At 49.5% G+C, this 141,083-nt stretch overlaps 3 protein-coding genes and 1 long non-coding RNA gene across 6 annotated transcripts; 2 read left to right on the top strand and 2 right to left on the bottom strand.

Moving 5' to 3' along the window:
• The first annotated feature begins 25,430 nt into the window (after positions 1-25,430).
• LTBP2 (latent transforming growth factor beta binding protein 2) lies at positions 25,431-124,486 on the top strand. 2 transcript variants are annotated; one of them, XM_074327209.2, is made up of 36 exons: positions 25,431-26,722; positions 34,171-34,241; positions 47,372-47,618; positions 75,562-75,752; positions 77,737-77,907; positions 78,193-78,399; positions 79,218-79,504; positions 80,493-80,595; positions 90,635-90,709; positions 93,827-93,949; positions 97,030-97,194; positions 97,450-97,665; positions 98,755-98,774; positions 100,016-100,055; positions 100,947-101,045; positions 102,105-102,233; positions 102,958-103,086; positions 105,638-105,757; positions 110,593-110,712; positions 111,794-111,916; positions 112,142-112,267; positions 112,706-112,831; positions 113,707-113,829; positions 113,930-114,055; positions 114,484-114,606; positions 115,299-115,430; positions 115,737-115,862; positions 116,503-116,646; positions 117,523-117,714; positions 117,823-117,906; positions 118,657-118,785; positions 119,153-119,290; positions 119,385-119,552; positions 119,872-120,153; positions 121,091-121,240; positions 121,640-124,486. In XM_074327209.2, the coding sequence occupies exons 1-36, from the start codon at positions 26,229-26,231 to the stop codon at positions 121,783-121,785; spliced, it is 5,445 nt and encodes a 1,814-aa protein (XP_074183310.2). In that variant the 5' UTR covers positions 25,431-26,228; the 3' UTR covers positions 121,786-124,486. The 2 variants fall into 2 exon arrangements, with proteins under 2 accessions (XP_074183310.2, XP_088653529.1); XM_088797403.1 differs by lacking the exon at positions 115,299-115,430 and having other exon boundaries at positions 25,972-26,722.
• On the bottom strand, positions 104,163-107,586 carry LOC109448339 (uncharacterized). Its single transcript, XR_002137500.3, has 3 exons — positions 107,300-107,586; positions 105,229-105,367; positions 104,163-104,887 (listed from the first exon to the last, which is right to left on the bottom strand). It is a non-coding gene; the product is annotated as an uncharacterized LOC109448339 (long non-coding RNA).
• Positions 124,487-125,798: 1,312 nt separating the features above from the next.
• On the bottom strand, positions 125,799-127,481 carry ISCA2 (iron-sulfur cluster assembly 2). Of its 2 annotated transcripts, XM_019733551.3 has the most exons (4): positions 127,331-127,481; positions 126,991-127,093; positions 126,762-126,877; positions 125,799-126,334 (listed from the first exon to the last, which is right to left on the bottom strand). In XM_019733551.3, the coding sequence occupies exons 1-4, from the start codon at positions 127,399-127,401 to the stop codon at positions 126,160-126,162; spliced, it is 465 nt and encodes a 154-aa protein (XP_019589110.3). In that variant the 5' UTR covers positions 127,402-127,481; the 3' UTR covers positions 125,799-126,159. The 2 variants fall into 2 exon arrangements, with proteins under 2 accessions (XP_019589110.3, XP_088653530.1); XM_088797404.1 differs by lacking the exon at positions 127,331-127,481 and having other exon boundaries at positions 126,991-127,256.
• Positions 127,482-127,587: 106 nt separating this feature from the next.
• On the top strand, positions 127,588-138,062 carry NPC2 (NPC intracellular cholesterol transporter 2). The gene is made up of 4 exons (XM_019733681.3): positions 127,588-127,918; positions 132,116-132,223; positions 134,931-135,103; positions 137,256-138,062. The coding sequence occupies exons 1-4, from the start codon at positions 127,837-127,839 to the stop codon at positions 137,340-137,342; spliced, it is 450 nt and encodes a 149-aa protein (XP_019589240.1). The 5' UTR covers positions 127,588-127,836; the 3' UTR covers positions 137,343-138,062.
• The last annotated feature ends 3,021 nt before the right edge of the window (positions 138,063-141,083 follow it).

Raw genomic sequence — 141,083 nt, 5'->3', positions numbered from 1 at the left:
GGAAGAGTAGTGTGTTTTTCCCAGGGCTCATCAGCTCCATCGAAGTCAAGTTGTTGTCCTTTCGATCTTAGTTGTGGAGGGCACAGCTGAGCTCCAGGTCCAGTCGCTGTTGTTAGTTGCAGGGGGCACAGCCCACCATCCCTTGTGGGAGTCGAACCGGCAACCTTGTGGTTGAGAGTACGCGCTCCGACCAACTGAGCCATCTGGCCACCTGGGAACTCAGTGGCAGCTCATCAACTTCATTTTAGTTGCAGAGGGCACAGCTTGCTGGCCCATGTGGGAATCGAACCGGCTGCCTGGTTGTCCAGAGCTCGCACTCTAACCAACTGAGCCACCCATCCGCCCTCTGATAGTTTTCCAAGAAAGAGTGCAATTCGGACGGGGTTGGGTGCTCCCAGAGAAAGTGCCTCAGACATTGGGAGAGTTGGGTGGGCAGAATCCCAGTGAGTCAGCAGGGTGGAGACCCGGAGCTCACCAGACCAATCAGATTCAGATTTGGCTGTAACACATTAAAGATGACAGCTGCCTGCTTGGCTGCACTGGAGCAGGACCCCACACAGGGAAAATGGCGAGTGTCTTCAAGCCCTGGCCTCAAAGTCACACACCTCAGTCTGTTCCCCATACACCTCTGATGCCCCCGAGTCACCGTCCCTCCACTGGAGCCCAAGGTGAGTGCCTGTGAGTGAGTCTGTGCGTGGGCCATTTATGAGAACTGACTGGATTTCCCACCGGATAGTTGGAATCCCCACTGTTTTTCACAGCCAGATGTTGTGAGGGCTCCTTTTCCCAGCACCAGGCTTGGGAGCCTGGAGTGGGGCTGAGGTCCTTCGCTCCTCGGGGGGAATCTCTATGGCTGAGATACCCCTCTCTATTTTCAACTGCCACGTGAAGGTTTGGGACGAGCCTGTTTCACATCTCCACTCGTCCTACCAGTCTCAATGTAGTTTCTTTTTTATATCCTTAGTTATAAAACTTCTGTTCAGCTAGACTTAAGATGGTTCTGCAGGTTGTTCTATAATCTAGTTTTAATTTTATTATGTTCGTGGAAGGAAGCAGTTGTGGTGTCTATCTACTCTGCCATCTTGGATCTCCTCCAGGCCCATTCTTGACTCAGGGTCTTGAACAATGCCATTAGAACTCTGTTTCTCCTCCACTCTTGGCTCCTTCCTACGTGGTGGTGGCTTATTCTCAGGCCACACCCCTCACCGCCTTAGCTCTTAGCTCACAGGTTCTGACCAATAGGAGCCCCAGCACAAAAGTCTCACTGGTGCTGACTGGGTCATGTTTCCTTGCCTGAACCAATTACTGTGGCTAGGGCAATACATACATTGATTGCTTAAGACCTGAATCCTATGATACCCCCATAGGATCATTTTCCTCATTACTCCCAAGGAAAATGAAAACTTTCCTCATTATCCCAGAGGAAGATGAAAACCAGGAAAGTTCCCATCCCCTCACTACTATCTTAAAAAGTATTTCAGTCTTTTGTAAGGTTCAGTCCAGGAGAACGCAAGCTCCACAAGAGCAGTGACTTTGTCTCTTGTTTAGTGATAGAACTACAGGACAGACAACAGTGCATGCTACAATGCTCAGTAAATAACTGCTGGATGCATTCAGCAAGCTGAATCAATTGCTGGAAATGCCATATTTCTGGCTAATAATTAGTGAATGTTTACATATATCATGGACTGTTCTACCATGTTTCCCTGAAAATAAAACCGGGTCTTATATTAATTTTTGCTCCAAAAGGTGCATTATGGCTTATGTTCAGGGGATGTCATCCTGAAAAATCATGCTAGGGCTTATTTTCCAGTCAGGTCTTATTTGGGGGGAAACATGGTAAGCAATTTAAACATTTAAACTCATTTAGTCATTATTCAACTCCATGTCAAGTGCTGTTATTATCACCTGAATTTTACTGATGGGGAAACTGAGGCACAGGGGTTTACATAGTAAGTAACAGAACTATGGTTCAGACCCAGGCATCTGGCTCCAGCACGTGTACCCTTAAACCTTACGTTATAGTCCTTGGAAGATGTGAAAAGTCCATGAGTTGGACTCACAGGGATCAATTTCCTAGTGTAAAATTTCCACAAATACTATTTCTTTGTCTTTCCTTGACCCTCACAGGGAAGTGGAAGTGAGAGATTCTGTGGGACATCAGAACATTTCTTGTTCCTTCTCCCAGCTGAAAATTGAATTGGATAAACCTTCTGAGTTGGGGAATCACAGAGGAGCTGAGTTTCTATACATGTACCCTCTTTTTTATTCCACCATTCAGTCATTCAAAAATATTTACCGAACAAGTTGAGACTGGAACATATTGTGGTGTGAGAATATAAGGAAGTGCTTGGAAAAGGGTGAGCATGTTGGAAGAACATAGGAGCCCACTGTGGGAGCTCCCAATGGATGGAGCAACTTGAACAACAACAACAACAAAACAATTATTAGATTATAACTCATAAAATAAAATAAATAGCCATGAGCCCCTATTGAGGTAAAAAAAATTTTTTTTGAAAAAATTGGGGGTGGTCGTGGTGAAGAAAGTGCAGCTCTTCTTTACAGAAGAAATTCCAATTAATACATACAAAGGTAATGAGGGAAACACAAAATCACCATTAGGCCAACACAGCAATAATAATTGCTGTAGGCAAGATCCACTAGTAATGGATGCTAAAATTGGAAGGAGAAAGTTTGAGGAGCACCAGATATTTGCATAGTCTCAAAAAGTCTCCTCACAGCAAGACACTTATTCATTACAAAGGAAAGGATAGTAGATATTTTGCAGTAGAGAAACAGTGGAGAAACCCATCAGACACTAGCTTAACCATATGATCAAGGTTAACATCACCTGTAAGGAGACATGCCCACATCATGTACCCCCTGACATAATGAAATGAGAAGGACACAGCATCACTTCTGTGGTATTCTTACCAAAAATGGATACCTCAATGTAATCACTTTAACAGAAAGCCTGGCAAATAGTTTGTGTCCAATAAATATTAGCTTTTTCTGTTTTATGGTGTCATGGTGCTTAGTATTACTGAGCACACAGGGAGGACCCTGAGGCCTGGCTTCCATTCCCAGGAGACGGTGCTCTCTGCCCTGACTCCCTGCACTTTGGCCCCACGTTTTTGACCCGATCTGGAGGTGATGTTGAAAGCAGCTGATGCTGTCTGTGTGGGGACTCTGAAGTGTTCCTGGACCTTATACCAGCAGTGTAAAGGGGGCCAGGTTACAGCTATGCTTAACGAGGAAAACAGGAGCTAAGCGGCTGCCAGAGGGCAATAGAGCAAACACCAGCCCTCCCTCCAAAGGAGACAATGCTGTCTGCCTGGGGCTCTTGGCTGACCTGTTTTGTAAGATCTGACTTCCCTTTTTCCGTTTTCTTTTTAAGACAGAATAACTTTCCCTGCCTCAGGCCTGTGCCACCCACTATCCAGTCCAGCCTCTAGCTGGAAATGGGGTTTAAAATTCTTGGAAGCTCCTCACTCATCAAGCACCCCATCTTCAAAATGCAAAGGTCCCCAATACTTCCTCATTTCTCCTGCTTCTTCCTCTCCCATTTGGAGTATCCACAGCTAACTCAGTAAGAGCTAAGATCTCTATCTTAATTTTCTCATTCAATCATTTTTACAGTCTTATAAGGTAGGTCTTATTCATCCCATTTTTACAGAAGGGGAAGTGGAGTCTCAGAGAGGTTGAGATTCTTTGCTGAAGATCACAGAGCTGCAATGGGGAGTGGCTAGAACTTGAATTCAGGCCTCTGGCACCTGCTTCCTTGTTCCTCTATATCTGCCTTCCTCTGGGGGAGGATGGTAGGTGCCCGGTGCTCACAAAGCAGTGTGCCAGACGAGTGGCAGGAGGGAGAAGTGAGAAGGGGAAGGAGGCTATCGTGACAGTTTAGGCTCAGGCCAGCTTTCGCTGATGAAACCACCTTCCAGGCCCCAAAAGACTTCTCTCTCAGCAGCTACTGATCCAGCCCAGAGGAAAGTGCCTCTGCCTCCTCCTTCATCTTCAGAACCGTCTCACCAGCCTGACCTGCTAAGCTGTGTCCCCTCGTAGGGCTGCAAAGGGGTCTGCAATGCCTGCACTGCTGGCCCCTGCTGGGGGGATGTTGGTCCAGCTGTTGTCTCCAGGCGGGTGGCTGCTTTGGGCGTCTATCCCAGCAGCCCAGTAAGGGTCTCCAGAGAGGCCAGACCCCATCTAACCCAGAGGCGTTAGCTGGATGAGGACCAGCTGGGTTGGGGCAGGAAAATCTTAGGCTCAGCTCTGACTCCTGCTATGCACTGCCTGTTCCCATCAGCAGCTTCTACTTTCCAGGGCTGAAGTTGCTGATCTATTCAGGCCCCTCCTTGACCCCTTCCCCTTGCAGCCCTGCTTTGAGAGCCAGCTGACTGCTCTCCTCTCCAGCCTGTCTTCCCTGGTAGCTGTCCTTCTTTCCAGGGGCAGTAGCTGTAGCTGTTCCCCAGGGCTTGGGAAAATACCCTACACTTGACCCTGACCCCTGGGTGGAGAGGAATGTTTAGGCGGGAACTTGTATGGGATCTGCTGTCCTGGCAGGCAGCCTTCCTGTGCCTGGGATGAGTGATGGGGAGGGGCCAAGGGGTCAGGGACTCTCCCAGCCTCGGGGGAGGGGGTGGTGGGGAAAGAGAGAGGGGAGACTTAAGGCCCAGGGCAGGCAAGGGGCAAAATCCCATTCTTGGGGCCCATGCCAGATGCTGGACTTCTCTTGCGGCTGCCCCGCTCCCTGAAACATTAAGATGTTCTCAGAGTCTGTTCCCAGATCACACATGGCCAGTTTTCTCTCCAGGGAGGCTGAGTTAAGCATCCAAAGTTAACAGAGGGCACTAGGGATGGATGGCCATCAGGTCTCACTCTTCTCATCTGAAAACGGCAAGTAGGGCTGTTGTGGGGACTGAGCCCCAGAAAGCAGTTTCCAGGCTCTCAGCCTCACATAGACAGGTGCTGGCTCAGGTAGTAAATGGCCATCAACTGTGATTGCATGGCCATCAGCTGTGGCTAGTTGGCCGTCAGCTGTAACCAGTGAGCCATTGGCCACTAATATAACTGCTGTGGCTACGCTAGCAGAGAGAGAGGAGAAAGAAATGGGGGCTAGCAAGAAGATGGCGGCTGTGCTGGCAAGTGCGGATGGCGGTTTGCGGACAGTGTGGATCCAGCCTCCAGTGAGAGTATAGTGCCGCCAGAGAGAATATAGTGGTATGACTCCCCTACCTATGACTCCGTGGGTGTTCCTTTTTGGCCTCACCATATCCTGCGTTCTTGTATGGGGAGCGGGAGCAGAGACCCCGCAGGACGCCCTGCACGACAAATGGCGCAGCGAGCAGGGTCTCCTGCATGACAGCTGTATTAGTGGTTTCTAAGCTATGCTCTGATAAGCATTGTGGTTCTTTAGATACAAAGCAAAGGATGTGTGTGTGTGTGTGTGAATAGGAGTGTGAGGGAGGTGGGTTGGCACCCCAGTTTCCTGTTTTCGTCCTTCAGCTGGCCCGTGAGGCCCTGGCAGTCTGGTCCCTGCATCCCCCACTTTCATTTGAGCCACCCTACTTACTTGGCTCCACCGCAGCGACCTTCTACAATTTCCTTGAACACAAGTGCTTTCTTCTTGTAATATGTCCTGTCTGGACCACTCTTCTCCCTATCTCTTTTCCTATATACCCTTCAGATCTCAGCTCAAGTGATACTTCTTTGGAAATGCCTCTTCAACATCCCCCACGTCTATATTAGGCCACCTAACTGCATACACATTTTTCATGGCCCTACTTCAATTGCAACTCATTATTGGTCTACTTGCCTAATTATTCAATGTCTGCCTCCCCCACCAGACCGTAAATTTATAGGGCAGGAACCAGGTCTATATTGTCACTCACTGCTGTGTCCCTCTAGCAGAACGCCTGGCACACAGTAGGCATTCAATAAATATTTATTGAACGTTGAAATACTGCATGAAAGTTTTGCTAATTTTTTAAACAGTTTGAAAAATAGAGGCTTTCTCAGGCCTGTTCAATACTGCATTCACATCTTTAAAACTTAGATGTAGTTGCTTTTACCACCAAAATATTTCTGGCCCTCCCCATTCAAACCTTACCTGGTCTTTTCTTAACTTCCCAGGTGCTTCAGAAGGGAGTGATGTGGACAGTAATGGGAAGTAAAATAAAGAAATCCCAAGAAAAGAAAAGCAATAACTCCTCCCCCGCCACTGGAGAAGTGCGTGGGGGTGGGGAGGACAGCTGTGTGCTGCAAGAAGAGGGAAGGGCCCAATACTGAGTCCCAGGGGTTTTGCTTGTCCCCCTGCGCACCTGTCCCACATCCATCAAGCTGCCCAGGGGTTGAGGGGCAGTCACTCAGGCCACAGTGACCACGGCTCTCAGACCAGCTGTTTCCTTGCCTTTGAATCGATGGCTGACCCCGTGCTGTTCCCAGCCTGTTCCAAGCAGCCTGGGAGACTTCCAAGCATGTCTTTTGCAGGCCAGATGTGTGTCCACTGGCTGCGAATTCTTGCATGGAGAACAGGTGGGTGGTAATTACTCTAGCAGGAGCCAAGCGTGACTGGAAGCTAAGGAGACAATTCTATCGAGCTGTCAAGAACAGAAAAACAGCCTTCTTTCCCTGAGCTTGCTTTTATAGGGGAAAACGGAGACGAAATCCAGGACTGGAGCAAGAGCCTTGGCCCCCATGGCAGATTCTGGAGTGTCCTGGAAATTCCCATACCCCACCTCACTCACGTCTCTCCTCTCTAAACGGAATGCCATGTGTAGTGAACATCTGCTGTGTGCATATGACCAGCACTCCTTTCCCTTCCTTGGATAAGAGAAACTCAATTTTCCTTTGGGAAACTCCGCCTCACCTATTCCAGGCATTCCTGGTGGAGCTGTCAGCCGTGGGATCCCTCCCACCCCCTACCTACAAAGTATGGGCACAGGACTCCAGGAACTTCCATCCAACTCTCTTGTGGGGAATTGCAACCCGGGGTATAGTTGCTATTGACCACAGAAGGTGGCGGGTTTGGAATCATCCAACACCAAGCCAGCCCACGGGTTCCTGCCACCCAGACTCCCAGAGCTGCCCTGGTCCCTGGCTTCCCAGGCCTGGTTGTTGAGCACCTCCTTCAGTACCCTGTATATTTCCAGTAAGTTCTTTTTGCCCACTTACGTAAGTTTGCAGGAGTCAGTTTCTAGAGTTTGTGGCCAAAGGTGATGTGTATCCCATGTGCTTGTACCTGGCCTTCTTTTACAACCCTTACTCTTCCTCTGGTTCGCCTGCAGACCCATTTTTTTAAATAAAATTTTTATTTATTTAAGTGTGTTTTTTCAGGACCCACCAGCTCCAAGTCAAGTAGTTGTTTCAATCTAGTTGTGGAGGGCGCAGCTCACAGTACCCAACGTGGGGATCGAACCGGCAATCTTTTTTTTTCTTTAATTAAAGTTTATTGGGGTGACAATTGTTAGTAAAGTTACATAGATTTCAGGTGTGCAATTCTGTATTACATCATCTATAAATCCCATTGTGTGTTCACCACCCAGAGTCAGTTCTCCTTCCATCACCATATAGTTGATCCCCTTTACCCTCATCTACCACCTCCCTTCCCCCTTACCCTCTGGTAACCACTAAACTATTGTCTGTGTCTATGAGTTTTTATTTCTCATTTGTTTGTCTTGTTCTTTTGTTGTTTTTGGTTTATATACCACATATCAGTGAAATCATATGGTTCTCTGCTTTTTCTGTCTGATTTATTTCGCTTAGCATTATATTCCCAAGATCTATCCATGTTGTCACAAACGATTCTATTTCATCTTTTCTTACCGCCGTTTAGTATTCCATTGTGTACATATACCACAACTTCTTTATCCATTCATCTATCGAAGGACATTTTGGTTGTTTCCATGTCTTGGCCACTGTAAACAAAGCTGCAATGAACATTGGAGCACACGTGTCTTTATGGATAAATGTTTTCAGATTTTTGGGGTAGATACCCAGGAGAGGGATTGCTGGGTCATATGGTAATTCTATTTTTAAGTTTTTGAGGAATCTCCACACTGCCTTCCATAGCGGCTGCACCAGTCTACATTCCCACCAACAGTGTACGAGGGTTCCTTTTTTTCCACAGCCTCTCCAACACTTGTTACTATTTGTCTTGTTGATGATAGCCATTCTAACTGCGAACTGGCAATCTTGTTGTTAAGATCACTGTGCTCTAACCAACTGAGCTAACCGGCTACCCCTGCAGACCCATTTTTATTTTCTACATCCCCAAAACCATTCTGCTCCCAACCATTTTTTTCTCCTATGAAGATCTACTCTCAGGAAAAACTCTACACCTGTCATTTACACTTCAGTGTGAAGGAAAACATTGTCTCATTCTCATATGGTTAGATGCATTTCCAGCTCTGTCTAAGTGTTAACTGAGTGCCTTTGCTTCTTGTTTCAAAAATTAGAAGTATTTGTGAGGAGATAGAAGAGAGACTTTGGGGACAGAGAGGGCTTTGCCAAAAACACCCTGAAATGAGCCCTGACCAATACTCCCCAGAGCTCATCACTTGTGTGTATTGGGAACAGCTTTGTCCCAGCCCTGGTCTGTTCAGTAGCTGTCTATATCTGCCTTCCATCTATTATCCCCCGATATTTATTAAGTTTTGTCCCCACTGGAGTTACCTGCTTCAAACTATAAGATTTTTTTTTTTTTTTTAAAGATTTTATTGGGGAAGGGGAACAGGACTTTATTGGGGAACTGTGTACTTCCAGGATTTTTTCCAAGTCAAGTTGTTGTCCTTTTAATCTTAGTTGTGGAGGGCGCAGCTCAGCTCCAGGTCCAGTTGCCGTTGTTAGTTGCAGGGGGCGCTGCCCACCATCCTTTGTGGGACTCGAGGGGTTGAACCGGCAACCTTGTGGTTGAGAGCCCACTGGCCCATGTGGGAATCGAGCCAGCAGCCTTTGGCGTTAGGAGCACGGAGCTCCAACTGCCTGAGCCACTGGGCCGGCCCTCAGACTATAAGATGTTGATTCAGTGCAACTGAGCACCTACAGCATGAAAGGTCTTCAGCCATTTGTATCTGGGATAAAATGTGCTTGTTGTTAATGTTTGCAGTCTTGTTGAGCAAACAGACTCTACTGACATTGTCTGCTACGTAAACTGAGTGCTGTTGGAGAGATGAGGCAATTGCCCTGGGACCACAAAGGAGGGAGGGCTGCAGAGAAGAGGGGCCCAGCCCCTAATCCACCTGGCCTCTCTCTCAGTTTGTGTATAAGTTAGGGCTCTTTGGTTGCAAGCAGTGATAAGGACTCTGACTAATTTGTACATGATAAAGAGTAGGGTTACCAGAAAGATTTGTAGGAGCAAATAGAATAGTAGTAAGAACTGAACAGATAGGTATCAAGGTCAGAAATCGAGGCAGCAATGGGGCTCTCGGGCCCAGGAAGTCCTTGGAGTATGTCTTTTTTGGGAGTTACTATTGGATGTTATAACTGTGTGTCAGTTATAACTGTGTGTCTCTGCTTCAGGATCAAATCGTGGCAGAGAATCTGATTGGCCAGTTTGGGTCACGTGCCTCATGGCAAGTATTGCAATTGCTGCCCCATCAGAATGATCTAGAAAATGGAAGGACAGTTTCCTAAAGGAAAAGGGATGCTGTTAACAGAATAAGAGAGAGAAGGGATGCTGGGCAGACAACATGACAAAGCCCATCTTAGTCACAGGCTAAAGGGTGACACCCCTGCCTGCTAGGTCCACCTTCAACTTGTGCTGCTCCCATGGCAATGGCTGAGCGAAAGGCTGTAACCAACGAAAATCACTGTGTACACAGTAGGCTTAGTCTCCTCGTGATGCAGGTGGATAAATTGAGGTACCAAAATGGGAGGCGACTTGTTCCTGGTCACAGCCTCGTTCTAACCTGCAGCCAGCGCTGAACAAGTACACAGAAGGCCCGACTGGACCCACAGGGTTCTGCTTCTGGTAGAAAGTCTCCATATTAGAAATGGAGAGGGGGTGAGGGTCCTTATGGAAACCATGGGAGGGGTCCTAAGACCCTGCACATAAAGGGTTAATGCAAATGTTCCATAAATATTTGCCCGGCTGCCCTAGCTGTACCCTGGAGCTGGGAGGCAGAGTTGGCTCCCCCACACTTCTAACACCATGTCCAGGATCCAAACAGAAATGCTAGGATCCTGGACCCGTGCGGGAGTGACCTGTCTGGGAGTGACCTCTTTCCAGCTCTCCTGGAGCTTTCAGAGCTGGCCCTGGGACTCTCAAAGTGACCCTCCCTCTAGAGCCGCAGTACGGTCCACTGCAGAGAATGCCAGGCTCAGGCCTCCGTCTCAGCCCTGCCCCACCCCTGCCAGGCCTAGCCAGGTTCCTGCAGACCCAGACAAGCTCCATCCCTTTTGTTGTTTACAGTCTGTGAATGCCTGTGACCATTTCTGCTGCCCTGGCCGTGCTGGGAGGACGCATCCCTTCTGCCTGCCTTTATTAAATCAGTAGAACATCCAGACTTTGCTTCTCTTCAGATTCTCTCCTCAGGGCCTGTGGCTATAGCTGACCACCCCCCTGGGCCTTTTTTCTTCCTAGGGTTGGCAGGGAAGCCCCTTGGCTTTCCCTTCCCTATGCCATTGTCCCTTGGCATCTTTCCAATCCTTTTTCCCCAAGGAGGTCTCATTTCAGCCTCAGGTCTGCTCTCACCTCCCAAGCCCCTTCTCCTGGAAGGTACAGGCTCCAGCTTGAGCATCCAGAGTGTGGAGAAGGGACGGGCCCTCTTCCCACCCTGTTCGATCCTCTTCTGTCCAGCTGGCATGAGGAGGGCTTTGCCGTTGCTGGCCTTCTCATGCTGGGCTGTTTCTGCCTGCTTCTAGCTCATTAGTGCAGGTATGACAGGAGCCAGACCTATCTCCTGCTTAACACTGAGCTCACGGTCCTGCTGGGCAGGTCCCTTCCCGCACCCCTGCGTCCTGTTTCCCACCCAGTCTAGAGTACTTGGCACACAGTGTGCAGACCTCCTCCCCTCGCCTGCACTATGGGTTCTGTCTCTCTCTGTCTCTGTCTCTGTCTCTGTCTCTGTCTCTGGCTTCCCTGGCCTGGCCCTCTTTCCAGAGTCTGGAATAGGGAGGCTTTTCTACTTGGGGATCCCACAGATCTAGCCCACGCTTTCTCAGCCAACACTGAGTCAGTGTGAAAGTCCACAGGCAGGTTTTATTGTAGTGACCTGAAGAGGTCATGACACCTAAGGCTATATGGGACCACCTCAAGCCATCTAGCCTTCCTCTGTCTTCTGGAAAAAACATTAAAACCATCCCAGATCCACAAGCATTTAATTGGCTTTTAGGGACAGCTGCCTTCCCCGTGCCTTTAACAGAAGGAAATGTCACATGAAACGTTTATTTTTCTTTTTTTTAAATTAAAATTTACTGGGGTGACAATGGTTAGTAAAGTTACATAGGTTTCAAGTGTACAAGTCTGTAATACATTATCTATATATCACATTGTGTGCTCACCACCCAGAGTCAGTCTCCTTCCATCACCTTATATTGGATCCCCTTTACCCTCTTCTATCCCCTTTGCCCCCTTGCCCTCTGGTAACCACTGAACTAACATGAAACTTTTTTAATGTGTAAAATCTCTTACTGTCTCTTCTCCCTGCGCATATCTACAAATCTCATGTTGAACTGAAATAATTTCCACTGCAGTTTTAGTCAATGACACTTCACACTGTTTTCAGCAAGCATGAAGAATAAATGATCACCATCTTCTACATTGAACAAACAAAGCAAACACCTTACTATATATGAAGACCTGGTAAAATCTTCTTTTGCCGCCTTTTTCTCTGGGCTGAGGGGTTTTAAGACCCTTCTCCTGGGGGTATATACATTGACCATCTCTGTTGCTTCTTCATGACTTGCCTTCTTATTTAAAAAAAAAAAAATTTATTGGGGAATATTGGGGAACAGTGTGTTTTTCCAGGACCCATCAGCTCCAAAATAAGTCGTTGCCATTCAATCTATCTGTGGAGGGTGCAGCTCAGCTCCATGTCCAGTCGGGAACTTGGCAACCTTGTTAAGAGCTCATGCTCTAACCAATTGAGCCATCTGGCTGCCCTATGACTTGCCTTCTTGATTTGCCCTCAGTTATGTGACCTTAGGACTCCAGGGGCAGAGCCTGTGTCTCTAGCCTAGGTGAGCGTCGAAATACATTCATGGGTTGTGAAATCAAGGTAGTGAATCACAACCAGTATTTTAAAAATAAAAGCATAGAAGAGAGGTAATAGGAAACATGAGAATGCATTGCACATAAGGGTAAGTTGTTCCAGTTATAGATGCATGCCCTTGTGTAGGGAGTCGTGTTGTAAGATGTATTTTTTACTGTGAGCTGTGGTTACAAAGTTTGAAAGCCACCACTCTCAGCTGACTTGTGCTGTTGGTCCCATTTAGTGTGGAAGAGAGGGACACAATCTGGCCAGGCCCTGGGATTTCCTTGGGGTCAGGGATGTGGAAGGAGAGACCAGAGAAGGCATGATCTGGAACACTATCTAATGGAATCTGTGAGAGCAATGTTGGATGGTTGTTGGGTGAGTGGATGGGGAGTGAATGGCCTGGAGGTTAGATGCCCCCCGAGGTCCCTTTAACTCTGAGATTCCGCTCAGGCCCCACCTTTGCACTGTAAACCATTACACTCTTCCTTTACTCCTCCCACATGCTGGGAGGGAGACCCAGGTCCCCTTGTTCTGATTCCTTACACCACAAGATAAGGTATTAAGATTGCTAGCTCTGCTTACTTGTCACACAGCTGCCCCCTGTGGCTGGACATGCAGAAGCTGCTATCAGTATTGTCATTTATACAACGTGAAGCACAAACTGTTGCAGTCTCCTTCTTCCACCTCCCTCCTCCAGCTGTGGTTCTTACTCAGAGATAAGAAAGATGGTTGGTTTTGATTTCATGAAGCACATTCAGAAGCATGCATTTAACTCACTTTCCTCCAGCTCTCCTACCCACCTGTGTTGTCATATTCCTTGGAACTTTGGAGCAGTCGCCCTTATAACCCAGAATGAATGCCTGCAAGCTCTGTGAGAGGGCCTGGTGCATAGAAGCCCAACAAATGTTGGCTGGACGAATGAATCGGCGCTTGAGTGTTTGTTTTGGTGACCAGACAGCACTATAACTGGAGGCTGTTAAGGATTCCTTTTCCTTTGCCATGGAATCAGAGTTCATGCTGGAGCAATGCCACCAACTCTAGTCATGACCATTGGCTACTCAGGCTGAGCAGAAGCTCCACACAGCTTTCTCAGTCCTTGAAAACAACACTCTTCCAACTTCTAGATGTTGGTTTTTATTTCTACACCATCCTGGCCATTTCTGGTGGGTGACTAAAACAGGCCATCAAATAAACAAAGCTCCAGTTAAGAAAGCTGCATTAAATTCTTCTTGAACCCACTCACATGATGGGTCCCCAGTTCCCTTTGCCCTTCAGGAGATGTGCAGATACGTTTGTGTTTCATCTCCTCCTCTTCTTCCTATCACAGGAAATCTCCACATGGTAACCACGAACTTCATCTTGCATCCTCTCCTTCCCATGTCTTATCTCTGGGCAGATGTGGGATGAGTATGAGGCAGAGACGAGGCAGCTGTGGGACTGACCTTTAGGTATGTGTTTTAAAATAAGCACTGGTCCTCTCATGCCATCTCCACGGCCTTTCGGCCTATTTTCCCTAGGTCTCCTGTGATTACTCAGTTCTCTGTCCTGACTTTGGTGAAACCTGCTTTTGTGTGACTGCTGACCCCTGAGCTAGTTCATGGCTCAAGGGAGACCTCAGTGGTTGAAGGCTCTTGAACACCAGCAGTGAGGCACCTGGGGTTTCAGGAGTCAGAGCCACTCTGCCTTCCCAAAGGTTAACTCTCAATGTCTGAGGTGAGGAGCCCAATGCCAAGAGTGGAGAGGAGACCTTGGGCAAAGAGAGGTAATGAAATCTTAGGAAAACACCGAGCCTTTAATAGACTCAGACACTCCTTAGAATTCTTCCTCCCAGGTAGAAATCCTTTCTACAAGGCCCATCCAGCCTCTCTTTGAACACTTCCATTCTTAGAGGGCTCATTACTCAGAAATGGGATCTGTCCTGCTGTTGGACAACCCCAAATAATATACTCTATAAATGGAAATCTGAGTTCCCACGGTTTTTCTTATTCCTGACCCAGGATCTGGAACAACACTGAGAACTCTGCTGTGGCAGAGACGATACTATTAACTTTCCATTTTCTGTGACATCTCAGTAACTTTGACTAGAGTTGTCCATGCTTTCCTTCCTTAAACCTAATCTTTCCTTGGATTCTGCGCCATTTCCTCCTTTTACTGGGATATTCCTTTATTATTTCCTTTGCAGGGTTATTCTCCTTTCCCCAATCTCAAAGTACTAAACCCTTAACTCTTATAAAAACATTATTAGACATATTTTATATATCATACAATTCACCCTTTCAAAGTACAGTTCATTTATTTTTCAATAAATTTACTAAGTTGTGCAACCATCACCATAAATCAATTTTAGAACATTTTTAACACCCCAATAAGATCTCTTGTACCCATTTACTGTTAACTCTCCTCCCCCCGTACGCCTAGCCCCGCGCCTTGAATCTACTCTCTATCTCTCTAAAGATGATATTAGAGAGATATCAGAGCATTTGGATATTTCTATTCAAAAAGATATCCTAAATATCTTTTTGGATATTTCATATAAATGGTATCATACAATATGTGGGGCTGAGACTGGTTTCTTTTACTGTGTATAATGTTGTTCAGGTTCATTCATGTTAGTAGTATGTATTATTGGTAGTTCATGCCTCTTTATTGCTGAATTGTATTTCATTCTATGGACAGACCAGATTTTATTGATCCATTCACCAGTCGAAGGACAGTTAGCCAATAATTAATCTTTGATTTTTATGAATACTGCTAGTAAGTCTATATCATTTATGTGCAAGTCTTTGTGTGGATATACTGAACCTTAACTCTTCTCACTCTTGAGGCAATCTCTTCCAAGTCCACAGTGCTAAAGCCCATACCCACAGCCCTTTTCTCATGAACATGAGTTAGATTACATTTTCCAGCATCCCTTGTTGTAAAGTATGGCCATTGGCTGAGTTCTGTTCAACGGAATGTGGACAGAATTATCTTTGCTTCTTCCAGACATTGCCCTTAAAAAAAAAACCTGTGCAATCCTCTACATGTTTTCCCTCTCTCCAGCTACTGGCTGAATGAGAAGGTGGAAGAATGTCTGTATTGCAGTTTCATAATAGAAGGATCCTTGAGCCCAGCGTGACAATGTGGTTCAGAACCCTGCTTAATGTGAATAAACATAAACTTACTGTTTTGGGGTTGTTTCTTACTACAATTAATCTGTTACGACTAATGAAAACAGAATGACAGAACCCCTCTCTTATCCGATAATCCTACAGACAGTTGAAAATTGCTAGTATCCTCCGTCAAGATTTCTCTCTCTAGTATCTCAGCTACTCCTGGGTTGTATTTATCTCCACTCAGGTCACCTTCTCGTAGACGTGCTTCAAGTTTGTAATAAGCCATTTAAAACATGGCAACAGAATCAAGCACAAAACTGCCATTGTGTTTTAACAGCTTGGAGTACACTGTTATCCTCCCTGTCTAAGCCCTGGATTCTATCCAAGATGGCACTAACCTTTTAGAAGTTTACATTGTTAGTTATTCAAACCAGTGGTTAACAATTAAGTTGGGGCAAAAATAATTGCAGTTTAAAAGGTTAAAAATACGTGCAAAAACCACCATTACTTTTGCACCCACCTAATAGGCTCTCCTTTTTCAGCAGTCTCTGCACCTCCCCACCTCCCCCAAATAAGGTCATTTTGCTATCAAAGCAAGTATCCCTCATCCTTTAATTATTGCTTTTTTTGGACCAAGATGCAAAACTTTTTCACTTATCTTTATTAAATCTCAACTTCTATAGATCAGTTTATATCTTGCTTCTATCATCCAGTTATATCATTTATTCCTCCAGTTTTATGTCATGTGAAAATTTGATAAAAATGCTTTTTCTGACTTCATCCAAATTGTGAGAAGTCTTGCATGGGGCCCAGCCCTGTCTCGTGCTGCTATAGCTCTCAATGACCTTCATCCATTCTTCAGTATGGACAATGGTTGTTTAAACATCTACACATACATCTAACTGCATTACTGTAGGATCCATCCACATTTCCCCAGCCTATCCACACTGAATGTCATTTGAATTTCATGTGACTATCATTCAAAAATCTAACAGTTTCTCTGATCAAGAACCCCACTGAAAAAGGAAATGGGGTAGATCCTGGCAGGGGTTAATTTTTGTAAACTTGGCTCTCGTAAACATTGCTGTGTTCTTCCTCTCATCCTTCCCACCTTCTCCAGGCTGAGACTTGCCCTGCCTTTCAGATCCCACTCAGACAGCATCTTCTCTAGGGTCTTCCCTGACCAATTGTCCCGTATTGCCATCTTGAAGTGTTCTGTTGTGGTATTCCCATCACACCCTGAGCTTATCTCACACAGCATTTCCCATGATAGGTGTTGCTGCCTTTCCTGTTACACTAGATGTTCCTTGGGGATAGGGACTAGGCCTTATTCTTTTTGGCAACACTGATGCCTGACAAAGAGGTGCTCAATGATGGCTGAAATGCACTCGGCACTCCCCAGCTATCTGTTTGATGTCAAACACATATGGCTTATCTATCAATGGGCCAAGCTATGAGGGAGGCTGCAGAGTGGGTGGGCTTGGATATGTGTATTATGACACTAAGGCATGACGTAACTTCAACATATGCTTGTGGGGTTGGAGAAGAACCTGAGGCCAAATATGAGCGAGGCTAGGGACAGAAGCCTGACTGGGCGACTGAGTCTCCAGAGGGACCCGGGGCCAGAGCATGTGGGGCACTCAGAGAGGGGAGGTACTTGGGAAAGAAGGGATAGTCAGGTTGGTGGGTCATGGCAGCAGGAGCTGGGAAACCAGGCCAGACCTGACACATCAGCAGCTCCACAACTTCTACAAAAGAGGAGCCATAGGGGGAGACAGACAAGTTAGAAGCAGGGCTGAGGGACTTTTAAGCAAGGAAGCTCGCTGGCTTTCTGTTGATTGGTGTTCATTTAGAGCGGCTTTGAGTGGGTTGATGGAGATTAGGAGTATGCCACTTCCTCCCCACATCAATGACTCCTTGCTATTGGCCCGAGGACATTAGTTTCAGAATTCCAGATTAACAATCCGTCCCTTCCAGGGCCAGCTGGTGGCTTGGATGTGGGGAACAGTCCATCTTCCTGATAAAAGGAGCTGATTAGAGCTAAGCCCCCCATAAATTGACCCCAACCCACCTCCTTCCAGCCTTGTCCCCTTACATAACCCCCAGTCCTATCTAAACTCCAGCTACATAAGTGGCTTGTGATTCCGGTAGCCCCAGCTTTGTCTGACATCCGTGCCTTGCATCTATGCCTCTCCTTGGTACATCTCCCTCCCCTACACAGTGAACTCTTCCTTAGCCTCTGTATTCAGTCAAAGTCAGGACTCTGAGAAATGTTCCCTAGCCAAACCCCACCTTGCATGGTTGGCAGTACTTCAGTGATCCCGAAAGACTCTGTTAATTCCCCCCTTGAAACACTTACCATCACAGAGGCAGTGAGGATATCCTACCCATTCTCAGCACCTGGCACAGGGCCTGGCACATAGTAGGTGCTCAAAAAACAGTTTATGGAATGGAGGACATCATGTTCCCAGCCAAAAAGGCTGAGCATTAGAACATAGGCAGGTGCCTAGAGGCATCTTGGGCAGCAAAAGAAATCCTAGGCCCCACCAAATAGTGCACCTGAGAGGATAAATATACGTTATGAGAACAAGGCTGTGGGTGGCAGGTCTCAGCAGCTAAGCAGGGGCAGACAGTGTGTGTGTGTGTGTGTGTGTGTGTGTGTGTGTGTGTGTGTGTGTGTGTGTGACAGAGAGACAGAGACAGACAGAGACAGAGAGAGAGAAATAGAGAGATACCAGTCCTCCATGGAGCAATGGTTCAATCACAAATGGAGACTGTTTCCCCTCCATCACCAGGGACCCTTCTCTGTTTCTTCGTGCCAATTGGAAGAGCAGAGACGCTGACAGCTTATCTCTAATACACCCTTCCTGGCCCCCAACCCCATCCCTCTCCACCAGCGGCTTTGGCACTTGCACCTACCCTGTCAGAGATGTTCCCAGGCTCTGAGGCCCTGCTGCTGACATGCACAGCCACTCGTGGCTTCCCTGGCCAAGACGGCCAACTGGCTCCCAGCTTCCTGGGGGGAATTGAAAGAGAAAGAGCTGAGAGGCCTAGGAGTCAGGAGACCCAGGTTCCAGTACTGGTGCTGCCAACAACCAGTCACGTGGCCTTGGACAAACCTTTGTGATCTCAGTTTCCTCAATTATCAATTGAAGGAATGGGCTGGCTGATTGTTCAGGGAGGTTCCTCCTGTAGTTCTTGGATCTACACCCACCCCTTGTCTCTCTGCTTCTCAAATCAAAGCCTTAATGTTGACAGTAAATCTGAGTTCATCCAGTAACATCCTCTCTTTCCATAGATGAGGAAACTGAGGTCCTGGGAGGGAAAGGGAGTAAGACCCCAGGGGCACATGCAGCTCAGACCCAGATCAGTGCTCCTTGCCATGATCTGACCCTGTCCGAACTGACTGCCTTGACCTGTGCTGCCAGAACATGTATGAGTGTGATGGTTGTTTACAAGTCTGTTTCTCCTTCACTGCTGTCTTCAGGCACAAGTGGGGAGGAGTGGGGTGGAGCTGAGAATGTGCCCATAGCGGCACCATCTTTAGGCAAAGACCCAAGGAGGTGTGAGGAGAAAGTGGGCAAGGGGCAGGGCTTCACGACTGGCTATGGGGGTTCCGAGGTGGAGGAAGAGCGGAGACGCCTTTCCTTTCCCTCTTGGCCAGCAACCTCCTCCGGCCTGAGGTCTGGTCTGGAGAGGCAGAGCACAGAGCATGCCTCTGCTGTCTGTGTGAGTTCCTGAGGAGTGAGGTCTTTAATTTTTGTCTGCTGAGCCCCGATGGGCAAAGGGCCAGCCTGTGTTACAACCTTCTGGAGGCCCCTGGGCCAAGGCACTCAGACCAGAGTGGACGGAAACAGGGAATGAGTCATGCAGACCGGCTGGGACCAGGCTTCACCTACCCTCCCTCGTCTGTGCCCTGTACTGGGGAGTTTTAGGTTCTGGGCCTGTCCCTAAGGGTTTGAGGTCCTAGTGAGAGTAGTGGGAGGCACCAGGGCAAACCTCATCGAGTGTCCCCATTCTCTCAGGACATATGATCCAGGGGAAAATGGAGGTCAGGAGATGATGGCAGAAGGTATCATCCCCTTTCTTTGCCTTGAGGAGGAAGAGTAAGCGGGAGGTCACTGACAGGCCTGTCAGGAAGAGCTTAATCTAAGAAAGACCCTACAGCTGCCCCTGTTTCTGTCCCCATCACCTCTATCCTTTGGGTTGTGAGGGATGACATTGGGTGCCAGCAAGAAACCAAGGTAGGCACAACGTTTCTTAGGAAGACTCCAATGACAGCCAAGGGAAGTAGGTGGGAGATTCCAGTGACAAGGAAGTTGTTTCCTGCTCTCCTTGTGCTCTAATTCCGGCACCGCCATTCCAGAGCTGGGATAGGTCTCCACCATCCATCAGCCCACAGGGCTTTCTCCCTGGAGGTTCTGAAAGGATAATACAGTATGTGATTCCTCCCAATCCAAATACAGCTCTCCCCACTCCCCCACTCCCACCCCCAGTAGAGTACCTGAAGCCTCTGTGATCTTCTGGTGGCGGGGGGGGGGGATTTAAAGGAAGGAGGCTTTCCAGACTGCTCATATTGTTTTCCTGTTCAGGTCTTCAAGATTCTACTTGGGGAGAAGTTATGCTTCAGCCCCCAGGAGTTCAAGGAGATTCCACTCTAGCCGGAGGTAAGTAGGAAATGTTGTTTGAGCTTTAGCTAAATGCGCAGAGCTTTCAGATCAGCCCACCCTCGTATCAGAGACTGGAAATGAAGGGAAGCTAAGTGAAATCAGTTATTTTGAAGAGCTGCCCATTTCACATCATTGCAGGACATCCTGGAGCGAGTGCAGTGTGCTGTAGTGGAAACAGCACGGACTTTGGAGCCGTTCAGACTTTTTAGTTGAATCCTGGCTCGACTCCTAGCTCTATGACCTTGAGCATGAGACTTCATGGGTTTGTGAAATGGCAATTACCATGCCTACCTCACAGGGCCACATAGACGCTCTATTTATGTCACACCTCTTTTCCAAAGAGAAAAGCTGAGGGTTGAGATGAGCCTTACCCAGCAATTGAAAATGACTTGATATAAGGCAAATTTGATTTCCTGCCTTCTCTTTGGTGAGTGGGAATCAGATTCACTGAAACTCACCATGATGGCTTTGTCTGCCCTTGACCCAAAGTGGACCCCAGCTGTAAATAGGCCCGAGGAGAGTGAGATGTGACCGGTGGGGGCTAATTTGTGACAGCAATTCCATGTGGCCATCAGCACCCCCACCACACCACAAACAGCTGTGAACGCTTCTGTTTCCCAGAGCACTGCAGGCAGAATTGCGTTTCCAGAGAAATGCTACTCTGGAAGCTGGCCGTGGTTTACTGTCTGGAACCAGACAAACCAGGAGGGAATCTCAGCGTAGCTACTTACTAGCCTTGTGATTGTGGGCAAGTCATTTCACCTCTCTGAGCCTTCATTTCTTCACCTGCTACATGATAAACTAATAACACTTTCTTTGTAAGCTTACCATGAGGATGAAATGAGAAAATATCTGTAAAACACTTAGCATAGTGCCTGGTATATTTTAAGCACTCGAGAAGTATCAGCTGGTAAATGGAGGAGCAGTAACTGATGCCCTCTCATCACAGGCTACATGGGGCTGGTTATCTAATTTGCCCTGAAGGTGGGGGTGGCAAGAAGAGCACCATTATCTCCATTTTCAGATGAGCAAATAGAAGCCATGTAGAGCCGAAAACTGAGCTCCGCTCACACAAGACAGAAACATTCACGCTCATGGGAGGAGACGGCCCCAGCAGTCCAGGGCAGGGTCGCTGTGAGTTCTGGGGGGTGCCAGGCCACGGTGTCTGAGGTGGACTGGTCTTGGCAGGCTCTGCGGGCCTTGAAATCCTCGTGTAGGAGGGAGCTGGGACCTCTTCATACAGCCTCCACCTTCCAAACTGGAGGTTGAAGCTGCACAGGGCAGGGGTCTCAGCTGCCCAGCATCTGGACCAGGAAGGATATCCCAGCCCCTGAGCTGCTCCCATCTGGAAGGCTGGGGCCCAATCAACCTTTCTTCAGCTATTCTGCCCACTGATTAACCAGGAAATATGTTATTTGTTCTGAGCAAGGGAACAAGCTCTCCTGGGGAGAGGAATTCAGGGCTGGAGGTCCAGTCACTTCCAAGGAAGAAAAATCCCTGGAATTCTGTCAGAAGTCTGGGTCTCAGCAAAGGAAGCAGAAATGCAGTCCTTGCTTTTGGTCCTTATTTACCAAACTAGTTCAGGTTCTGGTAGCTTTCTGGCCACCAGCATTATTCCAGCAAGACATGAGAAAGCAATTAGGTTGCCCTGCGTGTCCAGCAGACGGCCATCCCTGCTTGTGGTGTGTGTCCTGGCAAAACTTTCCCCACTGCAATCTTTTTATCAACCCCTTGGGAGTCTCTCTGCAAGGCTTTCCAGGGGAGATTTCCCTCCCCAGACCCAAGAGATGGGTGAATAGGCTTAGCAGCATTCTGTGCCTCATTAAAAGGGAAACTGGGATCAGGAGGTAAGGAAGTGACACATGATGAGTCAAGGGCCATGCTGGAAACAGTGAGCTCCCTTCTCTTACGGGCAGGGAGGGTAGAGGGGGACAGAAAGTTCTGATAACTCCATCTTCCCAGGGGCTTGAGTTGTGGGCTAGCAGGCAGGGAAAAAGCATTGGGAATGTGCAGTCAAGGTACTTGGGTGGCGACAGCAGCAGAGTGGTTGGGAAAGATGCCACTTCAATTGTGAGGAAGGCTATGGAGTCACCAGTCCACGGGGTAAGGCAAGGCGGTGCAGTTTTAATGACTTGGGCACAGGTGGGAATGGACCAAAGTTTGAATCCTGCAGCCGCTACTCATCAGCTGTGTGATCTTGGGCAAGCCAGTCGCTTTCCCAGCCTCAGTTTCTTCCTTTGTATATATGGGAATAATAATGCCGCCTTTATTCGATTACATGGGCCAATTTACGTAGCATGCTTCTTAGCACAGTGTCTGAACCATAGTTGAGTTCCATACATTTTGGCAGCTTCAAAAAAGAAAGAAAAACCTCAAGAGTCTATGGGATTGGAGATCTAAAGAGCTGCACCAACAAATCCCAATAGTCACAGGGAAAGGGAGTGATGGGCAGTAAGTGGAAGGCAGGAGAGGAGGAGGGCGCTGGGATGGGGGACTAGGAGACGCCATCTTTCAAGTAGATCAGCCAGGTTGTGGGCTCCCAGGACAACGAGATGGGAATTTCCAAGGACCACTTGTACTCACCAAGGAGTAGGAGGGGCGCCTTGTGGTGAGGGAAGTGTGTCTGCCTGAGGCTTTGGCTGAGGCCAAGCGGTGAGAGGCTGAATGGGCGGCAGACTTCCAGGAGTGCAGACAGAGGAGACGGAGCAGTAATAATGACTTGGACACACGGGAGGAAAAAATAGCTCAGGGACAAAGATGATGCCAAGGTTTCTGGCCTTGGGAGGCTCATGGGGAGCTGAGGTGAGCACTGAGGGATGGAGAGGGGAGCTCCTGAAGGAACAGGCAGGTAGTTGGGAGAGGAAGGGAGCCAGGGACTAAAGAGTTGGGTGGACAACTGGGCAGGGAGAGGGAAGTGTGGAGCTGAGGCTTTCCCATAGTTGTGAAGGAGCAGTGTCTCAGGGAGAGAATGGAGCATTCTGGGAAGCGAAATGGCATTCATCCCAAAATGCAAGGCACAGAATTCAAGGAGATCCCTCGAGGCAGTAAGCACATGAATTTGGACCAGTAATTACCACCAGGAACTCAGTTTTTCTCTCTTAAAATGGGTCTCATAATACCAGCCCTCCCTACTTTGTGGGATTGGTCTGTCATTCATTCTGTTAGCCATTCACCGAACTCATATTTCTTGGCTGTCTATTAGAGTCAAGCACTGTTCTAGGTTCTGGGGAAACAGCGGCGAGCCAGGTAGACGAGATATTTATTCCTTCAGAGCTATCATTGTGGCTTGGGAAGTCAGACAATAATGATTTTTTTCAGTTGTTGAACAGCATTTTTTGTATGGTCTTCGAATTTCTGCTGAAGACGCAGGGTAGAACAATAAGGACTAAAGATTCTCACATTCCAAAGAGAAGTACGACACACTTTACTCGTGGCAGAAACGGCTCAACAACTATCAAGCCACATCCCTCAACACCAGTCACAAATGAAAGGGATTGAAGAAAGTATTGATGTAGAGAACTGCTGCATTAGTAGGCAGGGCTGAGGTTTCCCCTGAGGGTACTCCCCAGTGTAAACCAAATAAAGGGAGCCAGAGAGATTGGGGGCCCCCAAGAAGAGGACCCTAGCACGACTCCCCATAACTCTTCCTCCACTGATGCTGGCTGAGTTGCTGGAAACTGCAAGCACCCCAAAGCAACAAAGCACAGCAAGGAAGTTCTTGGGGAAACCCAACATTTCTCTTTAGGAACTGGAGATGCACATAGATGAAGAGACTTGTGGGCATTTCCTGTCTGGAGAATTCTGACTATGGAGCCTAACTGGAATGGCTTCTATGAAGTGAGGCACAGCCAACTCACCATCAGTTCGCTGGCGTGGATGGAAAAGTCCATGAGGGGCAGGGGATATGGCCGTCTTCAAGAAGGTGGCCAGAGAGTGTTCTGCTATAGCAGTGCAGGGTGGAGGCCCTGCAGAAAGCCTCCCAGGAACCCACATATGTGCCCATGAAAGAGCCAGCATTTGGCACCTGCCAGCCGTGGGCACCTGCCACATAAGACTTTGCCAGTTTTCCTCTAACACCTCTCCCCCAAACCTGACACAGAGGAGCCACAGCAGAAAAGAGAGGTCAGAAAACCAGACCACAATCTACTACAGGATCTCGAGCCAGGGGAGAGTCCCATGGCAGGCAGGGAGGCGTATTAAATTGGATTTACAATTGATTAAATTGGATGGGGATTTGATTTGGACAGGACCAGATTTTTTAGCGCCTGAAAATTGGTCTTAATTATAGAAATGAGACTGTTCTTATGACTGATAGGGAAGGGCAAGCCAAAGACTCTGAGATTGAGAGTAGGGAAAGGAAATTCACCACACTATGGTTGAAGGCAGTGGGGGGGGGGAATACAGCTGTTTCCTGATTATCCTGAAGACCTGATGTCTTCAGGTTCAGCCCATCCAATACATCAGTTATACAAGTAAGCAAATAAGTAATTTCAACAAGTCATCAGAGCCATGAAGGTAAAACAGGGTATGTGTTAGAAAGTGGTGACTTGGGAGCGAGAGGACTGTCTGCATTGGGGGGTCAGGGATAGCCACTCCAGGAGGTGATATTTGAGCTGAGAGGAGAAACGATGAGGAGCTAGTCCTATAAACATCTTGGAGATAAGCGTTCCAGGGAGAGGAAAGTGGGCATTAACTTGGCTTGTTCAAGGAGCAGAGAGGTCAGTGCAGCTACAGCACAGTGGTGAGTGCTCCTGCAAGAGGTGAAACAGGTCAGAGAGAGGGCCAGTCATACAGGGCTTTGTAGGACAAGGTCAGGAGTTGAGGCTATGTTCCAACATTAGATATTAACTGTGCCTGTCCTTTGTGTAGTGTGAGAAGTTGTAAACTGTTGCCCTCCTGCCTGCTCTGTCTCTCTAGGAAACAGTAGGCTACAGAACTGCACCAGAGGCAGCCATGGTTGACGATTCTTTAGGCTTTACGGCAGGGGGCCATGGACGTGAATTGAGCTGATCGTTGGGGGTACTCTGATGGGTGGCAATAGACATTCTTGCACCCCTGCCCCCTCACTGCCAACACAAGATGTGAGCACCCGCTCAATCAGAGGCAAATCTCATCCTCCTTGTGGAAATTCCTGAGGAAGTGATGGGCCTCTGAGCCTGAGGAAAGATTTAATTCCCCTCTTGGACACACTCTGTCCCCTTGAGTGACCTTATTCCAGATCCTCCAGGTCTATGCCTGGGTGAAAAAGAAGACACCTTTTCCAGGATCCGCCATCTCCTCCTCAGGCAGGACCCTGATGCAACAGGAAGGGGACTGAGATGAGGGAGCGAGCGCGGCTGGCAGCCGCAGGTCTGTCTACAGGCTGCAGGATGGCCAAGGACGCGGCCAATTCCACTAGAGGGCGCGCGCCCCCAGGCGACCTTCCAGCGCTCCCGCGACCAGGCGACCTTCCAGAGCACCCCCGCGCTGTCCCAGCGCTAGCCGGCACGCCAGGCGGACGCCCCAGTGGCCGGAGCGGGAAGCGAAAGAGCCAGACGCCGATCCCTAGGGTCCTGTCTCTGTCACACCGTTCTTGGTACCGCTCCTGGCCTCGTTCAGACCTTCGAGGCTGCAGACTTGGTCATCCAACCCGTAGTTTGTCCCTGAGGTCAGGGGCGGGAGATATATTCGGGACAGGTCAGCAGTTCGTGCTTGCCCAGGACAGGACAAAGGTGGCTCAGGTGCCGTTGTCCCAGCAGGCGGGGTCTCCGTTCCCAGCCCTCGGGTCCACCCTGCGCGGTCCCCAGCTCCTCACGGGTTAACCCCCCTCGCCGCCCGCTCGCTTCCCGGTGCCAAAGTGGGTGTTGCTGGAATTCCTCTCTCCCTCTCCCGTAATGAGGGGGCTGAGCTGTCCCTCCGAGGAGGGGGCATGGTGTGGATAAAAGAGACGAAAAAACACGGAGAGGTTTCCAAAAATAAAGCCCTCTGGTTCCCCTTCAGAAGGCTACAGCTACGCGGAGAAGGCGCGAAGGTGTAGCCGCGGTGCGCGCCCAGCTGGAGACCCAGCGTGGACCCCAGGCGCAGGGCTTGCAGCCTCAGGCAGCTCCCGCCGTCCAGCCCTCAACCCGGGGAGAGCCTGGCCCGCAGTCTGACTCGGGGCCCCCTAGACGAGGAGAAGCGGGCCGCCAGGAGGGGACCCGAGCGCAGCCTGCGGGTCGCCTCGCGCACCGACTGCCACCCCCAACACTGTTCCCCACGCGCACTGCTCTCCAGAGGCCCCCAGAGCCATGAAGCCGCCGACCACCGCCGCCTACCCTGGGCGCGCCCTGCGGAACCCCTGGAGGAGCTTCCTGCCTCTCACCCTGGCTCTCTTTATGGGTATGGGTCATGCTCAGAGGGATCGGGTAGGACGATACGAGCCGGCTGGCAGGGACTTGACTCGGCTGTGGCGCCCCGGGGGCAGCCACCCTGCAGCGGCTGCAGCCAAGGTGTACAGCCTGTTCCGGGAGCAGGACGCGCCCGTCCCGGGCTCACCGCCCGCGGAGCAGACCCAACCCGGCTGGGGGAGCCCCAGGAGGCCCGGCAAGGCGGAGGCCAGGAGACCGCCCCGCGCGCAACAGCTGCGGCGAGTCCAGCCACCTGTGCAGACCTGGAGAAGCAGTCCGCTGGGCCAGCAGCAGCCTGCACCCCGGGCCCGGGCCGCCCCGGCTCTCCCGCGCCTCGGGACCCTGCAGCGAACCCGGGCTGCGCCCCCAACCCCGCCACGAGGGCGGCTCACGGGGTGAGCACTAGGGAGGGAAATGGGGGCTGGGGGAAGCGAGGGCTGGGGCTAGGGCTGTGCACTCATTACTGGAGGGCTATGCAGGCGAGAGGAGAGGGTGCTGGGCTCTGGCCTTCCTCCCTCTGGCCTCAGTACTGCAGGGAAACAGCACCGAGACCACTTTCGAAGAGTTTAGGGGAAAGAGAAATAACATCCTCACCTTTTCGTACCAGCTTTCCGAGACCCGACGTTAAATCCTTTCCTAATGCGCCTCTGCATTCGTCCGCTTTCGGCTTACCGGTGCCCGCGGACGCCGGCTGTGCTGCTGGGGTCCGAGAAGGAGGCGGGAGGGGACAGCAGGGTGGGCGTTCCGGGCACTTGAGGCCCAGAGGAGGCTCAGTGGGCACAGAAGGCGGGTAGGTGGAGGATGTCGGAGGCTCCAAAGTGCGAAGGCAGATGCATCTCTGGGAAGGGAGCTGGCAGCGAAGCCTGTGCATGGGGGGGAAATGTTTTGGTTGGGGCGCAGGTTGGCCTGGGCACACGGATTGTTGGACGTGGGAATGGGCGCAGGTAGGCTCGAGGGCACTTTGGGCTGGAAACTTGCCCCCGGTGTGGCTGCCGCACAGTAGTTACACGGGAGAGTGGATCTGTGTGTCCGTCTGTGCAGCTAGATGTCAGCGTGACTGGAGCACTTTGCAGGGCTAAGCCTCTCCCCAACCCTGCAATTGATTTTTTTCCCTCTCCTGGGGCAACACCCCTTGCCCCGCTGGGGGCATCCTCGCAGCGTGGGCAGGCTCCCCAGTGCCCCCAGTCCCCCAGTCGGGATCACCCTGGCTGCAGGGCGCTCAGCCTTGCCGGGTTTCTCAGGAATGGCAGCATGGACGGCACAGGAGCCCCAGGAAGTGCCCGATTGGGTGGGGGCACCATCCGGGAGGCTGGGAAGGAACCTGGCAGCCCTCTTGGCTTGGGCCTGATTTACCAGTATGGTTTAGTCCTGGTGCACACCAGTTCCACTCCCCAGGACACTCTTACGGCCTTTCCATTCCTGTTTTCCTTGGCTGCAGCACTCTTCTCCCACACTCAGCAGGACTCACTGCTTCATTCAGATGTCTACCCAGAGAGGCCTTCGCAGACTACTCCTGCCCCACCCTCTTTCTCCCTTCACCCTGCTCTATATAGCTTCTTCATAGCACTTATTCCCATCTGACATATTATATTTCTGTTTTTGTTTCTGTGTTTATGGTCTGGTCTCCCAGCACATGCTAATGTAAGTTCTCTGAATGCAGAAGCTTTGTTTTGTCCATTGCTGTGTTACCAGTGCCTAGAAGAGTGCCTGCATGTAGGTGACGCACGTAAAGTAACTGTTGAACTCCCTGCTGCCCATAGAAGGTCCAGCTTAAAGCAGGCAGAGAGTAGACCCATGTACTGCCAAGCCACTTACACATAGAATCAGCAAACAAGTGTTAATGGAGCACTTGCCATATCTCACTTTTTTCCTTTCCTGGCCTGTGCAAGTGAATACATGCGTCTTAAGAGCGAGTATGCAGAGCATGGGATGGTGGATGGGTCCCAGAGATAAAGGCATTGCTCCTGCCAGGAGAAGAACTCAATCACTTAAAACCGAGTTAGAGAAGTGGACAGATATGTACCAGTGAATGTGCTTTCTAGTACCGGAAGCTTCATGGTAAGCCTGAAGGAACGGGACAGTTGTGGCTTAGGAGCTCAGAGCAGAAGGAGGCCCTGTGAGCTGGACCCCCTGGCACTCAATGGGCAGCGTGTGAAGAAGCATAGGGGAGGTGGCAGGGGTGAGGCCTAGAGTTACAGCACTGTCCAAAGACAAGAGCTTCTCACTCTTGGCATTGCCCTGGGGCAGGACTGCACCTGTGTGTAGAGAGCCATGGGGGTGAGGCTGGAGGCATAGAGTAGGCCAGATCATGGAGGAGCTGAAACCATAGGCATTTAGGTGGGGTTTGGGGGAAGGTGGGATAACGGAGTGGGCGGGGGGGCAGAGAGCACTATTAGAAGTCGTGAAATGAGGTGATGATGAGCAAAGCAGATTGTCACAACAATAAGGCTGATAGATGTGCACAAGTGCCACCCACAAGCACCTGCCATATGCAGGTACACACATCATGTCACATGCTGGGTTTGGCTCCTTCTCCAGATTTTTTTTTTTTCTGCAACTTTGATAAAGGGCAGGTTCCTCTAGCATTCCAGCCAGCCACTCCAAGTCAACAGGGAAGGGGCTGATTGGCAATCTTGTTAATGGGCTTCCTCTACCCAGGTCCATTCTGGCTCCTGGCTCTTGGCCAGGCTGACCTCTCTGGCAATTGCCTTGTGGGTTGCTCAGGGCCAATGACCAAGTGCCACCTGCTGGTGAAGTTGGGAATTACATCAACACTGCTAGGGATTCTATATTCATTCAACAAGTGTTTGGAGGGCCTCCTATGCCAGGCACTGTGCTAGAGGGAGGGAATATCACAGTGGTGAACACAGCCTCTCTGCTCATGGAACTGGCAATGTAGTGGGGACTTATTGCACACAACGAACCAGAGCAGACACAGTTCCTGCACGAATGTAATTTACAGTCTACAGGGGACTTTTTAAGCCATTGCTTCACAATAGTCAGGGTTTCTTGAACTAGCTTCAAGGCATACCATCTTCACATTTCCCTCTGTCTTTTCCCTCTTGCTCTATTATTGTTCTTTAAATGTATGTACTGTTAAGTCAACAGGATTTTGTGTTTTATTTATTTTACAGTATTTTATATTATGAAGTTTCGTACAAACATACAAAATGTATTGGATATAATATAACTCACAATCCAGCTTTATCAAACCTTAATATTTTGGCACATTTTGCTTCTGATTTCTTTAGTTGAGATTTCCTCTATAAATTTGCCTCCTTCTTTCCCCAGAGTCAACCACTACCCTAAATTTACTTATGATTCCAAAGTATGTTTTTAAACTATTACTACAGATGCATGCACCCATAAAATACATAATTTGTTTTACATATTTTAAACATAGATAAGTGATACCATACTGTATTATCCTTTTTTACAAGTTGTCTTTCCTCCTCCTCCTCATTCTATTTTTGAGATTTAACCATGTTAATAAATTAATCCAAGTTTATTCATTTAAACTGTTGTATATTATGCCACTGTCTGAATATACCACAGTTTATTTTTTCATCCTCCTGTTTTTGGACATTTAAATTAGTTAATTTTTTTTTTTTTTTTTTTTTTTTTTGCTGTTACAAACAGTGCTTGACTCATTTTTCTACATAATAAATTCATATTCAAGGAAACTTTGTGTCACTATCATAAGTTGAAAATAGAACTACTGGTCATAAAGAGAAGGTAAGTGTAGGAAAATTGAAATGAAAACAAAATGTTCTCAAATTCTAGTCACACACCTTTATCTTAGGAAACTCAGTCCTGTGTGCTCCCTATTGAAAAGGGAGACTGGCTAGTGGTGGGGAAAGGACCTGGCTTGAAGACTCAACCTCAAACAGACTTTTTTTCACTGATCTAATAAGACTAGAAATGAGAATCACTTGCTCACCAGTTGACTCAGCATTGTTGAATGCTGTGTTTGTGGAAACCCAAAACCCATTTTCCTGCCCTCAGTGTTGCTCATCCACTTTTTGGGAAGCACTGGATTAAGTGAAACAAAGAAGTATTAAGTGTACCCCATGTGTGAGGCACTGTGTTAGACGCTAGAGGCACAAAGAGGAATGTGAAGAAACCTTCAAAGAACAAGTGTTGGTGAGGATGAGGAGAAAACCCGTGCGCTGCTGGTGGGATTGCCGATTGGTGCAGCCACTATGGAAAACAGTATGGAGGTTCCTCAAAAAATGAAAAATAGAACAACCTTATAACCTAGAAATTCCATTCCTAAGTATTTATCCAAATAAACCCAAAACACTAATATGAAAAAAGATATGCACCCTTATGTTTACTGCAGTGCTGTTCACAGTAGCCAAGATATAGAAACAACTGGAATGCCCATCAATAGATGATTGCATAAAGAAATTGTGGTACATTTGTACAATGGAGTATTACTCTGACATAAAAAAGAATGAATCTTACCATTTGCAACAACATGAATGGACCTAGAGGATATTATGCTAAGTGAAATAAGTCAGACTGAGAAAGACAAATGCCACATGATCTTACTTGTATGTGGAATCTAAAGAACAGAATAAATGAGCAAACAAAACTGAAATAGACTCATAGATACAGAGAACAAACTGGTGGTTGCCAGATGGGAATGGTGTTGGGGGATGGGTGAGAAGGTGAAGGCATTCAGAGGTACATACTGGTCGTCACAAAATAGTCATAGGGATATGAAATACAGTATGGGGGGTATAGTCAATAATGTTGTGAAGACTATGTAGGGTGTCAGATCGCTACTGGACTTATCAGGGGATCACTTCATAGATCATGTAAATGCCTAACCACTGCACTGTTCACTTAAACTAATATAAAATAATATTGGCTGTCAACTATAGTTATATATAATTTTATATATATATATATATCATATATATATATATATATATATATATATATATATATATATATATATATGATATATATATGGCCATGGGATATAAAGTACAGCATAGGGAATATAGGCTATGGTATTGTAATAGCCATGCACGATGTCAGATGTATAGTAGACTTGGTGGGGTTATCACTTTGTGAGGGGTACAAATGTCTCATCATTGTGTTGTTTTGTACCCCTTGAAATTAATCTTTAAAAATTAAAAGAAAAAGAAAGAACCCTCAAGATAGTCAAGACAGTGACCCACACACACAGCCAACAACCTGGGACAATCAGTACTAAAAGATCACAGGAGATGGAGAATGGAGAAGGCTGGGTAGTAACTGTTAGGGGAGGTTTTACACAAAGGAAGTAGCATTTGATCTGTAAGTCTTGGAGTATGCAAAGGATTTTGATTGTCAAGGAAGAGAGGGAAAGTATTCTAGGCAGAGAGCAGCTGAAGCAAAGGCATCAAAATGTGACCATATAGAGTGCACCTGGGGGGGTGACACACTTTGTGTCCTTGGAGGCTCACTGCCTTGGTTGTGGATGGTCATGGAGATGAGGGAGGGGTGATGATGTTAATTAAACTACACAGGCAGGTGGGGGCCTGGTCAGCTTTGTAGAGGCCAGTGGAGAGCCATGGGAGGTTTTAAAAAAAGGATCAGTATGATCAGATCTGTCCCAGGTGGAACAGCGACCATCCCAGGCTGTTAGCCAGAAGTGTCCTCGAGGATTGGGCAATGAAGCTGCATATTGGGCTAATGTTTGCTAAGTGGTGTCACCTGGAAGTTTGGTGCTACCACTTAGCATGGTCTCTGAGTGGTTCCTCCCAGGAAGTCAGAAGCCCTGAGTCATATACTCCAGCTAGTCAGGCTCATTTACTCTTGCCAGCTAGCCAGAGCCCACTGAATGGTCATCTCCCCGCTGGCCACATCCCTGGGCCTCTACCCAAGACTCTATACTGGCCTAGAAAGGATCCTCAGAGGACTTCGCTGAGAGCCTGAATCCCTCGTGAGTGCCCTTCCAGGCTCAGCCTGCCCCCCACCTGCCTGTCCTCAGCTCCACCATTGGCAGGCAGGCAAGGCAGGCCTAGCCTAGCTACTGTCCTCCTACAGTCAGCTGCAAAACCATCCTAAAGGCATCTGAGGTGACAGCCAGCTCAGGGGGCCTCCTTGGGCTGGGCTCCATGCAATGATCGCTCAGGCAGGCTGGCCCCTCAGGCCCTAGAAAACTCCCAGGGCATGCACTCTGTTTCCTTTCAAGACCTCTCAGGCCTCTGAGAGGCCTTGTCACCACCACAAGGGCCGTGACTTGCAAATGGATGAGCCGTTCCCCCTTCCACCAGGGCACACACTCAGAAACCCTGGGTGTGAGGTGAAGCCCCTTCCCAGAACCCAGTGCTTGTGCCCTGATGGACAGGAGGCTGTCCAGGTACCAGGAAGCGGCTGAAGGCAGCAGTTCCGAGAGGCTTTGAGGTGGCTGGAATGGCGCAGCCCTTGGCTAGGGGGACATTCTGGGAGCTCCTTGGGAGGCAGCTCCCCACAAAGTTGGGCCAAAGGGTCAGGAATGAGCCTAAGCTTTTTCCAGCTGCAGGAATTTATTTTGAATATTTTGTAAGGCTCCAAAACCACACAAACTTTGGGGTCCACTCAAATGTCAAACAAACTCCTAAGTGGGACCAGATGCTCACCATGCTGGCCACAGAGGTCACAGGAACAGCCCCTGCTCTGTTCTTTACCCTGACTCTCCTATGTCCCTCTGCCACCCACTCACCCTGAGTTTCAGTGAGTGCTTGTAGATCATTTCCGATACTAATGATGGGGTCCACGAGGCCAGCACCCCGCCCAGGCTGAGCAGGAGTCAGGCCCCCAGGGGTCTTCTCCAGGAAGAGCCCTTCTAGGGAAGTCACCGAGGTCCAAGCATTTGGGTCTTTAGATTGAGAGTCAGGGCTGGTGACAGCTGCTGGTCGGCAGGGGGCCTCACCAGACACCTGAAAGAAGAGTTTTGGCCAGTTGTGTGAGTGCCCCAGCCGTTGCCGCAGGTCAGTGACTCCTGTGGGAGCCCTCAGTGCCAGCACTGAAGAGTAGATGGAAGAAGGACTCTCCCCCAGAAAGTAAGTCCCATCAGCCCGCCAAAGTTAAAACAGCATGCTCCTTATGCAGAGGCGGCTTACCCCAAGTCTCCAGCCCCATCTTCCTACCAGCTTGCCACCTTATAAACCCCTCTTAAATAGAAATTCTAGGGCCCCATGCTCAGTCTTACCACGCACCAGCCTGCCCAAGGGCTAAGGCTCCTCCCAGTGTGCATGTGTTGGCAGCTGATGCATATGTATGTCCTTAAGACAGTTTTATGTGTCTTCTAGCTGCCCTTGGATTGTCATCATCTGTTGGGCAAGAACCATGGTGTTTATCTTCTGGTGAGAGGCAATGTAGAGTTAGAGCATGACTTAGAGTTGGGCCAAGTCAAGTTTAAATCCAGCTCTGGCACTCACTTATTGTTTAGCCTTGGCAAGTGACTGAACCTCTCTGAACTTGCTTTTTGATCATCTTCGTGTTCACGGTCGTTGTTGTCCTAGTGAAGTGCTTGCTCGTGTCAGGTGCTATGTATCCCTATCTCGTTTAACCTTCACGACAACCCAATCAGGCAGGTGTTTTCTGTGGTATTGTACAGATGGAGAGAGTGAGGTTTCCCAAGATCCTGCAGAGAATGGTGAGTCAGGATTTCCTATTAGATTTGCAGGATCCCAAAGAGCCTGGCTCAGGCTGTGCATCCTCCTTAGATAAGGGGGACAGTCTGCCCAGCCTGGCAGTGTCGTCCTAGGTTTTGCCTGTGAGAGAGCTGGACCATTCAGAGGGGCCCTGGGAATAGTCCTGTCTGAGCGTCCTTATGCCTGACCCTGTTTTGGTGACTCCACAGGAGGAACGTGTGTGGGGGACAGTGCTGCCCAGGGTGGACCACAGCAAACAGCACCAACCACTGTATCAAACGTGAGTGCCTCCACCCCATCTACCCTTCTCCTTCTCCCTCCTTCAGAGTGGGCTGGGCATGGGGACTCCAGAACCTGGAGCGAAAGTGTCTTCCCTAGTCTGTCTCCTGAGGATGCAGCTTCTCTCCACAGTGGAGGCAATGTACTGTGGGAGGGAGGAGATTTAAAAATGCCTCCAACTGAAAACACCTTCTCAAATACAATCAGCTCTCCTGTTTTTAAAGCTCCTGGCATTCCCTCCCTGCTGCCCCACTGTGTTGGCACCCCGCTTGTTCTGCCTGCAGGGTCCCTTAGGTGCCCACATGCTCTTGTGGTCTGTAGAATGTGGCTGGCCCAGAGCCTCTGCGTCGCGCATTTCCAGGGGCACCGTTCACAGTGTGTGCTATGGAAATCCACCTCTGTTCTGGCCCCGCTGGTCCTGGCCTCTGTCAGGCATCCTGCCAGGATGGTCAGTTGAGGCTCTGATTCCGTGTCTGGCACAGCCTTCTTTGGACTGCTCTGAAGCCTGGCTGGCTGGCCCCGATAGAGGAATAGAGAGACCACTCATCTTAGTTACGTGGAAACCAAAAAGTAAGGAAGGAGGGGCCAGGGGCTCTATGCCCAAGCCTCCACTGATGGTGTCGGAGGCAGTAACGATGAAAGAGCCAATACCCATGCAATACTCACTTTACGCAATGTGCACTTACATAGCCTATTTGGCAGATGAGGACATTGAGGCATAGACAAGTCACATGACCTAGAAATGGCAGGATTTAAATTCAGGTAACTTGACTCCAGGGTCTCTCTTCTTAACAACTGTATCCTGCTGTCAGTTGCCTTACCGTACTTTCTGGGCCTCACGTTCTATATCTGTGAACTGAGGATGACAGTGTACTACTACTACTACCACCACCACCATTATTATTATTACTACTACTACTAGCAGTCATAGTCTCACCACTACTGCTACCACCACCACCATCACTACCATTACTAGTACTACTGCTGCTAGTACCATTACTGCTACTACCACACTACTAATAATAGTACTACCATTATTAGTACCACGACCACCTACTACTACCATTACTGCTACTGTTTCTACTATTACTTTCATTACTACTGTTACTACAGATACTACTATTACTACTTCTACTCCCATTATAACTGCTACTACCATTACTACTAATACTACCATTTCTGCTGCTGCTGCTGCTGCTACTACACCACTAGCTAACAGCTGAGGATTCACTATGTGCCCAACACTGTGCTAAGCTCTTCACATACATATCTTAGCTAAGTCTCTCAATAATCCTATAACATGAGTATTCACTGATCGTCCCCACTTACAGATGAGGATACTGAGGCTCATGTTAGTTGGGAAACATGGCCAAGGATATTCTACCCCAAGTGCTGGGGCAGGGCTGGATCCAGGCAGTCTGACTCCAGAACCCTGTGTTCTTCTCTCCGAGGCTTTGTTCTCTTCCAACACCAACTGAGGCTGGGCCTTCTGGAGTTTGGAATCCCCACAGGTGATAACAGATATGGAGGTTTTAGGGAGCCCCTTGGGCCTTTCTCTCTCACACCCGGGGCCCCTTTGTAGCCCTTGTCAGCTCCTCAGTTCTGTATGACAGCTCCAAGAGCTCCCCTGACTGTCCCTCCTGGAACTGCCACTACCTTCTGCCAGACTGTATCCTGGCTGCAAAGCCTCAGTCTCACCAGCAACCCTTCCTGCCCAAGGACAAGCCCCCGGGCCCTTTGCAGTCTGCGGGTTTCCAGGTGCGTGACAAAATCTGTGTTGCTCCCAGCCCTGATGGAGGCCCTCATCTCTGGTCTGACACCCCCCAAGAGGGGGACAGGATGGGGACGAGGTAGAGAGATGGGCTGCTTCCAGTCCTGCGGCGATGGGGATTTTGGCTTCCCAAGCTCTCAGCTCTGCCTCACACCTCCTGGCCCTGACCTCTCCCAGTGTGATAATGAAGCTCAGGCAGAATCTTCGGTCTCTCGAAGGCTCTCCCGTTCAAGAAATCAAAATCCCAAACTACAAAACAAACAGTAAAGCAGATCTACTGCCTGAAAATTCTTTCCTTCTCAGAAACCCTGAATTAGTGGGGGCCGTCAGAGGACAGGCCCTCTGTGACTGGGGGAAGAGTGGCGGAGGGACGTTTCATAATTTTAAAGATGAAGACAGTGAACCTCAGGGAGGTAGTGACTTGCACAAGGTCACACAGCTCGTGAGAGGAGGATCTGTGACTCAAAATCAGTGACTCCCCTGGGAAAGAGAAGCCAGGGATGTGGGGAGTCAGGTGGTTTTATGCTCAACAGAAGCGCTCGGGCTGGGACCTGGTACCTGGTGTTTTTTTCAAGCACCCTAGGTGATTCTTGCCAGCGCTGAAGACACTGAACAGTTTGGCATCAATCATAGGAAGATCTGCCCTGGGGGGCCTTACTCAAATTTGAATGTTCCCCTGAATCCTCCGGGATCTTATTAAAGTGTAGATTCTGATTCAGCAGGTTCGGGATGGGGCTGGACAGTCTCTACTTCTAACAAGCTCCCAGGGGATGCTGTTCCTGCTGGTTTCAGGGACCCCACTTTGAGTAGCAGGGCCTTGGGAGACTCTGGAGGCCTGGGAAGGGATTTGGGGTTGGGGAAGGGGAGGGGCGTTGGTAAGTTCTAGCAAGCTGAGCAGAGTGTGGCTGAGGTTTGAATTGAAGCTGGAACAGGGTGGTTTCAGAGGGGGTGGGCTTCTCACCAGCTGCCCAAGGAGTCTGGGCACAGGCCTTGCGTCTCAGCTTCCTAACTTGCACGTGATTTTGCAGTGTTAGTCTCTGCCAAACTGGAGTTTCGACACTGGAAACTCGAGGTTGGGTGAGTCTGCAGATTGTCAGAACCAATGTGTGTGTGCATTCTAGTGCCCTAGCCTGGGGCTGCCAATACCCACTCCAGCCTGGGGGTCCTCACCCTGTTATTTCTCTCCCTGGCCCTCTCGCCCTGCTGCTCCCCTGGTCGTCCCCTGACCCACGCACGCAGGCTGGCAGCTCTCCTGGAGGAATTGCCAGTGGGCGTCAGGCTTTTCTACTTGAAGTCAGTTTGCCTACGGAAGGTCTGTGTACTAATTAGCGAGGCCTGTGCTGTTTGCTTGTTGCTGTCTTGCTGCTAATGAGCCTAACAAGAACCACGTAGGCTGTGGGGCATTGGCCCTGAAGGTCTGGGTCCCGAGATCTGTAGAATGTGGGGCTCTTGGCTCTGCACCCTGTCAGCTGGCTCTCCTGCTTCCCCCAATGGTTTGTGTCTCCCTCTCCCCTCCCCACAGCTGCCCTCTTGGCTGGCGCCAAGACTGGCAATGCCCGGGAATGCTCATGACTCTGTCCGAGCAGTTTCACACATATGGGGTGACTCCTCGGCCAGCAGGAGAGGAGGGTTGACCACGATGGGTGTGTGACATCCTCCCAGTTGCCAAGAACGAAGTCTAGTCCCAGAACCATGTGGTGACTCAGTCCATCTCCTGGTCTCTCCAGATATCTGTGGGTCCAACCCAATGTCCATGCTCAGGGAGTGAGGAGCCCTTGCCCCTGGGCTACCCCCTGGCCTCCTCTTGCCTCCTCTCACAGAATCCTAGGTTGCTGGTACATACAGACCATCTCCCTGACAGGCCCCTTCCTTCACCCTTGCCAGTCACTGGACCTTGGGGAGTCACTATGTCCACAGGTGGCCATTATTGGAGCACAGCTCCTCCCTCCACCTTGGCAGGGTCTTGAGCGGGGCCCTCATCTCTTCCTCTCGTCTTGGTATCTGCCTTTCCTTCTGTGGCTTTGCCAGCTCTGCCACACCATGTATGTGTTTATGCATTTGTGGAGACAGCGGACTGGGGCCTGCCCGGCCCGCTCAGCTGAGGACTGGAGAGGGTGGGGTGATGGGGTCCTGTTTACAGTTAGGGCTTTTGGAAAACTGTCCAGTCTGTCCATACTGACTCACCCCTATCACCACCCCGGTACACACACACAGGCTTTGGGGGCTTCTGAGGCTCACCCTGGAGAAGATGATTTGAAGAATTCTTTGAATTTGTCTCCACCTAACTGCACAGACACTGCGGCTGCTCTGGAGAGGCCAGAGGGAGTCCCTGCAGCTGTTGGGGAGGGGGCTAGGTGGACTACATACCCCCTACCCCCAGCAGGAAGGCGCGAGCTTCAGAGCATGTGCTTTGGATTCTGGTGACAGATTCAAGGAGTCATAGGCTTGAATCCCAGCCCTGTGTCCTCAGGCAAGTGACTGGTCCTCTTCTAGACATGCAGCCTCAGCCATACGGTGGGTATAACAATCTACTGTATAGAGCCGTTTTTGAGGATTAACAAAGATATTACTCAGTAGCTCTTACAGGGGGTCAGGACTTTATATTATTAATTTTTAATCCTCACAACCACCCTATAAGTTAGATTTTATCTTTATTCCATTTACAGATGAGGGCAACTATTTGTCCCAGTCTTATAGCAGAGCCTGGAAGTTTGGCTGTTGTCTTATTCTAGATCCAAGAGACTGTATTGCCGGCTCCACCAGTTAACTACGTGGCTACGGCAAAATGCTTAAGCTCTCTGTGCCTCAGTTTCCTCTCCTGTAAAATGCGGCTAATGTTAGTGTCTCCTCACAGAGGTGCAGGAGACAAAGAGATGATGCAGGTGAAGGTTCAGTTCAAGACCTGCTATGTTCTATGTGCTCTCCCCACATTAGGCTTTGATCTGAGGGCAGGGACTGTATCTCCCGGCCCCCTCCCCCCACATGCTGCACAGTACGTGGCAAGGGTTCATTGAATACAAAGTAAAAGGCTCAGTAAGTGTGGACCGAATAATACAGGGCCTGTCCCAGGTCTGTGTCTGCGACCCCAGGTCTGTCAGTCCTGCCGGGAACTTCCCTACATGTTCAGAGACCCTCAGGAGGTCCTGGGAATTTGCTCATGTCTTCTTGGTCCAGAGCCTCTGCGTAGCTTTCATTCTGGTTCATATCTCAGTGCTACGAGGGCTCCATCGCTCCTGATCTGGTCTTCTCCTTGGCTTCCCTGAGGGAGCTTCCCTGAGCCACTTATCCCAGCCCTGTAGTGACCCCACCCCAAAGGGAAAGACTATGGCCAGGGGGGTAAGAGCCCCAACTTTGGAGCCAGATTCCCTGGGTTCAAACCCTTGCTGCATCACTTACTAGCATGGTGATCTCAGGCAACTGCTTGGCTACTCTCAACCGCAGTTTTTCCCTATGTCGAATGGGGATGAGAATAGTACCTGTGTTAGTTGTAACACTGAAGAGAAGAGATACATGAGAAGAAATTAGCCCAGGGCCTCGTAATGGTAAGTGCTGAAGAAATGTTAGGGAAACAGGTCAGGGCAGGGGTATGATTTGCAGGTTCTTCACTGGTTAGGAACCACCAAGAGACAGAAGCTGGAGCCTCTGCATGGCTCATCCCTGTATGACCATCCTGTGAGCCTCAGGAGTCCATGAGAGTGGTGTAGAGGAAGGAGGGAGGTGGCGAAGGGGGAAAATCACATGACCCAGCTGACACGCAGGGTGCAGTCCCAGCAAGAGGCCATCCATCTCCCCACCACCACTGCCACCTACAGGCGCCTTAGGTCTTTCTGGTGAGTAGGTCCATGCCCCCTAATTTAGGAGCTGTTCTTACCCAGGTGCCCCCTGAGGCCGGGGACTGTGACCTGTCCATAGCAGCGCAGTGTGAGCCTTCTCTATCTTCTTGACATGTGTTTGTTAAGGGACTGAGTGTGTGTATGATTCCATGGGGGACCTGGTAGTTTCCTCCACTCGTCCCCAGCTGCCTCTTCTTGCCTCCGTAGCTGGCTTCTCCTTTTCTACCCAATGTCTTAATGTTGGGCTGCCCCAGGACTTTCCCCAGATTTCCCAAATCCCCTATGTGAAGGGGGGGCATGGGAGGCAAGCCAAGCATTCATTGCCACCCTGTTACTGAGCACCAGTAGGCACCACGCCAGACAATTAACATGCAGCAATAATACGAGTAGAGCAATGCTCTGTCTGCCAGGGACCACACTAAACACTTCCAACCCCTTCACCCTGTGAGTGGCCGTCGTGGACTCTCTGTCCGGGTCCCTCCTGCTGCTGTCTTTCCTCTACCCAACAACGACATGTGGCTTCCCAGAACGAGTCCTGGGTCCTCTTCTGTTCTTTCTCGCTGCACCGCTCCTGGAATGACCTAATGCATTCCCATGGATGTAAACATCGTCTCTGGGCTGACGACGCCCCGATTTATGTATATCTTCAGCCAGACCTCTCCTCCGACCTCCAGACTCCTTCGTCCCACTGCCTACTCGACATCTGCTCTTGAGGCCTCGCAGACATCCCCACCTCAGCTTGTCCAAAACGAGCTCGTGGTTTCCTTCCCTCTGAGCCAACAACCCACCCAGGTCTTACCTACCCTATTAAAAGCATCCCTATCTACCTGAATGCTGGAGCCAGACACCTGGGGGCCCTCCAGGACAATTTCCTCTCCCTCGGGCTTTATGGCTAATCTGTCACGGGCCCCATTTTACTTACTAACTTTCTGGGGAAACTGTCTGCTTCTCCCTCCTTCCCCTGCGTCTCCTCTAGTCCAAGGCTCAAGCATCCTCTCTTGTGTGACAGCAGCCACTGGCTGACAGCTCATCTGCTGTCCCCCTTACCCTCCAGCTCTTTCTCCATAAATTAGATTATAACACATCCCTGTCTACACCTTCCTGCTGTAGTGTATCCAGCCTCTTCTCTCAGCACTCACCCCCTCCCTCACCCAATCCAGCCTGGGCTCCTGGAATGTCAGCCTCCGGGCTGTCGCACATGCCACTCTCTCTGTTTGCTTTCCCTCCTCTCTTTATGAGGCTGGCTCCTTGTCATCTTTCCAGTCTCTGTTTCAAGCTTCCCTCCTCAGAGGAGCTCCCCATAACCACTCAGTCTAGAGCTACCCCCACCAGCCTTGTTACTCTGGATCTCAACCCCTCGACTGTTTTCACCATAACTCATATCCCGATTTCTGGTCCTCTTGCTTGTTCACTTCTTGTGACACTTGACAGTCTGTCTAAGTTGGAAACTCCGTGAAGAAGAAGACATGTCTGTCTTGTTTACCATCCTAGGCAAGCAGTATCTATAGGATGCACAGTCATTTTCTAGACGAGGACACTGAAGCTCACAGAAGTGAAGAAACTTGCCCAAGGTCATGCAGTTGGAATTCAGAGCAGCTCTCTTCTCCGTGCTTCTGCCCTGGCGTTGGTTGAGTTGCAAGCAGAATGATGTCCTCCAGCCCTCCCAAGCTTGTACTGCTGCAGAAGGGCTTGGATGGCTCCAGTCAGCCTTAGAGCTGTCTCCCAAGACCTGGAGCTGCTCCCCTGGGAAAGACTGGTGCCCGGGCTCATCCCGGATGGGGGCTGCCCCAGGACCCCATCCCATCCTTGTTTCATCTCCAGGGACCCGTCCGGCAGTAAGGCCTCCCAAGTCCTGCCTCCTCCCAGACAAGGAAGGTCCTTGGGGCTGTGACAGGGTGGGTGGTGACTCTTTTGCTTAGGAGCAGGAGCTAGAGGCAAACCCAGGCCTGAACCCTGGGCCACAGTCTTGCCCGTGGTCCCCCTCTTCATGCCTGCTGGAGCCCGTGGGAATTGAGGCTGCCCCCTGGCCCAGGCCCCCAATTGGCCCAGCACTGAGGCATTTGTTAATGCAATTAGCAGGGCGGTCCATGCTGACGGGCTGAAGGCCAAGGTCTGACTCACACCTCCCCTTCCTCCCCTCCCTCCGCCAAACAGTAGAGGCCCACTCCGCCTGCCAGACAGCGTCTGCAGAGAACATGCGAGGGGCCAAGAACGGCATCTTTCTCTCATTAGAGGCTTTTATGTGAACACAACTGCTATTTTGGAGCTGGGCGCTTGGCTGGCCCCTGAGCCCCAGTGCTGTTTCTAGCCATCGGAGATGCAGCCCCAGCATAGCTGTAGGGGGAGCAGGGTGAGTCCTTAAGGACCTGACTTCTCCCGTAACCTGGGGCTCAGGCCTGAGGTTGGGGCCTCGGGACAGAGACCCTGGGCAGAACTGGGGTCTGGAAAGGACAAGACCCCGGGTGGATTCTAAAGGTGTGTGGGGGCCAGACAAGGATTTCCTTGGCTTTAGGGATCTCTGTCATCAGGGTCCCCTTTCTGTGGAAACCAAAGGTCCAGGCTGGGAAGAAACAGCTCAGGACAACAGATGAACCCCTCCTCCAATAAGTGAATTCCACTGGCAAACTGAGGTCTCTAGGTCAGGGTCGAAGGTGGGGCGCCCAGGGAAGGACTGAGGTGGGTAGAAGACTACTGTCTGCAAAGCCCTCTGGGTGTGGAAGGGCTTCGGCCCCGTCCTGAGGGAGGATGTGGGTAGCTCAGGGGGTAGGTTCTTAGTGTCCCACTGACACCAATTTTAGGAAAGATGGAGGTTTCATGGGGGAGCTGCTGAGCTTTAGGGGTGGGGGTGCTGGGTCCAGAGTCTGATCTCGAGCTGGGATCATCTTCCGGACAAGAAGGGATGGCACTGGAGGCCTCAGAGGAGGGCACAGACTTAAAGGGCCCACCCTAAAGTCAATGCCTTACCTAATGGGTTATAAGTGGAGGGAGGAGGTATCTCTGGGGCCCAGGAGAGACAGCTGATGACAAAAGACCTCCTTGGGGGCTGAGAGACTGGAGGTAGAGAGGGGCTGTACTGAATGCCGGGAAAGCAGCCTTGTCTCTGCACCACAGGGCTTGGTCCATCTTTCTAACCGGAGCCTGTGTGGACATTGCCTTTCTCTGGGAAAAGGGTCATGGCAGCCTCTGCCATTGGGGTTATGGTAGGTGTTTTTTCTAAGCTTTGCAGTGCTGTCCAATAGAACTTTCTGTGATGATGGGCATGTCCTATGTCTTCCTGTTCAACATGGTAGCCATGAGTCACATGTGGCTATTGAATCCTTGAAATGTGGCTAGTGCAACTGAGGAACTGAATTTTACATTTTATTAAACAGTAACCCGTTTCATCGTAAATAGCCACATATAGCTCATGGCTATAGCATTAGACTATTGGACAGCACAGCTTTAGAGAGTAAAAAGTTCTTCCACATCCATGATCTCTGTTGAGACTTACAACAACTCTTTGAGGCAGGAATGATCAGACCCACTTTATGGATGAGATAACTGAGGCACTGGTTGAGACATCTCAATGAGATGAGATGTGCCCAAGGTCGCGCAGCTGGGATGTGGCTAAGCTGAAGTCAAACAAAATCCTGATTCCCGATGCCATGTTCTTTCTGCTACCAAGTGGCTGATCACAGAGACTCTGAGCGGATGGTAGGAGCAGCCCGCATAGTGGGAGCTGTTTCCAGAATCTCCCCTAGGCCTGCCCATTCCAAGTTTGGGCTCCTCCCAAAGGTGGGGGTTTTGTGTGGAAAATCTGAGCAAACCTCTGCTTGACGGTTTTGGAGCAGAGTGATGGTAGAAGGGGCACAGCCAGGAGGCAGGGGGTTGGAGGAACAATGCCTTCTATTTCTTACTTTCAAAGCAATTTTGAGAGTTTTCTTTTTATTCCCCTCTCTTTTTGGCATCCTGCTAACTCACAGAGCTGAACTCCCAAAGCTGAAACTTTCCACATGCCCAGTCCGCAGTGAGGAAGAGAGTGCCAGGGGAGTGTGGAAAAGAAAGGGTTCAGGAGGAGCCCAAATTATGAATGGCTAAAGACTGGCATTGGCAAACGGGCACAGGGAAGCTGGTAACAGCATCACCTTCTGGTTGTCTGAGGATGCCAGCCTTCAAAAGGGAGAAGCCAGGGTGTCTCCTCTATGGCTAAACATGGGCATCGTGACATCATGCTTGATAACCCTTGACCAATAATCAATCAACGAAGATTCATTAAAGCCACATACCCCATCCTGGGGTAATTTCTCAGCTATAAGGCATACTCTTTGCTGTTGAGGTAAAATGGATGGGATGAGGCTCCAAGAGTAAAACATAAAAACTTCCTCGCCCTCCACATTTGAGAATTTTCTCTCTTAGAATTCTCGTAGCATTGCATGGAACTGTCTCTCCTGGACCCTCAGCTTTTCCTTCTTTGCTTTATGCAACAGCCCCTGCCATCAGGCATTCTGAGATGGCTGATTTCTTTTCAGATACTTCAGTTTTGAAATCGGAGCTCATTTGACAGAGGAATGTTTTTGCTCCAGTCTCCTTTAAACAAAAGGACACAGGACTAGTATCGCCCCCTCCTTCCCAAAAGGGTCCCAAACTTGCACCAGTAAAAGATCTGAAAACATCTGATGCATCAAAATATAGTAGCCAGCTTTCCATTTTGCCAAGTGAGGATGTTAGAGAAACAAACTACCATTTGCCATCACCTTTAATTAAAAAAGAACATTTTAACACCCACCAGGTAAAAAAGACAATCTCAAAATAAAAGACACTTTTGAAGTGGAAATAAATAGCATTATAGAAAACTTTTTATTTTTCTCATTTTATGACAGACTAGTAAAAATTGTCCTAAGAACGTACCCTTGCACAGGCAGGCACTTGGAGCCACCATTTGAAGGTGGCTTTTGGGGGAATGGAGAGAGAAGAGAGGAGTTTCTTTTCCAATCCCATAATGCTAAAGTTCAGCTCAGAACAAAACACTTCACCACTTTAGTGAGGAAGTCACTTCTTGCTGAGACTTGTGAAAACAACATAAGAGCGGATACAAATGAAATCAATGAGGGCTGGCTCAACACCTCTGAAACCCCAAAACTTGCTGGAAAATCTTTCTTAGCAGATCTGGCCTCTGCACAGGTTTGTAAATGGTTGATCCAGAAAGGTTATCTTCCCAAGCAGGTTTTTCCGCCAAAAAAATCTGGCTGGTTTGGAAACATTTTAGAATTTTTATTTACCATGATGTTACATGCATACTCGTATATAAATGCCATACTATAGTGCCCCCCAACCACCCATTTTCCATGAGCTGTTCATTGTACCCACCAAAGCTTGCCAACACTGGTCTGCACTAAGGACCTAAGCCCCCACATGGCAAGGCGCTTCTGTGGTTATGAGAGCCCACCTCTGGGCAGAGCTTCTGCCATGTGGGGACGACTCTTGTCTCTGCAGCCCGTGGCGCCCAGTCTGACCAAGAGAAGGTGCTCACTAAATGTTTGTGGAATGTATTAGCAGATAAGGCAGAACCAAAAGTAAGCGAGTCACCATGAGGCCCAGGGATTTGGGACCTTGGGTTTTAGTTTTAGATAATGGAAGATCTTTTTGTTAAAGTCAAGGGTGGGCCATTCTCAGGGCCTAATACGGGAAGGATGGAAGCTAGATTGGTGACCTTCTTACGGGCTAGGACCACCCACTGAGAAGAGAAAGCGACACCTAGACTGGAAGAAAGGACATGACCTTCCTGTCACCAGTGCCAGGCTTTGAGTCTCTGTCAGCAGAGAGGCATGGGTTTGAGGGACTACAAGTGATGCAGCGCTTGTGATCCACGTGGGAAACCATTCAGGCCTTCCCTTTCTACTTCCTGCCTAAAATAAGCCAGGGCGGAGATCTGGCCTGGGCACACCTCCTTCCCCAGTGTTTGCTGGTCCTGGTTTGCCTGCAGGGCTTGTGTCTGGTGGTGGTGCCAGGGGCCTGGTGGGTAGTGAGGTGGGGGCTGCATCATCTGCCTCTGATTCCCTCGCAGACCTCACATAGTCTCCCATTCTGTCACCAGACCCCCGCCTCCCTGGGCCTCTAGCACCTCGTGGAACATGCCATGTTCCTTGCATCCTCCAGAGCTTTGCACTTGCCTATGCCTCTGCCTGGAAGAGTCTGACCAGATGTCTGCCCATCCACCTCCTTTGTACCAGTCGCATCTCACTCTTCAGAGAGGCCTGCCCTGACCACCCCATCTGAAGTGCCTGGTTGGGCACAAACGACTCCATCACATGTTTAATTGTCTTCACAGCTCATGATACTGCCTGAAACAACATTATGCTGTTGTTTTCTTTGTTTCTTGGTCCTCCCCACTCGCCTGCAAGCTCCACGTGGGCAAAGACTTTGTCCCTCGTGCCTAGCACACCATAAGCGTTCAGCAAATATTTGTTGAATGAATGAGTGACAGATGGAAGAGACAGTGGATTTAGAGGGTCCCGTGCTCTCCTGGGTTCCTACCTGTCCCCCAGGGAAGGCCCTAGGAGAGGTGGGCAGGGCCCCACTCTCTAATGTGTGTTCCTGCCTGTGACTCTCCCTTGGCTGCTGGTCACTGGAGGTGGCTCCAGATTTTGCAAGGTGATGAAATGCAGTGAAGAGAGCAGTCATGGGCCCTGTGGCCAGTGCTGGCTTGGCTGAAGAGGAGCAGATCCAGCCCCACTTTACCCGTAGGCTGGACCCAGAGCCCAGGTGGCAAAATCCTTCTAGTTCCCAGTCAGGAGTTCCACCACATGCTATGAAGGGTGGGAGCTTCAGAGCAGTTGTTCTGAGAAGAGGAAGAAGAGGAGAGATTGTCATGCTGAAGATGCCTTTGAGAGACCCTTAGAATCCCCACAGCCTCCTCAGCCTACCCCTCATGTGGGTCATGAGGAAACTGAGGCTCAGTGAGGTCAAGGTCACACAGCTCATGGAAAATAGAACCTCCCCCACTCAACAACTGAAACCCCCTGACTTTCAGGCCAGTGTCAAGCCCTTTCCCATAAAAGAGACTCATTCATTCTTTCTTTCTTTCTTTCTTTCTTTCATTCATTCATTCATTCATTCATTCATTCATTCATTCATCATTGAGAATCTATTCTGTGACAGTCTCTACTCTAAGTCCTGGGGCTACAGGAAGGAATAAAAGAAAATATCTGAACGTCTGCCCTCATGGGACTTCCAGTCTGGTAGAGAGACAGATGACAAAACGCAAACTCTTAAGTGCATAACACAATATTAGGAGGTTCTGCTAGAAGTGGCGGTGTGAGCGGCTGCACACCTCTGGTCATTCAGTCTTTGATTGGTTGTCCAGAGATGACAGACGAACCTCACCCTAAGGCCTGTAGGTGGAGGGGAGAGCGGATGGGCCCAGGGAGCCTCTGAAGCTTGCAGTTAGCTTCCTGCTTGAGTGAGGAAGGCCAAGCAGCACAAGGCAGGAGGCCCTCCTGACAGGTGGGAGTCGCCTGGCCCCGCCTTCACCTCCCCCTGTTTCCCCAGCTGTGTGCCAGCCACCGTGCCAGAACAGGGGCTCCTGCAGCCGGCCCCAGCTCTGCGTGTGCCGCTCTGGCTTCCGTGGAGCCCGCTGTGAGGAAGTCATCCCTGAGGAGGAATTTGACCCCCAGAACTCCAGGCCAGCACCCCGACGCTCAGCGGAGGGTTCACCCAACTTGCGTAGGAGCAGCACAGCCAGAGAAAGCACTGCGGCCAGAACACAGCCACTGGCACCGCAGCTGCCACCGGCCAGGTAAGTCCCCTTCTCTCTCTGGAGGGGCTTCTTCCTCAGGACTGTTTGGTGAAGACTTGATGCAGAAGGCCGGAGTTGTTCTTCCTTCCACTCTCCCCTCTTGTCCCCTTTCCCTGCCCCTGCCAGAGATGTAAAGAGCAGGAGAGCGGGTATTGGGGTTGGCCCAGGCTTTGCCAGGCAGGGGTGGACTAGGGAGGTTGGAGGTGGGATGTGAAATTTTTACCCTCCGGGTCCGGGGAGAAAAGCTTTGGAGGGCATGTCCCTGGGACCAGGCTTTCTTTTGTTTTCTTTTTAATTTTATTGGATAATATTGGGGAACAGTGTGTTTCTCCAGGGCCCATCAGCTCCAAATTGTTGTCCTTCAGTCTAGTTGTGGAGGGCGCAGCTCAGCTCCAAGTCCAGTTGCCGTTTTCAATCTTTAGTTGTGGGAATTGAACTGGCAACCTTGTTGTTGAGAGCCCGAGCTCTAATCAACTGAGCCAGGGGTGTCAAAACTGTGGCCCGCGGACCAACTGCGGTCCGCAATCCATTGTTAGGTGGCCCGCAGCAAATTCCAAAAATATATTTAGTTTACTTAAATAAACCAGGTGAGGCAATACGTACTTCACCTCGAGTGAGTGGCCCGGCTGTTTGTGTATTTTACCACATATGGTCCTTGGTAAAAAATGTTGAAAAGTTTTGACACCCCTGAACTGAGCCATCCGGCCGCCCCTCTGGAAGCTCAGCGGCAGCTCATTGTCTTCAATGTAGTTGTGGAGGGCGCAGCTCACTGGCCCATGTGGGAACGAACAGGCAACCCTGTTATTCAGAGCTTGCGCTCTAACCAACTGAACCATCCAGCCGCCCTGGGACCAGGCTTTCTTGTTTCCAATCCTGGCGTTGCCACTTCCCAGGTGGGTGACCGGGGGCAAGTTGCCTACCGCTCTGGTTCCTTGTCAGTAGGGTGAGGACAACGATAATAGCCGTCATCATGGGATTGTTGTAAGGACCAGGGTAGTTAATATAAGGAAAGTGCTTAGAACAGTGCCTGGTACATAGAAAACCCTTTATAAATGGCTCTTCCTTCTCTGCCTGTGGTCTCTGTGATGCAGGAAGGACTCCTCTGCCAGAAAAAAAACCCCTTCAGTTGACTCACCACCCAGTGCTGACCTGTCTCCTTGGAGGGGAAGAGAAGGATGTAGGGGAAGGGAGTAGAATAAAAAGTGGGCAGAGGGAGTGTTCATGGGCAGGATTCCCTGGCTTGCTTGCCAACCAACCTGGCTCGACTTTTACTAGCTCAGGACAGGAAATCTGAACTTTGTAAACTGGTCCATTTCTAGGGGGTTATGTTTTTCTTTTGGTTTTTCAGGTTAATTTTTCCATTTACTTCCTACTTAGGAAGTTCTTTGTGAAATGTTGCAACCTTGGCTAGCTGAACTAAGGGGGGAAAGGATTTGCCCTCTCGGAGGCTGGGAGAAGCAGGGAGAGGAAGCTGACCTCGGAGTCAGGTCCCCAGCCAGAAGGCTCAGGGGAGGAAAAAAAGGAGCTTGAGATTGTCCAGCAACTCTGAAGTGGCGGGGTGGGCTGACCAGGGTCTTGGTAAGGTAGGTTCCAGGGCCCTACCACCCAAGCAGGTAGTTTCCAAAAACAGCCAAGAGCAGGAAGAGCTGAAGGATGATCTCAGATCAAGGCCTAGGGCGCTCCAAGATCAAAACCAGAAGAGCCAAACCTTTCAGCCAAGGCCCTGGGATGCTGGGGCAGACAGAGGGACAGAGCCAAGTGGCCAGGTGGACAACACAGGGGCAGGTGAAAGGCCTGGTATTGGCTGTGAGCGGGTGGGCAGGGCCTGAGCCTTGTTCTGATTGGTCCTGACTGAGACTGCATTCTAAGGTGGGTGGGCGTGGTATGAAGGCATCTGAAAGAGCCCCAGAGGTGCCTGTTCCAGGACGCGCCAGGTGCAGGGTGGAAGCAGAGTCCTTCCATCTGGGCTTTCCCCTTGCAAGCTCTCTTCTGGGCTTGTGCGGTTCATTCATTTTCTAATACACTGATCTCCTGTGTATGTGCATGCGTGTGAGTGTTGGGGGGCGGTTGCTTAGTGGGTCATTCTGCTCTCGCATCCTTGAGTCACGGGATGCCTGACATCCCCTGCCCCATCTTCCCAGCCCGTCCTGCTCCTCACATTCTCCAAAGCCCACTCCCACTTCCTCCAAAAAGCCCGAGTCCTAACACGTCTACCCAGCTATCTGACCCCTGCAGCACACGCGTGGTACACGTCCCTGGGGGTCTGTGCCCTGCGTCTGCTGTCAGACTGTGTGGCCTGTGCCCTGGAAGGCAGTGACTCTGTCTTGCGCTCTGTATATCCCCACAGCTCCTCCCACAGTCCTAGCTTATAGAAAGCACCCGGTCTGCATTTGCAGTCTGTCACTTGGTCCATACTGACGAGTTGGCATTGAACCCTCACCCTGTCCCTGGAACCGAGGGCATGGCCCCCGGTACTACTCAGAGTGCAAGAGGAGGTGAGGCTCCCTGTGTCACTAGCACTGTTTACTCTGCCTTGGGGTGGTCTGTTTATTTGCTCGCTGGACCAGGAGCTCCAGAGAGCAGGGACTGTGTCCTACTCATTCATGAAACTGGCCCTAGTATCTAACAGTGCCTGGTCCACTGTGGGTGCTCAATCAACAGGAGTAGTGAATAAATGAATGAGGCTTGATGCTGGGGTGAGGAGGAGGCTGGGAGGGAAGGAGGATGAGCTATGGGAGCCTTTGATTTCCCAGCAAAGGTTTTATGTGTGCAAGAGGCACTGGAGAGGAAGGCCCGGGGTGAGGTCTCTGGCCCACAGCAGGGCCGTCCTCTTTGAGCTTCACGGGCTTCCTGGCCAAGGGCTACTGTGATGTTTTTAATGAGCTGCAGCCTCCAGGCCAGCCCAGTCTCTCTCTGCCCTAGGACCTCAATGCCATGAAATCTGGAAAAGTCCGAGTGGTCCACTGTCGGCCCAGCTGTGTTTTGCTTTGGGAGGCCAAATCTCACTTGCCTGGTGGTGTCAGACATTTCCTGTGAGCTTAGCCAGGTTTCCCAAGCAGCTGCTGGCCCCTCTCCTGATGGCAACTTGGACAGGCCCTTGGTGTCCAGCTAGAGGGGGTGACATGACTCAGGGACATTCTAGAAGTGAGTGGGGAGTGCAGAATGTCCAGGGAGGGGAAACACTGCAGGGATTGGTGATGGCCAGAGGCCGTCTGTAGAACGGCACTAGACAGAGCCCAAGAGACTGATGTCTCAGAAGGAGGAGCCAGGAGAGCATCCGGCAGCAGGCAGGACGCCCTACAGAGAGCCAGACATGGATTGATGTTGTACAGCTGCATCCTGGGCTGACTACAGGGGCCTGGAGAGTGCTTTTGAGCCCTTGGTCTAGGTTTGTTTCCCAAGGCTGGGCAGAAGGCCTCCGCACCTGGAAGCAAGAGCCAGGCATCTGGGGCAGGGCTTTGAGAGATTGGGGAAGATTGTGGCTACAACCACCTGGGACCAGCAGGCCTTGGAACCACAGTGCTTCTCAATCTGCAATGTGCGTGTGAATGATCTGGGAACTTCACATGCAGCGTCTGATTCCGCAGGTCTGGGCTGAGCGTCAGCTCTCAGGTGGTACTAATGCTGCTGGTCCACGGACCACGCCTTGAGCAGTGAGGGTCCAAGCCTAAGCTTTTGGACAATCCCGGGTTCTGATCCTGCGTTTATCACTCATCAGCTGTGTGACATTAGGCAGCATCCTAACCTCTGTGAGTCAGTAGTCTACACCGGATAGGACTGCAGGGAGGATTAAATGAGATCCTATGAGGAGAGCACTTAGTGTGGTGCCTGATTTCAGTTAGTGCTCAATACCTGTTAGCCATCAGCTGGCTGGTTCTCTTTGCCATTAAGACTTGAGTGAACAGGAAACTGTGGCAAAGGGCAGACAGAAAACCAGCATATGTGCATGCATGTGTGCGAGCTCACGTGTGTGTATGTGTGTGCAAAGCTGCTCCGGGGAGAAGGCAGAACCCAGCCCCAGCCTCAGGGAGCCATGACTAGCAGATGTAGCAGTAGAACCAACGGTGGCTTTGGCTGGTTTTGTTGTTCCATCAGGACCATCACACCAGCTCTATGGGGGAGGTGGGGAGGGGAGGTGTCATGACATTTCTCAGAATGGGAGGGACTTCCATTGGGTTTGCACCTTGGCCTGGCCTGAGGACCTGAGCCCTGGGGACATCTTAAGCAGGCTTAGTCAGTACTTTGGCAGCAAGGGGTCTGGAGGACAGTGTTGAGCAGGGCAAGTGGGGGTGGCAGGGAGGTGTTTGGGCAGCTGTGGACCCCATGGTGGTGGTTCTCAGTCGGCAGCTTCCCCAGAAGGCAACTGGACTCAGTCTTCTTTTTCCTGATCCCGTCTCTCTCTCTCTTTCTGGTTCACCTCCTCTCTGTGGACCTCTCCTTTTTATCCCCTGTGTTCGTTTTGTGTGGCTGCCGTAACAGATTGCCACAAATTTAGCAGCTTAAAACAATGCAAATGTATTATCCTACAGTTCTATAGGTCAAACCTCAGACATGGGCCCCAGCAGGCTAAAGTCAAGGTGTCCTGGAGGCTCTAGGGGAGACTCTGTTTCCTTGCTCATTCAAAGGTTGACAGGATTCAGTTCCTTGCAGTTGTAGGACTCAGGTCCCCGTTTCCTTGCTGGTTGTCACCTCAGGGTCATTCATGGCGTCTAGAAGCCTGTCACATTCCTTGGCTTGTGACCACCTTCCTATCTTCAAAGCCAGCAGCTCTTCATGTTTTGAATCTTCCCTCTTCCTCCTTCTTCTGCTGAGTCTCTCTCACTGACTCTTCTGTCTTCTTCCATGTCTAAGGGCCTATGTGATTACATTGGGCCTACACGAATCATCCCTATTTTAAGGCCAGCTGGTTAGCAATCATAATTTCCTTTTGCTGTTTAATATAACATGTTCAAAGGCATGACACCAGGGGACAAAGATCGTGGGGGCCAACCACACCACACATTGCAGCCCATTCCAGCTGGCACCCTCCATCTGAAGTATAACAGCTCCCCTTGTCAAGAGCTTGTCACGGGGTGGCCCTACATGATCTAGCCCCCAAAACTTTTCTGACCTCTCAACAACTCTCACAAATCACTCCCCTCACTCACCCTGCTTCTGCCATACCAGCCAACTGGTGTTTCCCCAAACATGCCAGAGATGCTTTGACCTCAGGGCCTTTGCACTTGCTCTACCCCTCCCTGGAGAATTATGGTAATTTCCCAGGGCTGCCATAATGAATTACCACACACTGAGTGGCTTAAAACACCAGAAATTTATTTTCTCACAGTTCAGCAGGCCAGAAGTCCAAAATCAAAGGGCTGGTAGGGTTGTTTCTTCCAGAGGTTAGAGGGTGAATCTGTTCCATGCCTCTCTCTGGTGGCTCCTTGCAATCCTTGGTGTCCCTTAGCTTGTAGCTGCATCACCCTAAGCTCTTCCTCCATTGTCACATGACCTTCCCCTCTCTCTCTCTCTCTCTCTCTCTCTCTCTCTCTCTCTCTCTCTCTCTGGTGGTGGTGGTGTCTTTCTTATAAGGGCACCAATAATTGGATTTAGGGTCCACCCTAATCCAGTATGACCTTCTCTAAAGCTAACTAATTACATCTGCAAAGACCCTAATTCCAAATAAGATCACATTCACAGGTCGGGGGTTAGGACTTCAACACATCTTTCTGGGAGACAAAATTCAACCCACATCAAACACCCTTCCAGACACTCCCCCCTTTTAGGTCTTTCCTTCTCAGTGAGGGCCTCCATGTTTACTCAGTTTAAAACTGTACACCCCAATCTCACTTATATGCGGAATCTAAAGAAAAGAATAAGTGAATGAACTAATCAGAAACAGTTTTGGAAACATGGAGGAAAAACAGAGGGTTGCTAGAGGGGCGTGGGGGTGGGGATAAGGGGAAGGTGAGAGGTTTTGGGAACGTACAGAGGGATAGTGGATGGGGGGAGGGGGGTTCACACAGTGTGAGGGATATAAATGATAAACGTCTAAGTTTTGCTTTGTCTTGTGCACCTGAAACTAATTAAAAAAATAAATAAATAAATAAAAATTAAAAAAAAAACAAAAAAACAACAACTGTACACCCCAAACACTCCCTCCCCTATTTTTCTCCATAGCATAATGTCTTATATATTTTACTTATGTCTTTGATTTATGGTGTTTCTTACCCCAGTAAAATGGCAGGTCCAGGAGGACAGGGGTTTTATCTGTTTTCTTTGCTGATGCATCTTCAGCACCTCAAATACGACTGGCCTAGAGTCAAGCTGAGAAAAATATGTGCTGAGTGAACAGGTTTGGCGCTCTACCCACACTATCTTGTTTAATTCTCACAACTCCCTGCAGTGGGTTCCCAAGGTCCCCACTCTATTGATGAAGCACAGAGAGGTGAAGTTACTTGTCCCCACTCCTACAGCCCAGCCTGGGACCCAGGCCTGTGCTGAGCTTTTGTCTGTGTGGACAGGGTCATTAGTGCAACTCCTGCCAGAAGTCCAGCCTTGGGGTTGAGTGCTGGGCTGCTGAGCACGTATGTCATGTGTGCCTATATGTGAGTGGTCGCAGGACTGGCTGCTTCAGAGGAGGCCCCGACATTGTTCCGTCCCCACCCTGACATGTGACCTTTAATCTGCTGTTGCTGAGACTGAGTCCATAGGTTTCCCCTGGGAGTGCTGTTGCCTCCCTTCACCGCAGGCCTTGCCCAGGCCTCCTGTGGGATGAGGGGGAGAGACTGTCTCCAAGGGTGGCCTCTGCCAGTGTGAGGGGTTGCTGACATCAATCACTGATCTACCTCTCAGTAGATCACTGTCCCTGGAGCCGCTGCAGGGGAGACCCAGGCATCCCTTCCTGATAGAATGGCAAGGAGTAGTCCCAGGAGATTGACGACTCAGAATCAGAAACTAGGTCCCTGGGGAGAAGGCAGCTGGACATAGAAGAGACACTGAGAAGGTGCAAGGAGGCAGCCCCAGTGTGTGTGTCGGAGGGCACTGGGCTTTGGAGTCAGGCCGAATTTCAACCCTGGTACCTGCACAAACTAGTTATACCCATCACATCACCTCAATGAAATCGGTTTCTTGTCTCTGAAGTGCAAAAACTGATGCCATCTCATAGGGCAGTTGAGAGAATTCACTGACATGATGCCGACAGAGTGCTTGCTAGGGTACACAGTAGGTCTAATACATGTGAAATCTCTTACCCTACCTGTCTATTCCCATGTGTGTGACAGGTTTTTCTCTGCCGCAATGTCTGGGCTTACAGATGGGGAAACTGAGGCAAGACAAAGGTTGGCAGCTAGGCTGTGGGTCTATCCTAGGAATCCAGGAGCTCCTGACTCTGGAAGGCTTGCTGGGCCTTCTGAACCTGGCTCCTGCTCCGGGCACCTTCCACCTGCCCCCTTTTTCTGCTCTGGGCTTCTGCTTGCTCCTTTGGGCAATATGACCTCGCGTTTGCTCTCCCTCCTTCTACTCAAGTCCCTTGAACCCAAGACCAGTCTCCAGTATTCCCCTGGGACATGATGAGAGACCAACTCATGCTAAGAGAACTTGGAGAAGTTTTTGTGAACCTTCTAGCATGAGTCCCTTGCCTTCCCTCTAGGCCTCAGTTTCCCCATTTATAGATCAGAGGGATAGAATGGATCTTCTCTGAGGTCCAGAGTTAATGATTGCAGATGCTGGCCTTCAGCTTGGCCATGTTCCATCCCCGATGGTGAAATGTGCTTGCTTCCTCCCCCTCTACCTATTTCCAAGGTCGTGACAAGGACATGTGATGCCTTTCACCAGGGTAGACCTTAGCTATCCCTGACAGTCTGGCTTCAAGTCCTCCTTGGCAAGGCTGCGACGGGGTTAAGCAGCCCACATCTTTTATGCTGTGTCACCACTTCCTCAGCTGCTACTGAGTGGGGCCTCCCTGCTGGGTTGACTCAACCCCTATAATCTGACTGAGTCAAGCTTTTGGGACCTCTGGGAGTTGAGCGCCTTCCTTCCTTTTCTTTTTTCTTTTCTTAGTCTTTTTTTTTATTTTTTTCTCAATTGTTTTTATAACTCTGAGCCCCAAGCTTGCCCCCTGGGGTTTTTCTGGAATTTCCCAACCCTTAGGACCTTGACTACACTATTTTGAAAAGACTTAGAATTAGGAGACCCAATTTTGCTTCCAAGCTGGGCTACTACCCAGCCTCCATCATGGGTACTTAACTTCACTAAGCCTTAATGTCTCTATCTGTAAAATGGGAAGGATAATTCTTTCCTCACTGGAATGTTGTAAGGATTAACTAAAACAATGTGGATGAAAGGTTGCTTTGTGAACTGTAACTTGCCTTGTAAATGCTGGTTATTATTGTTATTCAGCAGTTCTGACAGTGGGCTGGGGTATTTGCTTGTGTCTCATATGTGAGTGGATAACTTTCAGGAGAAACTCCTCATTGAGGCCCTCCCTCCCCACCTTTTCACGGTTTTAACCTTAGAGTTAACCTTAGCGAAGGACACAGCACCAAGAGGTGTGCTTCACATCATAGTCTCTGTGACGGGTACCCCAACAGTTGTGCAGTGCACAACCTGTGCAGCTGTATGTGGTGATCCCGGCCCTGACCCCTTTCCAGGGCACAGGGCCTTCTAACACCTCGCTTGCTCCCCACACAGAGCAAGTAGACAGATTCAAGGAAATGGTGTCTGCTTTCTGCACGCTTCCTCTTACCTTCCTCCCTCTCCTGTTTAAGCTTGGAGGTAGACATCTGGACGAAGGTGGCCCAAGGCAGCCCCAAAATCTCTGAATGAAGACCGAATGACTCTTTTCCAGGAGTCTCCCAGAGCTGAGGATTATCAGGACTCTTCCCTAGGTTTGTTACCAGAGAGGGGCACCCTCCCAGCCCAGCTGGCCCCAGCCCTCTACAATCTCTGAGACATGCTGTTCACCTCCTATCGGCCCACAGCAAAAGGAGGGAAAAACCTATGAGCCTCTCCCTCTTCTAATTATCCTTCTTCATCATCACCATCCACAGGGTTCATTGTTCCCTGTGCTAAATGCTCTGTGCTAAGTATTCTGCCCTCCTCTCTCCTTGCCCTCCCCACACCAAAGTTACCAGCTCAGTGACACGTGGGAAGAGGTTTTGCACACAAGCCTTTTTTGGCCAATTATGTTGAGTTCAAGTAGCAGCGTATAAGTGGAGTGGGGTGCAGGGCTGTACCTGCCACTGGGCAGGCACCCGAGAGCAGAGAGGCAGGGAGACTCCCCGAGCTCCCCACAGCCCTGACCCTAGCCTCACCCTAATGAGCTGTCTAGAATTGTGGTTACTATGGTGAATGTTTGGGTCAGGACTGGGTGGGATGAAGGTTGTGGCTGAGGTGACGTCCTATTTCACAGTAGAATGGTGGTTAGGGAAACTTTAGTGTGGTGTTAGAATGAGGTTTTAACCTTAGGGCTGTGGTTAGGGTTTGGTTAGGGTTGGGTTAGGGTTATGTCACCGTAGAATTAAGGACTGGGATTTTTGAGTGTGGTATGGTTATTATTTTAATCTACCCCTATGAGCATTATTGAGTCAGCTGGCAGTACTCTGTGAAGCACTGTCCAGGCACCAGCTAATGTAATACTGGGGGCAATACGGCATAATCGTTCAAAGCATGGGTCATGAGGCAGACCTTTCATCTGATTCTGTTGCTCACCAGCCGTTTGATGCTATATGAGTTAAATTGATGGTGCTAACGCTGGCTAGAATAAAACAGTCAGAATAAAATAAAATAAAGTGGATAGAGTGCTGAGCCACATATGTGCTCAATACTCAATAGCTGATACTCTTTCTTATCTGTATCAGTTGGAGTTCCAGCATGAAACAGATGGCACACTCAATGGGGACAATTTGATAAAGGCTCTATATGTAAAGGCACAGACAGGGTTAGGGCAAATAACAAAGGATGTTGGGTACCCCAGGGGTAGCTGTGCAGGGAAGCTCTTAACACTCCAGGACTAAAGGAGCCAGGGGCCAGCCGTTACCCCGAATAGCTCCTGCCAGAGGAGGAGGCCACACAGGGCTGTGGCCTCTGGTAAAAGAATACAGCCACTGCCCACCCTCAGTGGCCTGTGGGGAGAGAGTGGCAGGATGAATACCTCCGCTCCCTCTGCTGCTTCTGCCTCTTGCTGGGTCTTATGTGGACTGGGGCAAGTGGAAGGTCTCCAGCACAGTAACCAGTCCTCACAATGACCCTGTGAGGAGGAGACTCCTGTTATCCCCACTCCACGATGAAGAAACCAAGGGAGGGTGATTCCAAGCCCACCCTGCTCCAGAATCCAGGACCCGTTTTGTGAACAGCCCCCAGAGCAGGTGAGCTCAGATGGGTGCAGACAGCTAGGCTGGTGTGGGAGCTGCAGAGAACTGGGTCAGGCGTGGCATCCAGTGTCTTCAGAAAACTACAGACACCTGGTGAGAGCCTGGAGCGGCAACCCCCATGGCCATGTGTGGGGACTGATGGGAGCTTGTTGGGGCCATTACAACATTAATGTATACAGTTTCCAGCATCCAACTTAAAAAAATAACAACAACAAACATTTCAAGCTTGTGGCTGTACTCATAGCATTTAGCTGACCTAAATACTCTTTTTGTTTGAAAGGAAAGGCTTAGGGAAATGAAGCAAGAAGCGAGAAGGGAATGGAAAGACAGTCAATGTTCTTTTTCAGATGCCCCAGGGAAGGTCCATTCCATCCCATCTGGTTGCTTTGTACAGAAATCTGGCTGCTTAGGAAATGCCACCCTCTGTGTGTGTGTGTGTGTGTGTGTGTGTGTGTGTGTGTGTGAGAGAGAGAGAGAGAGAGAGAGAGAGAGAGAGAGAGAGAGAAGAGAGTGACAGACAGACAGACATGGGGTGTGGGTGGAAAGCTGTGCTGAGAGAACATGCCTCAAAAATCATAATGGAGATTTTTCAGGCCCTGTGAATTTTCCTTTTAAGCTCAAGGTTTTCGAATATATATCAGGTTTCACCCCTTGTCCACAACATAAAGGAAGTTTCTGATTTATGGATCCAGTAGTTTTTCCAGTTATGCAATGTTTAAATCTGCCACCAGTTAACTAATTTGCCACTGTCAAAAAAGGCACCGTAAGTTTCCCAGGTGAAAATCACTTTACCAAAGTGAAGTGGTATAGTCAGCCGTCCCTATCCATGGGCTCCACGTCCATGAATTCAACCAAATGTGGATTGAAAATATTCAGAAAAAAATGTTACGTTGTTGCTGACAGGCACTATGTAGCTAGGCCTCTGGTTTGTCCTGAACAGGTTTATTTTTCTTATCATCATTCCCTAAACAATACAGTGTAACAACCATTTACATAGCATTTACATTGTATTAGGTATTATAAGTAATCTAGAGATGATTTAAAGTATATGGGAGAATATGGGTAGATTATATGCAAATACTACGTCATTTTATATGAGACTTGAGCATCCATAGATTTTGGTATCCGCTTGTGGGGGTGTCCTGCAGCCAATCCCCCATGGATACTGAGAAACAACTGTATTATGACAACAGTAATAAAAAGGGGACTCCGAAATGTACACTTGTTTCCACTTGTGGAACTAACTGAGTCAGTACCTCAGCATTCCTCCCCATCTTCCCTCAATCACCAGCTCACCTGTGTACATGCGCACGCACACACTCCCCACCTCTGGTGCACGGCGAAGGCGGAAGATTTAAGCCTTGGAGGATAATTTCCCACAAAAGGATTGGAAAGGAAAAAGGGGTGAAATGCAAAGTCATCTGATGACCGTGGTTGTAAGACTGTGGCTGCTTAAGACCCAGAGGGGTGTGTATGCGTGTCTGTCTGTCTGTCTGTCTGCAGATGACATAATGAAGATTGCTAAATGATTTCCAACAACAAAATGTGAAAACACATAGTTCCTTTGTTAGCCACATAGCTGTGGTTTTACGTCCATGATTCACTGTGGAAGTGAGTAGCTGCGACAGGCATTTTGTGGGTTTTTTTTTTCTTTTTTCTCCTAAAAAAATATTTGTGAAAGGTCTAAAATTCAAGGAAGTCCAGTGCTTTTTGAAAAGAAAAATCCCCATTCCTTGCAAAATGAAGATTGCAAGTCAAAATTTCTGGAACTACCACGTTTCTGTTTCCAGTTGGTCACCTACACTGCGTTTTCCTCCCAGAGCTCAGCCCCTGACCTCTAGCCAACATGTCCCCCACGTGTACCCAGCAGAGGGTAGGGGATTGCATCAGAGCCCACTCAAGAGATTTGGTACTGCGAGGGAGCGAGGGTGTCCTCTTGAGACCCCAGCCAAGCCACACCCGTGGGAAACAAATTGATTTCTCATTTCTTTCTTTCTGGTTTTTTTTTTTTTTTTTTTTTTTCAGTTTCTTGGGTCAAGGTCAGAGTCCCTGTAGCAGGCAGTAGTATGTGAGGAAAGAATTGTGAAATCATTTATATCTTATAATTAGACAAGTCTGGGTTTGAATCTCAGCTCTACCACTTAACAACTATACTGCCTAGAGCAAGTGATTTAACCTCACGAGCCTCAGTTTCTCATCTGTAAGATGGGGATAACCATCACTACCTTATAGAATTGTCAGGAGGGTTTACTAATATATGTAAATACACCTGGTACCTTTTAGGTATTCTATGAATGACACCCACTCTTATTTTCTCTAGACTCTGGGGTTATCTGAGCCTTTTGTTTCTATCAGAAAAGCAGCAGTGGTAATTACACACTCTGAGAGTTTGCCCAGACCACGTGAAGGTGTTTCTGGTTCTGGGGAAGTTTCCTGTCTTGGCCAAGGAGGAACAGCAGGGTGGGGACTGTCAGACGGAGTTCAGGCCCTGAGACTCCACCCCAGCCATTCCCTGCTTGTGGGGATCCCAGCTAGGTTAACAGCCTCTCTGTGCTTCCGTTTTCTGTAAAATGGGGAACGATAGTTCTTATAGCAGAGAGTTGTTGCACTCATCAAGTGAGGCGTTGAATGTAAAGGGCCTAACAAACATAAAAAATGAAACGCCTGTAACCAATGTCTGCGTATGATCAGTTGGTAGGTTTGGACGGCTGCATTGCTGAGTGAAGACTTCTCAGGTTGGGGTCCCAGTTCTCATAGAAATTCTCCTTTTGTTTATGGCCCTGGGGCAGAGTTCCAGCCCCTGGAGGATCAGGCTGGCTGTAGGCTGCCAGGACGTTGGCCAGCCCCTGAGGAGAATATCCTTGACCCGGGCCACTCTGCAGCCTTTGTCTACCGTGGGCTTGTCCAGGCAGATCCAGGAGTGGGGTAAACTCATCTGAAGCCATAGGCCTGTGTTTGCCATCCGATAAGGCAGACCTGCTCAATTCCGTGTGTGTGTGCCTGTGTGTGGTGGGGAGGGGCGTATATTGAAGAGTACAGGTGTCCCAGCTGAAAACTCAAGGGTCCAGGAGGTGGGCATCTCATGTCAGTTTGGTGGTGGTGAGAAACCCATGAACCGAGTCCTCCATGGCTTTGGGAAATGGTCCTACCTCTATCTCCTCAGCCTGAAGCTCTCTCCTCTCCCTCCTCCTCCTCCTCTAATCTCCTGGAACACTTGCTAGCTGCCCATTGGTCCTGACTTGCATTTTCATTCCCTTTCAATGCTTCACCTCTTCAACCCCTTCTTTTTCTCATGTGCGTTTCTGTAACTCATCCAGCAACTCGCAGCGAGAGTTAGGGTGCACTGGTGGAAGGAGCACGATGAGCACTCGATTCCAGTAGACCTGGGTTCGAATCCTGGGTTTTGCCATTCATGAGACATGTGAGCCAGAGACTTACCTTCTCCACACTGCCAGCATCGCTTCGGTGCTGTGGGGATGGTGAGGCCTACCTCCCAGGGCACTGGGGGACCTTTCTATGTGATGTTTATTCTCTGCCTGGTGCTCAGTAAGTGGAGCAGTTGTTTGATCAAGGTGGGTTGTATGTGGAGTGCTGAGGCTCCAGGGATTTCACTGTCTCACTCCTGCCACCCACTTGGGGCCACAAATACCCTGAGAAGGCCTCTGGGAATGGTCCAGACAGGAGATACGTGAGCAGCGTGGGCAATAAGGGCAGGCAGGGGAGCTCCAAGGAATTTTGACATAATCACCATCCTAAGAGGCCATTTTTAACCTTGTTATTTCCTGGTAAAAACACCTTCCTTCAAGACTTCTGTTTTATGCACTAGATCCACAGGATAAGGGCTGGACCCTTGGCACTACAGCTCAGTCCCAAAGCATGGTTCTCAAACTGCCATATAGTGTAGAGGTTTAGAGTACAGGCTCTGGAACCAGAATATCTGTAGGTGACCTGTGTTTGATTCCCAGCTCTGTTAGTCATTGGCTGTGTGACCTTAGGCAAGTTGCCTAGCTTCTCTGTGCCTCATCAGTAAAAGGGAGATAGGAAATAATAATACCTACTTCCTAATTTTAATGATGATTAAATTAGTTAATATATGTAAAGTGCCTGGAATAGTACCTGACACATAATACGAACTATGTAGCTATTTGCTACTATTTGTTGCTACTCTTGGCCCCTCCCACTTTCCCTTTAACCAGACAGGCTTCCTCACTCTTTGAACACAACCACCAGCACATTGCTGAATTGGTCCCTTTGGCTCATTGTTCTCTCTGCCTTGGGTGGACTCTGCCCTCCCCACCCCTCGCTCCAGCTCATAGCACAACCTCCAGAAGACCTTCCCCAGGCATCTTGCAGTGAGACTCCTGGCACCTGCTGCTTTTCCACTCTTGGAGTGTTATAAAACGCGCACATGCAGGGTCTTGTGCCAGGGTTGCTGTGCATGGGTGTGCGTGCTATATATGCCCTGCACAAGGGTACTGGTCAGCTGATGAATGGGGCTAAAACCTAACCCTGGCACCATGCTGTGCCATCCTGAAGGAAGAGGGACAGCTTCTGTAAACTGGCCACCCAGAGGGGGATCCTTTTCTAATTCATACAAAGGCACCAGGTGTGCGAGGCCTCCCACACCCTCTGCTTCCCTACCTAGATTATAAGCTCTCAACAGGCAAGACACCATTCCCACAGTGCCCACGTGGGGCCATGCGCCCTATAAGATGCTCATAAGTGCACCGTGGAAGTAGTTGCATGATGAATTCATGGCACCCTGGTTCTTCCCACCCACACGGCCAGCTGACAGGTCTTGCTGGGGGAGACAGAGGTTCAGACTGCCTGCTGGTCCTGCCGGCTATGGAATGGGGCACAGCCGGGGCTGAGGAGATAGTTCCAGGGAGGTGAGAGAGTTGGGAGAGGCCACAGAGAAGTTTGAAGTTCAATATGGTAAATATTGGGGGGGGGGGGGCAGCAGCTGTGTGCCCAGTGCTGTGATGACACCATGGAGAATATGAAGAGTAAGACCTAATCTCTTCCCTTCCTCTCTGGTGGGGTCTGTGTCCCTGGCCGAGCTGCAGCTCTTTGGATGGAGCCCTGAGCCCAGAAGGAGGCAAAGGAGCTCTTGGAGGGGCCCTTTCTCCTAGGGAGAGGGAGGGGTGATTGCCCCAGCACTCTGACACTTGGGCAAGCTAGGTAGAAAATGAGGGGCATTTCCTGGGGCCCTCAGAAGCCCCTCAGGGCAATTTCTCCTCCTACCTCTGCCTCCTGAGGTGCCCCAGGCTTGATCCAGGGCCTGGGCAGCTGCTCTGGCTTTCCTGCGCTACTCCCCTAACATCCAGAGAGAAAAAAGTCTTGAGAGGTGAGGGCTTGGCAGCCTGGCAGCCTACCAGGCAGGCTGCCCAGTGGAAAAGTGCCCACAGTCAGTGGAGGCGTGAGGGGTCTGGAGGATGGAGGAGAGCTATGAGCTGGACCCTTGGGAGACGGAGGCAGCACCTACTTCAGGGCTGCTCTGCAGGCAGGGGGCGGGTCCCAGACATACACAGCTCCTGCCCGCCTCTGCTTTTTATTTACCTACAAGGAAACAGGGATACTGTGTTCCCTCCGGAGCAGAGCAGGGCGTGGTCTGAGCAGGAGAGACTTTCCCAGGGTTCTGCCCCTCTCCACCCCTACCCTGCAGGGACATCCCCTGAGGTCTCTGTGCGGGAGCTCCAGACCCCTCAGACCTGGGTGTGGCCGAAGAAAGAGGTAGACTCGGAGGGGAGATGTGACTCACAGGCAGACACACAAGGCGTGGAGTAGGGACTGACCAGTGAGGCCGAGGGGGTTGGACGAGTGGGCATAGCAGGATCTGCAGCGGGAGAGTCTTGAGACACTTGGGGGAGGCCAGCTTTGGGCCTGTTCAGGAGGGCACCGGGGAATGAGGGTGCTGGTGTCGACAATGCCACATCAGTATGTCAGGTGGCAGGCAGGCTGAGTCCTCCAGGCACTGCCCACTGAGTTTCCGCCCCCACTGGCCTCCCGGAGGTCATGGACCAGGAGCCCTGCCCTGAGCAGGACGGCCTGCAGCTTTCACCCTGGCACACGGGCTCTCAGCTCCATGATTCCAGGGATAGGGAGCTCCTGCTTCTCCAGGGGCCACTATGTCACTGGTCAACTCGGGCTCTTCAGAAGCCTCCTCACCTGCTGAAATCTGCTTCCCTGTGACAAGGTCCTGGGTCTGTCCTCTGGAAATCCAGCTCCTTTCCTGCCATGGCCCTGCTAACACCTGATGACAGATACTGCAGTTGGGGGCAGGACCGGAAGATTTAGGAGGGGACTGATTTCCCTAGACCGGGGCAGCCAGGGGCACCTGAGTGCGCGAGGTATGAGCGAAGCCTTCCAGGGACAAAGAATGCGGGGCGGGAGTCCGAGGAGCCTTCTAAACACATCGTTACAGGCCAAGATAGACTCTCAGGGTTCAAACCCCAGCTCCTCCATTTTCCATACTGTGCTGTCCAGTGTGGTAGCCACCAGCCACAGGGTATTTCAATTCAAGTTAACGTGAAACTCAGTTGCTCAGTCACACCAGCTGCACTTCCAAGGGTTCAAAGGCCACAGGTGACCAGTAGTTAGCATATTGGGTGGCATGGACTATAGAGAATTTCATCATCACAGAAAGTTCTATTGGACAGTGCGAGTCTAGATGAACGACCTTGGGCAAGTTCTTTAACCTCTCTGTGCCTCATTTTCCTTTGATGAAAAATGGGGCAATAACAGTACCTAGCCCCTAAGGTGGTTGTGAAGATTAGATAACATAAGGCAAGTATAACAAATAATACACAGCACAGAATTAGTGCTCAATGAATGCTCCTTATTATTGTCTAGGACAAGTGGGGCAGGGTTTGAATCCTCCCCTCCTCACAGTAACACCCAGGAACCCACCAGGCTGGCCCCTCTGACGCCCAGGGGCTGGAGAGTGATAGCTACTGCTTTAGCCTAGCCTGGGTCTCACCTGCTTAATCCGCAGGCCGTGCATCACCTAGAATTAGCAGGTTTCTGGCTCTGTGCCAAGGCCACAGTGTCCGGGCTCCCCTTCACCCACCAGGGCTGGGTACACCCTTGTTCCCTGCTGGGGCAGGGCAGGCTTGTGGCAGGGGCTGGAGCAGGATGTCTGGCAACACTTTCTGGGGTGCCTGGGGGGTTCACACAAAGGCCATCTGACCGTGGTCTGGCCAGCCCGGAGAAAAGAAGGAGCAGAGCTCTGTGAGGGCTTCCCCTGCCTTGCAGGCACCCAGATTCTCAGGGGAGACTCAGCCAGCTGGGAGATGCCAGGGCACTTTCACCTGTAATGAGCTGGGTCTGCAGTCACAGGAAGGAACAGACCCTGCCCCTTTAGGCCAGAAGCAGAGATGGAGTTCTGGGAATACCCTCCAGTCTGGGTGCTCTCTCCCTGTTCCCTCCTGCCTCCCCAGTGGCTCCCTCTCAGCTGCCTTCACAGCCTCTTCCTCTGTCTGCCTCTCAAGTGTTGGTATTCTCCAGAACCCCCTCTTCTCCCCTTCTTTATTCTCCTCTGTTTCTTACTCTTTAGGTGTCAGAGCACCTGGAAGTCATAAGAAATCCCATAAACTAACAATGTAATTAATTCCACGATTAAAGCTGGGAACAGTTTTATTAGCAGAAACTGTGACGATCGTCTGTGTGCAAAATGAAAACCCGGCTACAGGCACACGCACGTATCCATGAGAAGAACAAGCTGTCAAGTGAAGTGCCGTGGGCTGTTGCCATGTTTGTCCATTAATATTCATTTACAGCTTGTTCATTTGTTGTATCATGTGCTAGCAGACAAATGGTAGCAAGCGCCAAAGGTTGGAGACAAATTGACGGGAGCATAAGTCATAACTGAGACCAGTCTGTTCATTAACACTTTTCCCCCTTGAAACTGGGAAGTGTTAGCAGAGTTAACGCCTCAGTCCAGCAGTGGAAGGGACTCTGAGGTATGGTTTGTTCTGCACATGCTCCTTGAATGATATCATCCCTCCTTAACCCTGTAACCACCACCTCTACACTTGACTCCCCCACCCCATCCCACTGGCTCCTGAGTGCTGCCTCCTGGGTGTACCCATCTGGAGACCCATCTCAAGGCACTCAGCACTCATCAGGTCCAACACCAAGCTACTTCTTAGATCTTCTACATTGGGATCTTGGCTCCTGGAATCCCCTCTGCCCATTTGTCTAAGCCACAGCTGGAAATTCTCTGTCTTTTTTTTTTTTTTAATTTTTTTTAAATAGTTAAACATTTATCATTTGTATCCCTCACACAGTGATAACGCCCCTCCTCCCATCTACTGCCCCTCTGACATCGCACACAGCCATTACATTTCCACTGTCTCTATTCCTAATGCTGTACTCCACTTCTTGCAACTATACATATATACATAAAATTGTAGTTGACATTCATTAGGAAACTCTCTGTCTTAAATATCCTTTGAATCAATGCGTTCTTCTTGGCCCATCCTTGGTCCCTGTAATCTCGAACGTGGCCAAAGCCTTCCAGCTGGCCTCCAGCCCTCCCCACTCTGCTCCATCCACCACTAGGTAATCTTTTACCAGAGTAATAATCATTTGAAAAGGCCTATCCCATCATGTCCTAGACGGGCTTGAAGAGCATGAGCATCTGAAGGTGGCCTGCCTCGTGCCTTAATGCCTTTGCCGGGGTGCTGGTCCCTTTGCCCAGTCTCCATTGCAGCAGAAACGGTAAGAGGGTCTTTGGCATCCTTGGGCCTCGGTGCCTGGCATGCACTCAGTAAGTGCTTCTTGAATGAGTGAAAGAGGGTGGGCTGCTCCAAAGTCTCCAGGGACTCCCCTTGCCCATTCTGCACAGCCAAGACACGTCCCTGATATTTCCAGCCCTCCACCATATGGACCAGAGCTGTTCTTAACTCCTCAAAACCTCAGTGGTCTCACGTCTAAAATGGCAGTAAGGAAATAAATGCTGGGATGGCTTTAGGATTAACCTGCCTGTTTGGTAGCCTCACTTCTGCACCTGGAAGTTCTGCAGCCTTCAACAAGGCATACTACTGCCCTACGCTCTGTTTTCTAGACTATGGAGTGGAGATAGTGAGTAATGCTTAGGGTTATGGAGAGGCCCACATTAGATAATGCATGCGACCTGCATTATTGGCACTGAGCCTGGCACAGAATAAACATTCACTACATTGTAGCACTAGCTTATTCCCCATCCACCCACTTCCCACTGTTACTAATTCCCAGGGCATCCTTCCAAGGTTGCTTTATGAATATGCAAATAAATGCAACAGGTGTCCTTATTTTCTCTATTTTTACACAAAGTTTACATATCCCACACTAGGAGTCAGCAAATTTTTTCCATAAAAGGCCAAAGAGTAAATATTTTAGGCTTTGAACAACATATGGTTTCTGCGACTGACTACTCAGCTCTGCCATCACAGAGGAAAAGCAATTGTATTAGATGAATGTGGCTGTGTTCCGATTAACTTTATTTATGGAAAAATTTTTCCCCCTTTCTTCCGCCTCCCCTACCCCCACCCCACTCCGGTTCAAGCCGTTGTTTCTCAGTCTAGTTGCGTAGGACACAGCTCCCTGGCCCATGCTGGTGTTATGAGCCTTGCGCTCCCCCCGGCTGAGGCAGTTGGTCACCATTCGTCGATTGGCCGCTCACAGCAGTATTTATGGAAAATTAAATTTGATTTTCATATCACTTTCTCATGTCATGAAATATTATTCTTCTTTTGATTTTTTTCCAACCATTTAAAAATGTAAATTGTTAGGTCACAGTCTGTACAAAAACAGTCAGAGGGCCAGATTTGGGCTGTTTTTCACTTTTCAGTATATCCTGGAGAGCTTTTGCTATGGATGTAAAGGAGATGCTTCTTTCTGTTTTGAGGGCATATGACTCCATCCTGTGGATGCATCCTGGTTTGTTTGACCAATCCACTACTGAAGGATACTTAAGTTGTTTCTATTCTTTACAACATATTTTGCTATTACAAAATAGTGCTATTGTGAATAATCTTGTCGTTCCATCATTTCTGACATTTACAAGTGTCTTAGGTCAGATTTCCCTATAGGTGGAGCTGGAAAATGGATTTGGGTGTGTGTGATTTATTGGGGGAGTGCAAAGTGAGGGAGGGAAGCAGAATGGAAAGGTGGAAAGAGTCGAGCAAGGATCGGTCCCAGGGAAATCAAGCCAAGGCCTGATGGAGAGTGGAGCTTGCAGAGTTGTCCTACCTTGAGGTAAGGGGGTGGGGCTTTGGAACTTCCGGTTCAGGCAGTCATTGGCTTAGTGGTCATGGTGGTGGGAGGAGCTTGTCAAGCGGTTGCCATCAGCTAACTATAGGACTCAGAGAAGCCAATGGAGAGTGCACCAGCTTCAAGGGGACCTGGGCTGGGCGTCAGCAGCACACACCATAGCAGGTTTATCTGCAGCTTAGTCTCAGAGGTAGAACTGCAGGAACAAAGCATAGATGCACTGTGATGTGGGTAGACATTGCCAAATTGCTGTCCATAGGGCTGTATCCATTTACATTTCTACCAACAGCATCTGACAGTGCCCGTTTCAGCACAATCTTACCAAATTAGTTTTTAAACTTTTGGGGTTTTGCTAATCTGATGGATTAAAAAACGCTCTTCAGAGTAGTTTCCATTTGCACATCTCTTAGAATAAAAAAAGTCGAGCATATTTTCACGTGTTTAAGAAGCATTTGTGGGGTTTTTTTTGTTTGTTTCTGTGAACTGTTCATATTCCTTTGCTGATTTTTTCTTTAGGATTATGGGTCTGTTTTTTTAGTTTCTTAGAGCTCTTTGTATATTACGGAAATTTGTCCTCTATGATATGAGTTGTACATATTATTCAAATTTTGTCATTTATCTTTTTACTTCGTTTAAGGTGGTTTTGGGCAGGCACAAGTTTTTGATCATAGGGTTGTTTGGACTTGTAAGTGACGTATTATGTAAAACGCCTAGTGTGAAGCCCACTACCAGGTAGGCATTCAATGGTAGTTACTCTCTTTTCCCTTCCCTTCCCTCCATTGTGTATTTTATCCAACTATGCTCATTATTCTTCCTTAAATATGGTCCAGGCCTGTTACCCCCATGCATTTGCTTTCTTTTTTTTTAAATAAATTTTATTGGGGAATATTGGGGAACAGTGTGTTTCTCCAGGGCCCATCAGCTCCAAGTCGTTGTCCTTCAATCTAGTTGTGGAGAGTGCAGCTCAGCTCCAAGTCCAGTTGCTGTTTTTAATCTTTAGTTTCAGGGGACACAGCCCACCATCCCATGAGGGAATTGAACCAGTAACCTTGTTGTTGAGAGCTCGTGCTCTAACCAACTGAGCCATCTGGCCACCTGAGCCATCAGGCCGCCCCTCCTGAAGCTCCGTGGCAGCTCATTGTCTTCAATCTAGTTGTGGAGGGCGCAGCTCACTGGCCCATGTGGGAACGAACCAGCAACCCTATTGTTCAGAGCTTGTGCTCTAACCAACTGAGCCACCTGGTAACCAACTGAGCCACCTGGCTGCCCCTCCATGCATTTTCTTATGATACTTTTCTTTCTGGAATATCTCCCTCCTCGTTTTAGACTGTAAAAATCCTACAAATCTCTTAAATGGGCATCTCAAAAGTCACAGTCTTTCTTACATCTGAATTCCTAATCCTCTGTCAGCGACCCCCCCATAGCCCACCTTGGATTCTAGTCATTGACACACATTCCCATGCTTTTCCTAAGCCTTAGTTTCCTCATCTGTAACATAGACTTGCTGGGGGAAAATAGAGGTTTATTTTTATTACGAAATGATGCATGTTTACTGTAAAAAAATTTTACTGAAAACATTTCACAAATATAAAAACATATAAAGTTACACACACACCAGCACTCTCATTCCTCAGGGGTAGATACTGTTTACAGATACTTTAGCCCTTTCCTATGCATGTATAAATATCTGTGGAGGGGGGGAAGAGAGAAGTTTTTCTTAAAACACAAAATTGGGCATACCATCCATATTATAAGATGATGCTTTTAAAGCCCTGAGCCAAGTAGCTATAACTGTTCTATACAGGTTATAGTAATGGGGTTTTTTAAATAATTTTTTATTTTTCAATTATAGTTGGCACACAATATTATATTAGTTTCAGGTGTACAACATAGTAATTAAACATTTGTATAACTTATGAAGTGATCACCCCATCTGACACCGTACATAGTTATTACCATATTATTGACTATATTCTCTATGCTGTAGTTTACATTCCCATGACTATTTTGTAACTACCAACTTGTACTTCTTAATCTCTTCCCCTTTTTTTATCCATTCCCCAACCCCCCTCCAATCTGGCAACCATCAAAATATTCTCTGTATCTATGAATTTGTTTCTGTTTTGTTTGATAGTTTATTTTTTTTTTAGATTCCACATATAAGTGAAATCATATGGTTCTGTCTTTCTCTTTCTGACTTATTTCACTTGGCATAATACCCTCTATGTCCATTCATGTTGTAGATGGAAAGATTTCATATTTTTTATGGTTGAGTAATATTCCATTGTATATATGTACCACTTCTTCTTTATCCATTCATCTATTGATGGACACTTAAGTTGTTTCCATAGCTTGGCTATTGTAAAAAATGTTGTGATGAGCATATGGATGCATGTCTTTTTGAATTCGTGTTTTGGGTTTCTTTGGTTTAATACTCAGAAGTGGAATTATTGGTCCTTCTTTGTCTCTTGTTATAGCCTTTGTTTTAAAGTCTGTTTTATCTGGTATAAGTATTGCTACCGCAGCTTTTTTTTTTCCATTTTCATGAAATATCTTTTCCATCCCTTTACTTTCAGTCTGTGTGTGTCTTTTGATCTGAAGTATCTTGTAGGCAGCATATGTAAGGGTCTTGTTTTCTTATCCTTGCGCCACCCTATAACTTTTGATTAGGGCACTTAATCCATTTACATTTAAAGTAATTGATAGGCATATAGTTATTGCCATTTTATTATTCATATTTTTTATCTTTTTTCTTCTTCATCTTAAAGAAGTCCCTTTCCTTGTACTACTGGTTTGGTGATGATGAACTCCTTTAGCTTTTTCTTGTCTTGGATGTAGTGATGTTTCTAAACGTTCTTTTTGCAGTGGAATACTTATCAAACAAAATAGCATATGGAAGCCCATTTCTAAATGAGATACAGTGGAGTTGTGAGGCTAGGGTGAAAGGTGGTGGGGTGGAGGGCATAAAGCCCTTCACCCATGTGTCTTCTCATCGCTGCCTGAAAATCTTAGTGTGTTAGGCAGGGTGTGGGCACATCACATTTCACTGAGTGGCATCATTATGGGATGTACTGTCTAAGAAGTTTTCACTTGGGTCTGATGATCCCAGCAAGCAGGGATGAAATTGTTTCTTCCCAAATTGGTTGAAAGAGTCTGTGAATCCTCAGGCCAGAGCAGACCTTGGTGAGTCATGTGGTCCAGTGGCTCCTCCTTGGCTCCTTGCTGGTTTGTGATAGAGTTTTTATTGGTCCATGAAGAAACAAGGAAAATAAAGTCAATGTGATGAGATTTTCATAGCGTTAAGCTTATTCAGATGTTTATTTTGGGCACTGATAATTTTTCTTTCATGAAATTATGGTGGTAATAACTGGTAGTTGTGTGTGTGTATGTGTGTGTGTGTATTTTAATGTCTTACCTAAATAACAAGTTGACAACTTTATGTTGGTCCTCTAAATTTATTTTAAAATTTTCCTAATCCATGAAATCCTGAAGTCTAGAGATGTTCTAGATGTTGTGGCAGCTTTGCTAGGACTTCCCTGGAACAATCCCAGAGAGACAGCAAATCCTATGCTATGTCAGGGGAGTCTGAGAACTGCTATCCTTTGATGAAATCGAAGTACCTCTTCCAAGCAGAGAGTGGACAGAGCCTTGCCCAAGGACTGTGGTCCAAGAAAGTCACTTTCTCAGCGAGGCTCTTGCTTGTCTCTCTTGACACCACTTTCTTGTCCTTAAGGCGGGCACTGCTTCTTTGGGCCACCCCGAGCCAAACGTGGTGCTGGACTTTTCTTTGGATGCCCACAACCTAAGACTAGGGTGGGGCATGCAACTAGGACTTTGCTAAAGGCTTGTGATTCACTTAAGAGAAATGAGCTCAAAGATAACACAAGGCCAGATGACTGGGCTTACAAACGCCACAGCTCACAATCTCCGCCCCATCCTAGCTGCCTAAGACCTTCTAAGTGGTGATGGCACAAGCAACCAGCTAAATACCACCAAGGGGCCCGCAGCCTTCAACACATTGGAGAACTTCCCTGCCCACCTCCAAGGACAGGCTGGGGTTTATGAAGGGAGACAGCAGTTTTCTTATAAGGAGCTTTTGGTACAAGAGGTAGAGCCTATCAAAGAACTAGGGGCTTCTTCCTTTACTCTGAGACTCTACAGGCAGGACTTTCTGATTTTTGTCATTTAACCCAAAATCTCCATCACAGCAATTGATGACCATGGATTGGGCTCAGAGGCTCCTCTGGTTATTAAAAATGTGCTGACACTAGATTAAGTACCTGGCCCTTTGCATATAAGTTTGCTTGACCAGTAAAAGTTTTTTTGGGGAGTCTTTAATTCCACTTAGATGAAAAAGAATTTTTAGTGGCTTGGAGAGAGGAATTGTCTGAACTGTATCTAGCACTTTTTTTCCTTTGTTCACATGATTTAAAAATTCTCCAGAGGGTAAGGTGGGAGCGGGGTGGTAGATGAGGGTAAAGGGGATCAAATATATGGTGAAGGAAGGAGAACTGACTCTGGGTGGTGAACACACAATGTGATTTATAGATGATGTAATACAGAATTGTACACCTGAAACCTATGTAACTTTACTAACAATTGTCACCCCAATAAACTTCAGTTAAAAAAAAAATTCTCACATAGTTCTCAACTTGTGACCATTTACTAATATTTGCAAAATAACCACATGGTATCCCTGATTCTCATAGTCCTCGTAGCAACTCAGTGAGGTAGGTATCACTCTTTCCCTTTTACTGATGAGGATTCTGAGGCTAGGGGAACTACATGACTTGCTCAAGACCAACCTGTTTGTAAGAGGCAGAACTGACATCTGCCTGGCCCAAATCCTGTCCTCTCTCTCCTGGACAGCCAGGTCCTATCTACAGCTAGTGAATACATGTTTTGTTTTGTTTTCCTTTTCTTTTCTCTTTTTAAATTTCTCTGCAAAGTTAACCACTGGCCCTTAAGGGATTTGAACTCAGGAATCTTGGGGCCATGAGCATTGAGTTCCAGTTAGAGAAACAAATGACAGCAACAATGACAACAAACCACCAAGAAAGAACCCCTTCAGTTTCCATCTTGACCAGATTGGAGAGCTCTTTGTCAGGGTCAAGTTCAAAATAAGTTCCAGGTGGTCTGGGCAGAATGTGAGCTACTCCCTTCACCTCTCTAGGAAGCACTTAGGTGCTTTGTGGTGCTGACACTAAGCTGAGCCGTGGCCTCAGCCTGGTAACACCAGGAGAAGAATCCCACTGACCCACCAGCTTGCCTACCTCTCTTTCGGGCGCTCCCTTGAAAGCTGTTGAAAGGATTGTGTTTTCTGCTGCATCTGGTTGTGCCGACCTTCTCCTGGGAATGAGGAGCAGATGCCTGAGATTTGGGCTCCCAATTCTGGTCCAGTACAGCTCCCAAAGCTTCTAGGGTGGCTAACAGGACCTCTCTCCCCCTCCAGCCCCCAAACCCGGTAAGCAGGGTGAGGTATGGTTGAGGTCTACCAGGATGAGGATTTGCTGCTGGTGCTACTGGAAGAAGGAGCAGCACTGAAGCTCACAGGAGCAAAACCCTAGGCCAGTAGGGCTGGGGAAGAGCTGCAGCGGGCTGGGCTCTTACATCTCTCTTGGTTTGAATTCTTCCAGGAAAGGATAAAAGGGAGCTTGCTCATGGACTGGGCTGCCAAGGCCAACAGAACTGGAGTAGGGATGGCAGAGGGAGAGGGTTCCAGGACCTTATCCCACTTGGGCAAGGAATCCAGGGGAGAGGCTAGAGGTGGGAACTACTAGGGGAAGGGGAACAATCCCAGTTCTGAGCAGATGCTTCTAGGCTGAACTTCCGTCATGGTCTCATCTGATTGGTTGGGTGGCACAGGAGTCAGGCTGCCCTGGTTTGGAATCCCAGAGCCCTGATTTACGTGTTATATAACCTTGAACACGTAATTACTCTCTCAGTTTCAATGTCTGCAGTGTGCTCATACCCACCACGGTCATACCCAGATACTGTCATGTATGCAGTGACAGGGACCAGACTATTTACAATGGAGGCTTCCTTGTAGAATGACGTGCTTAATAATAAACACAGAAAGTACTTATTCAAATTTATGAGGCCAATAACTCCAATAGTTAAGATATCAAAGAATATGAGCAGAAAAATTTTGCAAGTGGTTAATAGGTGTATGAAAAACATTTCAACCTCAGAAGTAATGAGAAAGGAAAATAAAAGCAATATTGAAGCATCATCTTATGCTTACTCAGTTAGCCAAGTATGAAAATATTAATAATATGCCCTGCTGGCGAGCTTGCACCCTAGCACATTTATACAGCTCTTTTGGAAAGCAATACACCCGTGTGTACCTACAGCCATCAATGTTTGTAACCTTTGATAAGGTCATTCTAGTCCACAGGATTAATCTTAAAATAATAATCCTTTACAAAATGCTTATTATTAGAATTTTTCAAACATACAGAATAAAACAGAACGGGATAATAAATCCCCCTTTACGGAAGGAATATTGTAAGGGAAGAAAAAAGCCATATGAGTGACTATGTTCAGTTAAAAATTAAAAACAATCTAAATATGTAACAGGAGATTGTCCGAATAAACTGTGATTCATCTTCAGACAGACTATTGTGTAGCAATTAAGATGATAAATACGAAAATTGTGGAATTGTATAAAGTATGATCTAATGTTAAGTGAAAAGTCAGAATTTGAATTGATTCTACAGGTGATGAAAATAGAGTAAGAACATATACTGGAGCAAACGTTGAAAGGAAATATGCAAACGTATTTGCTCTGTGGGGGTGAGGGATGATGAATTCATTTATTCTCCTTGAATATTTACAATAAAATAAATGAAAAGAGTATTCTAGGCTCCGCCCCAAATCAATCTGTGAACATGTGTTTGTGGGTCACCTGTTCCACAGGTAATTTGTATGAAGGGTTGCATTAAGAAACAGCAGGGGGTAGGCACAGGCCACGGTTTGGGAGCAGGGTCTAGCCCATAACAATATCAAAGACTCAGCATGTCAGAGCTACACGGGACCAGCCTAACACCTTCATTTTGCAGTCAAGGGTCCTGAGGCCCAGAGAGGCTAAGTGACTTGTCCAGAATACCCAGCCAAAGCCTGGTGATTTCACATAAGCGTAGGCACTCCCACTAAACTAGCTGCTGTCTTAGCTCAGTCCCCTTCCGTAGGGCACCTCCATTTTCCCAGAGTTGGCAAGAAGATAGCCAAACAGAAAGCACTCTTCTGGTGCATGCATGGGGTGGGCATCCTGAATAGGAAGGGCACAGAGACACTGCTCCCCAGTGCAAACCCCTGCGCCATGGTTGTCTCCACAGGACCCTGAGTGAGCTCAGCCAGACCCACACCTCCCAGCAAAGTGTGGGGCTGTCCCGGACTGTCCGACTTTACCCGGCCACCTCGGCCAGTGGCCAGCTGACTTCCAATGCCCTGCCTGCAGGGCCAGGCCTTGAGCGGAGGGATGGCACCCAGCGGGCAGCATATGTGGACCACCTGTCGTCCCCCTGGGGTAAGGATGCTCTGTCTTGGGGTCCTAGAAGAGGAGGGCATCTAAATCTCTGAACTTCTCCCCACCTTCCGTTTCCTTTTCACTCTCACGGAGGGGCTGAGTTGTTACCTGTCCCTCATCCTTTCAGCCAATCAGCAGTCGTAGAGCTCCTGCTTTGTGCCAGGCTCCAGAAGTCCCAAACCAGCTGATCAGGATTTTGACCCTTTGAGACCCTTAGACTTCAATGCTCCATTTCTGCCCCACCCGTCACCCATCCGGACTTCGCTTTCTTTATATCCGCTATGAACCTCACCTCCCCGGACCCGGTCATTCCACCTCATCCTTCCTGCAAACCCCAACCTGCCTGGACCAACCTGTCCAGTTGCTTCCTTAGCCCCATCTGGCTCTGCCACTGCTTCCCAGAGAATCCCCGTGGATTCATACCTCTGCACATTCTGGTCATTGCCGACAATCTTTCCGCGTGTGCCTGGACACTCTCTCATACTCCAAGCTGCTTCCACTCTCCCAGGTCCCACCCCGTCAGTGCGTGGACATGCCTGCCCCCTCCCACAGAACTCCCGCCTCTCTGCGCCCATGACACACAATGCTCCCTTACCTCCCCCCATACCCCCGCGGACTTCCTTTCTGTTTTTCTCCATTTTTAAAATTAAGGTGAAATTCACTCAACATAAAATTACATTTTAAAGTGTACATGTCAGTGGTTTGCAGTATATTCACAGTTCTGCTCAACTGCTACCAAGATCTAATTCCACAACATTGTCATCTCTCCAAAAAGAAATCCCACGGCCCTGAAGCCGTCACTCCCTATTCCCCCCTCTCCCCACCCTGTCCTTCTCCCAGCCCTTTCCTGGCAGATTCGCATATGCTGGATATTTCCTATAAAGGGCATTATACAATGTATGGCCTTCTGTGTCTGGCTCTTTCTCTTAGTATAATGTTTTCGAGGTTTATCCATGTTATAGCATGCCAGTATTTCACTCCTTTTTATGGTTGACAACCTCCTTTCTTGTCACCTTAAAAGGGAGGTGTCCCTCTTCTTGTCTAAGACACACACACCCTTTCTTGATTCCTCTGGAACGCTAGGCTGCTAGGCCATCACTTGTCCTTCCCTCGTCCCCTCGTCCTCCCCCTGCAACCAGTCCCTCTCTCAGCCCTTTCCTGACAGCATATACACTTGTTTATAGCTCCTCTCTCTCTCTCTCTCTCTCTCTCTTTCTCTCTCTCTCTCTCTCTCTCTCTCTCTCTCTCTCTCTCACACACACACACACACACACACGTGCACACACAGTTATTTCTCTGCTTTTTTGTGACTTCCTTGCCTCCCCATCCACCTGCACACCCAGGTGGGAGGCCATTCATCCCCACACACACACTGCCTCTTTGATCTCTTACTGGACTTTTTCAGTGACTCCCCACTACTGATTCTCGTTCTGGAAATCAGCCCCCGCTGCCCGCCCCCCAAACCTGACTCTAATCATTCTTTCAGGCTTTATCTTCTTCCACTTCTCTTAGAAAACTCTTCGCTCCAGCAGGTCTGACCTGCGTTCTGATCTCTGCCCTTCGGTTCAAAGCCCAGTGGAACCACTTGCAACCCAATCTTCTTTGAGCCTATTTCTTTACCTGTAAAATGGGAATATTAGGGTGGATACAGGAACACTGCCAATATTAAATCATTCTAACCTACAAAAAATGACAACTTCTGATGGTTCAACCTCAAATAATACTCAAGAGGGTTGAGAGTTAATGTGCATAAAACATGCACTTAGTTGACTGTACACTGATGTCCCTCAGTAAATGCTGGATGGACTGTGAACTTATCAAAGTGATACCCTGCCCCCATATGGGGCCTTGCATCCAGTGGGTACTTAACACATGCCCTTGGGATGGAGTCAGCCCTGGTCCCATGGGCCTTTCTAACTGTCCTCTGGAGGTCACAGCTGTGCCGCTCAGCCCTGCCCCCGGGACCCAAGCCCTCTCTCTGCAGGGCTGAACCTCACGGAGAAAATCAAGAAGATCAAGATCGTCTTCACTCCTACTATCTGCAAGCAGACCTGTGCCCGTGGGCACTGTGCCAACAGCTGTGAGCGTGGCGACACCACCACCCTGTACAGCCAGGGTGGTCACGGGCATGACCCCAAGTCTGGCTTCCGCATCTGTGAGTCCCTTCCTCTCTTGAATGAGGGTTCCTGGCTGACCCTGTCTCCCTCGTTACTGCGGGGTGAACGAAAGACATGAAAGGGCTGTTTAGAAAGGCAGGGGCTGGTTATTATCAACCCTTCTTCACTCCCGGGCCCCCTGGGAAGTCCCTGCCTTTCAGGGCACGCTGGGATCCCTGAGCCATGCAGACTTGGAGTACTGCTTCTCTGCTGTCACCCACCAGTGACATGGTGGGTACTGCTATGTCCTTCCACTCCCGGTCACCTTGAGGTCGATGTCGTAGATTTCTGCCAGATCCCCTGCCTGAACGGAGGCCGCTGCATCGGCAGGGACGAATGCTGGTGCCCTGCCAACTCCACTGGGAAGTTCTGTCATCTGCCCACCCCAAAGCTGGCAAGGGAGCTGTCAGAGGGGGGCTCCCGCCACAGGGGCCCACTGGAGGGTCCCTTGAAGCAGTCCACCTTCACATTGCCTCTTTCCAACCAGCTGGGTGAGTGCAGGGCCGGGGTGTGGGGCTTGGGGGCACACGGGGTTACTGGGTAGGGTGGGTGCTGGCATCTGGTGGAGGGGACAGGAGGCTGTCTACAGGCCTTTCTTTCTTCAGTCAAACCTCCCTCCTTCTCCTCCACCCGCAGGCCCAGTTCCATTCCCTAAAGTTCTCCTTGCCCTTCTATCTGAATTCATCAGTATTTTTGCCCTTACCCCCTACTGGGTGCTATCTGTGAGACCAAAGAGTGTAAGGACAGGGTCCTCCCTTTAAGAAACCCACAGACCTGAACAACGGAGGGAGGATGGACAGGAAAGAGAGCAGCATCATAAAACGTTTCATTTCCTCTGCCTTCCATTATTAAGTGCCAAATAAAAGGTACAACAAATATAGGCGGTCAGGGGATGGAGAGCCTCGTAAGGCCCGGGTGTTCAGGGAAACCTGCGTGGAGGAGGTGGCCTTTGGTTAGGCAGATGGGAGTGGGGAGGTTTCCTCTGCAGAGGCACTGGCGTGAATGAAGACATGGAGGGTTGGTTGGGCTGGAGCTCAGGGCGGTACAGGACTGTGGGAAGGTAGAATCAGGAAGGTAGTTTAGAAGTTGATAATGAAGGTCCTTCATTGAAAGGCAGGGAGTGAAGGAGTTTACACTTTATCCTATCCTCACAGGGGACTTGTGCTAGGGTTTCAGTACAGAGTACAGAAATGGAAGGAGAGTTTTGGGGTGACGCACAGCCAGTGGCCCGCCTGGCCCAGGGCTGGTGGGCACTTTTCAGAGGGTGGGGCCCTGTTTCCCCGACTCTGACCCCAACCCCTGTGCCCAGCCTCTGTGAACCCCTCCTTGGTGAAGGTGCACATTCACCACCCGCCCGAGGCCTCCGTGCAGGTCCACCAGGTGGCCCGCGTGCGGGGCGAGGCCGAGGAGGCACCAGAGGAGAACAGTGTGGAGACCAGGCCCTCGCCACGGCTCCCTGTCAGCCCCGGCCACAGCTACTGGGACGGCAACAGCATCCCCACTCAGTCTGGAGAGGCTCGGCGGCCGCTGCCCCCAGCAGCTCCCAGGCCTCGGGGGCTGCTGGGCCGATGCTACCTGAGCGCTGTGAATGGCCAGGTGAGAACACAGCCCCTGCCTCAGCCCACCCCAGCTCTGTCCCTTCTCCTTCTCTCTCTCCTCCTTGTTCTTATTGAATGTGAGTGTCTGCAGAGCCTCCCATTCCGCAGATAGGAAAACTCAGGGCATAAAATTGCCTGAGTGTGGAGAGGCTGGGCCTCTTACAGCTCCACGAGGTATCTGTCAGTGACAGACATAGGAGAGGACCCCAGAGAGTCCCCCTCTAGAGGGGCACTCAGGTCCCATCAAATCCTAAGTCTAGGATGCCCTGGTGCATGGACAGTGGGGCTGTTAGATCTGGCAAGAAGGAGTTTCGTATTCAGCTGAGACTGGGGTCACAGAGACGTGGAATTAGCAAATGCAGGTTAACCCCAAAAGTCTTGGGGGTACAATGATGAAAGACACTCCATCCCCCTCTGGAAGCATCGTAGTCAGTGATAGAAAATCGGGTAAGCTTTTCTGAGTCCAGGCACCTAAGAATAAGAGCTAAGCCAGATGCAGGATGGTTTTTCTGGGGGTCGCATTTTGGTGTTTCCAGAAATTCCTCCAAGGTTAGGGAACTGGAGGAGGTGGGGGGTAGCCCTCCCTGACCTCTCAGCTTATGGTGTCCCTGAGCCTGGACCTGCCCACAGGGAAGGTTGTTATTGCGGGTGGCCGTGGATTTTGACAGAGGAAAGCCCATCCTTTGGGATCCTCTGTCTTCGGGCTGGGACATGAAAGGGGGCAGTTTGCAGACCTGCACAGAGGTCTTGTCTTGCCTGAGATGTGTCCTCACCACCTGAATTTAGAGCTCGGTGGAGTGGACTGAGAGTTTCTCTGCTTCCTTCCGGGACATCAGCCAACTGTCTCCTACCTAACTTTGGGTGGAGCTATCCTCTGACAAGATGTGTAGGGGAAGGGAGCGCTTATCTCAGACTTTCCTGGGACACCTCTGTGCACAGCAAGCGAGGGAAGAAGTGGTGACAGGTGTCCATGGCCTTTTTTCCAGTGTGCCAACCCCCTGCTGGAGCTGACTACCCAAGAGGACTGCTGTGGCAGTGTGGGAGCCTTCTGGGGGGTGACCTTGTGTGCCCCGTGCCCGCCCAGACCAGGTGAGTGCTGGGTGCCAGGGTCTGGGGTTGTGGGGGAAACTCAGCCAGGGCCTGGCCTCTGCTGTATCCTCAACCATCTCTCACCAGTGTCTCAGAGGCCAGGCAGATAGAACATGCTGGTAAAGCAGGAAGCCTGTCCAGAACTGCTTTGAGGGTGCTTCTGGCTGGCAGCTGAAGTTTCTACTGGCTCAGGCAGGTTAGATCCTCTGCTGAGTACAGCCTGGCCTACCTGCTCCAGCTGACTGCCTGGGAGGGGTTCCTCACTCTTGCTAGTTGTTCTTGCTCAGATTTTAGGGGTCCCATCCTATGCTGGGCCCTCTTCTACCCCTGGGCCTCCTCCCATACACCCCCTGCCCAGGTACGAGGGGCCCAGAGGCCTCGATTTGGGGACTTAGTGTTTCCCTCATTCTCTCCCTGGGGGGAACCACAGGCCTTCTCCTCACCTGTTTCCTGCCTCCAGTGTTTGAATCACAACTAGGTGTCTGTCCCAGAATGTCTTTGGCCTTGGGGTGTGGGAAATCCAGTTCCCTGCCCTCTTTTGGGTGGTGGGAAAACCTAACATGTATTCATTCATTCATTCATTCACTCACTCGGCAAGTCCTCACCGGGTGCCCGGTGTGTGCCAAGCACTGAGAATTCAGGAGTGAGCAGAGTGCTGCTCTCGTAGGCATTGCTGCAGTTGAGAGGCTGCGTGTGCCTGAGTACGGCTTCTGCCCGCTCAGCCAGTCTTCCACCTCCAAGCCTCACTCCTGGGCTTGGGCCCTGCCGTATATTTCTTTTGCTGTCAGCAATCGACTCAGTGAGTCAGAGTTGCTGGGGGGGAGCCTGAACCGGAGCCCAAAGGTGGGAGGGGCAGGGCTAACTTCAGCCTGGGCTGTGGAGCAGGGACCATATTTTCCAAACTAAAAATAAGTGTGGACGGTTTCACAGTGTGATAGAATTTTTGGTGAAGCAGCAAAGGGTAGTATTAAGCTTCCAGGCTTGAATGTTTAACAAATACCAAATACCAGTCCCAGCTCTGCCTGCTGACCTCTCTCTGCTCCGTCTCTGATCTGCAAAATGGAGACAGTAACAGTGCCAACTTCGTAGGGCTGCTGTGGAGAGTAAATGAGATGATACGTGTGCTTAGCGTTAGATCCATAAATGGTAGAGGTTAATATTATTATTAGAAAGTATCTCTCCAAAAAGGGAAAAGGGAATGGACCCACTGCCCCACCAGGAGTGCGTTGAACTGCTCAGCATCTCCCCCTGCAGGCCAGAGATGTCGTTGCCACTTTTCTTCTGCCGCCCCCCCCCGCCCGCCCCCCCCCCGCCTCCCCGCCCCCGCCCCCCCCCCCCCCCGCTGACCCTTGAGACTTCCATATCCCACCTTCCATTTAGTCAACAACTCTTAACATTGATGAAGCAACTCTTGAAAGTGCCCCTAATGTGCAAGCTCTGGACAGACAGTGGAGAAAGCTTACAGTCTAGTGAGGGAGGGGCAATGCTGACAGGTAGTGGGCACCAGAAAAAGAATGCTAGTGCAGTGACGAGACGGCGCCAAATACGGTGGGAACAGACAGCAGAACCAGGGACACTGATAGGTCCTGTAGCACCTTTGTGCAAATTAGAGAAAGGTCTCCCTTCTATGTGTTCAAAACAGTCTTTATTAATATACAAATCTGGATGCCAATGATTCCCTTAGATGTCGTGCTTTTGTGCAGTGCACAACCTGCACATCTGTATACACTGCAGGGTAGGAAATCCTAGCTCGAACTGGTGGATTAGGGAAAGCTTCTTAGAGGAGGTGACATCCAGGATGAGATCTGAGAATTATTAGAGTACTGCCAGTCAAAGAGATGGGGAAGAGCTTAATTAACAAGCCAAGGAAATTGCATATGCAGGTGAGACCAAGAGAGTGAGCTACATTTCCTGGAGCGCAGCACACCCCAGGCTGAGTCCTCCCCCCTCCCTGTCCCAGGTATCCCCTCCCATCACCTCTCCCCCACTGTGTTCAGCACATCTAGGCAAGCTGGGCACCACAGTGCAGACCCTGGAATGTGAAGCATTCCAGCACACCAAAGAGCGCAATAACAAAGACCAGGGCAACGTAAACATTTAAAACACGTTAAAGTGCAGCTGGGCATTGTGTAGAGAGGGGGCAAGAGCTGGGAGCCTTGTTTGTGTTGACAGGGTGCCAGACACCTAGCTCCACGCCCAAGCCTGGGGCCAGGCAGGGGATGTTTCTTTAAGTCGACATGACAAGCAAGCTACTGTGCAAGAGTCAGCGGAAGGAAAGGCCAGCTGCTGTGGTGGGATTGGGAATGGTGGGCCAGACCGGCAGGACCTCTGGATTCTAGGACATTCTCAGCCCTGGTGCCTTTGCACCTCTGAGCCTCTATTTCTCCTCCGATAAAATGAAGCTGTGTCCCTCAGAAAAGGGCTTTGTCGTCCCCAATGGGGTGGTCTAGCAGAATTGAGTGTGAGGGGAGTAACACAGCCAGCCGTGGGGGAGCCATGTGCCTTCATGGCTTTCCCTAAATCACCTTTGGCATCTGAGGCTCTGTGCTGGACTGTCAAAGAAGATCCCTGCAGAATACTACTATTTCTGACATGGAAAAGGACCATCTTGAAGTCTCAATTACATGGCACAGACAAATCCCTTTTCTTCTAGAAAAATTCCCTAGTGCTTTCTTTCTCAGGGAGATGGCTCAGTCTAGGTTAGCCTATGGTCCCCCCTTCTCCCTTCACTCTGAGGGACCTCCCTGACCCCGCGAGCATTATCAAAGGTCCCTGCTCAGAGCTTCTGAAGTCCCCCTGCCAGGGTCTGGAGAGAACCCAGCTCTCAAAAGCCACTTTGATGAAAGCTACATTTTTGAGTTTTCATCTGAGAAAGACAGACATCTGGGTTGACTGGAAAGTTGGCCGCTGCCCCATCTGGCTTGGCACTGGCTGTGTCAACCCCAAGGCCCCTTTGCTGGGGCAGGCAGGGCTGGCACACAGCTCAAGGCCCGCAGTGGTGGGCTCCAGCTGTTTGCCCGAGATCATCTTTCCATCTGCCTGGCACAGGAGGAGTTCACCTCAGAACCCAGGCCCCTCCCTGTATCTCCAGGGAGAGGTAACTCTTGCTCTGCCCCTTCAAAGGATTCTGCAGCTTTCTCTCTTAAAGACAATAATAGCCCCCAGTTACTGAACGTTTACACTAGGCTAGGCTCGTCCCTCGTCATTTAATTGTTACAAAAACCTGCAAGCCAAGGCTCTTTATCCCCATTTGACAGGTGAGGAAAATGAAATTGAGAGAAAGCTGAGGAGCTTGTCCGAGGGCACAGAGTTAGGACAAGTGCAGCTAGGGTTCAAACACCACAGTGTATCTGATTCTCTCTCACCTGACCATGAGCTCCCTGACTATTCTGGAAAGGCCTGAGCCTGCCTGAAGACAACAAAAATCAGGACCCCAGACCAGAATTTCACAGAATTTCATATGCTAACCCTATCTCTAGGAGGAGGTATTTCATCAATAATATGTGCGTGAAGGACAAATGGCCCCCCAACAAAATTGGGGTTGAGTGGATAGGCAGGACAGCTACCTGCAGCCCAGGCATAAGAGTTAACAGAGATGTGTTGAAAGACTTGGCCCAGAGAAAAGTGGGTAGGCCTGTTCCGTGCAGTTCAGGAGGGCAAAAGCTGACGTGTGAGTGTTTCTGTAAGCAGAGCTCAACTCGAAACTGAGGGCAAGGAACAGCTTATTAAAAACTGCAACTGTCCAGAAATATAATGGCGTGTGCCCAGCAGTACTGAGCTCCGCCACGGGGAGGGTGCCTACTGAGAACAGGTTTGTGGAAGGACTTGGGGAAGGAAGTTGATTTGGGGCAAGGGGAGGGGGAATGGAGGTTTATATATACATCTGAACATTTATTTGAAACGCTCAGTAGAAAACATGCTTGGTTTTGTCATGGCCCTTGCCCACGAGGAGTGTGACAGGCACAGGTCTGTGATGCCAGCCCCTGGGCACGTGAGGGTGATTTGGGCATGTGGCCAGATTGGAGCAGAGAAACGTGAGGCAGGTCACAGCAGCAATGCCGTTATCGTCATCATCATCGTGAATCAGAGCGCTCCATATGTGCCAGGCCGAGTGCTTTCTTATCTCCTCGCATGCTAACAATGTCTCCAGGAGTTTAGTGTTACTGTCTTCATTCTACAGGTGAGGAAATTGGGTCTGAACCCCCAGGTCTGCACGACCCCAGGGCCCTGTTTCTAACCACTCTCTATGTTGCCTCCTGCGCCACTTCTCGTGCACTCCGCATTCGCTGAACTAGGGGACCCTGGTTTGGGGGACAGCTGTGCTGGGTGGGGCTCCTCTTCGCTGGAATTCTGGGTGAGACACCCCGTTTCCTGCAATAAAGAAATGGAGTTTTCAGAATTCCAGTTGTTGGGCTGGAAAAAGCAGCGTCTCTTTGACTTGAGGATGTTCTGAGAGCTTCTTCCAAGGGACTTGAAGCCTCTTGGGAATTTTGCCTGAACTCAAGTTCTTGCCCTCCCTGCCCAAGCGGGGGTGTCACTGACATGTGGCACCTTGGCCTGGAGAACTCCAAGGAGGGATGGGGGTGGGGTGGCTGGAATGGCACCTCTCTGAGGCAGGGGTCTGACTAGACCCCTCTCCGCGTCGCTGTTTGTGGTGACCAAGATGCCCACGTTGGCTCTAGTGTTGCCCTGAGGAAGCAGTCAGAGCCCATCTTTGGGTGGAATTTCCACAATTACTGGGGGGATCCATTAGGACTTCACCAAGGAGGAAAATGCGGAATAATGGACATTATGATAATTACCAACACGTGACAAGCATTGTGTGCAGAGTTTTACATGTTTGTTCAGTGTTCACAATAACCCATCCAGGAAGGAATTGTCATCCGCACTTTACTGATAAGAAAACCGAGGCTCAGAGAGGTTGAGTAACTTGCCCTAATCTCTCCAGCCAGTAAGGGGCAGCAGTCCAGTTTGCTATTGAGACTATGTTGAAGGAAGGAAAGAAGGAAGGAAGAAGGGAGGAAGGGAGGAAGGGAGGAAGGAAGGGAGGAAGGAAGGAAGGAAGGAAGGAAGGAAGGAAGGAAGGAAGGAAGGAAGAGAGGAAGGGAGAAAGGAGGAAAGCAGGAAGGGAGGAAGGAAGGAGGAAAGGAAGAAGGGAGGAAGGGAGGGAGCCTTGGGGAGCTTTTATGGGACTGTGGCAGGCACCGTGTTAGCTTCAGTCTGCCACTGATTGTTTCAGTAAAGTTAATCTTCACAACAACCCACGAACTGAGTTTCTGTCCCCATGTCTACAGATGAAAAAATTAAGACTGAGAGAGGTTAAGAAATGTGGTCCCGGTCACACAGTGCTTCAGACTGGAGCCAGGAACTGGATGCAGGTCTGGCTGCCCCCAGCAGCCATATTCTTTCTCCTGCTCTGGGGACTAGAAGTTTCTCTCCAGCATACGCTGAATTTTGCAAATTGGGGGGTTCAGCTCCAGCTGGCTCACCCTCATCCAGCGTGTGTGTGTGTGTGTGTGTGTGTGTGTGTGTGTGTGTGTGTGTGTGTTCTCTGGGCAGAGGGGTAGGTGGCAGGGGACCCTCCACACCTCTCTGCTGCAGCCATCTGTCATTAGATTGAAACTGGCATGGCTAGTCGACAGCCCTCTGGCCAGACACGTGTCTCCACCTCCTCCTCCTCCCTGAAGCTCTGTCACGGAGTCGGGGCCAAAACTGTCTCCAGCAATTAGTTTGCCCTCGTTGAGGCCTCCCTGGGAGTGCCAGCAGCCAAGGGAGAGCATGTGCAGGGCAGGGGCAGGCTGCAGCCAGGGGCCCTCTGCTTCCTTCCCGGTACGTGCCCAGGCAGAGGTGCAGCAGGTCAGGGACCAGAAGACCTGAATTCCAGGCTCACATGGCCCAGGTTTCCTTACCAGGAAAGTTACACATCTCTGCCTTACAGGAGTCATGGGCATTTTGTGATGTTCAGACTCCTTGGAGTGCCGGTTGATTCCAGCACATCCGTCTGCCGCTGCTTTGCATCCTTGGGTCTAAGAGTCCCAATTGCGAGGTTGCTGGCAGCTCCCAAGTGTCTCCTTGAAGCACCCATAGGAATCACGGCTTAACTACTCTCTCTCTCTCCAGATCTCACAAATCCTCCTCACTCTATTTTCCAACCTGTTATTTTATCCTTGATCTGGCTGAGGGGCCATGAGGGGTAGTATAGGTTTTTCACCATTTCCTTTATCTATTCTGCATGGCACTTTGGTTATATACATTTATCCAGCAACTGATTAGTTCTTCTGGCCTCCTCCTGGGTATCCTTGTATTTTTTGTTTTTTTCATTCACTCTCCTAATCTCTTATTTAAAAGGGGGACAAAGGGGTAGGGGAGAGTTCCAGGAAGGGTGATACTTTTCCTGCTGGGCAGGTGTCTCCCTGGGGCCTCTAGACCCTAGGATTTTCAGCCTAGACAACTCCTAAGACTTGCATAAATTCAATCATTTATTTATTTGGAGGCAATAGAAAGTAATGGTTCAGAATTTATCTTCTGGGAGCAGGTGGCTGAGATCATAATCCCAGCTCGATCCACCTGCTAGGTGACCTTCGGCAGGTTTCCTAACCCCTCTGTGCCTCAGTTTGCTCATGTGTAAAATGGGGATAATATTAGTAAGTACCTCCAAGAGCTGTTATGAGAATGAAATTAGTTAATAAATGTAAAAGCCTTTATAATAGGGCCTGGCTCTTAGTGAGTGCCATTTTAGTGTTTGCTATTATTATTCATTCCCTTTTGACTGAGTTCCTGTACTGTTCCATGTGCCGTGCTTGGCTCTAGAGACATAGCAGTGACGAGGAAGACAAGGTCCTCGCTGTCATAGAGCTTATGCTTTATTGGGGGAGATGGGCAAGACAACAGGCTGTCACGGAGCAGCGTATTAATGCTATGACAAGGGAAATCCTGCATTGGGAGCACTTGAGAGGCGTGCCTGGTGTGGGTGGCAGTGGCAGGGGCAGTGATACCTGTCCTTGCTCCTCTGAATCGTACGGCTCAAATGCTGGGCGTGGGGCTGCTCATATTTCCCAGTATCTCTCCCATCCTTCTGTCTCAGCACCAGCATTTTCAGAATCCACATTTATATCCACTCAGTGACCTTTTAGGCTGGAGACTGGTCACCATAGTCGAAAACATGGGAACCCCTAGCAAAACCGTCCGTGGCAGGAACAAATATTACAACTTATATTTACATTTTTTTAATCTTAAAAAAATTAAGCCTTAATTTTTTAAAAATAAGACTAATTTATATCCTTACTTATTTTGTTCCATATGTCAGACTGTCACCTGTCATGTTTGGCAATTCAAACCTTACCCAAAGATAGCAGCTAATGACAGTCCTCGGGGAAAACGGGGGTTCCAAGAAAAGGTGGTGCCTCTTACATTTGTCTGGCATATCACAACACACAACATACAACAATGCTCGGTTTATGGGATATTTCAATTACTTTATCTAGGGTTTTTTTATAATTTTAGATCTGGATTTTTTTTTTTTTTTTAATTGGGGAATATTGAGGAACAGTGTGTTTCTCCAGGGCCATCAGCTCCAAGTCATTGTCCTTTAATCTAGTTGTGGAGGGCGCAGCTCACTGGCCCATGTGGGAATCGAACAAGCAACCCTGTTGTTCAGAGCTCACGCTCTAACCAACGGAGCCATCTGGCAGCCCTACATTGTCTAATTTTAACTAAAGCAACACTCACCAAGTGGAGAAGTGATTCTAAAAAAAAAAAAAATCCCTGCAAAGAAATAGAATTCAAGATAATGCGAATAACATAATCACAAGTAATCATTAAAAAATGCAAAGCTGACACTTCTCCTCTAACCTGTAATCATCCATATATCAAGGTGAAAATACTGATAGCCTCTCAGATATGACCCAAAATAGAGCCCAGAATCCAAAGATCAAGAAGGCTATATGAAATATAGTTTTATCTGCTGTCATTACTAACAAACCTGCCCAAAGATAGCAGCTAATGACAATCAACGCTGTATTGATTAGAAAAACATGTAAAAACAAGGAGACACTCAAACTTGGCTGTACAACTGGATGAAAGTATAGCTATTTCTAACATGTCTCTTGGTATTTGCAAGAATCTATTTCAACAATAAAATATATGAGCCAAAGGACACATATTCTCAACAATAAATAACTTCTTGAATAAAAATCAACTTTATCACACAACTTCGGAAGTGTAGCCGCTGGGGCTATGACAGCAGGTAAGGTAATGGCGATGCAGAGAACTGGATATAGAATTCCCTTATCACAGCCTTCATAAGCAAGCTATTGCCACGAAGAAGTCCAAGCCTGAAGAAGGCAGATTGCTACAGGAAGTCATGCAGTTAACTTTTTAAGAGAAGGCCTTTAAAGTATAATGGTTTCTTTTAGAACTTTGTGTTGGAATAATGTCTGTGAAAAATCCCTTATAACCCTTGAGAATTGTTGGCTATGCCTTGGCAAAGGAATTGTCAAACTTAAGGATGAGTTTTTATGTTTTAAACAAAAAGATGGGTTTTCTCCATTTGCCGCCTTTTTCTGGGCTGACAGGCGGCTGTCAGTCCTGTTACCTGCTGGAGTTGCAGAAGGTTGCCGTACTACTCTGGCCCTTCGAAGTAATGGAGATTCTTCCCCCAGTTTTATTTAACATAAATATTTTTTTTTTATCTGTAAAGTAAGGGGGGACGTTGTGAAATCAAGGCGGGAAGTGTATCAGCAACAAAATACTGAAAACTATTTCCTCATTGTGGGATGGATGTTGTAAACCATCTCCATCTGCACTCTTGAAAAACTTGAAAGCTGGAATTTTATAACTCAATTAGAATTTGTAAGAGCAACTAAGTGACTGCCAGGAAGATGGAAATTTACTAGCCAGATTTCAACAACAGCATCACATGGTTGGTGATTGTGAGCGAAAAATGAATGTAATGGTTTTGTAAGAGCATTCACTCAGGAGCTTGTTCCATCTTGAGCTAGGCTACTCTGTCAGGTACTGCAGCATTAAAACCAAGTATCAAAATAAATTGATCCAGGGTGTGAATTGTATCCAGATGTTTAAAAACTAATAAAACAACTGCAGTTACATGAGATGTAACCATTAGGAGAAACTCGGTGATGGACTCACCGCCTCTCTGTACAATTTTTAGCAACTTCCTACAAATCTATAATCACTCCGAAAGAAAAAGTTAGAAAAGTAATAAAACATGTTCAATCATATGTTATATTGCATTATATTGATATTATTGTATTATATTGATATTGTATTATATTGACATAGAATATATAACTGTCTATAAGATATATAGTTACTTAGTATCATTTTTTTTTAATTTATTGGGGGGACAATTGTTAGTGAAATTACATAGATTTCAGGTGTACAATTCTGTATTACATCATCTATAAATCCCATTGTGTGTTCACCACCCAGAGTCAGTTCTCCTTCCATCACCATATATTTGATCCCCTTTACCCTCATCTCTCACCCCCCACCCCCCTTACCCTCTGTTAACCACTAAACTATTGTCTGTGTCTATGAGTTTTTGTTTCTCATTTGTTTGTCTTGTTCTTTTGCTGTTTTTGGTTTATATACCACATATCAGTGAAATCATACGGTTCTCTGCTTTTTCTGTCTGACTTATTTTGCTTAGCATCATACTCTCAAGATCCATCCATGTTGTCACAAATGTTCCTATATCATCTTTTCTTACCGCCGAATAGTATTCCATTGTGTATATATGCCACAACTTCTTTACCCATTCATCTATCGAAAGACATTTTGGTTGTTTCCATGTCTTAGTATCATTTTTAAGAGCAAGGTGAGATAGGAGTAACCTGGTGGGAACCAGGGAAGGGATTTCAGCCAAGGAGGCACAGCTGCCCAGGGTGATAGCTGAGAGAGATGGAGCGTCACACCTGCAGGGTGGGCTGGAGATCCAGACTGCACCCCAGTTCCCAGCATGGGTGACAGAGGAGCCCAAGGGCTCTCACTGAGACCTGCCTGTATCTTTACTCCTCAGCCTCCCCAGTGATTGAAAATGGTCATCTGGAGTGTCCCCAGGGCTACAAGAGACTAAATGTCACTCATTGTCAAGGTAAGGAGGACAGGGGCCAAGGCTGGGCTTGGGAAAGGGAAACGGCAGCGATCTGATGATGTAGGGACACCCCCACCCACCCCCAGACAGGAGAAGCAGTTGATGCTGCCTGAGTGGTCTCTACTATGTACCTCTAAGCCCCAGTTTGGGGGAGTTATGGGGACTGCTATTTCCAGGGGCCTAAAGAAGTCGGGGGATAGTGATAGATTTACCTGAGAAAGGGCCTGGGAGCTGAGCCCATCTCCTCCTCCCCATCTCCACCCACCCCCTCCCAGACCTGGGCCAGGTACCTCTCTAGGGCTGTGTAGTTCCGTGTCTGAGGATGCCAGCCCAGTCTCCACACATCCACTCATCTCCAGGGCTAATCTCCCTGGGATGGGAGGACGTTTGACTCCAGGATGGGAAATCAAGTCAGCCTAAGTTGATGGGGACCTTTGTGGACTTTCCTCAACAAAGCACCTTCAGCTGCTCAGGCGTCCCCTGCCTCAACCCACAGCGGGGTGGGGGGGGGGGGACACAGTTGGAGGAGAGAAGGACTGTACAGCACAGACTCTGGCCTTGCTGGCCTGGCTGACAGCTCTGTAAGGTCAGCTGAGGCCCAGGGTGCTCTGCATTAGAGAGCCCCTAGAAGGACAAGGCCCAGGGGCACCTTGGGACAGAGGGGTAGGAAGTAGGTTCAGCTATGGCTTTGTCACTACAGAGGATTCTACAGAATGACTGAGGGGTCCTGAAGCCTTCACTGAGGGGAAAGCGGCTGCCACTCAGCAGCTCAGGCTCTGAGTGGAGAGCCCCTGTTGGCTGTGGCCTGGCAATAGGTCTGATCTGAGCAGGGCCTTCCAGCCGGGGGCTCTGTACGGCTTACTTTGGGTGAAGTTGGGTTGGAGACAAGGGATTGACCCAGATGGCCTCCTAGGGCCTTCTCTCTGGAGGCTTCTTCAGGACAAAAAAGTCTAAGGAGCCCTGGGGTGGCTGTGGGGTACCAGGCCCTAGGGGGATTTCTGGCCCATGGATAAGAAAAGGTGGACCAGGCAAAAGTGTGGGCCTCTGCCCTAGCCCAGCCTGGGGCAGCCTCCCTGAGTGGCAGTGGGCTGCGGGCCTAGTGGACAGCGGATATGGGAAGATGTCTGTAGTTTTGCCCTTGAAGCGGGCAGTAAGGTCGTTCATACATAAACTGTCCCCAGGGGCCTCTCCTCTTGGAAGGTTTCCCAGCCTGCCAAGGTTAAACTTATTCCCAGAATCTCAAATGTGCTCTTTGCTCTCCCTCTACGGAGACTCCAGTATATATGATGCCAAGGGGACCTCCCCAGGAGGCCACGCCCCTGAAACCTCTACCCTTCCCATGTCTGTGGCCTTGGTCTCCCTGTCTGTGAAGGGACCCACTCAACTCTGTACTCACAGGCACCATCCTTCCTCTCTCTCCATTCTTCTCTCCCACTTCCACAGGGTAATTTTGGGGTGTTGCTATGAACTGCACACATTGTGCTAGGTTCTACTACACAGGGATGGCTCATACATAGCTGCTGTCCCAGGCGAAGACAGACAACTTAAAAATTACACACCATGAGAAAAGTGCTCTCGATGGAAAGAAGCGCTGGGTGTTATGGGATCGCATGGTGGGGGCCCTTCCCAGATTGGAGGCTCGGGGAAGTCTTCAGGTGATACCTGACCTAGACTTACAGAATGTGTAGTGGTGGCCAGCCAAAGGGGAGATGGGCATTCCAGACACAGAGAACAAGTGCACACAAAGGAGTAATTCGGGCTGGCTGGAGTAGAGACTGCGTACAGACAGGAGATAACACGGGCATCCCAGGGTCTCCTCAGAGCCACTACTCACCCACAGGCTTTGGAGAAATGTGGTGGACGGCCTTGGATACCACGTCAGGGTGTAGGGGCTCCGTCTGGAGCTGATAGGGAGCCCGGAGACTTCTCAAGCAAAGTAGAGGCAAGTCAGATTTGTGTGTAGACATATCACTCTGGCCACAGTCTGGCAGCAAATGGATCAGGTTCCCTTCCTAGTTCTCCCTCCAGCGGGGCGTCCTGCCGAGGAGTGGTTGGGTCGTCTTTCAGCCCCTTCATTCCCGTGCTCGGTGCCAGTTTCCCCAAAGCCTGTGAGTGAGCAGACGGCGCTGATGATGCGGGGCTGCCAGGTGTGAGCTCCTGGCCCTGGAGGTGGGTGCCCTTCACACACCTTTCATGCTCACCATCACTGTTGCCACCATATCAGCCACAAAGGTGCCATCACCAAGAGGGGCCCTGGCTTCTTGGAGCTTCGAGTGTGAGAGCTGGGATCTCCTTTGGCACGAAGAAGTTTGGGGCGTGAAACACTTTTGAGATCCCAAAGGGAGCTGACGTAGCTCCTCGTGTGAGCATCCCCTGGTCTCGGGGCGTGTGGGTGGCCTGTCTGAGGCAGGAGAGTTGGAAGGACCTGGAGACATACCCTCCTAACCCTCTGCCCCCAAGCACCTGCCTCCTCTTTCTTTTTGGGGTCCCTCTAGAGTGCAGCTCACTGCAGACATGTTCTCCAGACTTTGGGTCCTGCAGAGAAGCTTCAAGATCTCACAAGGAAAGCTGAATAAGAGGGTCTAGAAAATACTTTCTCCACCTTCCAACCCCAAATGTCCCCTTCTCTGCTTCCTCTGTTTGCCTCCCAGCATGTCACTTACTAGCTGCGTGACTTTGGGCAAGTGACTCTTGGAGCCTCAGTTTCCCCACCTATAAAATGAGGACACATGGACCTACTTGATAAAATTGTGAGAATTAAATGAGATGTTATATGTAAAGCACTTGGCACGGTACCTGACACATAATAGGAACTCAATAAACATGAGCTCTTAATATTATGATCATTATTACTAGTTACAGGACCAAGCGATTTGAAATTTTTATCTCATTTTATCCTCCTATCTATGATTATCTGGTAGTTACTATTATTATCCCCATTTTACAGATCAGGAAACTGAGGCACAGAGAGAGGGATCACACATAATAAATGACAGCTCTCTTATTGTTGTCCTTTCATTTGGAGAAAGTATTTGAAGATCTCTGCCCCAGCCCTGCCTCGCCCCCCAGTCAGGCCTCGGTGGGGCGGGCACCTGGTCATCTTCTCCATCCCTGCAGATATCAATGAGTGCCTGACCCTGGGCCTGTGTAAGGACTCGGAGTGCGTGAACACCAGGGGCAGCTACCTATGCACCTGCAGGCCTGGCCTCATGCTGGATCCATCAAGGAGCCGCTGTGTGTGTGAGTGCTGGTGGGACCCAGGGGTGGGGGACACTGGGAGGCAAGATGAGACCCTTGGCATCCACGGGCTGGGCCCAGAGCAGAAATTTCCACCAGGCCCCATCCCAGGGCCCAGTGTCAAAAACTCAAGCTGGAACTGGGCCCAATGTACAATAATGGATCTGTTTCCTACTGCTGGAACGGAGACAGTTACTACTTCATTTTTGGCTTTAGGCATTTCTTTGGGGACTTTGCAGTTTGAGGTTTTCTACTTTGTCTAATCATTTCTGTCCTACCTGTTGCCTCATTTACTTTGGGGGAACGCGTGTTGCCTCTGCTCTAATGTCTGGCTGAGCAGCAGCTGCCTCTTCTAGAGCCTGAGCTTAGCAGCCTGGTCACTTAGCTGCAGACCTTTCTCGAGGGGTCTGACTCTAGCATGAATGGCACTGCTGCCCCAGCCCCGGGGCCTTTCCATAATCCTGTGGTCCCTCGTGGTTTTGAATGTGTCTCGGCACCCATGAACACGTGTGTCACAAGTCGTATTAGCATCGTGTCAGCGTGCGCACGCATGTGCACACCCAGGCAACTGTTTCCAGTGACCTCTGTGGTTTCCAGCTGGGAGAGGCCCAGGCTGACAGCCCCAACCCCCATGTCAGAGCTGACGCCATGGCCCAGACAGGGCTTTCCTGGGGCAGGGAGACCTGACCAGAGCTGAATAAAACCAGTCCCCACTGGCCCCTGCAAAGTGATAGCCCAGGTCAGCCACCCCCACTCAGCAAAGCTCCCTCAAGCCATCTAAGCCCTCAGCCTGCAAACTGCCAGGTACTGGATCTGAGGAGATCACAGAATGAACACGACGCCAGCACCACCCAGAGGAAACATCCCATTTGAAGGGAGGAGTCGATCCAGTGTGTGTCTCCAGGGGGAGGACACAGGAAGAGTCTTAGGAGTGGACACCCACAGAGTCAGTGGGCCCAGAGTAGGGAGAACATGTCAGGCCACTCTCGGGAAGACCTCCTGGTGACAGAGACATGTAATCAAGTCCCTGATGAACATACAGCCCTTCCTTCTCTCCACCCCCACCCCCACTTAAGATTTCTTTATCAAGCAGCTGTGTTTAATGTCTGAGGTGACATATTTATTAGTGCCAAAGAGAGACCCTTAGTATAAGAAAGCAGAGATGGCCCGTGGCTGTTCTTTATTTTTTTCTCCCTCCCTAATGTTATCCGCTCCAGTCCCCTCTGATGATTCATCTCTCTGTAAGTAAGAGCGGGGCAGGCTCAAAGTTTCTCTTCCCTTCATTTCTGAGCTTTGCCCCTCTTCCCTGTCACCTGACCAGGGCTAGTAGAGCAATCTACAAGGGTCCCTCTAGGCTGGGCCACCTCCTGATATTCCCAGCTAGGTCACCTCTACCCTCCTGCCCTAAAGGACAGAGCCCTTCCATACAATATCCCAAGGGAAGTGGCAGCTGGAGGCAGGTTTGCCCCTGGACACCCAGGTTCATGGACTGACTGATAACTGACCTTTGTGTAGCGCATGGCCTTTGACAAGGCATTCTCTCATGTATCACTCACTGTAAAGAAGGTTTATTAGTCAGGAGTCTTTGGGTTGCAAGTGACAGAACCTCAACTCAAACCACCGTAAACAAATATAATGAATTCATCTACACAACTAGGAAGGCCAGGGCTACCGTGTTTCCCTGAAAATAAGACCTAACTGGAAAAGAAGCTCTAGCATGATTGTTCTGCATGGGGACCTCCCCCGAGCAAAAATTAACATAAGACCCGGTCTTCTTTTGGGGGAAACCCAGTAGGGGTGCCTTGGGCTTGACCAGATCCAGGCTCCCCCAGTGTCACGAGGATGTCTTGCTCTAGTGTTTCCTCTTCTTTGAAAAGTGGCCACCAGACACTCCAGGCCTACATCTCCCAGCCTTGCAAACTCAATTTTTTAAAACATAGAAAAATTAAAAGCACCTCTTTTCTAAAACTCCAGGAAAAGTCCCCAAACTGATTTTTTACCACTGGGCCTAATTGTCAATGCTCATCCCTGACCCAACGCTGTGACCAGGGGAAAGGACTATACATTTTCAGCCAGGAAGTGGGGTCAGCCTCCACTCCCACCACATGGACCAAAGCTGGGGGATGGCGTGGATCCCATAGTAAAATGAGGGTGCTGTTATCAGAATATGGGGGCATAGGTGCCAGGCAGGCAGAAATACAGGCATCTACTACACATGGAATCATCACCTTATTTCACACATAAAGAAGGTAAAGCCCAGGGAGGTCATGTAGCTCATGGTGAAGCAGGGATTTGAACTTGGGCTGCTCAGTCCTGACCAGGAATCCCCAGAGTCATCAGTTCCTGAGCTATAAGTGTTGCCCTCTTCACCCCACACCTCGTCCCCTTGTCCAGCCTTCTTAGGATTTCAGTCTCTTCCACCAAGGCCTGGCCTCCTCTTCTTCTGTTGAGCTAATTTACAAGAGACTAGTCTGTAATATTTACAAGCAAGGGGACAATGGTGGTAGCATTGTTATTATAGAAACCCCGCCCAGCTTGCCCTCCCTCTGGTCCACCAGAGTTTGATTCAAGGATCTAGCCATCTATCCATCGATCCAACAGCATTTACTGAATAGCTGCCTGCTCCAGACGCTGTGTAGGCTGTCTTGGTTACAAAGATGACCAAGTTAGGGTCCCTGTCCTCAAAGCTGCCCATCAGGCCTTTGGTTCTTCCCTTGTCTCATCTCCCCAAGAAGACTATGGCCCCCAGAGAACACTGCTGCCCACTCACCCCCATGCTGGGCTTTGGTCGACACTTGTAAACTCAGCACCTGGAGACAAGCAGGTACCTCCCTATTTCCTGCTCTCAGGTTCTCCACATGAATGGGAGTCAAGGGTACCCTCAAACAGGTAACATAAGGAGGTGCTGAAGTGTTCCACTGCATTCTTGTGAGCATTGTTAGGGCCCCAAACTTCCGGACTGAGAGTTGGGCCAGGCCAATCCCAGTGCATGCAACCAGCTATGCCTCCATCCTCAGCTTTCCCTCCTATGCTTTCCTCTCCTGCTGGCTACCTGCCATCCCCACCTGCTGTGTCTGTTACAGCGGACAAGGCCGTGTCCATGCAACAGGGGCTGTGCTACAGGTCGCTCGGGCCGGGCATCTGTGCCCTGCCTTTGGCCCAGAGGATCACCAAGCAGATATGCTGTTGCAGCCGAGTGGGCAAAGCATGGGGCAGCAAGTGTGAGAAATGCCCCCTGCCTGGCACAGGTAACCCTCTGTTTCCCTCTCAGCTCTGGCCATCAAGGGGCTTCCTCCAAGCCAGGGGCCATTTCTCCCCACTGGTCCCTAACATTAAGCCAGAAGACCCTAGTCTTTCTTCTGGCTCAATTCCTTAACCCAGCCTGGGATCCCTCCCTCCTCGCTGCCACAGTAGCTTTGTTCTCCAAAGGGAGGGAAGGGGTGACGCTGGGTTCCTGCAGGAACAGCACCTCTCAGCGTGTCCTCTGACTGTTGATCTTGCAGAGGCCTTCAGGGAGATCTGCCCTGCTGGCCATGGCTACACCTATTCGAGCTCAGACATCCGCCTGACGGTGAGGAAAGCCGAGGAGGAGGAACTGGCCAGGCCCTTATGGGAGCAAGGACAGAAGAGCAATGGGACCCTGCCCGAGACAGCAGAGAGGCAGCCACTCCGCGCAGCCACTGGCACTTGGCTGGAGGCCGGAACCACCCCTGACAAGGGTATTTGGTCTGGGGGAGATGCCTGAGGGATTACCCTTCCCCTTGGGTTACAGCACCTCAAAGAGCCACTGGGTACTTATCCTGGATGCACGGCATCTCCTCTCCAAAGGGAGTTTGGAGCAGCAGCACCCCGCCCTGGGAACCTGCTCTCCTGGCCTGGCATGACGGGAAAGCCTCACCCCCTTCCTTGTCCATATGCAGTTAGGAGGTGCCCACATACCAGGAAGTTGCTGGTGGAGGTGCGAGAGGTCAGCAGCAGTCGCCACTCCAGCTGCTCAGGCCTTTCCATGCCCTGCCCCTGGCCTTGCGTCTTCGGAGGCTGGTGCATGCTGCAAGGCCTGAAGAGCTGGCAGGTGGATGCTGGGGCTCTGCGTGCTTTAGATCCCCTTCCCTGGCCTTCAAGTCAAAACACTAACTCCAGCTCAACTGCCTTAGGCCCAGGAGGCCTGCAGCTTGGAAGAGACTGGGCTTATGGCATCCCCAGCAGGTGTCCTGGGAAATCATGCAGAAAGCATGCTCAAGTTACTGGTAGCAGAGAGCAGGAGGCCAAGGATATATTAGGACAAGGAGAACTAAGTGATGGCCAAAATTGCTCCAGGAATCTGGAACAGACAGAGATGTCAGGACAGAGCCTTAGTCGTCATGGAAACTAGACACGGGGCAAGCAGGAAGCAGATCCTCTCCTTCCTAGAACTGTTCCCCTGGCCTGTAACCCAGAGTGAGAGGCAGTGACCCAGTGTGGCTGGGAGGCTTGGCAGGAGGAGGGTTACAGCTAGGACTGATGGGGGACTAGCCTGGGAGGGGGTGGGACTCTTGTCACCAGAAGCCTTAAAGGGAGCAGGAGGTTTCCTTTCACCAAGTGAATAACCTCATAGGCCCTCCAAACCTGGGATTCTGGAACCTGTAGTGGCCAGTCCCAGCGGGGCGGGAGGGGCAGAGGCAGGCAAGAAGATCGCCAGCTCTCTCCACTGCTGACCTGTGGGGGACAAGGTCAAGAGGTCATGATTGAACCAGCCCTGGCAGTGGGTGGAGGGGAGAAGGCAGCCAGATTGTTCTCCCTGAGCTCATGCTCTCACCTTTCCTTCCCAGGTGACTCTCAGGCTGGCCAGGTAAGTGAGTCCTCCCACAAGGGAGTTGGGCAAGCATGGCAGAGAGTGGAACCTGGTAGCCACTGAGGCCACGGGGCTGTGTCCCGTGAGGGAGGAAAGGGAGAAGGATGGAGTACATGTAGGATTTTACTTGCAGAAATGCTGAAGCGGGAGGGTTACTCCAAACGCCTCGTTTTACCCGAAAGGAAGCCATGACAACAGCTCCTGTTTATCAAGTAGCTTCTATGCTCTCTTTGGGATGGTTCGGGGCCCTCTTCAGAAGGGAAGCAGGAATGTGTCCTGTTAGTCCTGGCTGTCATTCAAACACTGTGGATGAGGTCTAGAACTAGTTGTGGATTAATTTCAGATTTGGCACTTTCTGAGCTTGATTTGCTTAAATCTCAAGGTCTCCTCTGAGAGTGGCTCATGGGGAAGTAGAGGCCTAGTTGTGTATAGTCTGAAACCCCCTCACTGAGAACGGGGGGTCCCACTCCCTTCCCTGTACCCAGGAGTCTGCTGTAAAACACTGAGTGACCTCCTAGAAAAACATTCCAGAAGAGTGAATCAGCTTCTTCTTTCTCCAGTCTGCCAATCTCTTCCCTGTCCCCTGCCCCTCCAACCTACATACCTAACTGTCCCCCAACACTGTTTTTCCGATGAGCTTCTCTCCCTGGAGAACTGCATGTTGTCCTCCCAGACCGAAGTTCTACTTCTGTGTCCTGACAGATTCAAGCCACGCTCCTGCTCCTCTGTCATCCTCTGCCCATGCTCCTTCTCCAGGCGCCCACCGTTTATCTGCCTCTGTCCGTGGGCTGTGCTGAGGGACACCGGGTGTGGCCTAGGGTCTTGGCTTCCCCTCACTGGCCCCATGACCCTAGATAGGCAGTGAACGTCTGGAGCTTCTGTTGCTGTATCTGAGCTCACAGCATTGATATGATACTTGGTGATATGACACTGAGATGGCACATGACATACACCAGCTCATTTAATCATTTTAGTATATGTGCTGCCGAAGCGAGCACAGCTCATTTAATCATTATAACCTACTATCATAGGAATGTTGAGAAGATTAAAACAGTTAACATAAAGTACCTAGCAAAATGCCCAGCATGTAGTAAAAATTCATCCATGCCAGGAATGCATGAAAATGTGAGTGAGTGATTTGGATGGGAAACCCGGAGGCAGGAGTGAGGGTGGCAGAAGGAAGAGTGTCATAGGGGTGACAGAGGAGCCAAGAGTGACATTCTCCCATTTCTGTGCAGGTCACAACCAGTGTTACCCAAGTACCTGCCTGGGTCCCAGGTGAGTCCCTCTTCCTAGCAGCTCCCAGGAAACAGAAAAGGGAGGGAAGGAGAGACCTTCATCTAGTAGTGGAGTTAGTACACCTGAGCTGATACACGGAGCTCAAATCAGATGAGGTCGTGGATGACGAGGCGACATGTGAATGCTTTTCTGGGAGCCCTATACACCTGAGGAGGTCAGCGAAAAACAGTAATGCTATGCAAATATTTCCCTAACACAGCATTCTGCCTGCATTTCATAGTGTCACTCAGCGTAGAAAGGAGACCAAGAAGAAAGCACTAGCTGGCTGGTCATGTTCCCAGAGCCCTTTGCCAGTGGTCTATCTTCCCCTGGGAACAGTGAGGGCTCTGCAGAGCCCAGCTTGCCAGTCGCTCGGGTTGGAGACAGGGTGCTGTTCCAAAGTCAGAAAGCCGAACTTCCGCTTCCTGTACTGTCAAACGGACACTAATACCTGCCCTGCTGCCTCCCAAGGCAGATGAGATGTTCACGTTCATGGCAGAGCTCTGGAAGCTGTAAAGTGCTTTGCAAACAGAAAGAGAAGAATGCTGAAGTGGGAACCAGGAGGCCTCGCTTTGGCTCTGTGTCCAGCAAGACAAGTGGCCATTTCTGCGAGTTTCCGTCTCCTTGCTGGTGAAATGGAGCCAGAGACTGGATGAGCGCTAAGACCCATTAGAGCGTTCACATGCTCTGACTTTATTTGGAGCCAGGTCAAGGTTCAGGAGGCTAGGAGGCAGAAGGGGTTCTAGGCTCCACCCATGGCTCTCGGAGTCCTAACGGCAGAGAAGGGAAGGGCCCCTGCCAGCATCTCTGGATGGAACACTGTCCAAGATCGGAAGGCAGGCAGCCAGGGGGCCACAGAGCCAAGACACCTGCTCCCTCTCCCCTCTGCAGGAGATGCTGCAGGACAACCTGGACAGGGGATTACAGAGACCCAGGAAACAGAGCAAGTGACTACCCCCACCAATGTGCTGGTGACCTTGGGTTCCCCAGGTACCTCCTGCCAGCCCCATGAGGTGTGACTGCCCAGAGCCAACTCCATGGCCTCTCAACCCGATGAACAGTCTCCAGCGAACTCCTGCCCACGCTCAGGGCCCCCGGCCTCACCTCAGAGAGCACAGGGCGCCCTAGTGAACACGGAGTCCTTTCTGGAGCACTGTTCCAGCCAGGAAGAGAAACAGAAGGGACTCCTGGGGGAGGGTCTTACTCAGAGGGTCCTTCTTGAGGAAAGGGAGCATGCAGAGCCTCCAGGAGCCTGGCTCTTCCAGGCTACTGAGCCTGAGTCGGCTGAGGACTCTGGCAGTGGGCAGCCTCTGCCCACGGGGATGGCCAACTTTCAGGAAGGAACTGGTTCTAGTTCTCAAGGTTGTTTAACTGCCTGAAAGTCTGTGTCCACCCCTCTGGCCCACTACAGTGGTGAGGGGGTGCCGTGTGGGGAGATCCTGGCAAATCCACCTTGCTCTGGAATGCGCATTCCTCAAAGGCTCATTGTCTGGGGACTTGGTTCCAGAGAAGCAAGGCCGCGTTGCCACTGCTGCCCCCTGTGTGTGTGTGAGCTCACATGTGCCCACATTAGGGGCTCGCTGATCTCTTAACCCCACAGGCTGAGGCCACCTTGGGGGAGGGGTATGTCTGGATTGCCTGTGGCAAAAGAAGGGCCCTGCAGCCTGAAGGAACACTCAGAGTGTGGGTGGGTGGAGGTTTGGGCTTCCCAGGCCTGAACCAAGACATCCCGCTGCCCGCTCCGAGGACCTCTCCTCGGGGCTCAGTGCACTGCTCTAGGGAGTGTTCTGGTCTCCCCTCTGCCTGGCAAGCAATATGAGCTGGGTGAAAGGGCTCAGCTCAGGAGTCTGAGTCTAACAAGGAAAATGCACCTGGAAATGATAAGGAAAATACTACGTAGATAGGGGAGGACCCAGCTAAGAGTGGGATGAGGTTTCTGTCTCCTTTGAGGCCCTTGTGCCCTGTCCCCCAAACTCTTCCCACCCCACTCCACTGCCTTTGCCAATCCCCTATTCTTCCATAACCCCTGCTTCGCTCTGTCTCCCACAGATATTGACAGATGTGCCTCTGGAGCCAATAACATCTGTGGCCCCGGAACCTGTGTGAGCCTCCCAGATGGATACAGATGCATCTGCAACCCCGGCTACCGGCTGCACCCCAGCCAGGCCTACTGCATGGGTATTTACTCATGTCCTGGGCTTGGATGGGAGCAGGGCCAGGAAACAGAGTCAAGAGAACAGGCAGCAGAATGTCCACGCAGTGCTGTGTGGTTGGTGGGTTTAGGAGGGGAACAGTCACTTTGACAAAGCTAACCTTAACCTTGGGGAGACCAGTCTCTAGAAGCACCATCCAATGAGTCTCCAGGACTCCAGAAGAGTGGAAAGCCACCCCAGGAATCCCCAACTGGGGCCTGGAGGCCTTAGCTCTGAGCTTAGCCCACCACCCAAACTGGCCATCCCACTGCCTGCAGAGCAGCCCGAGACCTGCCCTCGTTGTAAATGTCTCCACCAGAGCGTCCCTGGGGGACAGGTTTGGGACCAAGACAGAGCATCACGTGTGGGCCTGATCCCTCCTCCCATCCAATACTACTGTGCAGAGTAGACACCTCCGCTGTGCCTTGAAGGAGAAAGGAAGTGATCGTGGGGCCACTGGGAGAGGGGCTGTGGGGCAGGGAGGAGGTGCAGGGGGGCAGCCGCCAGGGCCTTTGGTGCCCAAATGGGCCAAATGGGCCAACTTTGTGGCTCCTAGCCTTAGAGATGTTTCATCTCTCTGGCCTCCTTTGCTCCCACATCCCCGCCTTGGCTCATAGCACTGTGCCCAGTCCACCCTTAGCATGGGCAGTTTGCTAGCAGGTGCCCAAGCAAGACCACCCTGACCTCCCTCCCCATCTCCCATTGCCCAGATGACAACGAATGTCTGAGGGATCCCTGCGCAGGAAGAGGGCGCTGTGTCAACAGCATGGGCTCCTACTCCTGCCTCTGCTACCCTGGCTACACGCCAGCCACCTCCGGGACCACGCCGGAATGCCAAGGTAAGCCCTTGCCCCTGACATGGGCACAGAACCCCACAGATCGTGCTGGGGTGGAAGAAGATCCAGGCACTCACAGCCCCCGGTCACCATGCTGCAGCGTGCAGGGAGTTCAAAGGGCTGTGGGAACCAGGAGCAGGGCTCTGACCTGCACCTGGGAGGAAGCTGACCTACCCTGAGACCGGAAGGAGAGGCAGGAATCCGAAAAGCAGCAACATTCACAAAAACTCCAAGGAATTGTGGCTGAAGCCAAGAGCGTGAGGGTCCAGGGACACGGCTAGGGAGGAAAACTAAAAGCCAGGTTCCCGAATTCTGAGTGACAAGGAGCTGCTTTCATTTTGGGTAAAGAGGGCAAGCCATGAGGACGATGTCTGGGACACCCGGCTGACTGGGGAGCCAGCATGGCTTTGCACAAGGAGTATGGGTCCTCGGCAGCATGAAGATGCCTGCAAGGCTTTGAACTTCCCTGGGAAGCTCTGCATGAACAACTGGGTAAAAATGCTTCCAACACAAACCTTTATATGCAGAACCGATACTGCCATACCTACGGCTTTGCAAACGTTCACAAAGAATATGATGCAGCACTTTCCAAGCAGGGCCTCAAGACTCATAACCCAGTTGGATCCTTCACCTGGAGAATGGCACTGTTGTTCTTGGGACGCACAGTGTGTTTCTGGGATGGGCAGCCCAGAAACGGGCCTGTCCTGGAAGCCAAGGCAGCTGGGTTTCCTCCCATTGCCAGGGTGCCTTTGGGTTCTAATTCCCTAAAGGTCTGGTCTGCAGAGACCAAAACCATCCAGGTCCTTTCACCTGATTGTGGGGACAAGGGGAGTAGAGGAAGCAAACCCACCTACCTTAACCAAAGAATGGGAGACTTGTATGAATCATTCGCTCAGCACTCCAGCACTGGTCATCTATGTGCCAGGTGCCGTGTAAGCTCTGGGGGTAGTGTGATGAGTAAGGCATGAATTGGCCCTGTGGGGGGAGGAAGCAACTGGTTCTGTATAGAAGAATATGAGAAGGTTTTTCCCCAAGGGGGTGTTTGAGCTGGGACAGAATAAACAGTAGCAATGGCTTAATGAACACCTACTATATGCCAGCACTGTCCTAAGCACTTTATTATATGAAGCTCACCACCCTGACCCCAGACAGTAGAAATCCTTATCCCCATTTTATAGGTTAGCAAACTGAGGCTTAGATTGGTGAATTTAAACCCCAAGCTACCTTACACCTAGTTGACAAAGCTGGAAACAGAATCAAAGTCCCAAAGCATGGTTTGCTTCCAACAACATATTCCCTTACGTGCAGGGTGAAGGACCAGAGGCAGCAGAAGGTATTCCAGGGAAAGGGAACCATTTCTGCAGAAAGCAGAGTAGTGAACAGGCCTGGCATGTGCTGGGAATAATGATAAATCCAGTGTGACTGGAGCGTGGGGTATGTGGAGGAAGTGGCAGGGGCTGAGGCCAGTTGTGAAGTGTCTTGAGTGCCAGGCTGAAGTGTTTGGACGCTGGCCCGCAGGCAGTGGCAGCCAGTAGAGGTCTGTAAGCAGAGGGTGGCGATGCGGTCAGCTGGCTTTCAGGAAGGTGACTCAGGCAGCAGTCCTCAGAACAGGCTGGAGTTAGCGAGGGAAGAGGCTGTGGGCCAGGGGCTTCTCTGGGCTTCGCGGCCTTGGAGGTGTTGTGGGCCAGAGGCACTGTTCTCTGTAGGCCCAGCCGGAGATACTGGCCCGGGACCAGCAGTGGCTCCTGCAGGTGGTCCAGACAAGGGGTTCCACTGCGTGCCAGCCTGGGTATCCGGGATGTCTCTGCCAGACCAAACAGAGAGGAGGAGGGAGGGAGCTCAAGGTCAGCGATCAGTGCTTCTCCCAGTGGGGCCTGGCCGCTGCTTTATGAGGCCTCATCCAGGATAACATCCACTTTCTAAATGTTGCCAGTCTCATAAAACGATCCCATTATTTTAATTATTTACTTTGTTTTTATTTATGAATTTATATAATTCATTAATATTAATCATTACAATCTCCAGAATTCCAGTAATATCTTTGGTTAATATAAATTATTTGAATGTTAAATATTTACAGTAACAGTTACACTTTACTAATAAGTATGAGCATCTCTTCGTAGGTTAGCTGTTGGGTTTCCTTACCTGGAAATTGCTTGTTCCCATCTTTTGCTCCCTAAACTTTAAGAAGGCCCTTGAGAACTCTAGGAGCAGACCAACCCAGGGGGATGTGTCGGGGTCAGGAGGGAAACGTTGCTGGCCTCCTCAGATCATGGGCCACCGCCTGAAGACGGGAAGGGTGAGAAGACAACTGTGAGGGTCCTCATGGGCCCCAAAAGTAGCCTCCCTGGGAGAAAGGAACTCAGGAGTTTGCCAGGGCCTGAGCTAGGTCAGTCGCAGACCTGGCATAGGAGCCCCTGCCGCTCATGGCTGCAGCCGAAATGCCTTCCCCGCCTGGGCCTCAGCTTGGGCGTCCTTCTCCTCGGCCTCTGAAGGGATCCCCAGGACCCCTGCAGGGCTGGTCTCCACTCAGGCCTTTTGTGTGTGTTCACAGACATAGACGAGTGTGAGCAGCCAGAGGCATGCCACAAGGGGCGGTGCACCAACACGGAGGGCTCCTACCACTGCCGATGTGACCAGGGCTATATCATGGTCAGGAAGGGACACTGCCAAGGTAAGGACCTGAGTACCGCGCCACCTTCTCCTCGTCCCTCCCCACACACTGGTTGCCCCCAACGCCCCTTCCAGCTTGTCCCTGACTGGGCCTCTTGATGCGGAGCCCACTCCTATGGAGAGAGACCTGTCTGGGAATTCTTGAGCCCTTCCATCCCCTCAGTGACATTTTGGCATCCTGTCTGTCCCCTGAAGCAGGGAACACAAGCAACTTATGTACATGAGACCCCGGGAACATTCCCTCTGGACACTCATGCCCCTCACTTTGAGTCATAGCACTCTCCTTGTTCGGAGAGAAGGAATCAGCCTATCAGCGAGGTGACTGGAGCCTTAGCCTTGGCCTTGTTGCTAAAGCTTTGAGGCTGTGAGCTCCTTAGGATGGGACCATATCCTTAGATGACCCATGATAGTTGTCTATGCATTGGACACCCCCAACAAATGCTAGTTGAATGAATGAGTGAATGAATGAATGAGCCTCAATCCTTGCTCCTTTTCTTAAGCCAAAGTGGCTGTGACATTGCTAACTGGTCACCTCACAGACTATCTTGCACCTGCCACCTCCTGGCAACTCTGCCACTATCACCTTCCTGCCAGGCTGGAGTGTCAAATGCTTACAAGAGGCCTGGGTTCTATGCTCCCAAGACTGTCTGAGACTAGAATAAATGAGGGTAAATCAAGGCTCTTCCTGAAGAGAAATCCTGCCCTGGACCTGAGGTTGGGGCCAGCCTCCTCGCAGACTCCAGGTTTTTCCTGGACAGGACTTGCCTGGATTCAGAGGGTCCTAGAGGTGAGGAGTGAGCTTGTGTGCCTTGTAAAGGGCAAGTCCTCTTCCCAATGTCACTACTGCAGAAGCAAAGTCCGGAGTCCTAGAAGGTCCTAGCACTGGGGAGAGGTGGCTGGGGTGGCAGGACAGACAGCTCTCTGTCTGCACACACCCTCACCCCGCATGTCACCTTCCCTTCTCAATACTTCCCTCTTGGGGCTCCCCCTGTAAAACTGAAGCCTAAGCATGATCAGAGCCGGAACCCCTTTTCCTCATAAGTGTGATAGAGGCAGACAGCCTGGTATGTTCCAGGAGAATGGAGAGTGAAGGGAGTCAGCATTTGGTGGGGGCCTACGAGGAGCCAGGTATTGTGCTACCTCACAGGTTACCTCATTTCGGCGTCACGTTATGAAGCTGACATAAGACTGCATTAAAAAGAAAAGCAAAATGAAAAGAAATGAACCAAAACATTACCAGGATATTAAAAGGATCAGATTTATCCTAACTAGTCTATGTTCAGAGCACAGGCTCTGGCAGAGACGGGCCTGGGTTTGGCTCTTGTCTCAATTTCTGAAAATGGCAACCACAACGCGCATCTCAGAGGCTCACGTGAGGACCGAATAAGCTAAGACATGCAACGCACACATACAGACCCTAAGTGACTAGGGGTAGTATTACTATCTGAGGGCCCCATTCTTTTCACATCTAGACTCCCCCTGTACCCCAGACCATGCTTCTGGATTGTCCCCTTCCCCTCTGGAGGAAAGGTTCCCGACATACCTGGGCTGGAAGGTCAGGCTGTTCCTGGCCCAGGGCAGACACTCTGAGTCTGTTGAGAGAAAGACTGACGCAGTCTGCACTCTTCTCCAGATTTTCATCAGTAACCACAGGCCCAGCCTGTCACCCTGGTAACCCGGTCAATTTCCTCTCTCTCTTTTTTCTTCCTCCAACTAAGAAACCACTTTCTCCACTAAACTCAAAATCTCTGGTGAAAGGCCTGAGTGGTCTGGATAGCGGCCCATCCAAAGTCTCAATGGCATTTCCGTCGTACCAGGAATCTGCGTTCCCACGGAAAGGGCTTAGATTCTCCTGCAGCCTGCCAGGGCTTTACTGTCCCCACCCCCACCCCCACCCCCATATCCAAGGTGACCTGAGCTTCTGGCCCTTGACTGAGTGCCCTCCCCACCCCGTGCTCTCACAAGGTACAGAGGCGAGTGCCCTTATGTTTCCTCATGCACAGACTGAAGTGCTGGTAGAGAAGCTCCAGAATCCTTGTACAGATAGCAGCTCGGCAAGCTGGTCCCTGGGGTGACTGTTTCCATGGGTCTTCTGGGGTCTCTTCAGCAGCCTCATATGAGGAGGATGTGGTATTTTAATCACATGGTCTCATTCTTTGGTCAGCAAACATTGGCTGAATGCCAGCTGTGTCCCAGCCGTGGGCCAGGAATATAGCAATAAGTAAGAATGATAGCTCCTGCCCCTGACACCCAGGGTAAAACCTACCAAAACATGCCATGATCTTAACATTAAAAATCAAGCACTAGACCAGGCAGAAAACTCTGGCTCCAGTCCAGGCACCAAGGGGTTGGGAGAACAGCCTCAGGATATCTGGTGCGGTTAGATCCAGTGCCTCTAACACAGACTGGTCAGGAGTGGTCTCCACTTCATCCAAATCTTTATCTGGCTCCTTCTGATTGGTTTAGCTAGCAGCTCCTATGTAGAAGAGGCCTCCCCTGGCTCAGGGCTGCTTTGATCTTCTGCTATTCTTCTCCCACTTGCTGACAGACCTCTCACGTGTGATAATCTCCGGCTGGGACTCTGGTTTGAAGAAGGAAACCAGCAATGGTGTGCCAGGAGAGGATAGGTTATGCTGCATTAACAAACAGCCCTAATCTTAGTGACTCAGAATACAGCAAACTTATATCTGACCAAGGCCATCTGTCCATCGTGGGTCCACTGGTGCCCTGCCCCACATTTCCTCACTCTAGAACCAGGCTAAAGGAAGAGCCAACATCTTGAAAGTGGCTAGTCTCCATGGAAGAAAGAAACAGCACTCTGCAGGGTTGTACACCATTATATGCTTTGGTGCATAAATCACACATGGCATATCTACCCATAGCTCACTGGCCAGCACTAGTCCAAAGCAGAGAGCTGGAATATTTAGTGAACAGCATTAGGACTACAAGTGTCCTAAGGCCCAGCATAAGACATTCCGTGCATCACCTCCACATAAGTGCCCAGAACATTTGGGGGAGGACAGACCCCAGGGCTCTTTGCTGCTGGTAATTCTAATCTCCTTCCTACACTAACTGATCCCCACAGGAAAGGCTCCAAAACTAATTTTTTTCTCCGCGTGATCTTAGAGGAGGATCCTTGCCTCTTCCTTATTCTCCTTCTCTTCATCCCAAAGTCTCGCTTCCCTGAAGCAAAGATTGCTTATCTTTCCCAATACCTTTGCTCGGCCTCCTTCCGGTACCTCAGCCAAGGTCAGCAGGATGTGGTACTGGATGCTTTCTTCTGGGAGGCCAAAGTTGGCAGTCCTAGATCTTTCATTCCCCCATCTCTGTCTCATTCTTTCCATCTCTGTCTTTACAGAAGCACTTAGAATAGTTTAGCGTGGTGTCACCACAACCCAACTCAGGGCTCTTGGCTGCCCTCTTTCCAATGAGCCTTATCTCAGATGAACCTCGTCCTAAGATTGCCTAGTAGTTCTGGGTATCTCTTTGCAAATACCCACCTGACTAACCACCTGCCCTGTGAATGTCTTCCTCTTCTGGACCCTCAGCGTGAAGTGTTGGTCTTGAGAGGGCCCAGTTCCCTGGGACAGAGGACTTTGATGTAGACCAAATGACTCCAGGGGAGACTCATTTTCACCATCCACCCATAACAGGTCCCATGCTCTGTTCTATAATGACAGCTGCTGGCTTTAATCCCTTTGCTATAAGCCTGTGTTCTGACCCTTGGCCCTGCCTCCTGCATTTTCCTCCATGGGGCTGAGTAAGTCTTCCGGTTGGACAGTAGGGCCTCTGAACCTGCATAACTGGGTCGACTTCCTCCAAAAGAATGACAATTACCCATTTAGGAACAATAGACCCTCCTGTTTCCTCTGGAGCTTGGTGGATCTGTGTGTCACGAGTAATGACTGGGAGCCTCAACGCTGGGCCAGAGGAGCACAGCGTCCTCCTGCAGCCCCGACCCAGAGTTTAGTCCCTGTGTTATGACCTCCCTAGCTCAGCCAGATCCCCTGGGTGCCTTGGATATGGACTCCCCAAGATGCCAGGTCCCATTGGAAAAGAACCCTGCCTGCAGCTCCTGGGAACAAGATCTCCATCCTCCTCTTTATTGTCTTTGTCCCAGGACTGCTGTTCCTCTCCCTCCATGGACCCCCTCCTCCCCTGCTTGTCCTGTTGGTACTGAGGTCATCCTTTATGGTTGACTTTCCTCGATCTCACCAGAGTGGGTGCTGGGAGCCCTATATGGTTCTTGGATTGAAGAAGAGTCTGCCCTCCAGCAGAGAAACCATGCCAGTGTCCACCCTTCTCTCTGCATCAGTCTCAGGGCTGGTCTTGGCCACATCCAAGATTGGGGGTCATCCTCGGTCCTTATTTTCTGGCGCAAGGAAACCCATTATGCCTTCATTGCCCGGCTGGTGATCTATTCTGGGGCCTGCTGTTCCAAGTATGCACAATCCCAGTAATTGTCACTACTTGTAAAGGAACAGGAGTTCTCCAAGGGAAATATGAAGGCTGTTCCCAAAAATCCTGCTCATGAAGTAGAGCTCGCTCACCCTCCCACAGCTCATGGTAACCACATCCTCTCACACCCACCCAGGGTGTCTCCCTTTCTAAAGTTCTTCCATCTCTCTTCCATCTTTGTCCAGGACAGTGGGTGGAAGGTGGAGTTGGGAACACAGGACAACACTCACTTTTTCCTAGTTTCCATCTGTATAGAAACTGGAATCCCTCCCTCTGCACAACCAAGGGCAGGGTCACGGATTTGCTTCTTCACAGACCCACCCATGTGCTGTGGTTCCCAAGGGATGGATGACCAAGGGAAGGGATGTTGTTTTGCAGATATTGACGAATGCCGTCACCCTGGCACCTGCCCTGATGGGAAATGCGTCAACTCCCCCGGATCCTACACTTGTCTGGCCTGTGAGGAGGGTTACAGGGGCCAGAGCGGGAGCTGCGTAGGTGAGGACTGCTTGCCAAGGCCTTGAGAGGACTGTCTGACCTTGGGACCTCTGGTTGAGCCCACACACAGGGAGAGAAAGAGGTGGGCAGAGGGGAGTGTCTTGGAGGCTATTGTTCTCCATGATCCGGCCAGGTTCCCGGATGACCATGGGCATGAGATGGGTAAGCTTCAGTTACTGGTGCTCTGCCCTCAGAACCAGCTTTGGTGCAGGTCCTTTTGGCTTCTTGGCCATATCTGTTCAGAAGCTATAGTACAAGGTCCCAGAAGCTTCTGTGGCTGGCTCCTGCTGGGTAGAGTGAAGTGACAAGCATCTTAGGAAGAGGCTGACTCTGGTGTTGAGATGTAGCAGCCAGACCCCAATCTGGTTTCCAGGGAGGAGGGGTCTTCTACTTTTCTGCGTCTCAACAGCAGTGTCTAAACAACAACACCGACGGAGCAGTGGGTGCTCTTCTCCTTCCACAGGGGGCTGCATGGCAGCTGTAGGAGGAATGTTCTTTCGCCTGCGCCCCCGCAGAAAGAAGGGTCAGGGGTTCAGAATGTCAGGAGGGACTGAGTTGTGAATAGATGCTTTGAGGCCCTGGAGAGGGCAGACATTTCCCAGGCCCTTGACACTGCCACTCATCTACCCAGGCCTAGCTTGGCCTCTTTCTGCTTTGCCCACTCACCTATTGAAGCTGGTTGTTAGGCCGGGAACATGAGACCATTCTAAGTTGGTTGGCAGGGAGGGGGCCAGAGAGGTTCAGACCCACTGTAAGATGAGTCAAGGGTCTTGTACACTTTACTGCAGATGTCCTCAGGTGGGCCAAAGCAGCCCCAGGGCTGGGGGACCTGGCCCCCTTTTCTAGGATGTATGCAGCATGCTCTGTGTTAACTGAAGTGAGCTCGGTGGGGAGGGCACCCTGCCCTGCAGAGGTGGGTGGTGTCAGGCGCGGGGATGACCTCATGGCTTTCCCAGCATGGCCTATAGCTCCTCTGAATGGTGATTCCTGGGCCTCGTAATTGAGATGCTGTAAGCCTGATGAAAGGGGGCTGCATGAAGGAGAGGAGGCCAGCCCACCATCTTGGCCTTCTCTCCCACAGATGTGAATGAGTGTCTGACCCCTGGGGTCTGTGCCCATGGAAGGTGCATCAACCTGGAGGGCTCCTTTAGATGCTCTTGTGAGCAGGGCTATGAGGTCACCTCAGATGAGAAGGGCTGCCAAGGTACGACGATGCTGGAGCACCCTTGCTCCACAGCAAACCAGCTTGTATCTCCTTCCTCCGCACACACTCCTAATCCACCCCTGGCCCCGCATCCCTAACCATGTGGACCCAAGACATCACTGCCAAGACCTGTCCTTTGCCCAATCCCTGCCTACCTGTCAGTCCCTGCTGTCCTGACATATCTGTCCTGCAGAGTCCCACACAGAACTCAATGGCCTGTTTCAGATGTCAACGAATGTTCCAGCCGCTCCTCATGCCCCACGGGCCTTTGCCTCAACACTGAGGGCTCCTTCGCCTGCTCAGCCTGCGAAAGTGGGTACTGGGTGAATGAAGACGGCACTGCCTGTGAAGGTAACCCTGGGGACGGGGTTGGCAGAGAGGAACAAAGAATATAGGCCCTCTTACCTTCCAAGAACTCTCTGTTTGTCCCCTAGCTTTGGACTGATGCGAAGGGCCTTCAGGCTAGGCTAGAGGACCCTATACATGGACGTGGCCCCAAGAAGAGCTTCTGTTATCATAGTCCCAAAGTTTAGAGGTGAAGACCGAAAGAAAAGGCAGTCATAGAGACAAGAGGGAAGCTGACAGTGGAGTTGCCCCAGAAGCGTTCGGGGGAGAGGGTGCTGGGGTTGGCCTAGAGAAGTTCCACAGCCAGGGCTTGCCCTTCCCCATGGGCCTGGAGAGAGTTCTATAAACTCAGAGAGGGAGGCCAGAGGCATGGGGAGGTTCCTGCCTTGCACGGTGGAGGGAGCCCTCCCAAGCCCCAGAGTGACCAACTACTGTCTGCCCCAGACCTGGACGAGTGTGCCTTTCCGGGAGTCTGCCCCTCAGGAGTCTGCACCAACACTGCTGGCTCCTTCTCCTGCAGGGACTGCGACCAGGGCTACCAGCCCAGCCCCCTGGGCCACACCTGTGAAGGTGAGAGCCCCCCGCAGGTGAGGAGAGCATAGATGGGATATGGGACACTAAGCCATCACCCTCCCAGAAGGGAGTGGCCAGGACACAGCAGGGGCTGTTCCCAGACCAGGGGACCCTCTGTCCAGCTTGGATGGTGGCTAGCTGGGACACTTATTCTCAGCCCTCCCCCAACAGGACTTGGAAAGGCGACTGCAGATCTGGGTCTAGGGGGAAATGAGCCATTGGATCACAGGCTTCATTGTGCACCAGCACCACTGGGGTAGTTTGTCTGACATGCAGCTTCCTGGGCCTGTCCCAGACGTGCTAAATAACTTCTCTTGGGGGCAGGGGAGGTTGGGATCTGTTTTCTAACAAGTTCCCCAACAGTTCCTCGTCAGGGTGGGTGCTGGGACGGTATTTTGAAAAACACTGGCCTATACCAGGCAATCTGCAGGCCAACTTGAAAACCCTGGTTTCTGTTACCTTCTCAGTTTCCCTGTATCTGTTTCCTTGGTTTGGTTCTCATCTGTTTTCCTATTGCTTCTCAGTAAAATCTAAGCCATCTCAGCCAGAAAGGCAGTGGGGTTTGGCCAGCCTAGGCCAGGGTGGCTGGGAAAGCCCGAGTGTGCCCAAGGTGGGAATAGTGTGGGAAACTGGAGAAGCTCGGCCAGAGGCAGGGAGGCCTGCAGAGCCGGAGCGACAGTGGAGGGAGCTGCAGTCACCTTGCTCCCCAAAGCCTCCCTCCCCAGCTCCTCCAAACTATGCTGCTTCATAAGGGATGATGCTCCTTGGGGCCGGACTCCTCAGGCAGGTGACAGGTCCTCTGGAGTCCTCCCCATCGTCCTGTCCTTGGGAGGTGCTGCCAGTAGCTTCTTTCCTCCTGTGTGACTCTGCAGATGTGGATGAGTGTGAAGACCTCCAGAGCAGCTGCCTGGGAGGCGAGTGCAAAAACATGGCTGGCTCCTACCAGTGCCTCTGTCCCCGGGGTTTCCAGCTGGTCAATGGCACCGTGTGTGAGGGTGAGTTGCTCAGGTCACCCCACCAGGGACTGGAGGAAGTGAGTGTATGGGGAGGTGGGAGCATCCCCAGGAGACCCCACTGCCTATCTTCTCCCTGCAGATGTGGACGAGTGTGTGGGAGACGAGTACTGCGCACCCCATGGCGAGTGCCTCAACAGCCAGGGGTCCTTCTTCTGTCTCTGCGCACCCGGCTTTGCCAGCGCAGAGGGAGGCACCAGCTGCCTGGGTAAGAAGCCAGCGTGGCCATGTCCACTTGCCAGCAGCAGGGGGTGCTAGAGGCTATGTCTAGAGTACTGAAATAAAATTCTCCTGGTCCCACCCGTGGTTAGGAAGATGGGAGGCTGACAGTGATGAGAGGGAGCCAAGTGTCAGGGCGGGACCCTTGCACCAGGGCCTCTCTATGATGTCTACAGCAGGCACTTGCCCTCTGAGCTCTTTGAGTGTCACCCTTCTCCCCTTGACAGAGCCCTAGTTCCAGGGCTCCTCCCCAGCCTGGCCTCGGGCTTCCAGCTCTGAACTCTTCCTCAGATCTCCCAGCCCTAGCCTACCCTGAGCCACTCCCTGGCCCCCTGGGGGCTACTTAGGGCCCAGAAGAAGCTGCCCAGGGCCCTAGGGACCCATGGCTGGGTCTGCTGACAGGCGTCTCTGTTCTAGATGTGGACGAGTGTGCAGTCAAAGACCGGTGTTTGGGAGGGAGCTGTGTCAACACTGAGGGCTCCTTCAACTGTGTGTGTGAAACTGGCTTCCAGCCCTCCCCAGAGAGCGGGGAGTGTGTGGGTAAGGGTACCAGGGTGGGGGGGTGGACAGGGCTCTGCCCATTTCTGACCACCTCGACCCCTGCCTGGTCTTCGGCTCCCTGGGACCAAGAACTGCAGCTTCCAGGAAGCAGAGCACTTTCCACAGATTAATCATCCAATGGAGAATGCATTTATTGAGCCTCTGCTGACTAAGGGACTGAGCGAGGATGACAAAAATGAAGACAATCATAATCCTCGGGCTAGCAGAGCACACTATCTAGTTTTTAAAGCCAAACTGATTCAACAGACATTTATTAAAAACCTGCTAGGTTCAACGTCTTTTTGCTAGGACAAATAGACAGTTATGGGCAATCTTGAAATTGAGCAAGGGAGACAGTTATGAAGACAACTTTCTGTAATACACTTTGATGAAGGTTTTATTTATATAAAAAGAAACATAAAGTGCTCTGATGTAGGGAGGAGAGGGTGGGGGAAAGGAGTGTCACAAAAGGCTAAGGGCTCAGTGCTTTCCTAAATAGCACAGAACTCTCTTTTAGACATTCATCCCTGCTGGGTCAGGGAAATGACTCTGAACCTGAGGTTGAGATAAGCACAATAATGCTGAATAGATCAAGGGCAGCATGGTTGTGGGCATGACCTTGTAATGGCAGAGAGGTGGGGCCAGAGCAGTGACCTGGCCACTTCTGTCCCCTCTCATGGCTCTGGGGACAGATATTGACGAGTGTGAGGACTACGGAGCACCCGTGTGTGGGGCCTGGAGGTGTGAGAACAGCCCTGGCTCCTACCGCTGTGTTCTGGGCTGCCCGCCTGGCTTCCACATGGCCCCGACTGGAGACTGCATTGGTGAGTCGGGAGGAAGTGTCAGAGGTGGGAATGCTGAGGACACCTACTTTCATGTATCCAGCTAGCAACTATTTTCTCCCGAGGACACTATGTTTGCAATTGAAGTTTTGAAGTTTTTTATATATTCCATACAGCAGGCCTTACACAAAAATTGAAGAGGAATGTTAATGTTACAGTTTTCTTGTTCTGTTTCCGAGTTACTTTTCACAGATCTTAGTGTTAATAGACCAAATAAATAAGTATTCCCAGCAAATAAAGGGAGCAAGTGAGAGCACCCCCTACACTCTTGTCTCCACTGTCCCGCAGACATAGACGAGTGTGCCAATGACACTGTGTGTGGGAGCCATGGCTTCTGCGACAACACCGAGGGCTCCTTCCGCTGCCTCTGTGACCAGGGCTTCGAGACCTCGTCCTCCGGCTGGGAGTGCGTTGGTGAGAAGCCTGCGGGCTAGCTGGGTGTGGGCCAGGGAACGGCAGGCCCTCAGGCCCTTTCTCCCATCTCCACCGATGTTGGCTGTCCTGGATAGAAGCCTTAGAGCCCTCCTCCTGAAATGTTCATGCCGTCACGGCTCCATAATGGGTCCTCTTAGAGTGGGCAAGGAAGGGAGATTTCAGCTTCACCCTCCCACTGGCACCCTGGCCAGGTTGGTAGGGAAAGCGTGGCCACATCCTACCAGCAGGGGGAGCAAGCACATCAATGGAGGCTCCACCCTTCTCCAGAGACCACAGAGTGTCAGCTGGCGCGTTCCGAGAATGTGCACAGGGAGGAATCCCTCCTCTGTCCATTTAGTGGCCCTTGTCTGTCACCCTTCTCCTTCTCTCTCCCTTCCCATGCCCCTCTGTTCACCTGTTCCTCCTTCCTGCTATCAAATACCCACTTCTGCTCTCCCTTCCCATGCTCTCTGTTCACCTGTTCCTCCTTCCTGCTATCTCATACCCACTTCTGCTCTCCCTCTGAGACCTAGCCTCTTCCTTTTGGGAGGATGAATATTGGCCCACCACGCTGGAGGCAGGGGCAGGGCCTGGGCTGCCTCTTCTCCTCCGCCCATGAGCCTGTCCTTATGCCTGGCAGACGTGAACGAGTGTGAGCTCATGCTGGCGGTGTGTGGGGCGGCACTCTGTGAAAACGTGGAGGGCTCTTTCCTGTGCCTCTGTGCCAGCGACCTGGAGGAGTACGACACTCAGGAGGGGCACTGCCGCCCGCGGGTGGCTGGAGGTGAGCATGCCCCATAGTCTATCCAGCCAGGATGCACAACGGCTCTGTGGCTTACTCTTCCACTGCTCCAGCTCCTGAGAGGGAGCCTGGGCTGAGATTGGAGCAGTGTGGATAGGGGTGCAGCTTAGGAAAGGAGTGTGGTAGGCCGAGGAGTCTGAGAGTGCAGCAAATGTCAAGACAAGAGGGGGGTCTCCTCCAGGGCAGGAAATATTCAGGAGGCTGCAGGGCTGTGAAGACACTACAAGAGGCTCAGGAAGCTCTGAGGCCAGCTGAGGGCACCAGTCCCGGGATCTTGGAGGGATCCTCAACCCAACCCCTGGAAGCCCTCCGGCTAAGGAAGGCCTGGAGGCTGAGCTAAGCTAGACTCTCCTCTTCTGACTCCCCCCGGGAGCTGCTGGGTTCAGCCTCTCACCCCAGGCTGGACTAGAACTCAGCTGGCTTTCTTTAACTTGGGGAAAAGAGAGCAGGACCTAGAACAAGGAAGAGTGGGAGGGGCTGGGGTAGAGTATAAAGCAGAGGCGTGGGCAGAGGGTTGCCCATGTGGCATTGCAGGGCCTGGGGGCAGCCCACTGCAGTGGAGGAAGAGTGGTATACTGAAAAGAGCAGGGGCTTTGGCACCTGAGGAACTGGGGTCACTTACCAGCTGGTGGCTGTGGCAAGTCACCTAGCTTCTCGAAGCCTCAATTGCCTCATCAGTAAAGTGAGCTGATGATAATAATGCCCACCTCATAGGGTTGTTGAGAACATCAAGTGAGATAATATAGGTAAAAGCATTTTGTACACTGTAAAATGGTATATAAATGTGAAATTTGTAAAGACTAGGGTGTCCCAGAGGGCCATGAACACACAATAACAAGGGGCGTCTATCACACATAGGTCAGAGTATCCCTGCGCCCCCCCCAGGGGACCACGTCTCAGGCCCCATCCGCATGGAATGCTACTCTGCGCACAAGGGCCAGCCGCCCTGCTCTAGCCTTCTGGGCCGGAATACCACGAAGGCTGAATGCTGCTGCACCCAGGGTGCCAGCTGGGGAGAGGCCTGTGACGTCTGCCCGGCCGAGGACTCAGGTAAGGGCCCTGAGGATCCCAGATCCTCTCAGGGTCAGCTTTGCAGGGTGATACTGGGAGAATGGGGACAGAGTGCTGTTCTCTCTAAGCTTGGATGCCTCCCTACAGTCGAATTCAGTGAGATCTGCCCCAGTGGAAAAGGCTACATCCCTGTGGAAGGGGCCTGGATGTTTGGACAGACCACGTACACAGGTAACTTCCCTACAGACCCTGATCCCCAAACTCCATTCATCTGAGCTGGAGCTCCACTCACCTGAGCTCCAGAGGTCCCCAGGGGAGCTATGCATGCAGCCCCAACCTCCTAGGTCACTTCCATCACTTCTGTCCCAGGGCTGATGAGCTCCAGAGTTTTAGCTGGAAGTTCTGACCGGAGCTCCCTTGGAGTGTCCAGACAACCCCACCTCGGTTTTTCTGCTCCCCCGAGGCTGAACCCTCCAAGAACTACTGTGATGCCTTGACCAACCCAGCCACAGGGCACAGGGACAGAGTGGGAAGCAGGCAGTGCCGCTGTACAGAGGCCAGAGGCAGCTGCTTATCTCCCTGGCCACACTTGCAAAGCCAGAAACTTTGGGGAACCCATACTCAAAGTGGGTGGTTTAGGTGTGAGCCCTTCAGTGCCGTAATCCTGAAGATGGAGAAGGAAATAATAGAAAATGAAGTAGTTTTCCTCAAGTGTTTGCTATGTGCCAAGCACAACTTTAAGTACCTTATATGTATTAACATTTTAATCTTCATAACAACCATAAGAGGTTGAGTCATGTCTACATTTTTTAGGTTGAAACTGAGGCAAGGAGAATTTAAGCAAGTTGCCCGAAGTCACCCAACTAGCAAGTGTCAGGGCCAGGATTCGAACCCAGCAAGCCTGGCTTCGGAGCCACTAGTCTCAAGTACCACCTACACTGCTGCTCACCTTCCCCTCACCTCAGCTCTGCCTTCCCACAGATGCGGATGAGTGTGTGATGTTCGGGCCTGGTCTCTGCCAGAATGGCCGGTGCCTCAACACGGTGCCTGGCTACATCTGCCTGTGCAATCCTGGCTACCACTATGATGCCACCCGCAGGAAGTGTGAGGGTGAGGACGCACGCTGCCCCTCCCCACCCCTGGGCCCACAGCTGACCTAGGCCCACAGCTGAACACTCACCCAGCCCTGCCAGCCAGCCCCGTTCTTTTTGGGAGTCCCCCTTCTGGGGGCCGCTGCCGGCAGGTCTGAGGTGAGGGGAGCTGTGGGGCTCTCAGGGTCTGTACGTGAGGACCTGTTGGAAAAGTATCCCTGCGGAAGGGGCCTTCCAGGCTGGGCTGGAGCAAGGGAGGGGAAGCAGGGAAGAGGTGCTACCTCTTCATTGTCAGTTACAAGAAAACTCCTTTCTATGAAGGTGGTCCGTGGGCAAGCCACCTTGGCACTGCCCCACATGTTCCTCCCATCTTCCTGCCACCACAGATCACGATGAGTGCCAGGACATGGCCTGTGAGAATGGCGAGTGTGTGAACACAGAAGGCTCTTTCCATTGCTTTTGTAGCCCACCCCTCACCCTGGACCTCAGTCATCAGCGCTGCATAAATAGCACCAACGGCATGGGTCAGTGGACCTGGGGTAGCGGGGCAACGGCAGCAGGGGGAATGGACCAGGACGGGGGTGGGGGACTCATGTGCCTCTGTGCCTGTGCCACCAGAGGACCTACCTGACCACGACATCCATATGGACATCTGCTGGAAAAAAGTCACCAATTATGTGTGCAGCCAACCCCTACACGGGCACCGCACCACCTACACGGAATGCTGCTGCCAGAATGGCGAGGCCTGGAGCCAGCAGTGTGCTCTGTGTCCCCCCAGGAACTCTGGTGAGAGGGGTGGCCTGTGCCTGCTTGGAGGGAGGGGAGACACCTGCAGAGCTGGGATAGGCCCCGGATAGGGAATGCCCTCACCTTGGAAGGGGGATTTGGAAAGTAGGGCAATCATAGTGGCCCTCTTCTGTCCCTATTGTTTGGGGATAAAGTGGGGCAGGCGATGGGGTGGGGAAAGGAGCACTGCCAGGAACTCTCAGAGGGGACCAGTCCCAGCGGGCTCCTCTCTCCCTGGGGCAGTGAGCCAGGGGATCGCTCACCAGGCTTTAGCTCCCAGGAGTTGGGCCCATCGTCCTCTCTCCCTCCTCCCTGCCAGAGGTTTATGCTCAGCTGTGCAACGTGGCCCGGATTGAAGCAGAGCGGGAGGCCGGGGTCCACTTCCGGCCAGGCTATGAGTACGGCCCAGGGCCCGATGACCTGCACTACAGCCTCTACGGCCCAGACGGGGCCCCCTTCTACAACTACCTGGGCCCTGAGGATGCCATCCCCGAGCTGCCCTTCCACAACACCGCCAGCCACCCAGGGGACCGTACACCAGTCCTTGAGTCTCCCCTGCAGCCCTCAGAACCCCAACCGTACTATGTGGCCAGCCATCCAGGTCTGTGTGGCTGCAAAAATGGGGAAGAGGTGGGGCACCAAAGTTGTTTCACTTCCATCTCTTCCACCTGCTAATTGCTGCCAGCAGGGTGAGGACAGAGAAAGACACACCAAGCCCTCTCACAGGTCACTCAGGGCACAGCTCCAAATGCCCGGTCAGACCCTAACAACTCCCTCTGATGAACTAGCACAGGGGACACAAAGGAACGGGACACCATTAGCCGGTGCCCTCGGGTACTGTCTGTTTTTTCCCCTCCACACCACCTAGGGTATGCAGAATAACCTGCTCTACAGGTTCAAACTTGTGACCTGAAATGTGAATTAAGGATTTCTAATCACTTTGAAAGCCCACTGTGGTGACTTGATTTGTAAGGGGCAGTGACTCCAGCACCCAGGACTTGGATGCTAAGAGGAGCTCAGGCCTGGCATCAGTGCAGTGGACAGGTCCCTGCCCCGGACACAGCCACCTGATCAGACTGATCAAGATGGCACTGAGATTCGGGAGAGGGTCTTCAGTGGTGGGGAGCTGCTTAGAGAGAAGAGGTAGTTTTGCTTGGTGTTGAGTGAGGGTAATCCACTTTCGCTGTCAAACCCCTCCCAGCAAAAACAAAACAAAACAAAGCAAAAAACTATATATCTAAAGATCTTAACACCCTCCCCGCAACCACAACAAAACCCAAAATGCACAGAGACACTCAGCTGCTCAGGAGCCTGGCATTGTAAAAGCAGTGAATCCCAACCTTCCTGGGAGGCCTCATTTAAAGGTCTCACCCACCTAAAATGACACACACTTATTTTTTAAGAATAGTCTTTTGTTTTAGCATCTTTCTATGAGTTTTAAGACCCTCCCCACCCCCACCCCAGGAATTCAACAGAGGGTGAGCGTCCAGGGATTGGGCACAAGGCCTCAGCTTCCTTCTCTGACTTCCTTCTACCAGAACACCAGGCCGGCTTCGAAGGGCTTCAGGCAGAGGAGTGTGGCATCCTGAATGGCTGTGAGAATGGCCGCTGTGTGCGTGTGCAGGAGGGCTACACCTGTGACTGCTTTGAGGGCTTCCAGCTGGACATGGCCCAAATGGCCTGTGTGGGTAAGTTTAGCATCAGAGTGGCAATGCCCAGGAAGCAAACTGGCCCTGATGATTCCCTGTGGAGGTCAGACTGGCCCACTGCTCACGTTAGGAATGCATGTCTGAACTTAGGATAGCTGGAAAATCCATACTGCCCCCTAGTGGGACTGCCTATGCTGGGTTTAGAAAGACCTTTCCATGGAGGTGCCCTGACCAAAAAACGTCAGGGACAAAGGAGCAGACCACTCTCCTGGGCACAGTATGGGCTCCTTACCACCTAATTTGTGTCCTCGAGTTGCTCATTTGGGACAGTCACTTCAGCCTCTGGCTGCCATCCCTAGGATTCCACTACAGGGTGGGAGCCAGGGCTTAGTGACCGGAGGCCCTTCAGCTCCAGCCAGCTCGGTTTTCCTTCCTTAGATGTCAATGAGTGTGATGACTTGAACGGGCCTGCTGCGCTCTGCGCCCACGGTCACTGCGAGAACACTGAGGGCTCTTACCGCTGCCACTGCTCCCCAGGTTATGTGGCTGAGGCAGGCCCCCCACACTGCACCGCCAAGAAGTAGCAGTGAGAAGTCAGTGTGGGCAGCTACCTGGAAATTGGCCTCAGGCAGGGGCCTTGAGGACGTTTTCCTAGCTGGGGAGACATCAGGCGGGAGGCCCTGCAGCCCCACACCCAGCCAGCCCTGCCTCCATCTCTCCCAGCTTCGGTGCTGGCGGTGAGCTTGTCACAGCCTCCATGCCACCACGCCCTCGCTCAGCTCAACCACCACCAAATGCTTTAATGCTTCAGCCACTGGCCGTGAGGCCCAGTTTGCCATCTGTCCTGTCCTGGCCTTGCTATGGGATGCGTACCAAAGGATGGCCCTCATCCACCCCTGAACCCCTTCAAGCTGTGCACACATGTGAGGTCCTCCGGCCTCACACTACAGACACCCCTTTCCAGCCACGATGATCTTCCTGATGATCCCAAAACTGAGTCAGAGGCTGGTCCTTCCGAATCCATGGAGCAAAAAAGGATTGGAGGAAGTTTGGGGAGTGACTCCAGTGCCTCCTCCCCCCAAGAACCATCACTGCTATTCAATCTGGTCGGGAGCAGATTTTGCCACATCTCCATCCTGTAGTCACTTCTGTGGCCCCAGGGAGGGGCAGGAGATACCCTCATCTGAGAGAAGCAAGACTGTTGCCAGCTTGCTGAAGTGTGAGACATGAAGGGGAGCAAGGAGCCTGAGAAAGCAAGGGGGCAATACTAAACGTATGGGGAATTGATAGGACAGGGGGAGCCAGGGCTTTACACAGTCTCTAGAAAATATTCAGTAGCTTCCAGCAAATAAACCTTCAAAACCTACCCAGTACAGCACCTGATGCACGAGGGGCTCTGCCACGGGCCGGGCCCATCTCCGAAGACCTGCATTAGACGCATACTGCTCCTTACAGGACGCAACTCTCTCCTGGCCTCTCCTTCTGTGGACACCAGTTTGATGTGCTAAAAATAAAGAGGTCTATTTTCTAGCTTGTGAAATGCAGTGTAGTCATGTTTTGGGGGAAGCCAGATTGCCTTTGTTGTTTCTCCTCTCTACCCAGAAGCCTCTGCCCTCTTCCCCTTCATAAAATGGCTGGATGGCATTTCTCCGAGTTTACAAGTCAAGACCCACTCCAACCTTGGCTAGCTGGTTTAGAACCACGATAGAATAAAGAAATGTTCATCTGGTCTCTCACATTTTTGTTTCATATTAAACCAAATTTCTTTACCATGTTGGCTAAGTCTAACTATTATAAATGAGGCTGTGCCTACCCCTTTGCCAGCTCTATGATTGGGTTCCAATGAGAAAAGCTTCTTTACTCTTCTAAGACAAGGAACGCTCTGACTTTGTATCTCTCTTATCAATAACAATGTAAGTAAACAAGGCTCCGTGTCCCTGGAGACATGGAGATGAACACTATTTTCTTAATTTAATCTGTCCTGTCCTACCTGCTGCTCTGATTGTCAGCCACCATATAATAACTTATTGAATGCTTGCTATGTGCTAGGTCGGCAGTGTTGAATGCTATACACAAATTTCATTTAATCACCCAACAATCCTACTTACTATTTTTATTACCAACTCACAGCTGAGGAAATGAAGACACATGAAGTTTAAATAATTTGCTCTAGGTCACTATACTAGTTGAGATGTTTGCAGCAGATAAAAAATATATTGTTCTTAAATGTATGAAAGTATGCTGACCTTCATTCATAACAAAAGAAACGCAAGTTAAAACCAGACCCAGACACTTTGTCAGATTGGCAAAGATCAAGGAGTTTGTTAAGACTCCTGGTTGGCAAGCACCTGGAGAAAGAGTACAAGCTGATACAATTTCTGAAGAGGATAATAAGGCAATGTCTTTCAAAATTATAAAAGCACTTACTCCTTGAATCCATAATTCCACTTCTAGGAATTGAAACTTCAGCTACATTCTCACCAAATGTGAAATGATATATGTAAGAGATTATTTATTATAGCATTATTTGTAATAGCAAAAGATTAGAAGTGTTATAGAGCCCTAAAAAGTGGCTCTAACTGCCTTGATATCCAAAATAGATTAAGGGGAAAAGGAGGGTTGTATAACAAAGTGTAACATATGCTGCTATTTGTCTAAAGGGGAGAGAATTGGGTATCTGCTAACCTCCACCTTGGCACTCCACCTCACACCCCATGTTTCACAGAACTCCTTAGCATTCCTTGGGATATCCTGCTGGTTCTGCGCCTTCTTAAATGCTATTCCCGTTGTCCCTCCTCCCAACCCTCACCTTCCTGCTTGCCCTTCCAGGGATATCTCATGCATGTACACGTTTCCTTGTATTACAAACACAGATAGCCTACTCTGCATGCCGTTCTACACTTTGCTTTTTTTCACTTAATACATACCTGCACGTAAGAGCTGTCTCATTCTATTTTACAAATGTATACTATTCCATTGAATGGATAAATCATAATTTATTTAATCAGTCTCCTAGTGATGGCCATTTCCATTGTTTCCTATCTTTTGCTATTAAAAATAATGCTGTAATGAATATTCTTGTGCAAATGTTATTTCACATTATATCTATGGGGTATGCCTATGGGTTCAATTCTTAGAAATAAGGGTGGTTTGTGGGGAGGGTGACCGGGTGGATGGGTCCAGGATTGGGAGACTTTTCATTGTATCCCTTTTTGTGTCTCTTTGAATTTTGTACCATATGTATGTATTACCTAGTCCAAAAAAAATAAAATATTTTTAAATACAGCTGCTGGCCATAGACTGCTTAAATGTTCCCTCTCTTTATATATTTACCTGACCTTATTTTACAATTAAAGCCAGATGATAATTATTTCAAAACTTCTAAAAGCAAACTTCCTTTAAGCAGCCCTGTGGCATTTCTATGAAGAAATGGCAAACAGGGATTTTAAGAGTAATCATAAATATCAATGCTAGATTCCTAGAAAAGTACTTTCCTGCCCTTGAGACAAACACACAAAACCGAAATAATGTTTCTGGACAGTGTTAGGGCCTGAGCTGCATGACATGACCTGAGGGCCACAGTTTAAGGGAGGGCTACACTGTGATGATCAGTGCTACCCACTTCTCTATATAGGATGCTCCTGCCAAATACGGACCCTCCACTCGATGCTTTATAACAGAAGGCCAAAAGACTACGGCTCAATTCTCAGAAGAAAGTTGGGTGTGGTTTCCCCAACATTAGCGTGTATAAGTCACTCACCATGGTGATGGTATTTTTGTCCATTTTTAGGTGTCCGTGCAATTCTGGCTGTCCAGCACTGTCATACACATACCACAACGATTTCTAGCTCTGTAGCCTATTTAAGTGCCATACCCAAACAAGTACTTTAGAATTCATTGGAATGTGTGACTTAAAATGCTTTTCTTTCACTGACCCTACAATAAACTTGCCAGGTTTAACAAATAAATACACAGGATGCCCAGTTAAAATTGAATTTCAAATAAACAACAAATAATTTTTAGTATAAGTATGTTTCATGCAGTATTTGGGACACATACTAAAAATTATGTCACTCATCTAAAATTCAAATTTAACTGGACATACTTCACTTTATCTGGTAATCCAACCTAAAAGAAAATCTCTAAGTTATCTATACCAACAAAGGGACCGGTTCCTGCCATACAGGAGACCAGAGACATCTTACATCATAAGGTAAGTGAAGCAACGTGTCTTAAAAAGAGTCAGTCACTAAATGATCATAGAATCCTGAAATGTCTGTAGGAGTACGGAGTATACAGGCTATTTTTCAAGTGATTCAGTTATCAGTGGGAGTTAAGTCTGCTTTCTAAGTGATGGGCTTTTGGTTTTGTGAATCTAGCAGATTCATGAGTGTGAAAGGAAAACGTATCTGCTTTAACAAATGGGAGGTAGAGAATGTGTTGCACAGAAAATAAGGATAAGTCAACTACCACATTCAAGAAGGGTGAGATGAAAATAAGAACATTTCATTTGCCTTTCTCATCCTTTCTAGCCTAGTAACCAGTGTTCAAACTACCTATTCTCTGACTTGGATCGAAAACATGACTGAATGAGGACTTTCTTTAAAATCAAGCTTTTATACGTAGCTATATACATATGTACAAGCAGCTCTGAAGGCCAGAGAAGTAACTTCCAATTTTGGAATCTTGGAGGCTCTACAGATTATACTGGGTTTCAATTATTAAATTTTAGGTAACAGCATCTAGAAGCTTAGCTTTAGAATTGTGCAGGAGAAATTAAGTCAAGAGTAAAAGCTTCACATTCTAAAAATAACAGTGGCAAAACACAACACTCCTGGACTGTGGGAAATAAAACTGAGAGAGGAACATGATTGGAAGGAAACCTGTAGAATTCCACTAATCCCAGGTTCCTCAAATTGGTACAAAGGGTGGCAATCTCTGAGGCACCAGTCATCGCATCAAAGTTTGACAGAAAAGGATGACCCACAGGAGCAGCCTGTCTCCGCTTGAGGATTGTTCAACACTTGAAATGAGCTTCGGATCAGTTCTTGGCTGAAGTCCACCTGGGCTCCTTTGACGAAGGCTAAGCTATCAGAGTCAACCACCACTCTTGCCCCACCCTGTTCAAATACCCTGAAAAGACAGGAGGAAAGCATTAATGAATATCATAAACACCAAAAACATGACACCCTCTGTACCCTGATGTAAGAGGTGCACACCCTCAGTTTTCTGAAATACAGAAGAAGCACCCTTATTACTTCCAACAGGTGCTGATTTTGAGGCAAAAAGATTCAATGGAATGCATACTGGGAAATGCTTAGGGATTTAGGCCTGGAATCTAGTCCAGCCTGACTCTCTACCAACTACCCTATGGACATATTTTCCTCCTATAACTTATTTTAAATCAAGACAACGTATCTTCACTGTATCCCTACTGTGTGAGAAGGGTGGTGTTAAGCATCCTTAGAAAACCTTTTAAATTTGGAATAAAAGTGCACGTCAAACTGGAGACACTTCCCCCCCCCATACACATTCTGAGGACCCACCCCTTTTTCCTTGCCTGTCGTCAGGGTTGATAACTGTATCCAGTGAAAATTTGTATTGGAAACCGGAGCATCCACCTCCTTCCACCTCCAGCCTGAGGAATTCTGACCCTTGGGTAATTTCCAGAAGCCTCTGAAATGCAGGGAGAGAGGCTCAGGAATGGCGGGTAAAGGGAACAAAAAGGGTAGGTCAAGAGGAGGTCCCCGCATTTCCGTCCCTCGTCCAGGCACCGCCGCTGCTCTTACCTGGACGCAGCTGTCTGTGAGGTGAATCTGCCCTTCGCCAGCCTCGGGACTGGAAGACGACGCTTCCCGATGCGCCCGCGGTCCAGCGGAGGCCGCCAGGAGCCTGCCGCGCGCAAAGGAGGAGGATGAACCCAAAGCAGAGGGGCACCTGGCGACCCCCCACCTGGACAGCCTCAAGTCAAACCTGACGACCCCCATCTGGACTGGCTCACGCCAAACCTAATGACCTCCAACTGGACAACCTCACGCCACTCCCTCACCTCCCCGCAGACCTTAGTTTCTGCTTAGTCCTGGAGGCGCAAATCTTAACACTTCCCAGCTGCCCTTCTAGGCTTGGTACCTGCTTCTCGGCCAGGGGGTGACCGCTCTCAGCGCAGCGGCCGCTAGGGATAAGCCCCAGGTGGCCGCCATCTTCTCCACACAGCCCGCCCCTCGCGTCGCTCCAATCCTCTTTTTCGCCTGGACCTCAAAAGGCAGGACCCACAGAGACCCCGCCTCCGGGCACGCCTATTGGGTGGTGCGGGAGAAGAAGGAATTGGTTGGCTAGAAAAGCTCCCATTGCGGAAGTGGGGACGCACCAACAAAGCCGAGCGCTAAAGAGAGGGGCGGGGTGGAGATGTATCATAGCCCACCCCCCCGCAAAGCGGACATCATGGGCGGAGAAAGGGGCGCCCGGGCGAGATCCCGCAGAACCAAGCTCCCAGGAGTTGGGGGCGGGGCTTCTGCTTTGGTTGCTGGTACCGAGTCGCCTGACTGAGCTCCACCCCCGGCCAGCCCCTGCCCATATATCTTGTGACTACGGCGGTCGCTTCTTCCTTCCTTGCGCTTGGAAGCTCTGTAGCAACTATGCGTTTCTTGGCCGCCGCTTGGCTGCTCCTGGCTCTCAGCGCCTCCGCCCTGGCAGAGCCGGTGCATTTCAAGGACTGTGGTGAGTCCGGGACTAGCCCGGGGTCCCAGCGCCCTCTGCGGGAGCCTCCGCCAGAACACCGCGCTGAGACCCGGGGCTAGGTTGGGCCGATCCCGGGGGCGGCCAGGCTTAGCCTTGGACGCCTGGTGGAGTGGGCTGGGGTAGAGAAGAAGGTGCCGGCCTCGAGGAAACTCGACCGCTCACAGCTTTGTGTCTTTCCTTGGAACGAGTGTTTGGGGTCCCTGGACATTCTTGGAAGTGGGCCTTTTGCTGAAGTTTCCTAAAGTTTGTAGGGCCGACAACCGAAGCTCCATATGCAGCGCGGGGAGTGAGGGGTGAGGCGCAGAACTTTTTTTGTCTGTATCTTGGATGACCTCTCCCTCCTACTCTGTTCTCTGTTTTAATTTACCTTTTACTGACAAGTCAAAAGTCAGTTCTCTTTTTCAAGACTTATTTCGTTGGCGTTTCCCTTGGGCTATGGAAGTTTTGTGATTACTCCTGTCGATAAAACTCGTGTTTCCGGTCACAGCTTGTGACACATAGCCCCCTCTTGACGCTGTGGTTGGAATCTATGTTGGGAAATACAGGGGTGAGCTGTAGAAATTGTGATTTCGTTCAGTCAGGTGTGTAGAATTGTTCCAACCATGCTTTTCTGAAGTGGAGAGGTATAATGATAAATGAAAGAAGCATGAAACTGATTTTATAAAATTTGTAAGTTGGAAGAAGACTTGGAGATCGTATATTCACTCATTGAATTCCAGAGATGTTAAGTAACTTACGCAAAGTCACACAGCAGAATGGGAACCAGAATAAGTTTGCTCCTCCATAGCCAGTGCCCAGGGAATAGTAACTGCTCAATAAATATCTGTTTTAAAAGTAAATGAGGGAATAAATTCTCTTTCCACTATGTCATCAAAATTCATTTGAGACAAAAACGAAGATGGGAAATAGGGGATAGATTAATTAAGGAATAAACGCTGCTAGCCTATTAATTCTTAACAAACGCTATTCCACAACTAGGAGACTGGCACTTGAAAGATATTTTTATTACCTCAAATTACTGCCTTTCCCTCCATTAAATTTAGTTACCAACATTTGGATGAAGACACTGTATTAATTTTATTAACTCATTCAACCATCACAGTCTTTTTTACAGATGAGGAAACAGGCACATAGAGTACCTTGCCCAAGTTCTCATAGCTAGTAGGCAATAAGAAACTAGTGTGTGTTTTTTAGCTACTTGGTTTCAATGGTAACATTAACTTTAAAAAAAAAAAAAAAAAAAAAAACTTAAAGAAACCAAATCCAGAGACTGCTCTACTTATTTGAAAAAAGCAGGCATAGGCCAATGGCAGGAACTTCTTAAGGGAAGGAGAGTTTCAGTTACAGATTTTCAATTTACTTTTGAATTGGGAAATACAATGTAAAAACTTCAGTGCCCACATCAAAAGTTTTTGAGTTCCACTGTACACCCACTTTCCCCTGGAGTGGCATTTCCTTAAGTGAGAAATGGGGTCAGGCAAACTAGTTTTGCAATTTTTGCACTTTAGGGCTAAGGAGTTTGATTTACTGACATTGGAAGTCCAAGAACCTCTTGTCAACCAAAAAACGGGATGAAGGAGCTACAAGTACTACCCTTTACTCAATTCCTACTAGATCATGTGACCCAGTCTTGAAAGAAGCAGGTAGAAGCTGGACATGGAAAGCTTTAGCATAAGCACTGATTTTCAATAGGTTGTTGCTTAAAGTTCTGGATTTTTTTTTTATTTCCTGTCCATAGACGATAGGACAGAGTGGGAGAGAGTCTTAGAGAAGAGGATTCTTGCCTGTATAGTTTGAGAATTTTGCCATGATGGAGAAAGAAGCTGGGGATAAAGGACTGCAAGATATTTACCGACCTAGTGGAGCAGTGTTGTTCACTATGATTCAGTTGTTCCACCTAAGAGCGGGCGCAGGCTGAGAAAGCAGAGAGCATCCACACGAGCTGCTCAGTTCATACCAGAACTGGGCTACCCTGGTGACTGCAAAGCAGAAAATGTGCTGCCAACCTGCGGGTTGCTTTCTGTCTTCCTGTGTTCTACTTTTGAGTCACAAAGAGCCCATTCTATCAGCTGGATCCATAATTTCTACCCACAAAATATATTCGAGGTGAGAGTCCCACCTTGTGTGTCAAAAGGGAATGTGCTAACCCACCCAGGAGCAGCTGTTCTAGGTTAAATTTATGGACTGAATCCTGCTATAATGACAATAATGGTAAACATTTATATAGTGGTCCCCTCTTATCTGAGGTGGGTACGTTCAGTGGATGCCTGAATCCAGGGATAGTATATATATATATATATATATATATATATATATATATATATATATATATATATATATATATAGTTTTTTCCTATACATACATACTGTTTCACTTAACCGAGTCACTTTATGGCTTCTCTTTGGCATGTCTGAATTGCCAGCATCACTACTCTTAAGCTTTGGGGCCATTATCAAATAAAGTTAGAGTTACTTAAACATAAGCACTGTAATACGGGGACCGGAACAGTCGGTTACTAAGTGCTTAGCTGAACAAAAGGATGAGTCATCTCCTAGGCGGGATGGGGTGGGACACTGCAAGATTTCATCACGCTACTCAATTTAAAACTTATGAATTGTTTATTTCTGGAGTTTTCCATTTAATCTTTTTTGGAACACAGTTAAACGCAGGTAACTGAAACCACCAAAAGCAAATAAGGGGGACTACTGTATAGCATTACTGTGTTCCCAACACTTACCTAAGAGCTATATGTGTGTTAGCTCACCTACTCTGTGAGGTAGGTACTATTAGTATCCCCGAGTGGTTCAGGATGTCGCCTTGAGGTTGGTTACACAGTAAGTAATGCGGCCAGTGAGGCTTCAAACCCAGGCATCAGGTCCCAGAGTCTATCTCAACAGTGATGGCTGAGTTGAAGAGCTTATGCTGACCCTGTTACAGGCAGTGGTAGGAGGCAGTTCACTTGCATTCTCTCCTATTCAGCTGTCCAGTTTCAGGGGCCTGGATGAGATAACAGGATTTTTAACGATTTGTACTTAACCTTTTTTGATCAAGCATTTATTGTGAATAAATAGCACTTTTTTCCTTGTTTAAAGTGAAATTTTTTTTAAAAAAGATACCCACCCTACCTCAACGATACGTATTTTGAAGAACACGGGTTTCCAAAGTCGAGTGTACATCTGTATATTGCAGGTGCCTGCTTAAATTGTTCTCACTGGTGGGGGTATACAGAGCTTGGAGACCACTGATTTGGAGAGATACTAGGACAGGATTGAAAGATAGTGGGGGGACAGTTTGGGAGCAACCACTCTCAAGATTCCAAATGGAAACAGTAGCACTGCGACTTGTGCCATATGTGTGCTGCTCTAAAATCCTGTGCCGGAGTGGAAAGGGGTGGAGATGATTTTCCATGGTATAGCTCTCCCAGGATGTAGAGTAGGGGAGCTGGCTATGTGTGGACAATTAAGTTTGCGAACTCATCCTAGAAAAAGTGCCACATACCTCATTGCTGAATATCTGCAGTCACCTTCAAAGTGCTCCCCTTGAGAATCTGTGCACCGATGCCAGCGCCTAGTCCACTCTTCAAAGCAATTTTAGAACTCTTTTTCAGGAATGGCCATCAGAGCTGTCATCATATTACACTTGATGTCCTGAATGTCATCAAAATGTCTTCCTTTTGATATTTTCTTTATCTTTGGGTAAAGAAAGAAGTCATGGGGGCCAGATTAGGTGAGTAGGGAGGGTGTTCCAATACGGTTATTTGTTTACTGGCTAAAAACTCCCTCACAGACAGTGCCGTGTGAGCTGGTACATTGTTGAAATGCAAGAGCCATGAATTGTTGGCGAGAAGTTCAGGTCATCTAACTTTTTCACGCAGCCTTTTCAGCACTTCCAAATAGTAAACTTGGTTAACTGTCCAGTTGGTACAGATTCATAATGAATAATCCCTTTGATAGCAAAAAACGGTTAGCAACATCATTGCAACGAGTTCGTGAACTTAATTATCAGACCTCGTATACTTTATAATTCCCTTAATTCCCCTTCACCCATCAAATATAAGCAGTTTCCTGGAGAACGAGCTCACCCTCATTGGGGGAGCAGAGCATCATCTCATTAAGTAGGGACAGCCTGGGTGGTTTATTTTCCTCCTTTTCCAATTCATTTTTCTTCTTTTGCAGGTTCCGAGGTAGGAGTTATAAAGGAAGTGAATGTGAGCCCATGCCCCACCCAGCCCTGCCATCTGCAGAAAAGCCAGTCTTATACCGTCAATGTCACCTTCACTAGTAGTGAGTAAAAGTGACTGTTACCTTCAAATTCATCTTAAAGCATGACATCAGTCTCAAGTATTGGAAGAGCTTAGGGATGTGGGAGAGGGGAACTGCAATCAAGAATTCTGTGCCTTCTCTTCTAACTTGTGCAAAGCTAGCTTTCACTGTGCCCTTAGATACCCTTCTCATAATGGGGTTCCCCTATGTCTGTTTCCTAGAGTCCAGACTCCCTTTAAGCAAAGAGAGAGATTTCCATGTGTTACAGGTGAGAAAAGACAGCTTGGCTTCTCTCTCTCCTATTTTGGATCATATCGCACAGTAGGCTTTTATGGAAATGTCAGTTCTGTTTACCTACAGACTGCAGAGTATTAGCACAGACCCCAAATCTGTAGACTTTGGAACTTCTCCATACTGTTATTTCAAGCAACATACCTATGTTCTGCCTCAAAATACAAGAGCAGTTAATACTTAGCCTTGGTAAGGTTTAGGGAACTCACTGGGGACCCAAGAAGCAATCAAGAAATCTGAGAGCTGGGCCAGCCCGGTGGCTCAGGCGGTTAGAGCTCCTTGCTCCTAACTCCGAAGGCTGCCAGTTCGATTCCCACATGGGCCAGTGGGCTCTCAACCACGAGGTTGCCAGTTCAATTCCTCGAGTCCCGCAAGGGATGGTGGGCTGCGCCCCCTGCAACTAAGATTGAACACTGCACCATGAGCTGAACTGCCTCCTGGATGGCTCAGTTGGTCAGAGCGCGGGGCTCTCAACCACGAGGTTGCCAGTTCAATTCCTTGACTCCCGCAAGGGATGGTGGGCTGCGCCCCCTGCAACTAGTAACGGCAACTGGACCTGGAGCTGAGCTGCACCCTCCACAACTAAGATTGAAAGGGCAACAACTTGACTTGGAAAAAAGTCCTGGAAGTATAAACTGTTCCCCAATAAAGTCCTGTTCCCCTTAAAAAAAAAAAAAGAGAGAGAGAGAAATCTGAGAGCTTTCTTCAACTTGAAGAAATATTATTGGAACTTGTTGCTTTCTGGTACCGCATTCATCACCTTCAGATTCCCAGGAATCTAGACAAATGCAAAGTCTTTATTTCTAGAATCCCTCTCTCATTTTCTATCCTATAGAACTGGACTAGACAGTCTAAAAAAGAAATCTCAACATTCCTGCCATCTCTTGTTCTTAAGCCTAAAGACAGCTCTAAGTAGTAGAGTTAGTTTCGCTTCGAGATGATACCCGGGCCCCTTTATTGTTCCAAACCAAAACAGTATTAATACCTTCTAAACAAAAGTAATCACCAACCCAGACAGAAAGAAGGGAACAGCCAATACTCTGGATCTCCAGAATAACCTAACAGCTCGTAACTCTGTTTACCCTAATTTTATTATATTTATTCCTCCTACCCATCTTGCTATATGGAGAGTAGAGCTTAGCAAGAAATGTGCCTCTTTCTATTAGGTTGGTGCAAAAGTAATTGCAGTTTTCGCAATTGAAAATAATTGCAAAAACCACAATTACTTTTTTTTTTCTTTAAAGATTTTATTGGGGAAGGGGAACAGGACTTTATTGGGGAACAGTGTGTACTTCCAGGACTTTTTCCAAGTCAAGTTGTCCTTTCAATCTTAGTTGTGGAGGGTGCCATCCAGCTTCAAGTTGTTCTCCTTTTAATCTTAGTTGTGGAGGGCGCAGCTCAGCTCCAGGTCCAGTTGCCGTTGCTAGTTGCAGGGGGCGCAGCCCACCATCCCTTGCGGGAGTCGAACTGGCAATCTTGTGGTTGAGAGGATGCGCTCCAACCAGCTGAGCCATCCGGGAGCTCAGCGGCAGCTCAGCTGCAGCTCAGCTCAAGGTGCCGTGTTCAATCTTAGTTGCAGGGGGCGCAGCCCACCATCCCTTGCGGGAGTCGAACTGGCAATCTTGTGGTTGAGAGGATGCGCTCCAACCAGCTGAGCCATCCGGGAGCTCAGCGGCAGCTCAGCTGCAGCTCAGCTCAAGGTGCCGTGTTCAATCTTAGTTGCAGGGGGCGGAGCCCACCATCCCTTTTGGTTGAGAGCCCACTGGCCCATGTGGGAATCAAACCGGCAGCCTTCGGAGTTAGAAAACTGCCTGAGCCACCGAGCCAACGCCCACCACAATTACTTTTGCACCAACCTAATAACCTAGTTTCTAAAAGGTTGCCTCTTTCTCTACTGTTACAATCCATGGCATGTCCGTGTAGACTCCTTATTCCCTCTTCGCTTTCCATTTTATTCTTAATTTCTAATGGAATCCTTTAGGCAGGAGTGTTGGAGAATTCAAGAAACCAATCTCCTAACACTTTTTAAGATACACAATGCACTTTGACAGAAGCTGATGTAAATAGTAAATAGAAAGTGTACTGCCAAAAATCAGTTACTTTGTCAGATTAGGTGATTTATCCAAGTAGCTCTGATTCTCCTGAGAAACAAAGGCAGTGAACAGCAAGGTGGGGTTAAGAGCAAAGAAAACAACCCCCAATGATTCCTTCCTCCCCCCATAATTCAGTAATTTGTCAAGTTTTGGAGTGAATACTTGCTCTGTAGCATAACTACAAAGAGATATAGACCCTAGGAATTAAGAGGTACGTATTATCCTAGCAATGCCATTGCTTGAGAATGTGTCTGAATTTTTTATTTAGAGTTTGGAAATAGGCTGTTTCCTCCACTATCTGATTCTCTTTTCTCTCTCTCTCTCTCTCTCTCTGTCTCTCACAGGTACTAAGTCTCAAGGGAGCAAAGCCCTGGTATATGGCATCTTGATGGGCGTCCCAGTTGCTTTTCCCATTCCTGAGTCTGATGGTTGTAAGAGTGGAGTCAACTGCCCCATTGAAGAAAACAAGACCTACAGCTACCTGAATAAACTACCAGTGAAGAGTGACTACCCCTCTGTAAGTGACTTAAGGACACTGGAGGCCTTGTGACTAGATTACGTATCTGAGGAATGAGGTAGAAGAGAAGATTAGAGGAGTCCTTCATCTCTAGGAGGAAGAAGCAGAAGCCTGAGGGAAAGGAGATAAGCTGGAGTGTTAGGAACCAAGAGGTGTGGCAGATACTTTCCATTGTGTCCCCCTGTTCTTTGTCTATAGTCTAATGGTTAGCCATTTTTATATCTACTATTTAACTGGATTCTCATGACCACCCTGTGCAGGGGTGGTATTATCCCTATTTTACAGATGAAGAAATTTGAGCCTCCAATGTTATGTAATATGAACAGAGTCCACTCAGCTAAGAAATATTGCAGCCTAGATTTAGAGCCAGGTTTTCTGACTCTAAAACCTATGCAATGTTGAAAGGTTTTAGCCAGTTATCAGATAGTTCAGGATTTCAAGCTGTTACAGCATTGTCATCAGAAAATCCTGGTCTGTTAACAAGAGAGCTGTAAGTAGTTTGTCTGTTAACAAGAGAGCTCAAAGTAGCTTGTTAGCTCCACAGCAGAGGTAGCTTTTTCCACTCTTCGTTCTCCCCTCCACCCCCCTCCAACCCCTGCCTTCACCTCTGACTCACTCTGCTATACCTACTTCTTTTTCTACCTAACATTTGTAAGGTAGAGAATGCTGGAATGGGCCTGTATTAAAGAAATGAATCTTGATGAGAATGGAGACGTAAAAGGATTACTTTTTTCCATGAAGAAAAAAGAGTTACATTTTTTGAAAGGAAATTAAATAGAACCAGGCGCAATCTAGCCATTTATTTTCTAGAAGCAGCAAGTAAGTAAAGAACGTTCTAAAGAGTCTCCAACATAGGGAGTCTGTGTTTACGGGATGTCAGTGACCCTAAAGGTCAGGGGTAGATTTACACATTAATTTGCATATAATCATGGGTATCTCGGAGCTCCATTACTTATACAGTGTCAAGTTAGGGCCTGATTCATAGTAGGCACTTAATATATGGTAGTTATTGTTAAGTGAATTGCGTTTCATTTGAAAAACAGCTTAAGCTATGTTAACTTAAGCACTACATGAAATAGTTAATATGTACTTGTCTTGAAAAACTCATAAAACAAGTTGCCAAAAGCTGGGTATCACAAATGTTGTCCTTCAAATGTTGTGCTGGGTCCCTCAAATGTTGTGTTGTAAAGAAACAGCTGAGTACAAAAGACTGGTAGTAACTAATACCAAGTAAGCTAATGTCCACATAAGAAAGGACTGGCAAAGTGTCAGTGATTTATTAAGAATTAGAAGGGATGTAAAGTACAGCATAGAGAATATAGTCAATAATGTTGCAACGACTATATATAGTGCCGGGTGGGTACTAGACTAATGGGGGGGTGGGGTCACTGCATAAATTATATAAATGTCTAACCACTGTGCTGTACACCTGAAACTAATATAAAATAATATTGAATATCAACTGTGACAAAAAAAAAAATAAAGACATTTTTTTAAATGCACAAAGGAAAAGAATTAGAAAGGACAGCTCATAGTATGAGTGTAACAAGGTAAGGCAGAGCTATCTAATGAGGTGTACTATTATCACAAGCAGTGTAAGGAAGTTAACTGAAACAATATACTACAACGCGTTCTTGTTCCTGAAGCTATCCATACAACAGTAGACGTCTTTGGACATCCTTTGTGCTTTGACATTTCCATTTCCAACTAACACGTAAGTTTCCTTATACCTAAGAATCTAACTTTTTACTCTCTGCTTTTCGTGGTTACAGTCGGAAAAAGCTGGATCACATCTCCACATACATGAGAAATGGTCTAAACATGGAATTATTTTTCATGTAAGCCTTTGTGTATGTACCGTTGATCTAAAATGGAAAAACAATGCTTTAGAAATTATATTTGATAAGTTAGCTAGGTTAGTATGTGGTGCTGACACCAAATCGTAGGTATAACTTGGTTCACTCTTCTAAGTTCAGGGACACAGGCTGTGCCCACAGCTGTAGCGGCTTTCATAATGGTACGATTTAAGAAGAAAAGCATCAAGAATTAGGCAGTTTGTTTCAGTGTACATCTAGGATTCGTAGTTAAAGCAATTCTGGATTGAGTTGAGGTCCTACTTTCATTTTTCCCAATTCTTTTTCTCTTTCTCCAGATAAAACTGGTGGTGAAGTGGGAACTTCAGGATGACAAAGGCAAATGTCTCTTCTGCTGGGAAATCCCAGTACAGATTGAAAGCTAGAGCTGTTTGATGCCAATATGTCCATCTGGGGATGAGAGCACCTGGGTGGAGGGAGAGAAAGAGAAGTCCAGTTTAAACTAAATCAGTGCCATAAGATGAAAGGAATTTCTAGACAACTGTTTCATGCGTCTCAACCTCCAACCGCACCTAAGACCCTGTTTCCTGAGAGCTCAGAACTGTTGCCATTGTAATAACATCTTTTGTAAAAAGGTTGAAGGAAAAGAAGAGACTGTAGGGATTGATTTAATTGTCTTCAGTGTTCTTTGCTGTTGGAATAAGGAGGGTCCAGCCAGACAGGACCCAAATGAGGCTGCTTAGGGATATTGGTTGACTTGCCCTGGGGTTAGCGGCCTTTGCAGTGGAGGACAGGTTCCAAACCACATTCCTCTAGCTGTCATAGTACATCTTCAAGTGCCTCATTGAGTTCAGTGCATCTGGCCCACAAGTCTGCTGACTCTTGACAGCACCTTTAGCTCCGCTGCAACAACAACAGTGCCCTGCTCTGCAGTGGTACCAGCGTTTCGGTGGAGGCAGGTGTTCTGGGTGACTGGTTCTCAGTGGTGATCTCCTGGCTCTTTTTCTGTCTTAGGTAGTTTTCATTAAGTGCAACACTTGATTAGCAGGTGTTTGATTTTTATTTTTTTCTAATATTACCTTGTGATTTCTTTCTGTACCTGGAAGTGTCCCTTTGAATAAATAAAAAGATGGCAGTGTTCTGTATTTGTGCCGTGGTCACTTGCTTCTTTCAGATGGAGTATCTCCCCCAGATCCATGGAAGGTAGACACCCAATCCCGTGTCCCAGAGTGCAGGAAAAACATGACTCTTCAGAAACTACCTTCTCTCCCCTTTTTGCCCTGGTAGACCTTACCTATCTATTTTATACAAAATGACCTTGTTTTGCTTTATTTTGTATAATCTCATACCACCAAGTATGCTTGAAATAAGCAGTGAAAGCAAACTTCACCTAGTTGAATAATAACATTTGAAAGGTCAAGGGAACTGAATTGAGGAGGGGGTCAGGGAGTGACGTTACAAGTTGGCATGAAGCATAGTAGTCTTGGGAACCTTCTGTCTTGAGGAAAGCCTAGAAGCTTAAAAATGAAATGTGATCTTGCAAGTAATGGCTGAGTTCATTAAATCTTAGAATTGCCTCCTTTGGAAGTACAAGTATAATCATGGGGCATGTATTTTGCTTCCTGTTTCAGTTAATGTGCTGTCCATCAGCTCTTAGCTGTCGCAGGGATTACAACCCTATTTACAACTGAGCTGAGTAATGTGGACCTCAAAAGGCTATCTGTTTTTTGTTGGGTTGCTTATACAGCAAATAAGTTATTTGGTCCAGTTCATTTCATCCCACTAATTTCACTAGACCCTTGGATTTCTTTGGCTTGTGAGTTTCCCAGGGAAACCACCAGGGGACAGCCATAGATCAGGAATAAAGTTATCAACAGCCAAGATTTGCTAGTTAATTCCCGGAGCCATTCAACCACTGTGCTCTAGCTAAGACGTTTTGTATATCCTCTCACATTGTGTCCAGAGGCGCAACCCACTCTGTCTCCCCATGATGGACCCTGTATGAATTCCAGAGCGGTTAAACTGCTGTGGTCTGTGGCTGCAGACTGCCAGTAGTTGGATCCTAGCTTCACCAATTAATAGAACCACCAGTGCGATCTTTGGATCCCTTAACCTCTCCCGCATTTCAGTTCCTTATCTGTTAAATAGGGATAGTAACAGTAGGACAATAGGATTAAAGGAGATGATACATAAAAGATTTAGACTGACCCCTCACACACAGCACAGATAGTAAACGGAAACTATTATTTTAGGAGACAGACATTGTTCCTCATCTAGAAACAGCAGGAAAATCAAATTTCAATCTGCTGTGTGCTATGTCGCCTCAGAAAAATGAGGCTACCCGCAGTGTACAGAACTTTTTGAGGTGCCTGGAAAAGCTCATTTCTCATGCGTGCTCTCTCCCTCTTCCCAGAAGACTCCTCATGTCATTGAGCTCCTTTGAGGCTAACAGCTACCTGCCCTGCATTTCATACTCTTGCCTCAGACATTAAATGACAGAAGAAAAGCAGTTCAGCTAGTATATACGCTTCAGTCCGAGCAGAAGGGTAAAGCAACAGCTTACAGCTGTTCACCGGCCATTGTGAGACTACACGAGCCTGCAGCAGTGAACTAGGTAGGCTCCCGCTGGGGGATTAGTTTGAAAGGGCATCTTCTGTACAAATGGTTCACTGGTGCCCCCGAATCATTAAAACATTGGGAAGCACTGGATCTTAGGCTGTATAAAAAAGGTCATGTTCTTTCTGAGTCTCAGACTTTTCTAGTCCACTGAGCAAGCCATGGAGGAGACACAGCTCCTCTTTTGCATGAATTCCAGGATAGAAGAATCCCAGACTCCAGTCGTTAAAAAAAAACAAAAACGGGCCGGCCCGGTGGCTCAGGCGGTTAGAGCTCCTTGCTCCTAACTCCGAAGGCTGCCGGTTCGATTCCCACATGGGCCAGTGGGCTCTCAACCACAAGGTTGCTGGTTCAATTCCTCGAGTCCCGCAAGGGATGGTGGGCAGCGCCCCCTGCAGCTAACATTGAACATGGCACCTTGAGCTGAGCTCCCTCCTGGATGGCTCAGTTGGTTGGAGCATGTCCTCTCAACCACAAGGTTGCCGGTTCGACTCCCGCAAGGGATGGTGGGCTGTGCCCCTGCAACTAGCAATGGCAACTGGACCTGGAGCTGAGCTGCACCCTCCACAACTAAGATGGAAAGGACAACAACTTGACTTGGAAAAAACAGTCCTGGAAGTACACATTGTTCCCCAATAAAGTCCTGTACCCCTTCTCCAATAAAAAAAAAAAAAAAAAAATCTTAAAAAACATGAGTATCACCCCTACTTGCAGAATCAAGGAAACACAATATCTAGTATCCCCAGTTTGGTAGTGTGTTAGGTGGGAGGCCTGGCATTTAGTCAAATCAGACTAATAAAAAGCAATAAAGCATGGAGTAATTTCCAGTCCTCTATGTTTGGTTTTGAGATCTTAGTTGACTTTCTAAAAGAAACCAATTGATCTCAGTCATGCTTTGCAAAGTTTGATTAAAAACAGTCTGTTCTCTGAGAACACCCACAGATGTGGGGAGGGTGGCTTGACATAGGTGAGGTTCAGACTAAGGCAAGATGATCTGGAATTAGCTACTCATGGCAGAGAATCCAAAAAGCAAATATTGCTTAAATGCCTGGGTTGGTGTGAGGACAGGGTCATGGTACAGAGGAAAAGCACTGACGCAGAGGGAAGGGCTATATGTGAGAAATGTCCCCACGATGACAGTCACCTTGAACAACTGTTTTTCCTAAGGGCCCTTTGAGAAGAAGATGGAACAGGAAATAGAGCTTGGGGCATTTAAAGGCCTTGGATTCTCCTTTGAGGGGTCTGTGTGTGTGTGTTGGGAATGAGATGGGCAGTGTCGTGTGACCTGAGTTTGAAAGTGGCGCTGGATCTCCACAGATGCTGCCTTTAACCAAGTTGAGTCATTTGGGGCGGTTGTGTCTTTTTCTATGAAGAGAATCCCCTGGCCTAGCCCTCATATTCTAAACTGAATTCTATTCATTTACAGCTGTCAGTTGACTAGCAACTAAATGGTCTGGGTGTTGGTTGCCGTGGAAACAGTTAAAAGGCCCATTGCTATGGGAACCTACCATGCTCTCCAAACCAGGGGTTTGGTTCCTAACAAGGAGTGA

The sequence above is a fragment of the Rhinolophus sinicus genome, chromosome 3 (assembly GCF_057876585.1).
Source record: "Rhinolophus sinicus isolate RSI-liver-muscle chromosome 3, RSI-T2T, whole genome shotgun sequence".
Taxonomy (NCBI): domain Eukaryota; kingdom Metazoa; phylum Chordata; class Mammalia; order Chiroptera; family Rhinolophidae; genus Rhinolophus; species Rhinolophus sinicus.
Note: the sequence above shows the minus strand (reverse complement) of the source record. Positions and strands in the feature narration are given on the sequence as shown.

Bases quoted from the DNA above. Each gene is read 5' to 3' on its own strand.
- LTBP2 (XM_074327209.2), top strand. From the start codon at position 26,229: ATGAAGCCGCCGACCACCGCCGCCTACCCTGGGCGCGCCCTGCGGAAC. The intron at 77,908-78,192 runs GTGAGTCCCTTC...TCGATGTCGTAG, and splicing joins CAAGTCTGGCTTCCGCATCT to ATTTCTGCCAGATCCCCTGC. The intron at 101,046-102,104 runs GTACCTCCTGCC...TGTCTCCCACAG, and splicing joins GGTGACCTTGGGTTCCCCAG to ATATTGACAGATGTGCCTCT.
- ISCA2 (XM_088797404.1), bottom strand. From the start codon at position 127,188: ATGGGGGTCGTCAGGTTTGACTTGAGGCTGTCCAGGTGGGGGGTCGCC. The intron at 126,878-126,990 runs GTAAGAGCAGCG...CCTGCATTTCAG, and splicing joins TCACAGACAGCTGCGTCCAG to AGGCTTCTGGAAATTACCCA. The intron at 126,335-126,761 runs GCAAGGAAAAAG...CTGTCTTTTCAG, and splicing joins GTTATCAACCCTGACGACAG to GGTATTTGAACAGGGTGGGG.
- NPC2 (XM_019733681.3), top strand. From the start codon at position 127,837: ATGCGTTTCTTGGCCGCCGCTTGGCTGCTCCTGGCTCTCAGCGCCTCC. The intron at 127,919-132,115 runs GTGAGTCCGGGA...CTTCTTTTGCAG, and splicing joins GGTGCATTTCAAGGACTGTG to GTTCCGAGGTAGGAGTTATA. The intron at 135,104-137,255 runs GTAAGTGACTTA...CTCTTTCTCCAG, and splicing joins TGAAGAGTGACTACCCCTCT to ATAAAACTGGTGGTGAAGTG.